Source organism: Leptodactylus fuscus, chromosome 7, assembly GCF_031893055.1.
Source record: "Leptodactylus fuscus isolate aLepFus1 chromosome 7, aLepFus1.hap2, whole genome shotgun sequence".
Classification (NCBI taxonomy): domain Eukaryota; kingdom Metazoa; phylum Chordata; class Amphibia; order Anura; family Leptodactylidae; genus Leptodactylus; species Leptodactylus fuscus.
In genome coordinates this window covers 109,860,193-109,974,485 of record NC_134271.1, presented here as the reverse complement: position 1 = coordinate 109,974,485, position 114,293 = coordinate 109,860,193, and the positions used below count along the sequence as shown (strand labels likewise).

The 114,293-nt window shown below is 41.9% G+C and overlaps 1 protein-coding gene across 13 annotated transcripts; it reads left to right on the top strand.

Moving 5' to 3' along the window:
* Positions 1-8,816: 8,816 nt before the first annotated feature.
* Positions 8,817-97,733, top strand: KTN1 (kinectin 1). 13 transcript variants are annotated; one of them, XM_075282723.1, is made up of 47 exons: positions 8,817-8,960; positions 32,484-33,035; positions 34,874-35,023; positions 35,931-36,104; positions 36,886-37,016; positions 38,236-38,349; positions 41,643-41,783; positions 46,757-46,863; positions 46,947-47,079; positions 48,747-48,834; positions 48,963-49,108; positions 51,385-51,453; positions 52,321-52,358; positions 53,363-53,453; positions 54,459-54,527; positions 54,700-54,737; positions 56,608-56,698; positions 58,034-58,102; positions 58,470-58,507; positions 59,014-59,104; positions 61,079-61,147; positions 61,238-61,272; positions 61,709-61,799; positions 62,269-62,337; positions 64,333-64,370; positions 65,435-65,525; positions 67,067-67,135; positions 68,179-68,216; positions 68,315-68,405; positions 69,968-70,033; positions 71,180-71,220; positions 71,462-71,552; positions 71,647-71,724; positions 71,982-72,019; positions 73,410-73,500; positions 76,659-76,745; positions 83,111-83,194; positions 84,099-84,179; positions 84,673-84,762; positions 84,854-84,946; positions 87,541-87,612; positions 87,989-88,072; positions 90,228-90,311; positions 92,317-92,400; positions 94,285-94,377; positions 94,512-94,635; positions 97,133-97,733. In XM_075282723.1, the coding sequence occupies exons 2-47, from the start codon at positions 32,516-32,518 to the stop codon at positions 97,135-97,137; spliced, it is 4,275 nt and encodes a 1,424-aa protein (XP_075138824.1). In that variant the 5' UTR covers positions 8,817-8,960; positions 32,484-32,515; the 3' UTR covers positions 97,138-97,733. The 13 variants fall into 13 exon arrangements, with proteins under 13 accessions (XP_075138824.1, XP_075138823.1, XP_075138822.1 ...); XM_075282722.1 differs by having other exon boundaries at positions 48,963-49,114; XM_075282721.1 differs by having other exon boundaries at positions 35,931-36,116.
* The last annotated feature ends 16,560 nt before the right edge of the window (positions 97,734-114,293 follow it).

Genomic DNA, 114,293 nt, shown 5'->3' with positions numbered 1-114,293 from the left:
TTTCTGATAGACCTTCAAGTTGAGACCAAACTGCATCAGCATGGCAGGGAGGCCTATAATAATGGAGACAATGTCCCCCACCTGTATTCAGAACATTGAGGGACCACTCGATGGAAAGGGGTAGTGGAGAGCTGCAGATGGTTTTCTTCATGCTGTACTTTTATTTAGATTTCATTGGAATTTCCGTCCATTCCTTGTGTAGTTATTGTTTCATACTGTAACAGGTCAGTAGCAGGTGACCATTTTTGGTAGAGTTTAATAACTTATAATTTAGCACTTAAAGGATTTGTCTGGGGTAAATGCAAACATCGCTAGGTGAGTAGTGTAACATAGAAAAAAGAAGCAACCCCCAAGCTCCTCAGTTTGAGTGGCTCTTCATAGTTGTAGCATCATAGTGTCGTCATGACCATGTGATCATCAAAAACTAGATGATCACAACAGAGTCTCAAGTGTTAATAGAATGAGGCTGTGCTTAGCTTTTTTAAGGGCGGGTTCACACCTGCGCCCCGGCCTCCGCTTTTAGGTTTCCATCTTCTGCCCGAGAAACTGGACAGGAGACGGAAACTGGCAGTCACTTTTCAAACCCATTCATTTGAAAGGGTTTGCAAAGTGTCCGTCCGCGAGTGTCTTCTGGTCTACGCGGTGTGGGGAATTGCTCAGGTAGATGCTTGTAGCAGTGCAGGAAACAGGGACACAGACACTGGATTGTGCACAAGTTCAGGCTTTATTCACATGCAATGCATACACTGCTTTTGCAAAGCCAAAGGATAAACAAAAACAAACTCCTCAGCTGAGAAAACTAACTTAAACGTAAGGAAACTTTTCCCTGTCTGTACAGGAGACTGGCTACCAGTCTCCCACCTTGGCAACAACAACGGGTGGCACAGTACCTGCTTTGGAGGTCCGGTCTGGACAGTTCAACTCTGTCATTGTGGTGCCACACTTCACAGTCTATTATCAGGCCTTGATTAACCAGCTGACCTCCCTGGTGTGAATCTTTACCAAACACCCTTTAGCTGTCTGCCTGGGACATACCTGTCTTCCCAGACCACACCCTTCACTCTCTCACATACCCAGCCCTACATCTGATGCATCCATCTGAACCACAAACTCCCTCCTAAAGTTGGGCGTAATTAGGACAGGAGATCCACAAAGGGCCACCTTTAGAGCCTGAAAAGCATTTTCGGCCTGGTCATTACACTGCACCATAATGGACTTCTTACCCTTTAGAAGGTCCATCAGGGGAGCAGATACCATGGCAAAGTTGGGTATAAACCGCCTGTAATACCCAACAATGCCCAGGAATGACTGGACTTGTTTGGTGCTCAGAGGTCGAGGCCATTCCCGGATAGCGTCGACCTTGTTGACCTGGGGTTTGATTATGCCAGGGCCGATAACATTCCCCAAATAGCGTGTCTCCTCCATCCCCAAAGCACACTTCTTGGGGTTGGCAGTCAGGCCAGCTGCTCTCAAAGAATCCACTACAGCTTGTACCTTGGACAAATGACTCTCCCAGTCATTGCTGAAAATGATGATGTCCTCCAGGTACGCTGAGGCGTATTTTCTATGTGGCTTTAACACTAAGTCCATTAGTCTTTGGAACGTGGCTGGGGCCCCATGGAGCCCGAAAGGTAACACGACATAGTGAAAAAGTCCCTCAGGGGTGATAAAGGCAGTCTTTTCTTTGGCACTATCTGTCAGGGGTACCTGCCAATATCTCTTAGTGAGATCAAGCGTAGAGAATTACCGGCACCTCCCAGTCTTTCAATAAGTTCGTCTACCTGAGGCATGAGGTAGGCATCAAACTTAGATACCTCATTTAGTTTCCTGTAGTCATTGCAGAAAAGCAATGTCCTGTCTGTTTTGGGTACTAGAACAATGGGACTGGCCCATTCACTTTTGGACTCCTCAGTGACTCCCAATTTCAACATTTTCTGCACCTCCCCTGAAATGGCTTGTTGGCGAGCCTCAGGGACCTGGTACGGCCTCATCCGCACTTTCACATGGGGCTCAGTAACAATATCATGTTTGATTAGAGATGTACACCCGGGTTGCTCAGAGAACACATCTGTATTCCTAGCTACAAACATTTTGCACACTTGTTGCTGGCTTTTTGTGAGGGTCTCTTATATTCCTACCCCTGCCACTACCTCTATAGTCCCAACTACAGCCTGTGGGGGTCTTACAGGAGACAGTTTAGCTGGAGACCTTTCCGTAAGCAAACTCTCCCTGTCTTTTCACACCTTTAGCAAGTTTACATGATAAATCTGCTCAGGTTTTCTCCTACCTGGCTGACGAACCTTGTAGTTCACTTCCCCTATTTTTTTGTATTACCTCATAGGGGCCTTGCCATCTGGTAAGAAACTTACTCTCTACTGTGGGAATGAGTACAAGTACTCGGTCACCGGGTTTAAAGGTCCTTACCCTCGCTGACCTATTGTAAACACGGCTTTGAGCCTTTTGGGTCTCCTGCAGATGCTCCCTAACCATGGGCATGACTGCCACTATACTGTCCTGCATACCAGCAATATGTTCAATAACACTTTTGTGGGGGGTGGGTTCTTGCTCCCAGGTCTCTTTGACAATGTCCAAGAGACCCCTAAGATGTCTGCCGTAGACCAACTCAAAAGGAGAAAACCCAGTGGAAGCCTGCGGTACCTCACAGATGGCAAACATCAAATAGGGTAACAAAACATCCCAGTCTTTTCCATCCTTGCTCACCACCTTTTTCAGCATACTTTTTAAGGTTTTGTTAAACCATTCTACTAACCCGTCTGTCTGGGGATGGTAAACAGATGTACACAACTGTTTGATATTAAAGAGTTTACACAATTCCCTGGTGACTTTAGACATGAATGGGGTACCCTGATCTGTGAGGATCTCCTTGGGTAGACCCATTCGGCAAAACAAGGCGAACAACTCTTTGGCTATCAACTTTGCTGATGTGTGCCGTAGAGGGATGGCTTCAGGATATCGGGTAGCATAATCCATGACTACCAAAATATGCTGATGCCCTCGAGCGGACGTAACTAAGGGACCTACCAAGTCCATGTCAATCCTTTCAAAGGGCACCTCAATAATCGGTAGTGGTACCAGGGGGCTGCAAAAATGTGCCATGGGGGCATACAACTGACACTCTGGACATATTTCACAAAACACTTTAACCTCATGGTATACCCCTGGCCAATAAAAATGCTGCAATATGTGGTCCAGCGTTTTTGTGGCACCTAGGTGACCCCCTAGCACACGTTCATGTGCCAACTCCATCACCGTCCGGTGATATGGCTGGGGTACCAGTAATTGCTCTAAGGTTTCACCTCGCACCCTGTCAACTCGGTATAACAACTCCTGGTTGACAACCATGCGGGGGAACACCTCATCAGTGCCTGGGCGCTGAGACACACCATTGATAACAATCACATTTTCCCAGGCCCTTTGCAGAGTGGGATCCTGGTGTTGTGCAGTACCAAAGTTATCATGAGACACTTTCAAATCTGACACCTGAAGTTCAGTACCAGCCTCATCTGCTTCACCTGCCACTACCTCTAGGGGAGACATAGAGCCACAATTATCTTTTACCACAGCACCCCTACCCTAGAGTCCTGGTCACTAGGTTCAGGCTCAAGGACCTGACCAGACAACACTTATGGTATTCTTGGGGCTGTAACCTCTGACCCTTGCTTTCCCCACCACAGAGTCCAAAATAGGGGAAAGTCCCGTCCCAGAATGAGGTCATGGGACAAGTTCTTAACAACCCCTTCCTCATGTCAGCTTTCTCCACAGGGGTCTGGATGGAGGCAATCATAGTTGGGTAGTCCCTTATTTCTCCATGTATACATAGTACCCCAACTGTGCGTCCGGTGACAATCCCGTGGTCAACATAGCTCCCATTAACAAGGGTCACCCAATTGCCAGAATCCAGTAGTGCCACCACTGGGCACCCAGCCACGGTCACTTGGCATAGGTGGTGGTCATCAGCAATGTCTGGGGTGGCGGCAGTGTAGACAGGGGCAGCATAGAGGGACACCCTCCGGCCCAGGCTGCAGTCCATGGGCTCAGAGGCACGGGGACAATTAGCCGCAATATGGCACGGCTCCTGGCACTGCCAGCAGATGACAGTCCTTCTTCCCTGGGTCACTACCTTTTCCTGGGGATCCCGAGATAAATTGGCCCTCTGGGCCTTGGGAGTTTGTGGGATTTGGGGGCGCCCCTTCCCAAGGGACTGTGTAGCAAAGTATCGCTCCACCAATGCATTGGCGTTTCTTGGGTCACCATGCTCCACCCACTTCTGGATCTAACCCGGTAAAGACCTCAGGTACCGGTCTACGACAACCCACTCCACAAATCTGCGCTGGGGTCAATGTCTCTGGCTGGAGCCACTTCCGAACAAGTTGTACAAGGTGGTGCATTTGTGACCTTGGTGATAACGCCTCCTGGTATTCCCAATCATGGACTCTTTGAGCCCTGACATTCTGGTCCACACCCAGTCGGGCCAGGATCTCTGCCTTCATGTGCTGGTAATCACATGCATCCTGTTCACTCAGGTCAAAATAAGCTTGCTGGGGCTCAGCAACTAAGAAAGGAGCCAACACCTCTGCCCAGAGCTGCGGTGGAAGCCTCTCACAGGTGGCCACTCTTTCAAACCTAGTCAGATAGGCCTCTATGTCGTCCTCTGAAGTCATCTTGGTCAGCGCTTTACAGACCTCTTTCGTGGCATCCCGCTCTGGCTTTGCTGGGTCGGCCTTTTGCTGAGCATCCAGCAACATGGACATCTGCTTGGCCAAAAGACGGTTGGTCTCCTGTTGTGCTGCATTAGCTTCTGCATGTCTCTGCTGCAACAGCCTGTTAGCCTCTTGTTGCATTGCATTAGCCTCTACATGTCTCTGCTGCAACAGCCTGTTAGCCTCTTCATGTCTCTTCTGCTGCTGATTAGCCAGTACCAACTGTTTCACAATCTCTTCCATAGCTCTGGCTTTCTATTTCAGCTTGTGTATGTCTCACTGCACTTATGCCCGCATTCTCCACCATATGTGGGGAATCGCTCAGGTAGATGCTTGTAGCAGTGCAGGAAACAGGGACACAGACACTGGATTGCACACAAGTTCAGACCTTATTGACATGTAGCGCATACACTGCTTTTGCAAAGCCACAGGATAAACAAAAACAAACTCCTTCTCGGCTGAGAAAACTAACTTAAACCCTTATACCCTATATACATGATATCCTATATTTTTTTTCTGCTGCTAATAATCAATACAATTACGAACAAATATGTGAGAAAAGTCAAAGTGACCATGATAAAGGACAACAAGGAACACTGGACAGTAAATACAGGGGAAATATATACAACCAAGCAGATAAAACAGGAGAAAAAAAAAACAAACAATCTATGAGAACAGTCAGTAAAGTTGCGCACTGTCTGTGATCAATATCCCCTCTGTAAACACAGGCAGCCAGAAGTAGATACAAGTACATAGAAAACTTTACTAAGGCTAAGTTCACATCTGTGTTGGAGACTCCGCTACAGAGTCCGCCTAAAATCGGCAATGAGAAAAGTCCTGCATGGAGACAATAATGCTTTGGTATACTGAGTACATCAAAGCATTATATGAGCAATATATATAAACTGATTGTACTGTGATGTCCCATAGGAGGACTTAAAGGGATTGTCCAGTTTCAGCAAATAAATGTTAATTTTTGTACTATGAAAAGTTAAACAATTTTCCAATATATTTCTTGTAACTATTCCTCACAGTTTGCTTGCTGTCATCCATTGCTTTATTTTCAGAGTTTACCTCAGCAGACTTTCTGCTTCAGTTATATCTATAGGGAACCCGCTGGCGTCTCTGTAGGTATAATTGATATACTGCAATTACTAAAAATGCGACGGTTTCGGAAATCGCAGTATTTCCACTGCACATTTTTTTTGCAATGTGTGTCCCATCTACTTTGCAGTGATTTTAAAGCGCTGTGGTTTTTACAGCTGGCATTTTTTCCATGGCCAAATCACTTGGTTTAAGCCATGTAGGGCCATGGCCATAAACCTCCAGCACAAGGGAAAATATGGTCTAGAAAATCTGGATCATATATGGACTGTATTTTCTGAAATGAAACTGGTCTGGGGATCGTAACTCCAGGCATTATAGAGATAGTGGCTGTAGTGTCCTGTAATATCAACAGCTCAGGACAAATTCATGACCAGATTCAATCCAAAAAATGTGAGCAATATAGGGTTGCTGAATGATGGGGATTTGACCACTGAGACTCCCACAATCCCAATGCTATACTTTGTATTGAGTTTAATCCATGAAAAACGGACAGTACATACATGACACTTGTGTGGGTGGGTTCATATCTGCGCCCTGGTCTCCGCTTTCAGGTCTCCGTCTTCTGCAGACAGGAGATGGAAACCCGGCAGACAGTGTCTGCCCGTGAGTGCCTGAGAGCGTTTTGTGGTCTCCGCGGCTAAACTGTTTTTCTTTAACCGCACACAAAGTCCTGCATGTCCAACTTTGTGTCCGGTTAAAAAACCCGGTTTAGCCGCAGAGACCACAAAATGGTTGGGTTCAAATCTGTGCCCCGGTCTCTGCTTTCAGGTTTCCATCTTCTGCCCGAGAAACTGGACAGGAGATGGAAACCAGCAGTCAGTTTTCAAACCCATTCAAGTGAATGGATTTGCAAAGTGACCGCCCGTGTGCGTCTTCTGCCTGTCCACAGCAAAACCATTTTTTTTAACCAAAGACGGACATGAAGCTTTGTGTCCAGTTAACAAAACCAGTTTTGCCGCAGACAGGCAGAAGACGCATACGGGCGGTCACTTTGAAAACTGACCGCTGGGTTTCCGTTCCCTGTCCAGTTTCTCAGGGTAGTGGATGGAAACCCGCAGGATTGGCTAAACTGGACACCGGGCGCAGATGTGAACCCGTCCTAAGCCAGTTGTTTTGGTGGAGATGTATATACATGTGCCATATTGGTGAAGCATGGCTCCTTCTCGCACCACAGATGCGCCACATTGCTCCTTCTCCACCCTGCTCAGCACTCTTTATAAAGGTGGGCAGAGGCACCTCGGATTTGAAGAATTTACTATAACTCATGCCTGAAAGTTGGTAAGAGTTATATCTGAAATCTACACCAGATTTCAGTCCTGGCGCTGAGATTTCAATGCTGGCGCATGAAGGGAGAAGTGCGTTCACACAGAGTTTTTTGGTCAGGAATTTGGCCAGGAAACTGACTCAAATTCCTCCTCAAAAACGCCTCACCATAGGACTGTATGGTGAGGCGTTTTTTGGAGGAGGAATTTGAGTTTCCTGACCAAATAATTTATCCTCTTCAATCCACTCTTGGCTCTGGCACAAAAAACGCATCAAAATCTGAATCAAAAAGTTCTGCATTTCTGTAACTTGTGACCAAATGGGTTATGCCACAAAAATAATTTATTCCAAGTTGCTGAGCAATGGGGGCCTGACCACTGAGACTCCACAATTCTGAATTTGGGGGTATTTTGGTATAATGGGGGATGCAGAATACGCATATCTCCTCCATTCATTGCAAAGGGAGCGCCAATAATAGCTGAAGTAAAGAACTTGGATATCTCTGCAGCTCCCATAAACATGAATGGAGGGGGACAAGCATCCGTGTAGAATCGCTGTTGGTCTCAGTGTTTGGGCCACCAACTATCAGCGATTTATCCAACATCCTATAAATATTTCACGTGAATTCATAGGGTGAAAACAGATATATGACATATAGAGATTTAGGGGCGTAGATATAGGGGGTGTAGATATAGGAGGTGTAGATATAGGGGCTGTAGATATAGGGGGTGTAGATATAGGGGGTGTAGATATAGGGGGGTGTAGATATAGGGGGGTGTAGATATAGGGGGCGTAGATATAGGGGGCGTAGATATAGGGGCTGTAGATATAGGGGGTGTAGATATAGGGAGTGTAGATATAGGGGGTGTAGATATAGGGGGTGTAGATATAGGGGGCGTAGATATAGGGAGTGTAGATATAGGGGGTGTAGATATAGGGGGTGTAGATATAGGGGGTGTAGATATAGGAGGCGTAGATATAGGAGGCGTAGATATAGGAGGTGTAGATATAGGGGGTGTAGATATAGGGGGTCGTAGATATAGGAGGCGTAGATATAGGGGGTGTAGATATAGGGGGGCGTAGATATAGGAGGTGTAGATATAGGGAGTGTAGATATAGGAGGTGTAGACATAGGAGGTGTAGATATAGGGGGTGTAGATATAGGAGGCGTAGATATAGGAGGCGTAGATATAGGAGGTGTAGATATAGGGGGTGTAGATATAGGAGGGCGTAGATATAGGAGGCGTAGATATAGGGGGTGTAGATATAGGGGGTGTAGATATAGGGTTGTGTAGATATAGGGGGCGTAGATATAGGGGGTGTAGATATAGGGGGTGTAGATATAGGGTTGTGTAGATATAGGGGGCGTAGATATAGGGGGTGTAGATATAGGGGGTGTAGATATAGAAGGTGTAGATATAGGGGGTGTAGATATAGGGGCTGTAGATATAGAAGGTGTAGATATAGGGGGTGTAGCAGTCACTACTGGGCTCTGGACCTGAGGGGCCCAAAGATTCCTCTGCCCCATACAACATCCACTCTTCTAAATGGTACAAGGTATATAGGGCCCCATTACAGACGCTGCATTATAGCCCAAGAGCTCGATGTTACCCTCTATACCTATTCATACACACGCACGTAATCTATAGAAACGGACCGGCGGCGATCCGGTTAAGGGGGCCGGCAGTAGGGCCACGTCGCGGCGGACGTGTAGTAAGCCGGGCGGCTCCTCCCTTGGCCTCTCCCTGTCCTCCTCCCTCCTCCTTCTCTCCTCCCGTGTAGGGATCTGAATGTGATCAGGGGACCGGCCGCACATCTAGCGCTCAGAAGGCCGGAGGGAGTGTGAGCAGCGCCGGCGGCCCGGGACAGGTGAGCGGGGGGTCGTGCTAGGCCCCAGCTATTAGAAGTGTGGAGATCCCGGTGCGGAGCACGGAGAGGCCTGTGTGATGCGGGGAGGGCGGGAGAAGGGCACACCGCTGCTCTCAGCTCCTTATCCGGGGGATGGTGTAACCTCTCCTGGGGGAGGATGGCGGAGGCGGCGGGGCTGAGATTACACGCTGATCCCTCAGCCATGTGAGGTGCCCGCTGCCCTGTGCCCACCCGTCTGTACTGACCGCACAGGCCGCCAATACACTTCCAGCCTGCCCTCTCACCATGCCACCTCCAGCCCGGGCTCATCACCCAGCTTTCCCAAATGACCGCAGCTCTGCAGGGCTATGCAGAGATAGGAGCTGAAAGGATGTGACACTATAGATTTACCTGCAGGAGCCTGGGAAAGCTGCATGAGGGCCCCTGTGAGAGCTGGCAGTCACATTGACTGGTACCCAGCTTTATACACACTATATACTGTATATATATGTCATTGTATATTATTGCTACCAGATCCATCCTACACTATCTCTCCTAGTGCCTGATGGACTACAATGGCTTACAATGGAGCCATCAGGTTCTGTCATGTTTCCCGTCATCTTCATGTGCTCTGAACTGCTGATGACAATGTGAACAGTGACTAAGAAACTTCCCAGCTAACTGGAGGCCGTACAGCTGTGTAATGTTACTTATATACTGACTGGTTCGGTCGCCATATTTATCAGATCATCTCACTTCATCGATGGGATACGGCGTTGGCCCTGACTCCTACCACAACGTGTTTAGAAAGACACATTTCATGTGACACGCCCCTTTAACACTAGAATGAGGGGATTTGGCACCAAATTGAACGATATCACAGACCAAAGGACTTTCATAAATGTCAGTGATGGAAGTTTTGGGGGGATCTTACAGAAACGCCAATATTGTCCATATGGGGGTGTGGTAACGTCTGGGCAAAAAGTGGGTACACGGATAAGCGTATCCCAACTAGACCCTATGAATTAGGACATTGGTATAAACGCCTTGTTGGCTCAGAGGAATAACTGATCATCATCCATACACCCTAATAGTGGTATTGATGGGGCTTGTCTAATCTTCTACTACAGTATGAATAATGGGGCGCACGTCCTTGATGTAGATATCCATGTGTGTGTGGTGCCTACAATAAATGGCATCAGGCATTGCCCACTAATGTATGATGTACATATGTTATATAGGGTGCCGGAGAATCCAGTCTTTCAGCAGGATGTGCAGTAGTGATGCTCAGTATGGAGACAGAAATACGTCATGAGAAAACAATGCTTAAATACACTACAAAGGGACGCTGCCCTCTTACCCCGCACAGGAACTTCCTGATAGTAAGAATAGAACTAGAATATAAAAAGGATGATCTAAAGTATTGACACCATTATATAGCCAGTAACTTGCAGAGAATAGCGCCCTCTGTGGTGATTTGATGATTGTGGCAGATTTTGCTGCCAAAGCCAGGTGTGGATTGAGCAAAAGGTAGAAGTTTTAGAACATTCTCTACATTTCCCATTCCTTCTGTAGCCAATCCTAGGTTTGGCTCAAAAAACGCAGAAAAATCTGCAACAAAAGAAGCTGCGTTTCCGTAACGTGAGGTCACACGCTGTAGAAAAGCAACTTTTTTTTGTTGATTTAGCTGCGGTTATTTGAGCCAAAGTCAAAAGTGGCATAAAAAGTAATGGGAATTGTGAAGGAATCACTTATTCTTCTCCCTTCTGCTAACTTTTTTTTAAAAAAACCCATACTGCAACAAAAAACTGCATGTGTAGTTTTTCCGCAACTTATGGCCTCAGCCTGGACACTGGACATCTGTGGTCATCACATTAAGGCCTAGTTCACACGGGGATTCCGCGTCTTATTCCATCGCGGCTCTTCACTCTGGATTAGGCCCAAATGAATGGGCCTAGTCCGGAGAGTGCTGTAACGAGGCGGATGCCGCAGCAACGTGCCGCTCACGGAAAAAAGTGCGCTAGCGATCTACATAGAGCTCCATTGTGAGGGGGTGGATTATGACGTGGATTCAGCGCCATAATCCGCCCAGTGTGAACGAGCCCTTATAGAAGGGGTATGGATTAGATTTAGGATTTTTTTTTTTTTTTTACATTGGCTGTTGTTCTTTGCAGGCAGCCACTTCACACTATTGAGAGGCTGACTGTATTACAGACTGGACATCCCCAAATCTGACCTCTACTATATCTATTGTGTCTCCAGTTCTGAGGGTCTGTGTACGTTTCTATACATAGGTGTGAATGATACCTGCCACTCTTTGACTTTTCTAAACTTTGTACTTTCAGTGCTCCTTTACATGGCTCATCACCTTTGGACTACGTTCCTTTACTATTACCTCAGTAAGGAAAGGGTTAACAGCGCGGCCTCTTTCTGCACAGCGGCGTCCTGTGACACAGTTACCTGTTCAGTCATGGAGATGTAATAAAATAGAGCGCTTTTGGTGCAGTAATATTCTTAAGGGCGGTCTGCCATAGGAAGACTGTTCATTTATTGATGATGGCCTGGTAGTTGCTTTGCTTGGGGGGAATCGCACCACCAGATCCTTTGAAGAATACGTTCCAGTGTCTCTTGGGGTGGACCCAGGGTATAATGGCTGAAGAAGATCTTTTGTTTTATTAGGGAGGAACCTGGGTAGCCTCTATTCCTAGCTTTTTACTGTCACACTTTGTCTAGGGCTATATGGCGACTTTGCAATGTTGTGCTATTACATCACATCTAATGATGGTCAATGTGGTTTACATCGACCTGCAAGGTTCTCCAGCCAAAAGACATTGGCAGTCCGACCACATTCTTACCATTAGGTAAGACTGGCAGTGCGACGTTTCTGGTTTAATGTCAGACAACCACAAGCCTCCATAATACCCTACTGTGCCCACATTGGTTAACCCTTTCTATTAGGCTGACTGTTAGCTATAGGGAGTGCAGAGGCAGCCGCTACACCTGGGCTATGGTGTCTCAAAGTGCCCATAGACACAATATAACACGTTTGTGTAATAATAGGATGTCTTCTGAGAGTTTATAGGAAAACCAAATCTGTAAATGCCATTAGAGGAGTGTGGTTTATATGCCATAGCAGCCATGATTTAATAGGGGTATTGGAGGCCCCCGGCATCTCCTCGTATGGTGCTCACTCAGCCATCTGCTGCTTTGAAGGTTACTGAACCCAGACAATGCGCCTGCACTGTAATCCATGATTGTACTGCTGTGCACTCGTCACAATTGCGTCAGGAGCTGCCTTCCTCTAAGGTTTTTGTATGGCTGCTTCCTTTTGCAGTTCATGGTTGGGTTACTCTATAGGGTTGAAGATATTTTGGGAACTGAAAGTGAGCCATCTTTGTGTATAGTTGTATTTATCAGCAGAAAGCCTATAATGTCAGTTTGAAGTTCTCAAGGTAGGGTCAATGTCTTCATGAGACAGGAATGAACAATTTTTACATAGACTGCTGTTCCTCTTGTCCTTTAGGGAAGTCCCTATATATCTAATACTATCCACACTGATTGGACAGTGCCAGGGTTTGTATAAGGGTTTCCCTTTAATAGGGGAATGGTAACACTCAGATTTCAGTTTATTCACTCATTATCGGGAAGAATAACAGAGGTTCAGCACAGTGCAATTGGATTTTATTTAAGGCTGTTGTGATCAGCTTAATGGTATATCAATCTTATGTATTTGTAAGTTTTCATCAGTACACTTGATGGAGGAAATAAGAACAATCTTTTAGTCTTCATCAGTATAATGGGAAGCTATAGGATAATGACCCTGGTGGGCTGTAGGGAGTTTTGTATGCTCCACTGCTGTCCTGCATTGTTTGTGACAGCCTATATTATGCCAGGTCTAATATTTCTCATCACACTGACAGTCTTGGTTAGTAATCTCTGTACCCCCTGCCCGCCAGGGTAATACAAGTCTGTGATATAATCAATAAATTGTCCAACACTGGCGCATTACTTGTAAGATTATGTATATGGTATTGTAGATGCCCATGTTCTCACATACATTTGATCTCTTGCCAGAGAATCCCTTTTTACCTTGTAATCCTATTTCTGGTATAGCACGGCATACAGGCCCAACTTCAGGTAATCTTTAAAGCCCTGATACATACATACCGTACTTACCTGTCTCTTTATATTATCTAACAATCTTCCACTTCTCTGACACTCCCAGGTGTGGCACACCCAGAGGAGTGTCTCCTGTAAGCAATGTCTGCTTGTCTGCTGGGGGTAAAGTACAAAATCATTCCTGGACTTGTTGTTCTTGTTTGTTTTTTTTTATTTTCCAGCTGGCATGCAGATCTATATGGTAAACTTGCCAGGTTGTACAGACCACTTTGAGATCACTGATGGTAAAATCAGAATGGGTTACTTTGCAGCTCACATCCCCGAGATCTAGGTGACTTAGCTTGAGATCCATCCAAACTGTATCCAGACAGGTAAAGATCAACTGAGATATCAGAAGCTGAACATACATAGTATAACCACCATATGTACTGAAGAGACAAGTGACAAGACTGTGTAAGATGTATGGGCAGCCATGTTTTCCTGAGATCTAAAATCATAGGTCTGTATAGGAGCTGTAGACTAACAACACTAGGATGGTCAAGTGTTTTGCAGATTTCCTTCCAATTTTATTTCATTAGAGCAGTAACAAATGGTTGCAAAAATACACACCTCCTATAAAGTTATTTGTGCTTTTACAGCTCAAAACTATGTAATTCTGAGCAATTTCCTATGCAACCATTAGGTATGTGTGGCAGTGTTTCTGAAAGAAACCAACCATGTAAAAACTCTGATGTTATTGTAGTGATTTATGGACCCTATGGAACACCATGACTAAATGCACAAATATTTAGGATTTTTACCATTTTGACGGCTGTACAGTATATACTATAGTAACTAGAAAAGTCTCGTATTATGATTAAAGCTGATAATTTTATATATAAAAACATCTGTGTTTTCGGAGCTCAGCCACCCTCCTCCTGTAAGACAACTGGCTGTAGTAGGAATCTCCCTGCTGTGTGTAAGACAAAAAGATAGCTAAGCCCCACCACCTCCATAGATCAGCAGCCAAAGATGGAGATTAACCCCTGTGTTTTCTGCAGGCTTTATACAAGAGTGACTGTGGTAGGATCATGGAGAACATGTCAAAGAATAGGGCTGGGCAATTATTTGAAGAATAACCAAAACCCAAATCAACCTGGAAAGCCAACATGGATGAATATGCTATGGATTTGGGAGGGGTTCCTGCCCCTGAATCTTTCTTGCATTGTTTTCAATGGGAGTCAGAGATTGCAGCAGGATGCTGAAAAAATTTTCACCCTGCTTGATCTTGCCGTGGATTCTGCGGCTCGGGAGTCCCTGCCGATTCGCCCCATTCATCTGGGGCTACTCAGCAGATAAAAGCCGTGACAGAATGCCATTCAGTGGTGGGATTCCTCTTCATTTCCCACCGTGTGAACCTAGCCTTATTCGCCTCTCCTGAGCTTCTACAAGACTCCCTCTTTTCTTCCTATCTGTTAATTGACATCAAGGACCACTGAGACCCTATACCAGGGATCAGCAACCTTCAACACTGCAGCTGCTGTGAAACTACATCTCCCAACATGCTCCATTCGCTTCTATGGGAGTTCCAAGAAAAGCAGAGCAAGTATGTATACTGGGAGTTGTAGTTTTACAACAGGTGGAGTGCCAAAGCTTGCCTACCCCTGCTCTAGATTATGGTATCAGTTTTGATTTGGACACATTCGGTCCGAATAAAACCACTGGGTGAACCTCACAAAGTAACCTTGCAAGGTTCGCTCAGCAAATACTTTAAAAGCGACGTGAAATTACTTGGGATTTTGATTTAGGTCATAATCGCCCAGCCCTATCGCAGACTGACAGTGAGGACTGGTATATTTCTTGCTGCCTTTTAACATTTATTTCTAGGTTTAGTCTTCCTCGATAGATTTATCTGTTGGATAATGGATTAAGTCTGTAGAAATCTTATAATATCTGGATTCACAAGGGTTAAATTGATGTAGGTTTGGGCCAACAGGAATAACTAGCATCTGTCAAACTTATATGAATATTGCACCTCAGGCAACCTGTGTATGCACCAGTGAGCATTCCTGGCTTCCTTGGCTTCTGTATGTTGTGTACACATTAGCTCTCGTATGTACATATACTTATATTTGCTTACATAATGTTTGATGCTCCATTGAGACCTAAATTGTCTGTGATGCCATTGATTGCCCTTGATCTGAGTGCGATTGTTCTGTATGATAAGCATGGCTAAATTTTGAGGAGGTTCAGCCTCCACGGACCACTTTCATTTGGGTATATGGATATCATAGATGGGGGCTTCAGCAGCTTTAGGTTTGTGCTATAGTTGCTACTCTCTAGGTTTTCCCAGCGCAGTGGTGCTCCCTGGTATTCTGCAAGGAGGTCCAGAATGAGAGAATAAATGGGATTGGCTGAAGTTTCTGAAAAACTTGCTGTTGGGAACTTTGCAGAGAAAATTGAGACAGGAGATAAACTTCAGATCTGTGCTGCAGTCCCTTTATTCCCAGGATCCTTGGAGACCACACGATCATAACCTGATGGTATATCTTAGTAGTAGGATTAAGGATTGTGAAGTTACTCATGCACCTTTACAGTATTTTTAGTTCCTACACAACTGGAAAGTTTCTTATGATATGTTAGGGAATTGCAGCTTAAAGGGATTTTCTCATTTGGGCAAGTTATTCTCTCAATATGGGGGATATCTCCCTCATACAGAAATTATTGCAGATTAATGGAGGTCCAACCACTCAGGCCCCCTCCAACCAGTAGAAAGAGGGGGGCCTTTTGTCCTCCATTCTGAATGGCGCAGTGGTTGGACATCACACTCCCCAATCCATCACTTAGTAGGAGTTCAGGAGATAACAAAGCGCTGTACATTGGCTATATTCGCCAGTCTCATTGAAATGAATGGAGCAAGGTTCTGTCCAACACCATGCAACAAACCTTCGTTCAGAACAGGGGACCAAAATGCTCCATTAGCCTGACTGGTGGGGCCTGAACAGTTAGACCCCCATCCCCTTTCCCCTTTTTATACTCTACAAGCAGAGGTATCAGCATAGATCCCCATGAAATGAATCCTGGCCCTTATGTAGAATACATTGTGCTTACTAGGTCCAAATTCTGATGAAAATAACCTTTAAAGATGGTAAGGGAAATTGTAGCTAATGTTTTCCTGCATGGAAAAAGTTACCAGCCAGAGGAATACCAGCCGGCCCGCCCAGTGCCATTACATGCGATGCCTTGTCGTTTTCTTGAGGCCGGATACGTTCTGTCTACCAGTAAAAGAATTGTGTTTAAAAGCTTTCTGCGTGTAGTGAAGTGTGTTCGCCCTGAACCCACAAAGTTTTCTTATAGTAACAATGTACACAGTTTGTTTGCTTTGGAGCGTTGGGTAAATTTACTTCACGAGACTCCTTAGCGATTGATGTATCTTCAGAGAGAATCTCTACTTGCAATAGAAAAGCAATGTGGAGTAAATTTTTGTGAATATGAGACCTTGTGCTGTCCAGAATTAGTATAGTGACTACCCAGATGGTCATCAGTACAGTTCTCCCAAAGGCTTGTCACTTTCTAGGAGTCCTGAATGGTTACTTACAAGCCTGTAGAACAAAGATTAGAGATTCAAGACTCTGGGAAATCATGGAGACTTCTTCCAAGGCTATGTTCACACCTTTAGGATTTTCTTAAAGATTTGTGCTGTGGATGTGTCAGTGATCTGTCTGCAGATTAGCCCCATTTTAGTTCAGTGGTCTTAAAGCGGTGTAGGGTATTGCGGGTTTGTCCGATTTAAGTGAATAGCCATAGTCCTTTCAAACAGTGGATTGATAGGGGTGCCAGTAATCGAATCCCCGCCAATCTCCTACTCACAGGCTATCCTAAGTATAAGCCTTTTCCAATATCTTGAGCCTAGAAAAACTACTTTTAGACTGAGGCCCCACATTGCAGAAACACAGCATTTTTTGTTGCAGAATTTGCTGCAGTTTTTTTTTGAGTCAAAGCCAAGAATGGCTAGAAAAGGAAAGGGAAATATATAGGAAGCTTTTGTACTTCTACCTTCTGCTCAATCCACTTCTGGCTTTAGTTAAAAATAAAGCAGAAATATCTGCAACAAAAAGGTTATGTTTCTGCAATGCGCTGAAACCACATGTTGTGGAAAAACTGCACCATGTAGTATCAGCCGTAATCTTCAACACTTTCTTGCAAAATCCACGTAAGTAATGAATCTGTAGCACATTCACTATTCTGTAGATTTTTTTTTTCTGCGGCATATAGGTGGGGTATAAAATACTCCACAGTGGAGGACCTAACTTGTCCAGGTATTATATGGACAGCTCCTGTATTTGTAGCTCCGTCTGTCTATTAGAGAACTGTGACAGGATCTCTTTGCTGTCCAAATGTGCAGGCTCCAGTTCTTGCTGGTGTCATGGAGTGTCTCTGTAGTCTTTCAGTGCTGGGTTCACTGCTTATTAGCAAAGCATATAGCCAGGACTTGTCTGACAGCATGGTCTATAGGGGAATAGTTTCTGCTTCGTATACCTTCTTTGATGGTATATGTTGAGTCAGCGGTACCCGTCTCTTTAAAAACTTGTCTGCTAATTGAAAGACACGTGGTGGTGAGAATGCAGCATTGGGTGTGGGGAGGCGATTGACGGCGGCATAGCTTGTCTGCGAGGTATTTCCAGGGAAGGGCCAGACAGGCAGTAACCTGTGCACAGCCGTACGGTTAACCTAGTTAATCATAATTCTGTTCATTGTGACGGTCACCTTGCCTGATCTGAGGCCTTACGCCTATGGAATAACCCTCACATGCCTACTATGACATTGCTGTGCTGGTCACTTGTCTCTACTAGTGTAGGTGATACAGAACACCACGTGGGAATATGGCGAAGTTACCCACAGCTTCATATCTCAGCTAATGTTTCTGTTGTCCTGTTCATTCATTGATCACATTGGGACACAGTTATTAAAAAGTTTTAAAAGTTAGGATGTGGCAAAAATTTGTTGCAATATCGGCTCATCTACTTTTAGGTGTTTTTTTTGCCTGACTAGCTTCACAAGCAGTTGTGGCTTAGCAGAAATGGGCATGACTTGAAATGCAACATATTGTGCCACAACTTTGTGTGAGCGCCTTATTCCTGGCCTGTACATTATGCTGGGAGAGGGGCTCCAGGTAGTATAGTTATATATGATGTTAGGAGTCCCTGTCTCAGTCACTATAGTCACTAAAGGACAATATGTTACTAGCAGACAAGGACTCCTATAAGTATTGTTATCTATAATGCTAGGAGTCCTGCCCCCGCCGTAAGATTCAGGCCGGTAAATAAATTTTACATGGACAGAGACTCTGTAGTGTGAAACTAGACCTTGTGCGTAATGCTGGTCCGTGAATAAATGGCAAGGACAGCACATGGATGACATGAGTTTTGCTCATGGCCCCATATACCAGTCAGTGAAAGTACACGGTTGTATATATGGGGCTATAGAAATGAATAGGTCAGTGAAAAACACATCTATCACACTGTGCACACGGTCGTGTCCATGAGGCCTAAGGGTAGTGACTGTGCACATGGTCGTGTCCATGAGGCCTAAGGGTAGTGACTGCACATGGACGTATCCATGAGGCCTAAGGGTAGTGACTGTGCACATGATCGTGTCCATGAGGCCTAAGGGAAGTGACTGTGCACATGGTTGTGTCCATGAGGCCTAAGGGTAGTGACTGTGCACATGGTTGTATGTATGAGGCCTAAGGGAAGTGACTGTGCACATGGTTGTGTCCATGAGGCCTAAGGGTAGTGACTGTGCACATGGTTGTATGTATGAGGCCTAAGGGTAGTGACTGTGCACATGGTTGTATGTATGAGGCCTAAGGGTAGTGACTGTGCACATGGTTGTGTCCATGAGGCTTAAGGGAAGTGACTGTGCACATGGTCGTGTCCATGAGGCCTAATGGGAGTGAACAGAGCCTTTACCCCATGTGAAGGAAAGCCTAGCTACCGGACTGTATATATTCCCTCTCCTAAGTTTCAGAGTCGCCTGTCATATCAGTTTGTGTCCTTGTAACCTGTTGGATGATGACTGAACTGATAATCATACTGGATGTTTGCACGTCCTAAATATAGCAAACCCTTCCTGGTCATAGGGGATGTAGTGCTTGATGTATTAGGGTATACAGTGCTTGGTTACATGGTTGCTTGAGAGGAATTAGAGACCACCAGGGGAGTTGGGCTGTGTTTGGTGTAAGAGCTGTGGGGCATCAATGAGGGAAGTGTTGCTGGATTTATTTATTTATTTAATTTATTTATTTATTAACAACTTGCCTGGAAACCTGTTTAACCTTATGAAACCAGAGCCCCTACGGCTTGAGCTACCCTGCGACTAAGTCACATGATAGTCACAGTTGGAATGCTGCTACTACTATTCTCTATGCAGAAAAATTCACTTGTGACCTTGCAACCAGAGCAGAAATTCCTACCATGTTGGAATCTCAGCTACAGTTGTTTGGTTGAAGGTTTTCTTACAGGAAATATGGGAAGAACATGCAAATCTGTCTCCCAAGATTTAAATAGGCAATATCTCTGTAATCTGGACTAGAAGCCTCTCATCTCTGCCAAGTCAGTCTTCTCTACGCTAGTCTAAAGAGATCCAATCAGATCAAAACAGCCGCTGTCCTCAGCTGAGAGACTGAGTTGGTAAAATCCCACATCATTGCAGCAAAGGCCTATGGGAAGGTCGGGCATGATGTTAAAGGGAGCTCCCCCTAGAGGGCAGCATAACTGAGGCACTGTCTCCCTAATTAAATCTTGGGAAACAGATTTGCATATTCTTCCCATGATCCCCCACAGTGGAGCGACAATGGCTTAGTAAGAATCCACACACGTACATGGTGGTCTCTCCCTAAGGAGTGACAATATCCTCATTACAGGAAATAGTGATGGTTGTTTTGTGACCATAATTATAGATTTGCATATGTGTCTTTAATGGCTTCATCTAAATACCCTGTTGTGACGTATGGATGTCATACAGGAGGTCTTCTTGTTTTGGCAGACACGGTGTATCCTCGCTGTATATCCTATTTGTTTAATTGGCTGAAATTACGTTTTCCCTGCGACATACCCAGTCATGGCTTCTTTATCAATAACAGATGATCATGGATTTGGTCTCTCTACCATATGGGTCAGCTGATGACCGCACCGCTTCTTAAGGAGCTGCCTTCAAGACAGTTTTGGCCTTGAGGACAGGAAAAAATTTTTCATTTTTGCCATCTTCTATTTTGGCGGTTGTAATGTTTTTGTTTGTTACCCAGACGGACCTGGAAAAGCATACAAGCACTGTGGAGTTTTTGTCTCTGTGTGGGACAGACCACAGGACGTCAGTGCAGCAAGTCTAGAGTGCTGAGCACCGACTTACATGTTTTCTGTAGTTTATTAGCCTATTATGTTTTTGTCGTAGAAGAATGTGAAATGTGGAATGTTTTCTGCTCTGCTCAAGGTGTTGTGAAGGTTTCAGGCAGACTCAACCTCTTGTCAGCCTTGGCAAGCCTCCATTGTTTTCAGAAGGTGTTTCTCAATGTAGTAGCAGTCTTTAGATCACAATTTATTCTTTGTACTCTTCATTCAATAAGGAAAACCTTGATCAATATAAAACGCTGTGGATAAGATGTATTGGGCCTCATGCCCAAGGCTGAATGCAGAGTACTGTAGTATGGATCCCGAAAATGGCGCATTGTTATGAAGGCATATATAGCTCTGGATTTATATTGCTGCCATATAGGAGACGCAGTACCGTGCACAATAAGTGGATTGAACTGTACTGTGAAAGGTGCTGTATCCCTGAAGAATACAGGACACTGCTGGTCAGTCTACTCGCCAGTGACCGGAGGGAGTGGGATGTCGGCTAGTTGCGTCCCCACTATAGTTTGTATGTCTTTAGTCTGATTCTTTATCCTTTCTGTAAAGGGTGAGGCCAGTGGCAATAAGCCGATATCTCTGAGGCTCAAATGAAAAAGTTGAACATTTAGGTTACATTCACAGGCAATGTTGCATTTTGTGCAACTTGTGTTTTTTTTTTTTTTTTTTTTTTTTGGCCCAGTAGTATTTTCTCAGTATGCTTTAAAATCTGTAGGAACCTATTGAAAAGTCTGTGGACTGGACAGTTTTCCTATAGGTTTTCAAAAACTCTAGAAAAAACTTGTGTTGTTACAAAATACAAACAACTAAGAATGCTTAGAAATAGAGCTATGAAAAACTTTTGAAACTCAAGGCCCTTTTTTTTTAAATTTATTTTAAGTTTAAGGCTAACCCTTTGTGAACTGTCGTAGCAGTGTAGTGGTCAGAGTTAAACAGATCTTATTCACCCACTACAGGAAAAAACCTGCAGCACAAAATGTCTTGCACTGAGGGTTTTGGACATTCATCATGCCAGTTATTGTTGTGTGTTCATCTGTGGTTTTCAGCCTTTACAATGGAAAGGTTGTCAGGTAGGGCCTATTGTTTTTTTTTTTTTTGTTTTTTTTTGTGCCACAACCAGGTCTGGTGCACGATGTCCCTTTGTGGACCTTCTTCAGCAGCCCTGACATGTCTGTTGTCTCAAAATATGGGAAAAAAAATGTTTGAAGGAGACCTTATGATATGGGCACTAATCATACTTGCAGTAGGTTAGCCGCTGCATGCTCGCTGGTGGCTAATCCGTTGTGATGTACGGTAGTAGCTTAGTGGGTAAGGTTTCTCCAAATCTCATCCACATACTGCATGCCCCCCCCCCCCCCCCCTTACAACATGCCCATAATTCTTGCAGGTATGCTTTCTGTCCTTACAGTGCAAACATTGAAAGCTGAGGGTCAACAGTGGCGATTGCTTCGGGTCTGCCGGGTGTTTTTTGCGACAAGGAAAACACACTTCTATATTTTCATGATGGTAATGTGTCGCTGCAAAGGGAAGAAAATAAGTGGCAATATTGGAGTTGTCAGTGGTGTTGTTGGCCAAATGATTTTGCTATGTTATAATTTGCTCCCTGCACAGTTCATTACTTTACCCCTGCCTCCTCCATATGTACATATCCAAGTAGATCTCTACCTTATGTGTACCTTGAGACTTCCTGAACCATTGCCTGTCTTGTATGTGGCCCTGTCCTCAAGTAGTGGTCTTTTATTGTCCCTTTATTCAGTATAAGTTGTGTTTGGGGTGATTTATATTATTGTTTCCCCCAGCTAGTGCAATATGTGAGGAAGTAAAATGTTAGGCCTCAAATTGAAAATTTTTGAAATCTGAGCTTTTACTTGCCTGCCAAAATTTTGTGACTAAACGGGATTGTCCCTTGAGCGAACACAACTCATAGTGAAACCTAGCTAAAACCGTTTTGTAGTAAAAATGTAGAGGTTAAAACAATCCCAGAAATGCTAGCATTTGTCAAGCTTTTATATAAAGCTCCTACAGAAAGTGACGGGGAAGATTGTGAGATTCTGGTCTACCAGTATCTTCCCCCAGTACATCAATAGAATGAATGGATAGACCTGGGATTCAAAGACTGAACAGACTCTTTCCGTCACTTTTGATACTGGATTAATGGGACGGAGTACAGCTGTAGGTTTCTGGCCGGAGTGTTTCTTTGGAGTCTTACTCATCTTAATAAAATGGGAAGAAAGAAATGTGGGCTCATTTCCCTTTATAGATGTTCATGTGTGGGTTGTCCGGGAATGAATGTCTAAGTTTATCCTCTTGTCTAGTCGTCTGTAATTTCCTTAGTGTCCGATGCTCTTGCATATTGTGCTAATAATGGGAAGAGTACACATCGAGCATTGACCTTGGTAGCTCGAGAGGATTTCTTATTTTGCAGCCAAAACATCCTTACTTCCCCCGCTCACAGCATGAACTGTACTTGTGTGAAGGTATTCGGGAATGATTGTACTATTGTTCAATTGTAGACAAAAAAACCAACAACCTTGTAGTAGAATTGTTTGCGATGTAGTCTAACTCATCGTCATAACCCATTGGGGCTCATACTGGAATAGGAAATAAAGTGGTCACTTCCTATTCCGTGTTTTGATGTATTAACCCATTTTACCTCATCTAGTTTATGCTGTGGTATATGACAAAACCAGAATATATACTTCATACCCTTAATTTTAATGGGGTTGTGATGTCCTTATGCCCCGTTAGAATAGATGGACAGGAGTTGTCTTAGTGGGACACCCCTTTAAGAAGAATCTTTCATCACCTCCACCTTCAATAGCTGCGCCTTCACTGATTTCAACACAATTGGATTTTTTTCTCTAGCCCTCACTGTTCTTGAACAGTCAAGTTAATTTCAGAACTGAATATGTTAATGAGACTTTCTTAATGTCAGATGGCGGGTCCTTGACTGGAACAGATAGTCTGGGACTGCCCACCTGACAAAAGTGTCTAATTAGCATATTCGTTCGGAAACTAACACAAATGATTGCTCAGGAATGGTGGGGACTGGAGAAAAAAAAATTCTAACTGGTCGAGGATGCCAATGGTGGATTTTGTGGAGGTGGTAAAAGGTCCTATTTTGAATTATTTGGAGAATAGGACTGTTCTGCTTTTGGATATGTCATGCATAAGGATTCCCACTATCTTCGTAGGCTTTATGACAACGCTGTTACATGTCTTTCTATGACAATATAACTGTATTTATCCAGGATGTCTCCACTGGGCTTACTGTGTACAGAATGACATAACCGTGGTGTACCACAATAAACCATCGCCATAGAGGTGTAGTGATCATAGTGCTCCTGTGGTATAATGCACACAAGTAGTGATTAGAGATGAGCGAGTACTGTTCGGATCAGCCGATCCGAACAGCATGCACCATAGAAATGAATGGATGCACCTGGTACTTCCGCTTTGATGACGGCCGGCCGCTTAACCCCCCGCGTGCCGGCTATGTCCATTCATTTCTAGGCGAGCGTGCTGTTCGGATCGGCTGATCCAAACAGTACTCGCTCATCTCTAGTAGTGATCACTACAAGTACAGTACTATGCTTTATATTTCGAGTTATGTCTGAGGACATTGAAGCAAGTTGGGGCTATTTTTATGGTGTGAGGTCACCTCCTTAGGAAGGGAAATCTATATTTGACAGAAGCGTGGTTTCTAAGAATGATAGCACAGGCTGTTGAAACACTTTCCAACATGGCTTCACACTTCTCCACAAAAGTCCTCATCTTCCTTGCAAGGAGGCTTAAGCCTGGAGCATTCCGGCCATAATTATACCCTATTACTCAGCACTATTTCATTCAATGTCTTATTTAGGGAGGCTGCAGCTCAGAGGAGAATCTTATACTATAGGATAGGGTATTTACTGTACCTTGTCACTTACTAAATCTCTGAGCATTTTACATTTTTACTACTCTTTATATAGTGAAAATAATTAACATGGACGGGCGGTAGTGCTGACACATTTATATTCATCTCCTGCTCCATCTTCAATCCTTTGATCGTATATGCCTCATATTACAGGTAAAACTGAAAAATACAATATATAAAGAAGTCTTCCCAGTGGCTCCTAGGTGATTCTTATTGCTTTCCTATCTCTGGCTGTAAGACAATTGACAACTGCAGCAGGAGCCTCCCCTCCATGTAGGAGGAAAGAAGATTAAACCCATCCTTTTGGTCACTCCCCAGTCAAAAATGGAATGGATCAGGGTATTAAAGGGGCTCTATCAGCAAAATTATGCTGTATGAGCCCCACATATGCATGAATAACCTTTAAAAAGGCCATTCAGGCACCGCTAATCTTATTTTGAACCCCAAACCCCCGTTTTAAAATAAAACCATAACAACATACCTGTATATGTAAATCATACCTATTGTGCACGCTGGGTGGTCTTGCACGGTCCGAAATCATCTTCTGGCACGCCTTCCTCTTCTTTCTTCTTTTGTCAGCGACGCCCTCCGGTCCTGGCTCTTCCACGGCTTCATTGTCCTCTTCTTGGGATTGGTTTAAATCTGGTGCGTGTTCAGTAGCGCTCCCTCTGGAGCGCTATTGCGCAGGCTCCGGCACCATTTTTCTCAATGGCAGTTCTCAATGGGAAACTGAGCATGCTCAGTTCCCCTTAGAACTACACGAGCGTTCTGCACATGTGCAGTACACTCGCGAACTGCATTGGGAAAAATGGTGCAGGAGCCTGCGCAGTGCTACTGCGCACATGCCGGTTTTGAACCAATCCCGCCGGAGGAAGAGGACGGTAAAGCTGTGGAAGAGCCAGGACCGGAGGGCGCCGGCGAAAGAAGAGGAAGGCGTGCCAGAAGATGACGACGGACCGTGCAGGACCGCCCAGCGTGCACAATAGGTATGATTTACATATATGTTTTTATAGTTTTATTTTAGAAGGGGGGGGGGGTAAATTGGTAATAAGATTAACGGCGCCTGAATAGCCTTTTTATGTGGGGCTCATACAGCATAATTTTGCTGATGGAGCCCCTTTAACCTTACAGTATTCCATGAAGGATTTCTATAAGATTCTATGCAAAAAAGTACTGCGTCTTAGACTCATGATACCTCTTCTTACTTCTATGCTCTGGCAACCCAGTTTCATTACAGCAGTGTAGGCCTCATGACAACCAGTTTGGGTTTTATAAGGTCCAGCATTTCTGTAATAAAAGGCAATGTTGAATCTTCTACTGACTGATGGTTCGCCTTGGCCTCCTTGTTTTAGAAATTGATAGGAGGTCTCTATGACACTGACAGAAGACAAAAGCAGAATATATGTAGCTATATATCATAGGGGAGCTTTTATAGGGCTATATATTTATGAACGGTAGATGCTTCTCAGGGGTACATGAGATGTTGCACACTAGTAACACTGGATGTGAATGTGAAGTGTGAACAGGCTGGAGAATAATATTGCAGCTTTTTTTTCCAAGTGGATATTCAGGCTGCAAAGTGTCTGCAGTCATGGCTTGATGTAGGATATCTTTGGCTTCAGTTCAGTATATTTAAAAGCCCTTTCATGCTGCCTGTCATTCAAGTATCATGGTCTTGCTGGATCTATCTGGATCGTGCCCAGTTTAGCATCTCGTGACCAAATTAGACTCCTGAAGATAATTGGAGAATCTCCCTGAAGCAGATCTCTTACAATCGGAGCACATACATGCCCTATATTGGCATGCTACTGCTACCTAATTTCCCAATAATTCTGGGTCCATTATGGTGCAAGTTACATGTAAACCCACAACTCCATCTAAGCATCTCCTTCCACAGCATCTTTCTTATAGCCTGTTTCACATGATTGTATTTTTAGTATGTTTTTTGCTTATATGGGTGCCAGTGGTGAAATTGATAGTTTACACACACAGAATGCCAATTCCTAGGCTAGTACTTTTGGTGTCCATGGGGCACCAAATGGGTTTGGGGGACTCTGGAAATTAGTGGTGGTTGGAGCTCAAACTTGAGCCTCAGTGTGATCTTCTAAAATATCTCTTGTACCGTATCATTGCAGCAAAGGCCTCTGGGAAGGTCGGGCATGATGTTAAAGGGAGCTCCCCCTAGTGGGTAGCATGACTGAGGCAGTCTTCCTATTTACATCATGGAAGACAGATTTGCATATTCTTCCCATTGTACCAGCTGGTAATTCTTGGGCTATGACCGGATATGAGAGAGATGTAGACAAGACCTGACACGTCTATACTGTCATAAGATGTTGTAAGAGTCTTAAGCTGGCTGTAGTAATGCGTCACCTTGTAACAGCGCTGCCGGGTGTGTATGCAGTTTCTCTAAAATCTGGCTCGGGAACTGTGACCCGTATTTTCTAATAGAGGCAACATGATGATTGATGGCTCACACCACCTATTGGTTGGTTAGTTGGAAAACAATGGGTTTAAACTCAAAGTAACATTTTGCTCCAAAAATATTCCAACTTCTAGTGCATTTTACACTACGTCTAGATATACACACTTTAGCGAATCTGCTCCAGTGTGTATGTCCCATGGCCCATTGTGGTTTCTTGTTATAGAGGGTGAAGATGCCTTACTGTACTTGTGTGTGCCTCTGATCTGATCCATTTTTTTAGATTGTGTGTAAAATTGTCAGTGTCTTGGGGTATATTCCACTGCATACTGTATTTTGTCGGTTTTCTCACGTGAGCGTTTCTACTGGAAGAAAAAAATGTCCTCCATGGAGTGCTCTGCCAACATCAACTTTTGGCTCCGAACCTTGTGTCCCACCACCTGCACATGTCCTTACACCAGCATTTTGTTAGAGAGGTCCTTTTTAAAGTTAGTAAAATGGACCCTCAAATCTGCAGGAACATATATCCGCTACGACATGAGCAGAGGAAGAATGGAAAGTATTTACCTAGAGGGCATGTGGAGCGCGGAGATTATGGTGTTCAGCAAATAGTCTGATTGGATCAGGTTAATCAAGTGAAGAGCAAAGGATTTCATGATGGCTGAGTTGTCGCTCATTGTGCTTCACAAGGGCTTGCTTTATTTAGCTCTGGTTTGCTTGTAGAAGGCAGTGAGAGCCTGGCAGAGCCCGGACAGAAGGGGCGAGGACACAGTGACTGCAGACAAGGGATGGATCTTCCTAGCACGCAGTCAGCAGTGCTTGGAGGGAATGTGGAGCTGTGACGTCTGCGTGTCTTATGCAATCTGTGCCATCTAGACCTAGTAGCGGGGGCACCCTAATGTAAGTTTATACTCGCCTAGAAATACACATTTTTTTTTTTGTTCTAATTGTAGCAAAGTTTTGTCACCCATCATCCCCTGGTCTTGTGTGATTCTGTGCTGACTAGTAGCTATCCATGAATAGAGTAGATGCTTCCGAAATGTTTCATATAAAGGCAACCTGGCATGGTGAAGGAGCCACCTGATCCGCCAGCATCATATACAGCAAAGTGGATTGTTACATATGGTAGCTTTATGAAGTAAGACTCAGTATAACTTGTCATTTATTAATTGCAATCTCAGGGTGGGCTCAGGCCTGTGCTAGTCTAGGGAGGTTCCCTTCCAGTAACCAAAAATTGTCAGACGGAGAAGGGCTACAAGTTTGGCGGTTTCAGTTTAAAACAATGGACTCCCAACAGATTCCATTATAGACATTGGGATTCTTCAGGCGCTGTTGGCATCCGCTCTAGGGCACCCGGGCGCAGTTGTGAACATAGTCATAGAACAGGAGAGGGTTAGAGGGCCTGGTAATGGAGTGGACGGCCCCATCACTCTTCCCTGCATAAATACGCATACATAAATATCAGTCACTGAGTAGGACCTCCCACTGGACTCCTAAAATAAGAATGAAAGTGACAAGTTATACTTTCTCTTTTTCTCCAAGCCTATATCTCGCTCTGCTGTATAACATGCTGTCGGTAGATTGGACTGCATTTTTAATGTGATAGATTTACTTTATAGGCAAGATTTTTTAAAGATCTTCCAGACTCTCTCAACATCTATATGTAATGACCTTCTGCCAGTTCACCACTTTGGTCAGCGCTCTCATAGTGACAGGTTCCCTATAAGTCAATGGTTCTCTCTGCCACAGACCATTGGAATTCAATTCTTTTTTGCAGTGCTCTAGCTTCCTATTACTCTGCCATCAAGATCAGTCCCTCAGGTGCTGAACTCTTGAGTTGCACATGTTTTATTTGCTAGTGGGCCTATGGATGTATGTTGTAATAATGCCCCCTTTTGGTGATAGCAAGAACCACATTTTTAAAGGGGTTTTCTGGACTTTGGGTATTGATGAACTGTTCTTAGTTTTGCTCCTGTTAGCCTCAGCGCTTGAACTACACAGTGTACAGAGCAGACAGCAGATGGCCAGTTTACTGCAGCTGTGCATCCACTGTAGAGGAGGGGGCGCAAGAGTAGTCAGGAGCATAGATAATAACCATTACACAGGGGATGAAGCTGGCTCTGTATACTGTGTACTTTTGGGTACATGGCAGCAGATATCAGTTTATTGGTCAGGGGTATCGGACCCCTACAGATCTCATATTAATGACTTGTCCTAAGGATAGGTGATCAATATCCAGAGCCTGGGAAACCATCCTTAGGCCCCTTATCACACTATGGCAGCTGCCTGCATGTGAAACCTGCCTTCAGCCTGCAATACGTCTACGGTATAATCACGTGATTATTGGTGGCTGCACGTGGCTGCTGCTACATGAGCATGCTATCTTTTAAAGCAATACAGCTGTTGTTTTTTTTTTTTTTTGTTTTTTTATGTAGATTGTGAGCCCCATATAGGGATCACAATGTCCTTTTTTTTTTTTTTCCTATCAGTATGTCTTTGTAGAATGGGAGGAAATACACACAAATACAGAGAGAACATACAAACTCCTTGCAGATGTTGTTCCTGGTAGGATTCGAACCCAGGCCTCCAGCGCTGCAAGGCTGCAGTGCTAACCACTGAGCCACCGCGTTGCCCCTAGCTGTTGGCTTTTTAGCAGTATGGATATTGGCCCTGTTTTTTTAAATTTTTATCTTTTTAGTTTTTTGTGTCCGCGATTATAGGAATGCATTACTTCCAGTAAGACATTGGAGGATATGTATCTGTTTTGGTCGCTCTTCTAGAAGTTCGCTTGAGGCTGATTTTTGTGGGGGTTTTTTTTTGTAACGCCTCAAGAAGTATTTGACCTTTTTATCCATATTTATCTTTTTTTTTTTTTTTCTCTCTCTCTTTTTGCCCTTTTCAGAAATTCAGACGAGTCTTCACATGGAGTCATTTCTGTATTCATTGACATTTTTTGATGATCGAGTGCAGTTGTGAATTTTTTGCCATTTTTCTGGAGCAGATGTGCCGTGTACTTATTAGATAGGCTCTCAGCTTAGAAGTACGTTGAATGTGCTAATGCTATTATGTCACCCTGACTGTAATGCCAGGTTTGGCCTCTTTAACGATGAGGAGGAAACGTTGCAGCTCTGTTGTTGCGTGGTGATGATCTTCCCAAGAAAACTTGTCTCGCAGGCGCTGGCATCTTTTATATGAATCCGCGTCTGAGCTGTCGGTTTCGTGGAGTGCAGAGCGGCATAAACTTGTTATCCTTTATAAGTAGGCTTAGCTAAATCAGCCTCTGTGTTTTTTTCACAGCTTTGCTTACTCTGCTACTCACATGGAAAAGTGAAAAGTACTTCTTGTCCTTCAATGTGATGGGTTCCAAACCAATGTAATTTTGTAAACAAGTGTAAATAGATTTTTGGTTTTCATCCCATAACTGAATAAAACAGGATGTTTTTTTATGAGACTTTTTGTGCCCCCTCCCCCATCCTTTTTGCCTCCTCTCAGTTATTCAGCCCTACAAAGCATACATCTTGGCCAAAAATATTCCAATGATCATATATTACATCATATGGCAGTGAAGATATGCATTGAAGACTACTTACATATGATTACATAGGTCCATGGAACATCATGTCCCATCACTGGCTTCATCCAACACTGGATGTAGACTATTTGGAGCCCGACTGCAGGGTTATTTCACATCTTAGCCTCTTATTGCACCAATATATACTGGTAGATATCGCAGAGTTAATCCAAACTGCTTTCGCAGCGTGATGTCTTGTCATAGAAGACTGCAAAAAAACCCAATGAAAAGTCATTTTCATTTGTTTGTGTTGACTTCTGTGGTGACATGTGCAGCAGTGTAACCAGTTGCAGAAGTTTAGGTCAATTCTGCTACATCTGTACCTCAGAAGGGTGTCTCATACAGTTTGGTGGTATTCACCAGCATACGTTTTCATACAGAAAAGGAGGTCAATTACTTTTTTTTTTTTTTTTGTGTCCTACCAAGAAAAATAAGTAAATGGGAGCCTATAGATAACAATGCAACTGGAGGCACCAAACTTAGTCTCTGCTGATGTCTAGACACTGAGAATCCATTACTTTAGGGTCCTGGCCTCATATGTCAGTGGCACATCCATAGAACTCTGCATCCTATTGATGGAACCCTTAAAGGGATTCTATCATTAAAATCACATTTTTTCTCGATCACACGTAGGAATAGCCTTAAGAAAGGCTATTCTACCTTTAGATGTCTTCCTTGTGCCGTCGTTCGGTTGAAATCCTGGTTTTCTTCTGTATGTAAATGAATTCTCTCGCAGTGCCACCTCCATCTTCTTCAGGAATGGCCTGTTCCTGCGTCGTCTTATGTCCTTGGTATCAATCTTCTAGGCATGCGCAGTCTGCTCTGCCATCGGGCATCCAGCAGAGCCGACTGCACATGCCCGGCATCCACAAGAAAATGGCCGATTTCACAGTAAGCTATGTAAGTGGCCATTTTCTTGTGGCTGCTGGGCATGCGCAGTCGGCTCTGCTGGAGGCCCAATGGCAGAGCAGACTGCGCATGCCTAGAAGATTGATACCAAGGTCGGAAGAAGATGCAAAAATGGGATTTTTATGATAGAATCCCTTTAATATCCCCACTACTAGTTAAGGTTTATGTAGTTTCGCTGCAACTTGATGGTAACACCAATGTAAGCTTATGGTGCCAATGTGTATACACTTTTAAGGGGTATTCCAACAGTACGAAAAGTCACTGGAATTAGCTAAGTCATCTTAAGGTGGGTTTACATTGTTCTTTTCCCCACAAAATACACATACAAAAATGCATGTCATTTTGTATTAAAAACTCTCATTATTATATGCATTTTTGTGTAAACCCAGCCTCCATGGCCTTGGAGCTAATAGAGAGACGCCTTGATCCAGTGGTGCAATGCTGCCTCACTGGGTGGGTTGGGGGACCTCTGTTCTGGACAGAGGTACCACCTCTAGGACGCACACTTATCAGACATGTCCTGTCCTGTCCATTATACAAGGTCAACATATCCCTTTAAATGTTCTTGTAGCTAAAGCCTGCATTGTAAAAGGGAAGTTAAGAGTGCTTTGCATGTGTTAGTGACTTTCTCTACATCCCACAGTTTTCAGTAGATTGGTAGTAGTGTCAGCTGTGCAACCATTTCTTTGTGGAGCAGAAAAAACAGCTTTACGATAAGGCCCCATGTGGTATCCCGCAGCGGCAACACATCGCAGTTCTTTCCCAGCACTTTAGACGGAAAGTTTGCAGAGGTTTCCTATAGGTTTCAATTATACCTATGGGGAGACTGTCGGTGTTTCCGTAGTTATAATTGACATGCTACGACTTCCAAAACTGTGCACGTTTTGGAAATTGCAGCATGTCTATACCGCGGTTTCTACTACAAAGTGGACATGGGATTCGCTAGAATCCCATCCACTTTGCTCTGTCTGTAAAACGACATGATTTTTTTCCGTGGAGTTTCCTCCACGTGGGGCCCCAGCCTTAGATGACATTGGTGGGATCCCACTGAGACCTTCTGATGGGTGAGATCCTAATATTGTGGGAATATCCCTTTTTTCATTCATATAAATATAAAGATGAATTTGGTTAGAATTGCATGAAATAGTTATATTCAATATCTCTAATGTGTCTCTGAAGTACCCTTATTAAATGTCTTTTATTTTGTTAATTCTTGTAGAAAGAAGACCTGCACAACCTTAAGAAAGCACAATGGAGTTTTACGAGCATTTTCTTATCCTGGTCCCACTGGTGGTCATTTTGGTCAGCGTCCTCTTCTTCTGCCTCTTCATGAAAGAAACCTCTTATGATGAGGTACTTGCAAAACAGAAGAAGGACCTGAAACTCCCTTCCACAAAGGTAGATAAAAAGAAAATTGACAAAAAAAAGAACAAGAAAAAAGAAACTCAAAATGGAAACCTTCACGAGTCGGATTCTGAAACGGCCACACGTGACTTTGACCTGGGAGATGCTTTGTCAAGTGAAGAAGAACATGTTGTCCCAGCTCCTGTAATTCCGGCAGAGAACACGACCAATGTAAGGGAGCGGAAGAGGAAGGACAAGAAGCAGCCAAAGCCAGTGGCTGAGGAGCATGTCAACAAAGAAATCAATGGGACTAAAGTCCCCGTGAAGAAACCGGAACCGGTTCCTGTAACTAAACAGCCAACACCACCGCCTGAAACAACTGTATCAAAGAAAAAGCAAGGACAGAAAAAGCAGAAGAATGGACGAGGTATTTGGTCTTAATGTTTTGTAAGAGCTTCCTATGTTACTTCCTAGTGTTTCTCAATTCCTTTCCTTTAAGGGTTTGTCAGGCAGGGAACTATTGGGTTCTAAACATAAAAGCTGCATACTCTCCTCATCTAGCCCAATCGTGTCTGTTTGATGCTGGTCACTACTTTCTGTTCCTGGCTGACTGGTATGACTTGCTCAACTGGTCATTTAAAGAGGACCTGTCACCAGATCTGAAAAGCACAGCGACATACATCAACTGATAGGTGCTGCCACCCTGAGCATTTTGGTGTTTTGTATATTCAGATCTGTTCAGCCATTCCAAAGATAGAAGCCTTTGTAGCATTTATGCAAATGAGGGTCTACTAGCAGTGTGGGTGGTAATGCTGCCTAACCTATAGTACACAGAGACCCTGACCCTAAGAAAAAGCAGTGTTACTCCAGATTACGCTGGGTTCACACCAGCGCCTGATTTCCGTTTTCAGGTTTCCGTCTTCTGCCAACAGAAGATGGAAACCTGGCAGACCATGTCCGGCTGTGAGCGCCGGTGAGCGTTTTGTGCTCTCCGCGGCTAAACAGTTTTTTTGTTTGTTTTTTTTTAGGTTTTTTTAACCGGACACAAAGTCCTGCATGTCTGATTTTGTGTCCAGTTAAAAAAAACACCACAAAAAACGGTTTTGCCACGGAAAGCACAAAACGCTTGTGGCCGGACACTTTCCAAACCCATTCATTTCCTGCAGGTTTCCATCTCCTGTCCCATTTCTGGAAGGAAATGGAAACCTGCAATACGGAGACCGTGGCGCAGATGTGAACGAGCCCTTAGTTAACAAGACTATATGTGGCATGAACACTAACAGGGCTTATATCTTTGGAATGGCTTATCGGATTTGGATAAATTAAATTCTAAAATTCAACACCGTATATCATGGGCTTTTCAGGTCTTCTTTAAAGCTCATGAACATGGCAGTACGTTGTGAATGGACCCTGTACTACAGCATTTCTGGACAAAACATCCTATAACATCAATATGATGAAGCTTGTGATGTGTGTGTTCACCAGCAGAGGAAGAGTTGGAGCGGAGCAGTAATGCAGTGTTTGTGCTGCCACATCATTCATTCTCTGTCAGTTCCATAGACATTAAGGGTCTTGGACCCCTTTTCTAGTGATCAGTGGGGGTATCCCAGTGATCATACATTTGTTACCTGTCCTTTGGATAGGTACTTAAATGTTTTTCTTGATATAAACCCATATAAACCTCTTAAGAAAATACAAAGCCCTGACAAAACGTGTGTAAGTAAATAATGACATAATGCAGTAGACGTGGGGACTGCAATTTTTACTCTAAAGTTCTCGATGTTGTAAGCTCATAATAAGTTGTCTTCACTTATGTTAACAGACAGACGTGTCATGTCATTAACAAAAGTCCCTTCCTTAGAGCTAAGCTGATGAAAGGAAACGGTGTGTCATGCCGCATTATGTAGGATAAGACGTGGCATCCTGGATAAGTATGGCAGGAAGAGGTTACTAGCACACCAGGAGAGTGCATGAACCTCCACATGGCACTTGGATTTAAAGGGATACAACAAAAGGAAAATAACACTGTCATCCTCTGCCTTGATCCTTTTCAAATAGTGAGGAGAACGAAAGATTTTTATTTTTTTTTGCAGTTGTTGCATGTGACACCTCCTCTCTCCAAATAGACCTGATATGCCATATGTAAACCATAACCAGTCTAGATTTAGGGAATCGCTTATTAGTATTCATTTAGTATTACAGTCTTGCAAAATTTTTCAAGTCTAATAAACACAGGAAATAAGATTTCCCTTATTTCTCGCTCAGATGACTCTCCTATTACACCAGAGCCAAAAACTGAACAAGTGGTACCTTCTAAGAAGCAAGAATCTGTCATTCCACTGGCTGAAGTGAAGCCACAGGAATTTGGATCTGGAAAGAAGACTGCACCCAAAAAGAAGCAGAAAGTAGAAAGTGGTATGTAGTAGCATTGGATAATATAGGTAGACTGGCAGAATCAGGCAATAAGCTTTAAGTAGCTGTAGGTAGCCAATATCTCCTGTAACTGGCACATGCACACTTGGCTGAATGATGCTTGTACACAGTCAATTCACATCAATGTGACCTCCTGTCAAAATCCAGAATAACCACCTTTCGCAGAGCAGACCACTGCGAGACGTGCAGGAAAATGTTGTGATGATGTTCACTGGGATGTTGAGCTATGCCGACTCCAGTGCCATGTCCAGCTGCGCTAGTTACGGGGTTGAGCATCCATGGTGCGAACAACCCGATCGAGGTGGTCCCACAGATTCTCGATTGGGTTCAAGTCTGGGGAATTTTCTGGTCAAAGGAGTAAGGTAAACTCATCCTGGTGCTCCTCTAACCACGCACGTACACTGCGAGCTTTATGATTCATCCTGAGGAAAAACAATTCACATGTAGGGGTGAACATGGTCCGCAAGGATAGATACATACTTGTGTTGGTCCATTGTGCCTTCCACAATGATGAGTGCACCGAGATGGCTGATGACACGTGTCTTCTGCGATTGGTTATTTAACGTTGATGTCAAAACTATCTGGTGTTCACATTAATATGACTGGACTGTGTATGTTGAACTGGGTGAGAGTACAAATCCAGCCCCCCATACATATTAGATAGCCACACCGATCATAGTAGGCAGGTTTATCTGATACACATCCAATGATCTCATAGACTACTGTTTGTGTGGAGGGGGTATAATTACCATCTCTTTGGCACCCAATAGTATTGACACTTATAATCTTCGACGCTAGGAGCCTGTTTAGTGTGATATTGGAAGGTTTGCACTTATTTGTGGTTGAAACGTAACCCTGAACCAGTTCTTAAAACAAAATTGTCTCTTAGTTCCAGCTTTCATAGATGAGCCACTAATTCATCCGACAGTATACATCCCATTGATGGACAACTCTGAACCAGTGGTGGTGGAGAAGAAGGAAATAGCCAGCTTTGAGAAAGCAGTAATAACAGAGGTAGTTCAGAAGAGTGGGGGCAAGAAAGGGAAGAATGTTACAGACAAAGGTGAGCGAAAAGGTAACTATGGGTTTTATTTTTTACCAAACATTAACAATGGTGTGCTTTGGATTGTCGAACTAAATTTTTTTCTCTGTGTGATAAGCTGTAGTACCAAACACAGCCTGTGGATAGGAGGGGCACTGAAGAAGGAAGCTATATTGGGAGAAAGCAGAACAATCCAATAGTAAAGCAAGACAATAACAGAATTATAAAACTGTCTTCTATTGTACATCGAGTCTCTCAGCAGAATCCAGGCTGTCTCCTTTAAATGTCATTTGCTCATCATTTAAAGGAATTGTGCGGGGAGTTGTAATTTACTTACCTGGTGCTGGGATTTCTGATGGTGGACCCGTGGTTTTTGGCCACATCATGACCCCTGGTTCATGTGATCTGAAGCAGTGGTTTGCCTGTCTCTTTCCTTCCCCTCCTCCCTCGATTTCACAGTTCTTAATTTCATGTGCCATGGAGGCTGGCTTTACTATAGCCATCAGTTATCCCCATACCAGATAAGTAATTCCCTGTACAGGCCCTTTAACAATCCACTGTTATGGCCGAGATTAGGCATGACTGGTCAGAAGGTACCCAAGCATTGGCCTGCTATATGGTAAAGTAGCATTACACGTGGGATATTCAGTATGGCCGTCCATGAAATGCATGAGCTTCATGGTCTGGCTCATTGGGTGCGGGGTTGTCTGCATTAGACAATCCTTTCAATCCAAGCAATACAATTTAGTAAATATGTTTTCTGTAAAATATATAATTTTATATGTATGCTTTTATTTCTTAGAAAATGCAGAGGTAAAGTTTAAAGATTTTCTGTCAACCATGAAGAACCTGATTTTCTCAGAAGATGAGGCAATGTCTGTGGTGGAGATGCTGAAAGAGAAATCCAGTTCTGTGAAGGAGATAGTCAACAAGGTAAGAAAATGTGCACTCATACCAGCTTAACATTGTTTGCTTGAGGTCCTCAAGTATAATCTTAAGTTGAACACCTTAGAGGGTATGGGATCACTGGAGTACTGGCCATATAATGGAGCTGTGGGGTTCTTCTATGGCCACTGCCTCATTCACATATGTATATGTGTATATATATTTATATTATAATTCATGTATATACATACATATAGGATATAATCAACGGTACTTTGGTTGTTGCATCCTACTGTTTGGGATTACATGATCAGAATTTTTGGTTGCGGGTGTATTTTCCCATCTTATTAAATGACACCATGTTACTAGGATATGTTGTCGCCCTCTGTTGTGGTTCTGGCCCCACCAATCCAGAGAATGTTCAGGGAAAATTAGAGAAAGGGTTGTTTTATTAAATAGTTTTTCAGGCTAAAGTTATTGATGACCTTTGCTTAGGATAGATTATTGATATCATTGACACCCAGCACCGCCGTTAATTAGAAACCACTGGTACGTGCACAGAAGAGGATGCTAGAAGCAAATGTGTCCACACTGTGTTGTGGCCATGTCACTCCCAACTCTGCTCCTTCTGATCTGTTGATGACCTGTTCTAGGATATCCTTAGGATAGGCTGTCATTAACTTTTCCCTGGAAATCCCCTTTAATGCTGCACCCCTTTCTGACCCCCACCAATTAGAATCTGATAGTATATCTCTAGACTATGCCAACACTTATGCCTTTAATTGACTGTGTTCTGGTGGCTGTTGTGCCGCAGCTAAGCTCATTTGTAGCTAAAAGCCTCATCTGCTACATCTGAACCAGACGCATTCACAGTACTTTGTCGTCTTTGTAAGTGAATTGTTCCTGCCTCTGAGCAGTAAAGCAAATGCCCGGAGTCTACTTTCAGCTCTTTGTCACCAGTGACAACAACATGATGTTTCCGGATTGAATAACACTTGAACTCATTAGTGTGGGTGGGTTTCCCTTCTGTTGGGTGAACTCCAGCTTTGTATAATTGCTTGTGCCAATGTCTGTAGGAAGTATCACAGAACGCGTTCTTCGCCTATTGTTCCATTTCATTATTGGCAAGTATAGTGGGAACGATTGAAAATCCAAGTTTCTCTCATAACTGGATTATTAAAGACTGTACTCAGTTACCCTCTTGGAACATGTAAGGTAATCTCTTTAATATTAATGTTCTATATATTTTTTTCATTCTTGTCCTCAGGCAAATAAGGGAGATTCTGCTGCATTACTTCAGTTACAGGAAAAGGAAAAGTTACTTTCTGCAGCTAAAGATGAAGCCACATTAATGAAGGAGCAATGCAGACAACTCTCACAGGTAACCTGCGGCTCCTTTGGTATCCGCTTGTTGAGTATGGTTTCTATTGACTATATAGTTTTGTTGGTGGATGTGTTTTATAAGGGTTGTTTGACACTGGTACTGGTGCTGCAATGGAGCTCTCTTCCTGGTCTTCCGTTTCCTGCGATGTCTGCTGGTACGGGTCAGTAGTGACGGTTCTTTTTTGCTAGGTGACCACTGGAGCCGGTCACAGGTCTCATTGGTGACCTCTTCACAAACCCACTTGACTCATTGATCTCAGCAGTCTTGTGCTGTTTGTGAAGAGGTGACCGCTGAGGCCTTTGATTAGCTCCATTGTCAGTCGGGGAACTTGTCCAGCAGACGCTGCTGGAAACTGAAGGTCTGGGAGAGGTAAGGATTTTTTTTTTTTTTTTTTTTTGCTTATTTCATTGGGGGACACAGCACCATGGGGTATAAACCAGGACACTAGGAGGCTTACACTAGGAATAATAAAAAGATGTCTGCTCTATCTCTGGTCTATACCCACTCCATAGATACTATGCTAGCCAGTTTTAGACTTGTGTCCATAGGAGGAGGCAGACATGACCTGGCTCAGGTTTTCTATCTTGCATTGTTTTTATTGAAAGCACTGCACTCCGTCAAAGAGTGCCTTGCCAGTCACCCTGTCCCGACTACCACTGGAATGCCAGTGACCTATCACTTGCAAGGTCCACCAAAATGTTGGCCCTGCAACGCTTGAAGACAGCAGATTGGGTAAGAACATCAGAGCTACCAATCCAACCGCCTCCATCTTAACCCCCCTCTAAAGTTAAAATGTGGTCAGCATGAGCCCATCTGTTCTTACTGCCTTCCGCCTATGCCAACTCTGGATTCTCCCAGCCCTTCTCCAGTGGACCCTCCTCCCAGACTGGGTGGCTTCCCTTGGCTGGTCCATAAGTGACCTTGACAGACTTAACCATCCTGTGATGTAAACTCTGGAACGGCTGCCTTCCCAGATTGACACTCAGTCAGCGACTTTTAGTCGTGTTCCCATATGCCCTCATCACCCCCAGTTTTTCTCCAGGAGCCATCCTCTCAAAAGGACCAGGAAATGATCCTGCAGGTGATTGTCCTCCTCCCCTTCCTCTAGGCTTTCCATCACAGTGCACTGCAATAGACAGAACCTTATCTCCCTCTGCATGGTCTATTTCTCCTGCGGATACTTCTGACTCTGACTTCATGATCATATTTGCTGCTACGTAGGAGTGCAGTCAGAGATACCCTACACTTCTCTGAAGACCCTGATCCTACTGCTCAAGAGTACATCTCCTTCCACCACAGTTTCTGCCCTCATTGGTCTTCTTTAACCATGGGCTGTTTGACCATATCCTTGAAAGAAGAATGGCTTCACCCAGACTGTCCCATGCCTTTCACTAGGAAGTAGGACATATTTTTTTTCCATTTCCAGACCAGTGTGTCTCCAAGTGATGAAAGCCTACCTATCACGTTGTCCACCGTGGGAGGCTCTCACTGGCCACCATTCTACGCTTGGTAGATTCCACCTCCCTCAGTGATCCCTCAGACAAGAGGATGAACTCTCTCTCCAAGACGGCCTTCGCAATGACTGGCTTCTCCCTGTGGCCTTCTTTGCTGCATTTCCTGGGCCAAACTGCTTCAGAAACTCAACTCCATTCCAGCTGCTTGTCTTCCAAATCCTGAACGGTTCCAAGTACTTTTTGTGATGCCTCTCTGAAAGTAGCTCGCCGTTCTGCCTAGGTGACAGCCAACACAGTGGCAATCTGCCGTACTGGTTGGATCTGTTTGTGAAATGCTGAAGTCGACTCTCTAAGAAGTGCATGGCCTTTCCCTTTTCTCAGGACAAACAAGGCTGGCTTTTAGGCAAAGGCCTAGAGAAGCTCATCTCTGAAGCTACAGGGGGAATAAGCTCTCTTCTTCTTCAGAGCCGTTCTAAGTGCCAGCCATTCTCAGCATTTTCTCTCTTTTCATGGTTCCACCTCTTGCTCCAGATGACAATCTTCCTCAGACTCCCATTCCAAGAAGCCCTCCTTCAAGACCAAATCTGCCTGGCAGTTCCGCACCAAGCCCACCAGGTCTTCCGCTTCCAAGTTCTCTACTTAAAGGTCGTCCCCCACTTGGGGCTCTTTGGGTGGTAGAGGTAGGGAAGGGGGTGCGGAAGTAGTCGCTTCTCTAAAGAAAAGTACTGGGACGTCACTCATGTGTCTAATGTCCTATCCTTAGGCCGCTGAAGCCTGTGCGGCAAGGGGCAAGGACTTCTACCAGAAGAAGCATCATGCCTGGACCGCATTGGGAGACCACTGGGTGTGGTGTTTTTTAATTTAATTTTATTTTTTTCACCTTCCCCCACCTCCTTGGGAAAAAAAAATGTGTGTATTCTTTTAATAGTAACTATGGGTGTATTCACACAGTGCAGTTGAAGTGCTGTGAAATCATATCAAAACTATGAGACATAGAAATGATTGCTGTTTGGTCATTCTAATGAAGGCATTTCACCTGTAAAACCACAATGAATTTCCTATGTTTAACTCAAGCTGCCGAATACAGGTTTTCCAATGTGGTTTTTACTAGAAACTGAAAAGGAAATGTATGTGGTGGTGGTATATCTCTATGCTGAATATCTGTAGTGCTACATTGGTCGTCTTGATAAAAAAGCAGTGGTGGTTTTGTAGATTATGATTATAAAATATCTCTTTCTCATGTTACTCATATTAGATCCCTTTAACTTAGAGAGGATGAGCTGAGCGTCTGACCTAGACAGATCACATACTGATGACTTTTCCTGTGGATTGCCTGTGGATAAGTCATCCGTATAAAAAATTTTATTTGGTGGTGGAAAATGCTTCTAGGCTAAGGCCCCAAGTTGTGGAAACACAGATATAATTTTTTGTTGCAGATTTTGAGCCAAAGCCAAGTATGGGTACAAAAGGAATGGGAGATGATATAGGAAATCCTTATACTTCTATCTTCTGCTAAATCCAGCAGCAAAATCTGCAACAAAAATTTTAAAAAAGGCAACGTGGGGCTTTCGCCTTAGTGACATAGTATTTCTATAGACAGCTTTGTATCTCATTGCCCCTATTGTACATGAACTGGCTGAGTAAAGACAGATGTAAATAACGAAAAATAGTGAAGTATATTGCCAAGGTTATTTATTTTTTGCCTGTACTGTTTATGAAATAAATACATAACGGTTTACATTCGCTAATGCATTTCGTAACTGTGCAATAGTGGTTGTTTTATTCTACAAATGATACGGAGACTTATAATGTATTTATTAATTCATTTCATTAAAGGAACTGATGTCTGAGAAGCAAAAAGCAAATTTGGTTGAAGGAAAAGCAAGAGAACGTATCAGCCTGCTGGAGAAAGAGCATGGAGTTCTCCAAAGCAAGATACATAACAGTTACCAGGAAGCGCAAAATATGCAGGTCAAAGTAAGGAAATGAGAAATCTGCTGAAAAATGCAAGCGTGTATTTAATCACAATGCCTAGTGAAACTCTCGTAGTTTGGGTGGTGTTGCTGTGTGCACACACATTTTTACACTGGATTTACATGTGCAATTTATGTGTTTTTGCTCTGAACTTGTTCCAGTCACTGCAATGCTACCACTAGATATAATAGCAGGATCACCTAATCACTCTAAAATTAGTATTTAACCCTTAAACACTCTGCAGCATACTATTGCGTCACACTGAGTTTATAGTTAGCTCCGTAAAAGAATGACACACTAATGCCCCAGGCACACTTTGAAAAGTTAAAAATAAAGAATAAAAAATAAGTTAAAAAAACCAACTTTTATATTTAAAAAAACACATGCCATAGACCAAAAAAGATAAACCTGTTTTGTATAAGTCCTCACTATGCAAAAATTGCATTATTTATCCTTCCCGATGAACAGCATAAAAAAAAAAAAAAAAAAGTGTTCAAACAAAAAGTGATCAAAAAGTTATCCATACCAAACATTGGCACCAATAAAAAGTACAACTTGTCCCACAAATACAGAGCCCTGATGTATCTCTGTCAACAAAACAGTATAAAAATAGGTGACAGAATACGGTGACCCCTGAAAGGTTGTACATTTTCTAAAACTGACCTTTTATTTGTAAAAGCAATATAAATCTAGTATCACCGAAATTGTGATGGTGCCAAATGAAAGTACAACTCGTCATGCAAAGAAGCCGTCACTTAGCTATGTGGACAGGAAAATAATAATAATTAAAAAAAAAAAAGTTATGAATTTTTTGGCGGGGAAGGAAAATATGAAAAAAGTCGCCAAGCATTAACGTACATACTACTCTTTCTTTAAAGGGTTAAGGTGGGCGGCTGTAGTAAGATGCTGATTTTTTGATATATAAAGTATGTAAAACTTGTCTTTTGTTCAGCATCATTATTATCAGCATGAGACCTCTGGCCTATTTTCTGTCCATGATGTACTTAAACAGTTCATTGCCTTTTATCCTTTTACATGTCAAACTATAAATAAGTCTGTTTACCATTCCGGACATACTTCTGTCAGGCTACGTAAATGTTGTTTATATTGGGTCTCCTTATCTTTCACATTTCCACATCTTTTCCACCCCTTAGGCCTAATGCACACTGGCCTATTTCTGGTCCATATGTACAACGGGCTACACATGGACCCACAATAGTGCACTTCACACCATTGTATTTCCACGTGGAGGCTCCTTGTGGAAAAATCTGTCTGCAGACATACATACTAGACGGATGTATCTAAAAATAGGAAATTTTCACTTATTGAATAGTTTTGTTTATACATTCACATGAACTGACCTTGTGCATATTAAGTTCTCAGGCGTCCGGCCTTCACTTACTATGAGACTGAGAGATCCTGTGTGACTTGCCCTTGGGGAGCAGTCTTAATTTTAGAAGGGTTGTCCCATGCTGATAAGCATTTTCTTAACGGAGCTGACTTGAGAATCATCTAATCACCATGGGGGTGGCTATTAAAAGTCAGAGTAAGATGTAACCAGCAATGTGTTTCCGCTGCAGCGGTTTCTGGCCCCATTCGTGATTTGTGGTTGAGTTGGGTATAGCATGCTAGTCTCCAGAATCTCTTCCATTATTGGAGTGATGGGCCAGATCAGCCGTGTGAAAAGCGCCATGCTGCGGTTCACTAAGTTATTGAGATTGCTTCTGTACAAGAGCAATCTTGAGTGACCAATTCCCTTTTTTCATTCTCAGGATTAGTATGGGGGGCCCAGGGGTCAGACCTTTCCCAGTGATGGTGTTATGGCGTAGCATTACAAAATGGGAATGCCTCTTTAAGCATAAAGGGAATCTAAAGGAACCATGAGAATACAGTCCAATCCATCAGCCTTAAATATATTATACAGGGTTGGCCATAAGTATGGATACACCCAGATAATATGGAAGTGGTTGCTGATATCACCTTACCGTTTGTGGCATATTAGTACATGGGAGGGGGAAACATTTGAGGCCGGGTGACTCCCATGACGGCCATCTACAAAGCCGCCATTTTGGATTCAACTTCATCAATGGAAACCGGGGTATCTGCAATTGCTAAGTGATGATGTGTTACCCTCTCTGTGCTCTGAAGCTGGCACACTCCCTGAGTTCTTCCAGCAAGATGGTGCACCACCACATTACAGATGTCAGGTCCAAACGCTTCTTGATGAACAGTTTCCTGGCAACCACTTCCATATATATATATATATATATATATATATATATATATATATATATATATATATATATATATATATATATATATTATAAACTGGGTGAAGTGAATCAATGATTGACATTAAGCATGTGCATACTCTACATACAGAGAAAGCTGTCAGTCCCTAGGAAATCCCACCCACTGGACTCCTAAAGCTTTGATATAAATAGGATGCAGGTTATACTAAATCTTTCCCTATAATACTATATATCCGTCTTCCCAGCTCTTTCTACTCTATAACAAGTTGCCCGCAGAACACTGCTTGTTCGACATGTCAGGTTTCCTTTTAAAAATATTATTCAGTTATGACTGTCCCTATCTGTGTATGTCTTTGAGGAAACCTTGCTCTGTGTACGTCTATTATTTGGCTGCCCATTGAACTCTGTAGGCTCAGTGAAATATTATATCTTTCTGGCAAAATGTGGGCAATAGTCTGGATTGGACAATCCCTTTAATTGTGGGACGTTTTTGTATTTGGGACATGTTAGACCACTTTGTGCGGTGTTATAAAGCCGGCTGTGCTGGCATATACTAGAATACGTTTGCCTGAATAAAAGCACTATATACTAGTATATTGTGCAGAGGTTTTCTCCCATTATTTCCGTTTCTTCCCACCCTGTACAACACTTTCATTTCCTACTTCTTAGTTCCTCCTTATGTACTATTGTTTGACCGCTCTAACCCTGCTACCACTTTAAGTAACCCCGCACGCAGATGTTACATTTATAGCTGCGGACTGAACCATGGCTCAGCTTCATTTAATACCAAAGCAGAATGTAAGCTGAGAACAGATGGTGCCCCCGAGACATCCTTCAGCGTACCTGGGTGTGTAGATATGTACTTATAAATAACCTGAGTCCTCCCTTGGATATGCAGATTACTTTGTCTTGTTTCGTAGAGAGACGGACACAGGAAATGAGGCTCCGCAGCGTGGGCCGCCCTCTGCTTTTACACTCACTATATTTTTAAAGTAAAGCTTATCCTTTGTGTATGAAGAATATATTAGGAGGAAAACCTTGATGATGATGGCTATTTATGCATTTATAGGACGCTTCCAACAATTATTTTTATTAAAGTTATTGAGAATAATTAATTTCTTAATTCAATTATCTTATTTACACGTTCATTATATTTTTAGTTATATGTGCTGTGTACAGTGCTATAATGAATTACCTCATTGGTTAAGTCTGAGTTTAGCGGAGTCACTTTTTATATTGTTGTATTGGAAGATTATGCACGGTGACCCCAAAACAATAAAGTGGAGCTCCACCACCCAAAATCATAAATAGAAACATCTATAAACACATGCACGTTTTGCGCATGTTTTTAACTATGTGAAGTAAAGATTAAATTTTATTAGGCATGCTGGAGAACTTTTTTCCTTATTTTGGCTTACTTACATTAATGTGACCACCTGTCGAAATCCAGAATAGCCACCTTTGGCAGAGCGGACTGCTGTGAGACGTGCAGGAAGAGAGGGGATGTTGTGGTGATGGTCACTGGGATGTTGAGCCATGCCGACTCCAGTGCCATGGCCAGCTGCGCTAGGTTATATGGTTGAGCATCCATGGTATGAACAACCCGATCAAGATGGTCCCACAGATTCTTGTTTGGGTTCAAGTTCGGGGAATTTGCTGGCCAAGGGAGTATGGTAAACTCATCCTGGTGCTCCTCTAACCACACACGTACACTGCGAGCTTTATGACACGTCGCATAGTCCTGCTGGTAGATGCCATCATCCTGAGGAAAAACTATTCGCATGTAGGGGTGAACTTGGTCCGCAAGGATTGATGCATGCTTGTGTTGATCCATCGTGCCTTCCACAATGATGAGTGCACCCAGATGGCTGATGACACGTGCCTTCTGCGATTGGTTATTTAACGTTGACGTCAAAAGTAGGCGGTGGTCACATTAATATGACTGGACTGTGTATGTGGGGTTGGCCGTAACCAATGTAGATACATTGTCCACCTTTAACAATTGATGACCTGTCTTATGGAAAGGTCATCCATTCTGTATTCGGCAGGGATCCAACTGTTGGGAACTCTGCAGATCAGCTGTTTCTTGGCATGCAGTTTCTGGTATTGTCTAACCACTTTGTACTGCACTGCTAAATCGCCATGCTTTTCGTACTGGTGGTTATCGGTGTTTCCGCACTTCTCTATACATTTGAATGGGACACTACTTCTGTACTCATTACTACCACTACTAAAAGTATGGCAACTTGGAAGTGGCCACCATGTTAGCAATACTGGAAGATCCGTGCTCCATGGTACAGCTGATCTGCAGGGTCCCGACAGACCCCTGATGACTACAGTTTTGTAAAGGTGGCTAACATCTTTAAGATGATTACAGCCCACTTGGTGACTTGTAGTTTTCAAGATTTCTATCCATTTTCTTAATTTTCGAGGTTGCGCTCCCTTATTTGGCAGACCTGTAAGTCCTATGTGTACTCCAGCTCGCATCCATAAAATTGCTGCCTCTGAAGGGAAGGTCTGCGCCTGTGCTAGATTCCTGTCCCGTACAGGGAAGGGGCAGTGTGTTTACATGGAGGAGGAGGGGCAGTATCGTCAGTATGGACAGGATGGCAGATTTTCTGTGACTTCAAAAAGTGGTGCAGAATCTAAAAATTGATATATTAGTAAGTAGGATATATTATTTTATCATACTGACCCTTCATATGCTGTACTGTGTATTTTTAGTTTCAGAAGGTCCACGATCAGTTGGAAAGCCAGATCGCGCACCTGAAGCAGGAAAATGGTATCTTAAGAGATGCTGTGAGCTCTGCTACCAACCAGATGGAAAGCAAGTATGTGTCCCTCCTCTGTAACCATCTAATACTGCCATGATCCGAACAAACAATACTTACCACCACCCGTTTCCTCTTTTCAGGCAATCCAATGAGCTTATTAAGCTCCGTCAGGACTACGCCAGACTTGTCAAAGAGCTGACTGACAAGAACAATAGCTTGGCACAAGAGGAGCTGCAGAAAAAGAACCACGAGCAGACGGTTGCTGGACTAAAGGTGCGGTGTATTGTAGGGCAGAAATTTTCATGCTTAGATTTATGTGATACTGCAGTCCTACTAGGAACTTGGTTCTCTGGGTAATTGGAGTGATATGTAGAGCAGAATATAACCTTATAGAAGAAGGAAGAACTGATGGTCATCGAAATTCCTCTCTCTTAGAGGAGTAAGAAGAGCCTTATGATTCATACCAAAGGTAAATCAATTGGCTTCAAGTTAGTTTTATAGGGGCGTTCTACCCAACACCAGACTCCTGTTAAAAGGTGACATTGTAAGTGACAATCTGCTGGAATTCCTGCTAAAGTCCAGAACCAGAGGTTGATCAGGATTAGTGAATCGTGACATGTCTTCCAGAAGCCATGAATAACTTGTCTGGTATTGCAACTCAACTCCATTAAAGCAAATAGACCTGAGGTGCTGTAGGCTGGTGTGGCACTGTATTTTGGATGAAATAAGCTGTGCTTTTCTTATGTTGGACAGTTCCTTTAAAGAGAACTGGTCATCAGTTTCATGCTGCCATAACCAAAGCCAAAATGAAATACTGGTAAGCATATAAAGGCTTATTTATTAGGATTAGTGGTTTTCTGAATGGTCTCATTGGAATTTGCACCCAATTTTTGACACATGCACGCTTCGCCATAAATTAGGCGCGTCCTCTGTGGTTCGTGCACATACACCTTGCTGGCATAGATTCCTGGTATCATTACATAATAATCAATAACCAATGGCTCTGTTCTACCATACTTCTTTTTGAGCAAATTCTGATTTGTGCAAAATTGTGTCTTTTTGCTTTGCTTGTGCGCCTGCTTTCTGATACATTCATGAAGCAAATGTCAGATCAGAAAACTATATACTCCTCTCTTTATATTGATAGCTCTGCTTTACATTACTTGACTCATTTCCCACTTCCTATATCCTTTGCTTGATGAAGAGATCTAAGTATCCTAGAAAGCTTGCGACTTATTCTTTCAGTTGGTTTTTACACAGCCCCATAGTTCTGAAAAAAGGTGGGCATAAGGAGAAGTGTCTCCTGAGTGGCACCCTCCAGCTTCTCCATGCATTCATTCCCAGATTTCCTGCTATGCAAAAATGAGGACAGACTTGAAACAATGCTGGGCAGGGAGAAACTGAAGTGGAGCAGATTCTCCTCCCCATACCTTTCTTTCACGGAGCCTGCTAGTATTTCATATTGCTCATGTTTACTACACTATAAAGCTTCCCTTTAGGAATCCACTGGGGCCTGTGGTACATGTGTCAGAGACAATGATGGTCATTGACGAATCATTGAAGTCAGTGATACGCTACATGAGCATTGGGTAAAGGATTTCTTGAGACAACTGACATCTGCAAGCATCAGCTAAGGCCTGGTTCACATCCACATGCTGTGCAGAAGGACGTTCCTGACAGTGTCAGGAACGCCCTTCTGACTGTGAAGAGCTACGGTATCGGTACCGATAGCTCTTCACCTGGGGCACAGATCGGGAAAGCCAAAAGTGGGCTGAGTGCAGCGCACTGTCTGCTTTCCAGCGGTATATAGAACTGCCTGTGCCCCAAACCATGAAAGGTCCTCTTTTTAAGTATATTTATGAGCAACTATAGCTATTTGCGGTTATTGGGTAATGGGCATCAGGCATTCTTGTGTTTATACACTTGTTTTCGCTTTCCAGGCTCAGATGCAAGACGCAGAAAGAAGATGGGAAGAAGTTGAAAGCTACCTAAGGAAAAGGATGTCTGATTTAGAAATGGGCCAGCAAGGTCACTACAACTTTCTTTTCCTTGATGTCTGTGCTGTACCGTATGTTCTACATATGTAATAGACTTCTGTTGTCCATGGTGTCTTATAGTTTGTTTATTTTTGGGATGGTGTTTCTGCTTCTGTACAGATTTGCAGGGAAAACTTATATCCAAAGAGGCCGAAGTCCAAAGTTTGCACAGCAAATTGACAGATACTATAGTGACCAACCAGCAGATGGAGCAGAGGATCATGCAGCTTATGGATGAAGGGCAGGATGACAGCCTTCAGATGCAGGTGCAGGTACTGTCTTATGGAGATCCTTCCACAAAACTTCATATTTCCATTGCATGTGGTGTACATTGGGGTCTTGATTTCTCTTGTGATCTGTTTTCACCCATAATACACGCCACAATTTTATGATTTACATTCACATATAGGGTTCTTGTCTTCACTTTTTCCCTTTGCTAAAAGCTGACTTGAGAAGGAAATCTTTCTCTGGGAAGTTTTACTTTTTTCAGGGTAAAGCAAACAGCAGTAGGGGAACAAATGTATATGCTTGTCATTGAGATATGTGAAGTCACATCATGCTTTTTGCCATGGAGATGTTTTCATGTCAGATATTCCATTACTTTTTTTTTTTTTTTTTTTTGCTTTTGATCATGTTATTTGTCCATTTTTTCTTATTTCTTTGGAACGTTAAACCATGTGCATGCCCATTATATCATATCTTGGTAGTGGCGTACGTCACTACCAATTTCCAGTATTAATGGTGTTTTTTTCTGGAAAACCCAATAAGTACTGGGTATGTGGTCAACTATAAATAAAAAAAAATAACATTTTTTTCTTGATCACACATAGGAATAGCTTTAAGAAAGGCTATTCTTCTCCACACCGCCGTTCAGTAGGAATCCCGGTTTTCGTCTGTATGCAGATGAGTTCTCTCACAGCACTGGGGGCGGTCCTCAGCGTTCAAACAGCACTGGGGGTGTCCCTAATGCTGCGAGAGAAATCTCCAGCACTGCCTCCATCTTCTTCAGGAATGGCCTTTCTGCACGTCTTCTTCCGGAGCTGGGTTCAATCTTCTAGGTCTTGGGGAGAACAGACTGCCCATTCCCGTGGCCACAAGAAAAATGGCTGCTTACATACTAAGTTGTGTAAGCAGCCAATTTCTTGTGGCCACTTGCACAGTAAGCTGGTGTAAGCGTTTATTTTCTTGTAGTCTGTGGGCATGCGCAGTCTGCTCTGCCTGAGGCCTAGAAGATTGAACCCAGCTCCAGAAGAAGAGGCGCAGAGAGGCTGTTCCTGAAGGAGATGGAGGCAGCGCTGGAAATTTCTCTTGCAGCATTGGGGACTCCCCCAGTGCTATTTGAGCGCTGGGGACCACCACCAGTGCTGTGAGAGAACTCATTTGCATACCGACGAAAACCGGGATTTCTACGGAACGGCGGCCCGGAGAAGACATCTAAAGGTAGGAATAGCCTTAAGAAAGGCTATTCTTCTCCTATGTGTCAACCAGAAAAAAAGTGTTTTAATGGTAGAATCCCTTTAATCTTATTGACTGTGATATTTACCATCACTTGCACGTGGTGTTGCTGTTACTGGTGTTCACATATGTAATCCATTTTTATTAATGCTTGTAAAATACCTAATACTTAAAGGGGTTGGCCACTTTCAGACCAATATTGACAAACAAATGTACAATAAAAAGATATACAATTTTCCAATATACTTTCTGTATCAATTCCTCACAGTTTTCTAGATTTCACCTTGCTGTCATTCATTCTGTTACTTCTAGAGGATAAAAGTGTGACCATGGTCATGTGATGAGCACACAGGTGTACAGCTGCTGTCTAAATATTGTGCTGTGACTGTAACGAGTGACACCTGTGTACTCATCACATGACCATGGACCGTAAATCACATGACCATGGACAGTGTTTTATCCTCTAAACCAGGGGTAGGGAACGTACACCTCTCCAGCTGTTGCAAAGCTATAACTCCCAGCATGCATACTTGCTCTGCTGTTCTTGGAACTCCCATGGAAGTGTATGGAGCCTGTTGGGAGTTGTAGTTTCACAGCAGCTGGAGAGCCGAAGGTTCCCTACCCCGGCTCTAGAAGTAACAGAATGAATGATGGAAAGCTGAAATCTAGAAAACCGTGAGGAATTGGTACAGAAAGTATATTGGAAAATTGTATATCTTTTTATTGTACATTTGTTTGTCAATATCGGTCTGAAAGTGTCCAACCCCTTTAAGTAGCAAAAAAAAAAAAAAAATTTAAAATGAAACAACATATACAGATCTCTTTCTTCTATGTAGGTTAGCAAGAAGGAGGAGCAGATGGGAGTAGCACTTAAAATGCAGCATCTGTTTAATACACCATGTATAGTTTGTAAGCATGTTTACAACCCAGACAACCACCATAGCAAATAATATATGTGAAATAGCTCAAAATGTAACATTGTATAAGTCTGTTCAGGTTAGGCAATCCTCTTGTCAGCCTTTGATCATGTCGGAGACTTTGTATATACAGCATAAATCATTTGAGTTTTTTTCTTGTTCATTGTAAGGATTTACTGAAGCAAAATGACGCCCTCAATGTTCAGATACAGAAATACCATTCTCAGATGCAGGCTCAGGTAAGAACAGCAACAACATGATGTGTCGTCTGATCTATGTGCTCAGAGAGAAGACGGCAGTGCTGGTGCTCAGAGTAGCTGGCCTACGTCATGTTCTTTTCAGTGACTGTAGGCTCGGTCTACATACTTTATGGCATTATAAAGACACATTGAAGCTAGAGATGAATGGTAAAGGTAGACTGTAGATAATCTTGCCCTCGCTGGTTGTCAGTCTGCAGAATTTTCTATTGTTCCTAAAGCAAACAGTCTTGTAATAATTCTGCAGAGAACACGGAGGTTAATTTTTTGTTTTTAGTGTAGTCAGGATCTCCTGCTGCAGCCAGTTGTCTTACGGCCAAACTCAGGATGATGAGGAGGTGGAGTGGGGATGTGAGTTCCTTCTAACGTCCAATTATAATGGCCTAGAGCAGCACTGCTTGTTTGTTTCCATAAGCCCTGACCAGGTTGTTGGCACTTAAGTGCAGCAATTTACCAATGTAAACTCAATGTATAGTAGTGCCATTCTGTTGGGATCAATTTGCAGCTTATCTGCTTAACGGATGGACAGAACGGGATGTCAATGTACGCCAAATAATGAATTAATGTGATCATAATGACTAGCTAGAAACCACTTTTTTTTCATGGAAATCCCCTTTTATCGGATTGAGAAGTTTTCAGTATTTAGTATGTTTTTGAGTCCTGGGCCAGATGTGTGGGCAGGGTTTTTTCAGGGTCTTCAGAATGGCGTCATGGTCCTCAGTATAGATAAGACCATGATCTTGATTGATAGTAAACGATCTCTTTATTCATTATTTTGATTTGTTATAGTTACATTGTGTCTTTTTTGCCTACTATAATTGATTGGGTTATATTATTTTTCCCTTCCAGTCTTCAGCTTCAGTGATAGTGGATGAACTACAGAAGAAGTAAGTGTCTCCAAAATTATACGTGGGGTTGGCTGGGTATAATGCTTTAAGGTTAGTAACCTCAAGTAGATGTACAGGGTTGGTTTCTTGGTTAAAACAATTCCCCTGCTGGCGCTGCAAAAAGACGATGATCCATCCACCATAGCGGCAGCCTAAGGGTTACCAGTCCCTATTGCTGACCAGTGAGCACTTCCATCATTGGTTACCAGTGGGGCCTGTGTTGCGAATGAGTGTAGTTCTCAATTCTCACTGCTTTTAACATTGTCCATGTTTGCCTCTCACGCCCTGGACTCAGTACTGTGTGAGGATAGATGCCATTATACTGTGGGGGTTCTACAAGGAGACATTATATTTTGCATGGGGGCTCTAAATTGCGTCATTATACCATGTGTGAGGCATGTGGCGGCATTAACGAGAGCATTGTAGTTTGTGGGGGCGGTAATTGGGCAATATAGCTTACCACTTAAAACTTATAGAAAAAAAAACGAGCACTTTATTATAGAATGGAAATAATTTGAGCTTTGTCACATACTTGCGGGCATATGTAAACCAGAAGAATGTAAGGGAAGAGAAGACGTCTCATTGGCTCTGGGTGCTGAGCATAGCAGTAACTTTACTCCAGGAAGATTGTGCCCATTCAGCAGGCATCGGGAAGAAAGAGAATATACTTTCAGTAGCTATGCAGTGGGTTGGGAAAAGCATTGATACACAATTGACTGCAGTGCATCCATCATAAGAACAGTTTCCCCTAAGATCAGGATATAGTCAGTAAATATTGTCCCTTCTTGTGCTTAGTTTATTGTATTATAGGTGTAGGAAAGCTCCTAATATGGCCAGTATATACACTGTTTGTATCCAGAAAAGTATATCTCTGCTCTGCTGGGTCTGTTGTATTGATTGTGAAGTTTTTATAGTTTTTGACAGATTGTGTGACCCCGAGAGCTCTGTTAGTAAAAGGTGTTTAGAGTTTTGTATTTCTGATAATATGACCTTTTTTGTTTTAGAGTTGTGGAGAAGGAAATGGAATTAAAAAAGATGGAAGAATCCTTGGCTCTAGAACGTGCTAATTCTGCAAACAATGGTGAAGAGCTCAAGGTAGGGAAGATGTTAACTACGGAATAGTTAGGAAAGAGACAAATAAAACTGGTAGCGACACAGTCACTGTCACTGATTTTATTGTCTATCTGATATTAGTTTTTAGGGCTGCTGTTCAAAGGTGGTGGATTTTTAAAAAAAATAATTATAGTCGCATGACTCATTGATTTCTATGGGAGAGTGTTGTGGGCATGCTCTGTGACCTGTACAGAGGTCATTGTAAATGGATCCTGTACGTGGTACCTTTTATTTTAATTCTGCTTGTGAAGAAACTGAGAACGCTGCTGAAACATGATCTCTCCAAAGTAAGATGTTTTGTCTATATAGAGGCCCATTTATAAATTAAATGCAGGTAGTGACTTCGAAAATATCAATGTTATCAGAAAAAATTGTGTACACTGTAATAGGTCATTTCTGTATGATGCACTCAAAGTGAGCTCTGTTCTGCTTCCTTCTGTCCTCCACATAAAGGTATCCGCTAAGGAAATATATCTGTAATAGAGCAGTGAACTGATGAGTAGAAATGACACAGCTTTGTTTGTCAGACCAGGCCTGTTCATGTACATTGTATGTATGGCCATCGCTGTTAGAAGAGAATGGGAATGAGTTGGCATCACTGAAAAGACAATAGGGAAGATGTAATAATCAATTTTGGCATAATTTGTGACAAAAAACATGGTCTAACATGCCTAGCCACATTTATCGAGTGTGTTAGACACATTTTAGACCCATATACGATGTATTTCAAAAAAGGATTATGGCTTATCAGATAGCTGACACATCTGAAGTTGCACCGCAATACTCCAAAATTTTGCAACGTTTTTTTTATCCTAAGCTAAGACAATTTGGTGTAAAGTTAGATCAGACTGCCGAACATACACCAGATTTATGAATGGGTTTATAATCTGCAACTTTATACTAGACGGTTTTAAGTTGTGACAATGTTTAAAACTGCTTACATCTGTCCTACAAATAAGTGACATTTTTGAATTTATTTTATTGCAGGATCTCAGGAAACAGAATGAATCTCTAAATGTTCAGATACAAAAGTACATTGCGCAAATACAGGTCCAGGTAAGCTATGAGCATATAGACCTTGACAACAAGATGTATTGGGGAAGCCTGTGGTTTGTGGGGTCAGACTAACCCTCTCCTTTCCAGTGTTGTGTTGTTGAGAGCTGTTAAACAATTGTATATGTACTAGAATACTAAGGGTTAACTTACACCAAGCGTCTTCATTTTTCAGGCTTCAGCATCAGTCATTGCTGAGCAGCTACAGAAAACGTAAGTACATTGAAAAGATGTAATTGAATGATTTGGGACACTTGGTTTATATAAATGGTTCACATTGTTTAAGCTGGGACCAAGTATTAAGTGTGATAAAGAAGATTTAATTGACCGACAAATAGGCTTTCTATATTGCTCACCAATGGGCATTATTCCGCTGTAATGGACGTTCAAAGTCCCTTACGGTGGTGCAGGTGCCCACCAGTGTATTCACTTGGTTTGTTGATCCTAGTTATTTAACCTATAAATGCCACGGTCAATAGTGATCGTGGTATCTATGGGCTTTTGGAGGGAAGGGAGGAGGCTGGAGGCTTTGACTCCCTTGCAATCTCATTCTTGCTTTTACATGGCAGTTGCATGCCTGATGAAGATCCCAAAGGCTGCATTAGCATAATCCTATTAGGCCATGCTAGAGACATGTATTCTAACACCTATTAGGATTAATACAAAGTAACCTTTAATATCATAGCAAGATAAAAAGAATGGTTAAAATAAGTGATGTGGGTTGTCACAGCCCCCCAAAAAGTTACCACTAGTCTGTGATATGGGAAGTAGGTGCAAGGAAAGCCAATATACATAGAATAGCAGCCTATCCCCCACCAGATAATGTCTAAATTAGTCCCAACGACACCAGATATGTCTACATTCACTCCCCCTGTATATGCTGTAACAAACCATCCATTCTCCAACCAGCAAGCACCATGTCTAAACACAAACCAGCTCAGCCCCAGAGTTCTATCGTCTGTTTATTGCCAAAATACATGTTTCTGTGCTTGATTTATGTACATCCTGAGGGGAGTTAGATTTCATTTTTAACAGACACCATCCACATGTGGGCATGTCTGGTGCCACCCCTGGGCAGTAGCGTTTCTGTATCTGGCTCTGGTCTTCGCATGGAAGTGCAATGCATTATAAAAGTGATGAGAAGATCGCAAGTTAGTCCCCTAGTGGAGCAAAAAAACTGGGGAAAAACATAGTGTAGTAAAAAAAAAAAACCACATATTAAGGCTGGGGTCACATCCTCATCGGAGTCATACAACACATTGTGTCAGCGAGGACCTGAGCAAAACAGCTGTAATGTTATTCTACCCACATGCGAAATGGTGTAAAATGAAAATGATACCATAATGGCAAATTTTTTGTCTTTTGGCCACTGAAAAGTGTTCTAAAAAGTGATCAAAAAGCCTTGTGTTCCCTCCTGGAAAAAAAAAAAAAAGCCATTGCACAATTTCATTAAAAAATAAACTGCATAAGTTATAGATCTTGGAAAGAAGTGAAAAACACAAAAAATAGGTTGGTTAATTAAAACATTTAAGTATTAAGATATAGAAAAACAAGCTGGTTGCTAATGGGTTAAGATTAGCATTTTATTCTTTGGGAGAAGTAGAATGGATTAAGATCTTTCATCTGTAGCTTTAGCTTTCCATTTGCTCTTCGCTGTCAGATTTCACTATTCGCTCCTGACAAGGAGGTGGAAGAACTTACTAGACACATCTTTTGAGTGGTAGATGTAGCTGGAAGGAGGAGTCATGGCAAGACCGTACCAGCATATCCGTATTACAGCTTGTAATTATGTGCCGCCATACTCTGCATAGATCACATGTAAGGGCTATGCTCATTCACATCCACGTCTCAGATACTGGTAGTGGCACATCACTCGGGGTCTTTATAGAGAGTGATAAATGAGGGGTCTCTGGCTTGCACACTGTAGTCAGAAAACAAGGGGAACATCTACTGTTTTTGCTTGTTGCCTTAGTGATTGGGATCTTTCCTGGGACACAGTATACATTGTTCATACTGACAGCTTCTGTATATTTCAGCTTGTGACATCTCTGACAGTAATTGTGGGGTTTTATTGTCTTGGCAGCATTGAAGAGAAAGACAAGGAGATTAGACAGGTGAAGGATGCTGTTGCCCTAGAACAAGCCAATTTTGCAAACAGTGGAGAGGAACTAAAGGTAATACATGAGCTGTTCAATGATATAGAAGGTATAAGGGGCTTTCCAGCATTTATATATTGATGACCTATCCTTAAAGGGATTATACCATTAAAATCAAATTTTTTGTCGATCACACGTTGGAACAGCCTTATAGAGTACCATTCATGAGTTGGGGCACATGCGGTTTTATATACTGCTGGAAAGCCGACAGTGCGCTGAATTCAGCGCACTGTTGGCTTTCACGATCTGTGCCCCAGGTGAAGAGCTATCAGTGGCGTCAGAAGGGCGTTTCTGACAGTAAGTCAGGAACGCCCCTCCTCACAGCAACGCCTATAGTGCTGTACTGTGAGATCACGCTCTCACAGTACAGCGCTATAGTTGCTGCTGTGAGGAAGGGTGTACCTTACTGCCTGTCAGGAACGCACTTCTGACAGTGAAGAGCTACAGTACTGGCACCGATAGCTCTTCACCGGGGTCACAGATCAGCTTTCCAGTGTTATATAAAACCACATTTGCCCCAACTCATGAAAGGTCTTCTTTAAGAAAAGCTATTCTTCTCCTACCTTTAGATTTCTTCTCCATGCCGCCGTTCAGTATAAATCCCAGTTTCCGTCGATATGCAAATGAGTTCTCTCGCAGCACTTGTGGCGGGCCCCAGCGCTCAAATAGCACTGGGGGCGTCCCCAGTACTGCAAGAGAAATCTTCAGCACCGCCTTCATCTTCAGAAACAGCCTCTTCACGCGTCTTCTTCTAGCGCTGAGGGTCAAACTTCTAGGCTTCGGCCAGAGCCGACTGTGCATGCCTGCGGCCACAGGAAAAGTGGCCGCTTACACAGTAAGTAAGCGGTCATTTTCTTGTGGCCTGTGAGCATGTGCAATCTGCTCTGCCCGAGGCCTAGAAGTTTGAACCCAGCTCCAGAAGAAGATGCGCAGAGAGGCCGTTCCTGAAGATGATGGAGGCGGCGCTGGAGAGTTCTCTCGCAGCATTGGGGACGCGCCCACTGCTGTTGGAGTGCTGGGGACTGCCCCCAGTGCTGCTAGAGAACTCTTTTGCATACCGACGAAAAACCGGGATTTATACCGAACGGTGGTGCGGAGAACACCTCTAAAAATAGGAGAAGAGTAGCCTTTCTTAAGGCTATTCCTATGTGTGATCGACAAAAAAATTAGATTTTAATGGTAGAATCCCTTTAAAGTCATATCATCAGTATTTGAACAGTGGTGGTCAGACACCTCAGGGGGACATATGTGGCCACCTCTCCATTCATTCTCTGGGTGGATGTCCCTGCTTAACTAAGTTGCCTATATGTTTGTGGGTTCTAGTTGTCATCTTGGCATTTCACTCTCTTTCAGACACTACAGAGAGAGAACATATCGCTAAAGGCCGAACTACAGAAGATCCAGGTGGCAAAGAGTGAACAGGTCAGTCAGGTTCATATCTGCACTCCTGATCTTTATTGTGCCTTTACATTACAGGTTTTGTTATTCTTGTATACATATTTTGTTAGCTGGCACCATCCTCCAATCGTCATTCACTAACACTGTGGATGGCATCTCCTCATGTAGGTTTGTGAACAGGTAGGACACACACACGATCCAGGGATTGGGGAGTAATGCAGCCTGAAAAATGGAGATTGAAGCATATTTCTTTAATAAAATACATTGCATTGTTTCTTATATTCGATTCATTTCTGAGTAGGTGTTTTAGAATTTGAAGTACGCTTTCACGTTGCTTTTATGGGTTGCCTTGCCTGCCGATTATATTAATAATGTGTATGTTCTGTTTCAGTCGGCTGCAGCGCAAACGCTGGAACAGTTGGAGAAGAGGTATATTATATGTCTTGTAGGCTGCTATTGTAACCAAGATACTAACTATATTCTACCCAATAACTAAGCATATAAAAGAATGTGAACAGCATTGTAAATGTGTGTTGTCCAGGTCCACTTATACCACTCACATGGCCCATCGCTATATGGCATGTACTAGTATATATTAAAAATCTGTAAATTCTCAGTGTTGTTCAGTAGCAAGTCCTTATTTATATCAAATCACTCTATTATAGTGCTATCGTTTTGCTGATGAATTTCCATTGTCTGCTCTGTTATCTGAACAAAATAGTCTCAGCTCTCAATGCGGTCCCCCTACCTGTGAACCCCCATATCTACTTTTTTGGCATTTAGCCACAAGATCATGAACACTGGGGAGCGCTTTCAATGTTTGTAGAGATTATATAGCATTTAATATTACTTACCAAATAGTATTTACAGATCTGTCTTTGATAAAATTTTGCTGAATATATAATGTATATCTGTTCATTCTCTCCTTCCCTTAGTATTGTGGAAAAAGATGACAAGATCAAAGCTTTGGAAAAGAGACTGGAGGCTGAGCTTGTGAAAGTGACCAGTAACATTGAGGAGCAGAAGGTAAAGGCAATTTAGGGGCCTGTTCACATCTGGTAATCCTCACATATTGGGCGTTAGTGCTGGGCAAGATGTAGCTGCTGAGTATATTTTTAGGTCCTCACTGACTATTATCCTCCTTGCATTTCACAGGCTAATATGTGTCAGTTAGAGATGAGCGAATAGTATTTTAAACTATAGTTTGGAATACCTTGCTCCATAGGAATGAGTGGGAGCAGACGGCACTTAAAGGGGCTCTATCATTGGGAAAAGTCATTTTTAACTAAACACATCCTTGCATAGGCTTTAGAAAGTCTATTTCACACCTACCTTTAGTATGTAGATTGCTTCAGTGGTTTCCGAATAAGTCAGTTTTTATTCATATGGTAATGAGCTTCCAGCCAGCACAGGAAGTTCCCAGCAGCACTCATCTCTTCTATCATCTCCTATGTGTGTGCAAACAGGAAGCTGAGTCATCATCAGCCTGTGCATAGGAAACAATAGCAAAGAGGGTGCACGATACATCGTGCACCAGTCTAATTGGCATTTGAATAAAAACGGACTTATTCAAAAACCGCTGAGGCAATTTACATACTAAAGGTAGGTGTGGAATGGCCTTTCTAAAGGCTATGCAAAGATGTGATTAGTTAAAAAATGACTTTTCCCAATGATAGAGCCCCTTTAACCCCTTGCTGTTCACCTGCTCCTATTCATTCCTATGGAAGCGAGGTACTTGAAACTACCGTATATACTCGAGTATAAGCCGACCCGAATATAAGCCGAGGCCCCTAATTTTACCACAAAAAACTGGGAAAACTTATTGACTCGAGTATAAGCCGAGGGGGGAAATGCAGCAGCTACTGGAAAATATCAAAAATTAAAATGGTCAGAGTTTTTGGGTACAGTAGATACTGGGTGCTGGGAAAGGGGAGGGGGAGTTTTGGTTGTCTGTCTGCCCCTTCCCTGAGCTTGAGGACTGTTTTTTCTTCCCCCACTTGGAATTCATCCTGGCTGAATATAGGGTATCTGCAGTGCTCCTATTAACCCCTTCCCGATGGAACAGGAGCACTGCAGATACCCTATATTCAGTAGACCGGGCACTTTCAGACACAGGGATACCTAATGTGTATGTGTTTCACAGTCATTTTCTACTTTTGTATGTATTCCAAGGAAAGGAGTAATTTAGAACTTTTATTTTCTTTTAAATCTTTTTATTTTTTGCACTATTTTATGGGAGATTCTATACATTAATATTGTGGCTGGTCATAGACACCCCCCCCCCCCCCCCCTAAAAAAAAAAAAAAAAAAAATTTTTTTTTTTTTTTTTTGCTGACTGGAGTATAAGCCGAGGGGGGCTTTTTCAGCTCAAAAACTGGGCTGAAAGATTCGGCTTATACTCGAGTATATACGGTATGTTTCGAATACTACTCGAATCAACTCTAGTGTCAGTAATAGACTGTACAGAGTATTGCAGTCGATCCTTCTGTGTTGCATAGAAAGATATAAACTAAAAACATTTATTCCATGGTTTACTTTTCTTTACAATGAGAACCTATTATTGACCTATTTCAATGCCTGGCTCATACAATGAGATTCATCACACTTCTGATAGAGGCACATGTGCAGAGTTTCATGCAACGTATACCCAATAAAAGGCTCTTTACGTGACCGTAAAAGGAATCAGAAGATCTTTCTCTAACAAATGACTTCTAGACATTCACATGTATCTGACCGCCCTTACAGCATCTGCATTGTAGAAAAAATGCTTTTCTTTTGTCGCATGAAAATTAGATGGAAAGGTTCTTTGGGTTGTGCCTTCCATATCTGTCCGATTCCTCTCACTTTCTGTCATTGCCAGAACTGTTAGCATTGTCATCTCATAGATCATCTACCTTGGCACGCCCCCTGCTGTTGACTGCCATTGGAAAATAACTATGTGCAGTAATACAGTTGTTCAGTGGTGTGCTGTGAACCTTTATCGCCTCCTTGTGATTTCAGGCGGTACAGCATCTTAATACTGAATTGCAGGCGCAGTTGCAGAAGCTGCATGAACAGTCTCAAGAGCAGGTAAGTAACCAGACGAGCACTGTGTTGTACGTGGTAGTTCTGTGTAAGTGCATTGCATTTATTAATTGTTTTGCTTTTTGTCTCCTTCAGGCAAATAGAGAAGTGTTTGTTCAGCTGGAAAAGAGGTGAGTGTGCTTTATGTACTGTAGTTATACATTTTATTTCATCTTGTCCCAAATAGATTTATCCTAATGCTGTCCATGATCACAGTTAACAGTAAGACAAGTCTATACATTTCACCCCTTTGCCTCACTGTGCATGTAACACATGTGTATTGAAGCGAAGGTGTATATTTGTTTTACTGAAGAGGTTTACAGGCATTTATTCATATGAATGGGATCTGAGCTGTAATGGCACAGCCTGACCCACCACACAGTATACAGCGCTGTCTGTTTCTGGCTCTGTACACTATACTTAGAATAGCTGATCAGTGCTGTTGTCAGGTATCAGACCCCCCCATAATCTCAGTCATGACCTATCCTAAGGATTGATCTTGGATAACTCCTTTTAAATCCAGTTTTATATTTTATACTGACATCTTGCAATTTTCCACTTTTGAAGCCTGCAAGAAAAGGATGAGAAAATCAAAACCATTGAGGAGTTATTGGAGGCTGGACTTATACAGGTCGCAAACAAAGAAGAAGATTTGCGGGTAACCATTTACTACATCACTTAGTTGCAATAAATATCCAGTTTTCAAAAGAAATGTGATGGTAGCAGGCTGTATACTTTCTATAGCAATCTGATAAACCGGAATATCTAGTAACCTTGCCAATGCCAGAATAAAGTGAGTGACATTCTGGTTACTTCTATTCTTGACTGTAGATTAAGATTTCTGAACTGAACTGCTAACTGTAAAATGTTGACACATATTGCTCTAAACCAAGTTAACATTGCGGAGATGCCTAAAGGTATATTCACATGCAGCAGATTTGTTGCAGAAATTCCTGCAACTGAAATGCGTTCTGTTCATCTGAACACAGTTGTCCTGGCGTATTGATTGTATAGTAGCAGAAAATCCAAGAAATTGTTGTGTTGCGTGAATATACCCAAATTGCATAGAACATATAAATTGGTGGTGACTTAACTTTTTATCCATTTTATTTGTTATTGTTTTTAAGTTACTGAGGGATGAAAATGCATCCTTAAGAATGGATTTGCAGAATCTCAAGGCGCAACACAATGACCAGGTAACTTTTTTTTTTTTTTTTTTTTTATACGTTTCAGCTTTTTTAAGCAACATCCATATTTGCAGTCCGTATAACATTAAGCAATAGCAGAGGCGTTCATATCTCAGTTACACTTTGATTTAACAGGTACAACCATAGACCTTTCATTGTTTTAGCCTGGGATCCCAGATTTTAGGTAAATGGTGGGATTTCCTTATCGGTGTATGTATATTTTTATATATAAGTGGTAAATCTGCTTTTATTTCTCTGCACAATAAAAACGAATTCCACGTTTCCAGTTCATGATAGTTTTCTAGTAGGACTAGGTAAATGTATCTTAGGGTTGCCAAATGGTATTCTGATTTTTCCCTAATATAAAACATAATCTTCCCATATAGAAGTCGGCCATATTTAGTAAGTTCACAATCAGTCACCAGATTTTGGTTAGGGCGCGTTCACATCTGCGCTCGGTCTCCACTTTCGCCAATCTGGTGGGATTCCGTCTTCTGCCCCGAGAAACTGGACAGGGGACGGAAATCCCCATTTAAAAGAATGCAAAATGTCACGGACACAGCTAGTGTCCGATGCTAATGCCCGCACAAGATTTTGAACGGACATTAGCAGCGGACACTAGCTGTCGGACACCGACGGTAGTGTGAACATCCCCTTAGATGTATAATAACATGGTTAATACCCCCCCTCTTACATATCAGATTGGCAAGAGCAGCTGCCTCTTAACACCACAGTAGGGTTATTCAAGTCCGTGCTAATCCCCCAGACTGCGTAGGAGGGATTTTTTTTTATTTTTTTTTTAAGGTTTGAGTCATATTTCCACTATCACATTCAGATATCAATGTGTCCCTGTCCAGTTTGGCTTTTCCATAAGAAAGGAGCAAGGAATTTATCTATTGTGTACCTTTTGTCTCCTTTTGACACTTTATACCTCAAACCTAAGAAAATAGAAAAACAATCTTTAATCAATCAATTACTTAGAAGCCCCTTTGAGGTCATCACAAAAAACATGCATTTATAAAGAGTCTTCTGTTTGGGTGGTCTGCTCTAGGGATGGCCTGTAGGTATAGTATTTAGTGGGGGTCTTAGCACTGTTAGGGTAAGTTCACACATTTTTCTTTTCTTTTTTTGCAAGTGGATTTTTTGGTAGAATTTGCCTCAATAAACGCTTCCCTTTAATTTCTCTGGGAATGCATAGAATATTTCTTCCTTCACCTAGAGGAAAAAAGTGTCGACCTGGGGGGTCCCATCTCAAGGATCCTATCTATACTGGTAGCTTATGTAAATTGAAGCCTTTTCCTAAATATATTGCTTTAGAAATTCTGCTTTGTTTGCCTGCTATGTGAATTTATTCCTCCCATTGTTTACACAGTGTTGATATAACCACAGACTGGGAGATAGGACAATTGAAATCACTCACTCACTGCTCTAATTGGCAGGATAATCATTCAGCTAATTGCAGTTTACTGATAAAACCTGGTCTGTTATCTCTATGTAAACACACAGATAACACTGAGTCTGTACAAGCATCTGCATATTATCTGACCTGAATAAGTGTTGTGTATCTTGTTCAGCAAGAGGGGTGGAGGGAGAAATACAGGAAGTGAGATGCTGAGACACTGAGATGGGAAAAACTCCTTTAAGGCGGATTCTGCTCTGCAAGCCTAATAGAAAGGAGGCATAAAAAAAAAACCTGACAAGGTTTTTGACACACTTTTTACAAAAATTGCATAAAAAACTGCTAGTTATTTTGAAGTAGATTTCAATGCCCATCCATAAAACGATGTGCTAGAGGGGAAAAAAAAGCCAGAAAAGCACTTTTTTTTCAGCCTGCAAAAAAAACTCTGTGTGAAACTACCCTTACATGTCAAAACCTTTAAGAAATTCTAGATTCGCTTTGAAGACATAACCATTTGAAACCCTTTAAATGGACTATATGGAAATATTAAGCGTTGGATGTCTTTACAGACCCTATTACAGTAATGTGTTGATTTGATTTTTCAGGTAGCCCTCACATCTATGGTTCAAGACCTACAAAATGTGTAAGTTTGTTAATTTTACCTGTTGATTTGGTGTCTCATGGTTGCGTTAAGAATAAGGCCCAACATTGCGGAAACAGTGTTTTTTGCTGCAGTTATTTGAGCTGAAGTCAAGAGTGACTACAAAGGAAGGGAAAATATAAAGCAAGCTCTTAGATGTTTCCTTTGTGTTAAATCCATTCCTGACTTTAGCTAAAAAAAAAAAAAGGCAGTAAAATCTGCAGCAAAACACTGCATTTCTGCATCCTGGGGCCTTAGCCTTATGAGGGTTTTTTGAAGATCATCCCTGTTTAAAGCAGCTTCTGTTCTGATAACTTTAGTCAGGTATTACATGGATGACCATTCATCTCTATGGTTTCCATGTAATACATTTCACTTTCAGCGATTGGGTACCTGGAGCCAGACTCATGGAGTTCACCATGTCATGGCAATTGCTCCCATGTTATAGTGGTATTCTATTGTATGACTATTCCTTTGCTACAGACAATTAGTTATCTGCATATCATGACTTGATCCGTTTTAACAGCTCATGTCTTTGTGCAACCATTGCCACCAGCTTAAAGAAGCACTTCCACAAAATAGTTTATTCTCTGACCCATTAGAAAGGTACATGATATAAATTGTAGTGAAAGTATTACTCTTACTACCTTCAGGTCCTCTGCTATACCATGTGATCAGCAGTTAGACACTCCAACTGACACAGCGTCTCGTGTGGATATTAAGTCTATTTCCTAACTCTTTCTTTTGAGACCCTTGATGCGAATCTTACAAGAATGAGTAGAGGAACTACCTGTCCGCACATAACCCCCTCCAATTTACTGCAGGTCACATGACACAGCTGAGGACCAGGGATTACCAAATAATACTTCCGCTGGTAAGAATCTTACTTGCACTGCCATTTAGATCATGTACCTTTCTGACAGGCCAAAGATGGATGGGGTGGGGCCTGTGTGAGCGCTTCTGCAACTGCCTAGTGCTATAAATTCACGGCAGGTGGCTAGACATGTGGTCATCACAAGTTAACTTGATATTCATATTGTGTAAAATGTTCATTAAATATCCCTCAGGATCCATGAGAAGGAGGGCAAGATCAAGTCTGTAGAAGGTCTCCTCCAGACTGAGCAGCTGAGGGCTGACAAGGAGGGCAGGACTGTACAGGTATTTCCCAAAAGTCTGCTCTTTTTAGATCTTCTCTTTGCTGCCCTCTAAGGGTGTTCAGTTTGGCAACCATTTATTTATAGGTGATGGATAATTGCTGGTCACTGGGTTAATCTGCAGTAGATTAATATAGGTAGTGTTTATATTATTTAACTAGTACATGTGAAAATCCATTAGCTTATGACTGCTTATTGAAATACAGTATGTGTTACCTATGTTATCCCCTAAGCAACCAAGTCAGCACACTCTTGTGGAGAGCTGGAATTTGCACTCACCTACTCATACTCACTATCAGCAGTTCCATTCCTGACTTCTAGATAAAATAAGATGGCTTCTGAGATTGATTGACAATTTCTTGCTTCCAAATGGAATGATCTCTTAATTTGTTACCTTCAAAAAGTTTTCTGGTGTACAAGATATAAAAGTGTTGCACAAAAATTTGAGACCTGGCACGAGCATTCTTAGAAATCTGGTGTAAATGATGCTGGAAAACGATGTCTGCTATATGCTGGAGTAATGTCCTCAGCCGGTGCACAACTGGTAGAAGGTGCGCCTTATTTATGGGGGGGACATACATAAGTGACATGCACTCTGCCAACTCCAGAGCATTGAAGACTGCTGTTAAAAATTCTTCATAAATCTGACCTGTTATGTTGCTGTCCATTACATGTATTCATTCAGTTTTAGGATTAAGCCATTCACCTACAATAGCAGAGGGTTGAATGCTCATTTAACCAACCACAATTTATTGCAACTCCCCCCTATATAAGCATGACTGACTCTACTGAGCATGCATGTATTCCCAGATAGGAAGAGGAGAATAAGATGATGCCTTTGGCCGCTTATCTGCCTTAGGCTAAGGCCCCACAATGCGGAAAAGCTGCTTTTTTTTTGTTACAGGTTTTTGCTGCAGTTTTTTGAGCCAAAGCCAGGAGTGGCTTGAGCAGAAGGGCGAACTATAAATGCTTCCTTTTATATCTCCCATTCCCTTTGTAACCACTCCTAGGTTTGGCTCAAAAAAAAAGCGCAGCAAAATCGGCAACAAAAAAAACAAAACAGCTTTTCCGCATTGTGGGGCCTTAACCTTAAGAAGTAATCAATTTGTCATATGGAAATCCAACATTTCCATTCATGATCTGTTGGCTAGAGTCAGAATAACACAATATAGATTAGGTGTTTGGTCAGTCCCACTGAAATTGACTGGTTTAGGTGACATTCATCCAGTGTGTGTACACTCATTAATATACAGTACATTCTATATTTCATTTTATGTTACATTGTACTTTATGCACCTGCCTTATCACAGACTAGCTTTTGGCCCATTCTCAGTGTTTTTACACTCAGCAATCATGGTAATAATTTCCAATAAATTGAATTTTTCTTTTTATAAATTTTTTTTGTAAAGTAATGGAATATATTTGCTGTTGGAGAGGTCTAATTTGAACATGACCTGTGAGTGGGCTAACAGCACTTCCATTTTGTTTTGCATGCCATTGTGCTGTGGTTTTGTCTCCCATTTGTCTTGTTTTCATTGTGTAAAGGAATTGACTAAAGAAGTAGAAGCGCTGAAGGAAGTGTTGGCAAGTAGCCAGCTTGAGAAGGCTGAACAGGTAACTCCAAAACTTAATTGTTCACTAAAAAGGATCATAGTCAAAAAGTCTAAATTCGCAGCCTCCTGGACCTAGTTTAGGCTTTGTTCACCTTTATGTTTTTTGTACCTTTACCATGTCCTATAGGAAAATTAATGACTAGCAAAAATATAAGGGTATATTCATACGGTCGAATTTAAAATTATTTTGAGCTGGAAGAGCAACTTAAATTCATCTCCAAAAATCGTCCCTGTTGAACTTGCGGCAGAAAGCCAAGGCCGAGCTTCTGGTTTCTGCCCCAGCTTTGCACCTGTGATTGGTCTCATGTACAATGAAGCTAATAAAGTGTAAGGCCTCATACAAGAATAAAGCAGGATGCTCTGAAAAAGTGTTCGTCGCTGCCTCATATTAAAAACAATGAGCAGCAAATTTGGGCCGTTTTTTTTTTTTTTTTTTTTAGAGTATTTTGAAGTGGGAAACTGCTTAAAGGAAAACGGAAGTCTATCACCAGAACCCAGCCTATCAATCCAGCCCTATAGATAGATTAGGGTCACCTTTCCCCTTATGAATCTGCGCCTCAGTTTGCAACATATTGCTGTTTTTTTCAATCTGCAAATGAGCTCTTTGACCCAACGAGGGTGTTGCCATTGCTTCAAAAGGTTAAGTGGTAATTTTCTCATTGTTACTTTGAGTTAATTTGCATATTGACAAAAACTCTGCAACGGAGGAAGCAATTCACAAGGGGGTGAACACTGATGGATTATGGGCAGCTGAATCTATATATCTGCAGGGCTGGCTTCTGTGGACAGACTCCCTTTAATGTGTCTGTAGCCTTCCACTGCCACATGAAGGCCTAAAGAACCCGGCTGATATATGGGATAGTGTAGGTGACCATATACTGGTGGCGAAATGGAGCAATTTTGAGGGATGTTGTGGATTTTACACAGTCATATTGTAAAATATTTCACTTCTACAAATGGCCTACGATCTGATATACTTCGGAAACTTTTTAGCATTATTTTTTTTTTTTTTCACTTTGATTTTTTTTTTGTATTTTTCTTTAGGCTTCTACTGCTACACATGTTCAGGAGCTTCAGAATCAGTATGTACATATTAGTGCCCATTATTTTATGCTAATACCTTAAACAATCTCTGGGTAGTTTCACATAACCTAACTTTTTTTTGTTGTGTTTTTTTTAGGTTGAAGGGCAAGGAGGAGAGCTTAAAGGTGATAGAAGCACGGTTTGGTGAACGTGAGAAGGTGATCCTAGAGAAGGAAAGACAAATTGAGGTAACTTTCTAATCTCTGTTCAGTTAATTTCCATAAGGTATTGACGGGGACAGATATTTCCTATAGGTCATCCTAATGTAGAACAGAACGGTGGCCTTTCCATGGTGTGTAAGGCTAATTATAAGGAACAATAGACCGCTTAGTACATTAGCTGCAGTATCAGGTACACTGAACTGTACATAAGTGTCGCAATGTCTGGATAAACAATGAAGAAGCTGCAACATCTTTGGCGTGTATCCCCATTGTCAGTCCCCGGACATCACACATCTATTTACACTGTTAGCGTCTAGTTTTGTTAATGGCTCTTTAATATTTCATTCTGATGTAACTTTCCATATAATATTTCACTAGGAATAATATTAAATATATATGCCTAAACATTACTGTTACATCTTGTGTATGGTGCCCCCTGGTGTTCAACCTTTTCAGAATGTTCACCTGATGTAGTCTGACAGCCCAGATTGTCCCATACAAAGCCTACAAGTGGCAAACCAGCCTGTAAGAGTAAATGGAGTAGAAGTGGTTTCTTCTCACCAGCGTTGGGCACATTAGTTGGCTCTTATGAGATGGAATTAAAAGAACACAAGTGGGCACCATAACAAATAAGAGACTGCAATATTTAGAGAGAAACATTTAAAAAACAAACATAATTGGGTAGATTTACTAATATTACTAATAACTAACACTGTCTACTATTAATACTTTCACTGTCTAAAACGATATTTTATATTCTGTTCTTTTGGCAGACATGACACCAGATTTCTGGTGCTTCTTGCTTGATAAATCTCCCCCAACGTTTGCTTTAGTTAATCTAACAATGATATTGTAAGGGTCCATTAACACGGAGGAAAATGGTGAGGAATGTGGTGTGGAATTTCAGCGCTGAAAAAATGCCTCTCATTGACATCAATGGGGTTTTTTTCTGCTAGGCTTTTTTTCAGCGTTGAAATCCCACACCACATTCCTCACCATTTTCCTCCATGTGAATGGACCCTAAGGGTCAGTTCACACGTGAAAACCGCCTAGCTTATTTGTGTGAGGTAAAAAACCTCGAGGAGTTTTTTTGACGCTGTTTTTTGCATTCCACGCGGTTTTTGACGAGGTTTTTGACGCGGTTTTCGCTAGCGGTTTTCGCTAGGGTTTTTTTTCCTATATGTGCTATAGAAACTGCAGGCGAAAACCGCGCGGTTTTTTGCAAAAAACCGCGCGGTTTTTTACCGCGCGGTTTTCGCCTCCCATTCACTTCTATGCAATTCTTCAGGCGTTTTCCGCCTGAAGAAAGGTCATGTCGCTTCTTCAGGCGGAAAACGCTAGGAGGAAAAAAAAAGCTAGTGGTCTACATAGACCACCATGTTAAAGGAGAGGTTTTTGAAGCGAATTCCGCTGTCAAAAACCTCCCCTTTGCCCACGTGTGAACTAGCCCTAATGGTTATCATGGGTCAACAACATTCATTGCTATACTGTAGGCATCAGATAAATCAGAAGAATACAATGCATATCCTTACAACACCCTGTCCATAAGTAAGTGTTTAATGACTGTTTTTATGTTTTTTTTCTTGAAGGATCTACAGAAGGAAAGTCAACAACTGAGAATTCATATTGAAGATGTCAAACAAAAGTTACAGCAGGTACAGGAGATTGTACCGTATTTTGCGGACTATAAGGCACATAACCCATGAGCGCCTTATAGTCCTGTCTAGGTTCATATATAAGGCGCATCGGACTATAAGGCGCAGCACTGTCCGGTGCGCCTTATATGTGATTGAAAACGGCGGCACGCAGACTTTGCCGGCGGCCGCTTAACCCCCAACGTGCCAGCCGCTTCTATTCATTGAAATGAATGGAAGCGCTCGGCACGTGAGGAGTTAAGCAGCGGCCGCCGGCAAAGTCTGCGTGCCGCTTCCATACATTGCAATGGGAGCGTGCTATTCGAATAGTATTCGCTCATCTCTAACTTCCATATATAAAGCGCACTGGACTATAAGGCGCACTTTCGATTTCTGAGGAAATCGTAGGATTTTATGTGCGCCTTATAGTCCGGAAAATACAGTATGTATATTTTTTCTGCTTTCTGCCTCAATCAATGAGATATTACCTTTTTTTTTTTTTTTTATTTCTACTGATTTTCTAATGAGCTGTTCAGTGCAATGAGGGCATCAATGCTGCTGCATAGCACCAAATAGCGCCAACTTTTTCCCAGTTTTTCCTCTCCCTCCTGCTTGTACACTGCCTGGCCCTATCTGTCATAGTAGGGAGGGAGCTCTTTTGGTGTAAGTCCTTGTTGTACCAAACAGGTCATTAATATATCAGGAAAAAGTTAATGCCCTTGAGACTCTAATTGGGAATCAACAAAAAGCATTTCACTTCCATGTCAGCCGCCCCTATATGACTATGCATAGATAGCTTTCAGTCACTGTTAGGACCGCCTCCTTGACCTCTTAGCATTGAAAGAGCAAAGATTGATACTGAATCTTTTCCCACCAAACTATAAGCTTCTGAGCTCATCCTGCTTCATAACATGATACCTGTGGATTGAGCAGGTGATAGAATCTCTTAAGGCCATAGGTTCTGCTTGTTCTGTATTTGCTCATACAGTATTTACCACTGACACATGCAGTATTGTGCGGATCCACATTACCATCTGGATAGACAAATTGTCCTTACGACAACACAAAGATCACTTTATCGTAGTTCTCCATAAAGATGTTCCTTTTGTATATCGTACAGAGTCGGTGACTTTATTTTTTATTTTATTTTTTTTTTAACCTTTTTAGCAAGATTCATCTTCAGCTGGAGTGCACGAGCTTCAGAGGATGTAAGTATTTCTTAAGTTATTTGTTGTAATCTGTAACCCCTTTAAAATAAAGAAAAAAAAGAAAAAGAGGAGAGTTGTTTTCTACACACTTGAATATACCGGGCCACAAATATTATAACTCTAGTTGGGATGTCCTACCACAAAATTGAAGTCCTTACATATGTCGTTTTATATGTCGGGTTAAATAACAGCGTCCTTCCTTTTCTATTACTGAATCCTTTTGAATTCTGCATTTATGTAGAGTGGAACAACAGAATGAGAAAATTAAGAACATGGAGGCTGCTCTATCGGACAGAGAAGCAAATATAGCTGTCACATCTCAGGAACTAACGGTAAGGTCCAAAACCTGGAGCATTGAATGCATCCATGATGGCAAAAACTGCACTGACTTTTTTTTTTTTTTTTTTTTTTTTAACCATTTCATAGGGTCTGAAAAAAGAAAATGAAATTTTGAAAATTCAGGCCTGTGAACTACAAAAGAAGCATGATCAACAACTACGACAGGTGTGAATTGTTCATAGCTTCTACCTTTTAATGGATATATTTTTTTCATTTTTGTAGCTATTGTGAATTGTAGAAAAGTTGAAGGAGAAAAAAACTAAAATAAGCTGCATGTTCTTTTGTAGTATACAATCTCCTTCATATCCAATTTTTGTATCCCAATACATCAAGAAATTTAGGGAAGCTCTGCGTCTCGGTTATGTGATGATAATGGCTAAAGATCGATGTTTGATCACTCCCACTACTTTCCCTAATTTCAGGTTTCTTCGGCTGCTAAAGGTGAAGAATTAATAGAAGCGTAAGTAAAATGTCCTACACTTCTGTTTACACTTGGATAATTTATTTTCCATCAAAATTGCTTTTCAACAACTGCGTGTTTGGATAGAGACAGATGTGTTTTATATCAGTGATGAAACAGACCAGTCTCCTGTAGAAATGTCATGACACCAATGTGAACAGAACCATATATTCATATTTAATAAGACTGTTAAAAAAAGTTGATATCATAACGAAGATTGTAGAGCAGGTTCACATTTCACTATCCATTGGCCAGAATCCCCCATGTTCATGTGTTAATGGCCAAGCAAATATAACATTACGCAGCACCCATTGCCAAAAATGATTGCATATGTAATGTGCTGATATGCTAGGACCTCTAGAGTAAGAGGCTAAGGTTGCTCTCTGCTATGGCTTAGAGGAAGCCCAGATGGAGAGGTAATAGGAAATGTGAGCAGTTCTTTTAAAGTGTACCTGAGTTTTCATGTATTTTGAAATATGTGCAGGGTCTTGCTGGGCAGTCTGGTCTCTGGCTGTATAATCCATCATATATGGTGTCCTATCAGTTTTTCTGCTGCTAATAATCGATTATAGCTATAACACAGTTTACACTTGTCTCTCAGCCAGGGGTATATAGAATAAGGAGCAGTTTGCTCCCCTCCCCCATCCATTTTCTAATGTTAATTCTGCCATACTGCCAAGAGTAACTATGCAATTGCAAATACCTGAGAAAACCCCAAGTGAACACTTACTTGACTGGGCAAATACATGCAGCCAAGCAGATAGAACACACAATAAAAACAAAGAATACAGGCAATAAAACTATTTGTTGTCTGTGAATAATATCCCTTCTGTAATCACACAACGAACTAGAAGTGTGGAAACAAATACATAGAAGACTGGAGAAGCTGTGAGATTTGCAGAATCCTCAGCCTCTTGCACAGAGCAACAGTTTGCAGACTTGCAAGCTGTGAGGAGAAACAACCCCTCCTCTCTACATTCATTATGTGAAGAGGTAAAAGGATCGCTCTCTACACTCACTGACATAAGCAAGATGGAATGGGACTGCAAATTAGGGAGACTCTTAGTGGAAGGTAATTTAGAGAGGTTTTTATCAGACAAGAATTGGCCACATTTCTAATTAAAGTGGGTTATATTGTTGTCTGAAAAATTAGTGACGATTTAAGACAAAGCTTGAAATCCAATAAAGGTAAATTTGCACATAGCATGTAAGAGACTTGCACATGTTATACCTAACAATTCAGTGGCCTGATCATAACTAGACTTGCAGAAACAAAAATTGATAACTGGTCATATAAAAGGTTTTTGGGGTTTATTTTGGTACTCACAACCTTGTAGGATAACCAGTGAAGCTCACTACGGTCACCTGACATATAATGTATGTTTTCTAGAATTGCAGCGAAAGACAAGTATATAACAGAGCTGCTCGCCGAGCTAGAAGTTCAGAAATCTGCCGTAGAGCAACAAAGGAAGAAGAACAATGTAAGCACGTGGACTTTTTGATGTATTCCATTTTTCTAACTAATGTTTCCTTCTGTATATTCGTGGGTTGGTTATACACACACGAAGGATAAAAGTTGGCCATCTGTCAATTTCAGCAAGATCCCCAGCTATCGTGTGCGTGTGTGATGATTCAGCCTTGGCAGCTATATTTGCTTATAGATATGTGATCGGTGGGAGGATGACGGGCAGCCCCCACAAGGGTCACCTTTTCAGGGCCACATCCGATGCCCCTATTATACATACACTTCACGGAGCTGGAAGCAGGTAGTGGAGCAGAGCTTGTGGTAATGGAAGAGTTAAGCTACAGTACTGGCTCCAGGCCACTATATAGAAACCAGAGCTATCTTCTTCCAGCTCACGCAGTGAATAGTGTAGGGGTCAGAAGTGGCACCGAATACTTGAAAAGTTTGGGGACTGGCCATGTTCCCATGTCGATCAGATATTTAGGGTCTGCATATTACTTTTTCACGAATCGCGGACAATCACTCTGTGTTATTAAAGCCTATCCCCTAGGTTTAGATTTCCATACCACGTCTCCCATGATCTTTCAGTAGGAGTATACATCTTGGATCTATGTTCCATCCAAAAATGTCTGTGGCGCTCAGTTCTTGGCAGATCCTGTTTCTGTTGTTACCAGCTGAGATGTGATGTTCATGGGGGCTGTCATTTATCCTTGTGTATCAAGTGCTTCTTCACCTAAATTTATTTTTAGAAAAATCCAATTAACAGCTTGAAATGAGGAAAGTCATGGAGTGACTGCTGTCAATCTGTTTCCCTACTTAGCAGTCGGCACTGTGCCAGTCCTGCTATAGTTGAGCATTTAGGTTATTTGAGCCAGTCGTTGCTAGGAATGCTATGCCCCAACATTGGAAATAGCGGGTAGTGCCTCTAGTAACCACTATGCCCAAAATTACTTGGATCAGAGAGTGGGAAATGTCAGAATGCAATGAATAAATGCACGCCATACACATTGGATGTATTGATGTCTAGAACAGACGCCATCATGGTCGTAGACTACTGCTTCATTCCTATAGTACCACTGGAGATGCAGTAGTCAGAAGGTCATGGTGAATGTTCTCCATGTGCTGTTCATTGTATTTAATGTCCATTACACATCCGTTCTTAACGTAAATATTCACACTCCCATTTTTTTTCTTAATACATAGAAGTCAGTTTTAAAAAAACATTAATGGGTCCGTTTTTAAAGGATGATAAAATGCATTAATGTCCTAGTTACATCTTTAAAAAAACGGATCAGTAGGTTGGGTAAAAACAAAGTAAACAAAATGTTGAATTCATTTTTTATTGTCTAGTAAAAACAGAAAAATTTTGCCATCAAAAACACATAACTAATGCAAAACGGCCATTAAAAACAAAACGATTCAAGTTTTTTACAGCCAAGAACCCGACTTATGATCATGTGAATACTGAGTGGGTTTTTTTGGAATGGACATGCAAATGTATTATAAAAACAAGCGTGTAAATATCCACATTGACTTTTATAAGTCAATTTGGATAGTACACTGAAGAAGAAAAAATGGTGGTGTGCATGCAGCCTAAAACTATATGACAGCATTCTAATATATAGTGAAACCTCTCCAAAAGGTCACCTCCATATTTTCTGTGCTGGATTTTCCATGCAACTTGTCACCTTTGAGGACTGCCCCCTTTACAAAACTACTTTTGCATGGGGGTTTGGTCCTCTCAAAAAGGTTTCACGATGGAAATGGTTTGTTTCCAATAGCAACCAATCACAGTGCGGCTTTCTTTTTTTCAAGCGCACCCTAAGTAATGGGAGCTGTGTTGTGATTGGTCACTATGGGCCACAAATATAGGGTATTGTTTTAGGCTGCTTCATAAGCCTCCGCAATATGCTTGTGCTTATACCCCATCCCTCAAATTCTGTCCTGGAATAGTTACTGTATTTGGTCGATTATTGAAATTTATTATTTTTTTTTATTATTTTTTTTTTTTACAATTGTTTTACTTTATGCTTACTTGAAACTGTTGGTGATTTTGTTTTATGTTGTGAATATTAACCCCTTATTTCCCTGTTTGGTGGATTGGTATCTGCACTTTCTTTCTGACACCTTTTCTCTTTTCACAAGGCCAACATTTTCACCCAATTCTAATCCTGAAAAAAGTAGCATTTCAGATTGGATTATAAAAATGAGACCCTCCCATGAGAAAAATAGCACAGTATAAGATCAAGTTTCCCGTATGTATAGTAAAGCTAAGTTGCCAAGAATTGTCCATGGCAGTTTCCACATGGTGATGTCTGCCGTTGGCAATGACTTTGGTCCCTTTGGTGAGACAAAGAAATTATTAAAGACCACTTACCATTACCTCTTAATGTGTGTGTCATAAAAATAGCCATTTTATAGAATAGAAGCCTTTACCATCTTTGGTGGGCTCCTCAGATCTATCTTCTCTAATCCAAGATCACCAGCTGTGATCACTGGAAAAGGCTCCACCAAGATTGTACATTTCCCCTGCATTACTTATGAAGGAATGTCCACCCATGGGACTTGATGGCCACTAGCCACACCTTTTTATAGTTCTCTCCATTGTGTAAGGTGTATGCCCTGTTTGGACAAATAAACTGGGGGGGGGGGGGGTTAGAGACAAAAAAATGTATAGTCAGTTTGAAGTACCACTTACAAACCAGAGTAGGTCTCCTACACAATCTTTAAGATAAAGGCCTGACAGCCATTTTTCTCCTTCTTAAACTTCAAGGAGTTCTACAATATTTGCTTCTGCTCCATAGACGTGTTATATATATATATATATATATATATATATATATATATATATATATATATATATATATATATATATATATATATATATCTATATCTATATATATATATATATATCCGGGTATATTAGGGTGTAGGGTTACTGACTAATACTTGTGCAGTGCCTTTTGCTCATAGTTGGTTTATCTTCTCAAGGCTGCCATTTTGTAAGTTACCTGTGTGGGATCTTCCATATCTCTGGCCTTGCACTGCTACAATCTAATGAATTTTGGGCAAGCAAAAGACACATCAGCCCCTTATAATGCAAAATACTGAATGAACAATGAAGACATTTTAGTATATGGGTCAACTGAAATAACTTTTTCTAAAAACAATTAGGACCTTCGGGAGAAAAACTGGAAAGCAATGGAGGCATTGGCATCAACAGAAAAAATGCTACAAGAGAGAGTCAACAAGACTGCCAAGGTTGTAATGCTGGTGGGGGCATAGCGCAGATTGTACTTGGGCACGGCTGCTCTGTCTGCGGACTCTTAGCTCGGTTTCTGAGATGGTGGAATGGATTTTCTAAAACTGCATGCTGATGCTGCCAAGATGGACCAATGTGTACATCTCTGCCTTAAAGTGAATATCCACCATTTTACGTCAGATTGTGTTGCTTTTTATTTTTTATCTTTTTAGGCCATGTTTTAACTCTTATCTCTATAGAAGTAGAAGCGTAGTTTTTGTGACGCAGAGCTCTAATTCTTTGGCATAGACATTTTTAGCCACTCCTAGAGGGAACTTAGAGTTACTCCACTTGCACACATGTTCCATTTAATGCCGCTGTACTTTATTGCAGTTCTATAGAAAAAAGTGGCAATACATATGTCAGACGTGCTGCTCCATTTAGAGAGTGCATACCGGGCACTGTTTTCACAATTTGTAGGATCCTACTACTGACCCCACCAGTCGATTATCCCCTGTCCTTTAGATAGGGCTTGACCCTGTTCAGAACAATAATGAAAAAACAACGGGTCCCATCATGTATTGGATTCATCTGTCTGAAGCTGGTGGGTATCCCAAATTGGTTTATATCACCACTATAATTATGATGTGTGATCCATCCTCAGATATAGTACACAGGTCTACGAGATCAATCACAAGCCCCTTAGTCCATATGGGATAGTGTAAATGGTGATAATGCATCAACCAACTTATGCTATGGGGCTAAAATAAGTAACCTGCCACCAAGCATAAATCTCTCCCTCCTATATGCTGACCACAGATATGATCTGCTGACAGGGCTATAATCTATCTAGATCCTTCGTCTCAGTAATAGAGATGCTTTCAGTCTGCCCAATGTGTAACCTTCCAGGTTTGTTTGGCAACCTCTGAGAGTGGTGCAGCTAATTTCCCCTACACAGAGAACGTAGACACCTATACACTGAGAGTAGGCAGAATGAATGGCAGCAAAAAGAGATGTAGAAATCTGAGGACTTGATACAAAAAATATTTTGCAAATTTAAATAGGATTTTTCACCATTTCACACTCTCTTCACCTCTTAATATGTTCCTTTCCACTGATCCTGCTGCAGTTGGATGTTTTTTTTTCTCTAGCCCCCCACCGTTTTCAAGCAATCAGTGCATCTATTTCCAGTGTCTTATATGCGAACTAGACTCTCCAATGTCTGCCAGGTATCAGGCTGGTGCAGGAAGGGGGCATGACTCAGAGCTCTGACTCTGCTCACTTCTAATTTAAGGAATTCATCATGCTCCTTTTCTGCTCCTGCCTGACACTTCCCACCAGACGGTACAGAATGTAAGTAACAAATGAGGCACCAAAACTAGTAACACTTATTGCTTGGGAATGATGGGGGCTAGAAAGACCATTCCACCTGCACTGGAATAAGTAATACAAAGAGCTGGAGTTGGTGAAAGGTACACCACAAGTGGATGAAATTAAAAAGTGATGACCTGCTATTTGGACATGTCATGGCTTCATGAGAATGGCGATCCACCTTCTGTTACCCCTTTGAATGGTCTACACACTGTTTTAGCGCTACATACCATTTAAAGTTGGCCCTGCTCCCTGCAATTCTTTCCACCCAACTCTTTAGGAAGCTACAGCTGCCTCTATTCACTTAAAAAGCAGTGGAGAAAGTGCAGAACTTCCCCAACACGGTGCGATCCTTAATGTTCATTAGCTCCCACTAGTAGTGGTTACATGTTATGTCTATGTGCTGCATTGCAAAAGAGCTCCGACTACTATAAAGATACTTCATGAATGTACTTGCCTAAAACAATGTAGTAAAAGGTTGAGATTCACTTTACACCAAGGGGTTCACAATAACATTATGTGCAGTAGGGTATTTGGCTTTCACCTGATACCCTGTCGTGGTAGGGGGTGTGGTGCACCCACCCAACACAAAGATATAACATTCAAATCTATTAGAGATACTGAACATATGAAACCTATGGCTCCAGTATTGGGAAAACTTTTTTGCACTATATCCATGGCTAGTGAATGTTTGTGTGGCTCAAAACTTGGATGCCCCAACTGTATCCCACTGGATGCCCTTCACTATCTAAAATCTGCACAGTGATATTCAGAATTTAGCCTGCAGTGTAAGTGGTGGCAGGATGGGCATGCAGTTCTCCCACATGAATACCTAGTTAAAGCTACAGCCCGAGCAGCGGTGTACTCTTGTTAGTCACTCCAGTGGTGAGGTAGCAGAGGCGCTCTACATCATGGTGTCTGTACTACCGCACCACTGGTGGGGGTAACAAAGCAAAGCCATGATTGGCTGCGGCCAACAGTCTCCCAATCATAACTGTATGTTCTCTTTCTACTGTCCCTTCTCTCTTGACACTTGCTCATCTAGTTTTTTTTTGTTTGTTTGTTTTTTGTGTTCATGGGCATGCTAGTGTGGTCATATGTGTTGTGCGAATTCAGCAGGAGATGATCTTTGCAATTAACACAGTTAATATATTGGAAGTTGAGCATCTTTGTGCAGCAGCGTACACACAACTGTGTATAAAGTGGTCCGAAACGCAGACTTGCATGTTGCTACAGAGGAATCTGTTATAATATCTCATAGAAGTCATTTCAGACCTTTGGCAGTAATTGCAGTTGCTGACCTGCTGCAGTCTACACTAGCCATACTATGGATGTAGTTGTTCCTGCGGGTTTCACCTAGAGCCTTTAGCCTTTGCAATATAGAGCTGATAGCCAGGAGAAACCCGCAGCAATACTTGCAGGTGAGCCACAGCAAAAACAAGAAAACTGTTTTTGGGCGTACTTTTGCTCCAGCAGCATGCAGGGGAACGCTCTTTACAATTTCTCTGCTTGAGATTTGGAAGTTTGTCCACTCTGTGTGGACCCCAGCATTAAAGGGATCTTTTCATCACCTCTAGCAGCTCTGGATCTTTACATCCTTTGCATCCCTCCACCAGTTCTGATGCAGTTGGAATTTGCAGTTTTAATCTAACCCCACCATTTCCAAGCAATCTGTGCAGTTAGTTTTGGTGCCTGGTATGATAATTAGGGTTCTATTATCAAGTGGGTGATGTCAGACAGGAACAAGCAAGGGGTGCGCTCCTGAAGTGCCTGCCTGTGGTCAGTATAAGAGAGCTCAGAATACTGCCTCTTTGTCAATGCTGCCTCCCACAACTGAGTTTGCTTCCTTGTATAGCGCCATCATATTCCGCAGCGGTTTACAGACATGGTCAGTCACTGTATGGGGCTCACAATCTACAATCCCTATCAGTATGTCTTTGGAGTGTGGGAGGAAACCGCACTAGTATATAAGACTTTTTGCCAGAGTGGGGATTTTTATCATAATGTCCATTATAAATTGTATGGGTTGGTTGGACTACATAATAACATAGTAGATGAGGTTGGATGAAGACACAAGTTCATCAGGTACAACCTATAACATACAGAGATGTAACTTATAATCCAGAGGTAACTTAAAATTAGTCTATCATTAGAAAATCACCTTTTGAAAAATTCTACTCCTGCCTTCCATCCTCTTCTTCTCACCACTGTTTCTGTAAAAATCCGCCATCACCTCTCACTGCCCCTAGGTTAACTTTTTTCAAGCCCCTCTTCATGTTCTCCTGATCTTCTGGCATCCAACAGTGCGCTATATGCCAACTGCGCATTCTCCACTGCCATTTTGCGGTGGTCTGTTACACGAGTGTGTAACAGACTACCACAAAATGGCGGTGAAGGATGCGCAGTCGGTGTATAGTAGGTGATGCAAGGTTGCTCCGGTAGCGTAATTTGCATATCGCAATAACCAGATTTTTACACTAACGGCGGGGAGAAGAATCGAATGGAAGGTAGGAGTAGAATAACCTTTAGTTCAAAAGATGATTTTCTAAAGATAGACTTCCTTTAAAAAATAAAAAAAAATCCCCCCAAACCAAGCCATGAGGCTGATGACAATTGTTCCATGTCAGGGGAAAAAAATCCTTCCCAGCTCAAATCCGGCAATCATTGTAAAACCTTGGATCAACTTGCCTAATGTTGTCATCACATAGATCATGGTGTGCGTAACTTCAGCTGATGGCAACCTTCCAAAAATTTCTATGCCGGATCATAGGCCAAAATTTGTGCTGTAGCCTCAGCTGCAAAATGGTGATGATTTATATTTATATATTTGTTATATTCTGCAGCACTTTACCATACAGAAAGGTGATGAGGCTTTATCTGCAATATATCTTATTATACTTTTTATATTTTATGTATTTAACCCTTTCACTGCAAAAAAAGTGTCTGCTAGTCATATGCCACTGGTGGCAAGACGCACTGCACCTCATATAATGTATCTTGTATTTTATAACTTATAGGAATGGCTTCAGTTCATGACGTATGGAGTGTGCTGTATATATTATGTTTATAGATATGTTCCTAAAAAATACAAATAGCCAAAAAGATTGCTTGTGCAGTTGGTCCATTTTGTTAATCCATAGTGCAGTTAATAAAGCTAGTAATACACAGTCCAGTCACATTAATGTGACCACCTGTCAAAATCCAGAATAACCACCTTTGGCGGAGCGGACCGCTGTGAAACGTGCAGAAAGAGAGGGGGTGTTGTGGTGATGTTCCCTGGGATGTTGAGCCATGCCGACTCTAGTGCCGTGGCCAGCTGCGCTAGGTTACGCGGTTGAGCATCCATGGCGCCAACAACCCGATTGAGGTGGTCCCACAGATTGGGTTCAAGTCTGGGGAATTTTCTGGCCAAACTCATCCTGGTGCTCCTCGAACCACGCACGTACACTGCGAGCTTTATGACATGTCACATTGTCCTGCTGGTACATACCATCATCCTGAGGAAAAACAATTTGCATGTAGGGGTGAACATGGTCCACAAGGATAGATGCATACTTGTGTTGATCCATCGTGTCTTTCACAATGATGAGTGCACCCAGATGGCTGATGACACGTGCCTTCTGCCATTGGTTATTTAACGTTGACATCAAAAGTAGGCGCTGGTCACATTAATATGACTGGACTGTGTATGAACACCTGGATGAGATTCGGAGTTCCAGTGTCTGTAGCAGCAATGATAGTGCAATCTGTAGAACTGAGCAATGTATTCAATGTAGCTGTCATGGCTGCTTTATAGACTATAGCCATGATGCTAGAGTGAACAGAGCCTTAAAACACAGGTAAAAAAAAGGGTGCTCTGACGGGCAGAGCTGTGCGCCAAGCAGGTCCTTTATATTCGGGATAACAGTTGATTTACTCAGCACAAAGATTGCACTTTGACACACCGAGAAAAAAAAAGAAGCTGTGTTCACTATACCACTAACAATACCTTCAACTGCATTATAAGTGGTCCACAAAGCAGTTTTGGTGGTGGACTCCCTTTTAGGACTGGATTAGTAGCTTGATAGCAGTGGGCGCTGGTGTATTCCATATCTTACATTGCACTAATAATCAGATTTTTCTATAGTCAGGTTTTTCGGGTTCTGCCAATATTTTCGGGAAGATCTGTGACGACCAATTTCGTGCATGCATTTTCAGCTTGGTGTGGCATGTAGTGTTTGTTCCTATATATTCGCTCTGTTATTTGTATATCGCTTCCCCATGGATTATTATGTAGTTTACAATGATTCTGGTATCATCAACAGGATGAAGTAGACAGGGCAGGTCTACAGCGTTTTGTTGGTGCTGTATGCCATTATGGCTATGCTTCATTGGTTGACCAGACAGTCTCCTTGCACATAGGCAACCATATACGGATGAGGCAGCACAACTTTGTGGCTAGTTAACCCTTAGGCCAGGGCCCCACGTGTTTTACAGTACCCGCAAAGTGGATGGTATTCTGGCTAACCATATGCACACATTGCAGAAAAATATCTGCAGCGGAAATGCTACGATTTCAAAAAACGTGGCGGTTTTGTGAATTGTAGCATGTCTATTATACCAAGCGCTGTCATTTTCTGTATAGATAGAATAGGAGCAGGAAGTTCAGAGGAAAATTCTGCAGAAAGCGCTGCGGAACAAAACACATATTGGCTTCAGCTTGCTACGTGGGGCCTTAGCCATAGACTTCATTATCTTGTATCTGTATGTAGTTGTGTTCATATAACATATCCGATAAGGAATGCCAGTGGTTGCTTGCATCTGGAGTGCTGGAGTGGGTGCCTTGACGTCTGAGAGAAATTAGAAGATGTTTCATGTGCATGTCAAAGCATAATATTTTTTTCCTAGCTAATACATATGTTTGATGCTCATATCCTCTGCAACATAACATCTGTGTGTTTTACCCATATTTATGTCTTAGATCATTGTAGTTTTATATCTTAATACTGATGTGTAATGTCCTCTTTTGTTGCAGGAGAGACAGCAAAATACGGGAGAGAATGAGGCACGGGAAATTCTCCAGAAGATTTTCCCTAATGTGTCTGTTTCTTCTAGTTTGGTAAGAATTATATGGTAGGATTTTTGGATGGATGTGGTGGAAAGTGGTATTCTTTTATTTTTCTTATCCTTCTTTCTAATCTAGTTAGACCTCAAACAAGTGTAACTTCTAAGTCCTTAGACATTCAGCAATTTCTCTGTATGTTACCCAAGGCCAGGGGTGCCTATACAGAAAAGGGGGTTCCAAGGTTATCAAGATGTCCGTGCTTGCACCTAGTAAAATAGTAAAACTGCAGTGAACGTGTGGGGGAGAACAGATTGTTTAACCTTTATAGGTTAGCAAGGAATCCCATGTCAAGAGTCAGTCATAGGAAGTGTGCCATCCTAAATCATGAAGGGCACCCCTCTTATGCTTGTATATATGTTCAGCTATGGTGATACCAGGCACTTGCTCTTGTATGGGACCACATATAATTGTGCTGCTTAACTGTGACCAGAACCTGTTGTCAGGTCTTATCAGAACCGCAGCTGTGATTGGTATAGAACATCATGTCAATGAGCAAACCTTTTGGGTATGTTCACACAGTTTTTGGCAGCGGATTTTGACGCAGAATCCGCCTCAAAATCCGCTACCAAAACGATCTTCCATTGACTTCAATGGGAGCTACCTGCTTCTTTTTTTCTGCTAGCTAGTAGCGGAAAAAAAGAAGCTTGATGGCCCTTCTTTCCGCAGATTCTGCGGCTGAATCAGCCACGGTGCGAGGCTCCCTCCCGATTAGGCCCATTCCCACGTCGTGTGAACATACCCTTCCACCTCTGCTCTGTAATGTGACTATTTCCATATACTAGTAATAAAACTAGGGTGGTCCACTTTATATTGATGGTAACATAAAGTTAAGTTTCTTTATGAATTGACTTCTTTTGTGTTTAAAAGTCTTTATTTTTTATTTTATCTTCTCCCTCAGCGGCATTGTGAATGGATCCAAGAGTTTGAGAAGGCAGCAAAAGTGTGTTTGCATGAAAGCGGTGGAGCCGAGAAGGTTAAAGTGAGTATGGGTCTTTTTGTCAGGATTCCCTGTCGCCTGGGAATTGACTTCTTCTAAAAAAAAAAAAAATGTCCTCCCATAACCATTTTCTTTGACCTGCAAAATTTGCAACAAAAATGCAGCTTTTCCCCAATGTCGCCTCAGCCTTAATGTAAGCCTTTCATTCTAATGGAGGAGATTGCACATTAGCTAAGATTCACATATAAGGAAATTTTTTTCAGTATTTTTTTCCCTTTAGAATAGGTTTGTATATGATCAGTAGGAACCCCACCTCTGGGATCCCCACAATCGCTGCAATGGTTATCGTCTCCCATCCCCCAAATCACCCCCAGCTGACCCCCACGTGTATTCGATGATAAATGTGCTATGTGAGAAAACCCCTTTTAGGATCATTGTTAATCTGACTTTGGAATCCTGTCAGTGCACCTGGACACTTTGCAGGTCTAATCCTAGTATGGCCGTTCGATTTAGCCAGAATTTTCTTCTTTTTTAGGCACTGGAGCAGAAGTTGAAGGAAGGGGAGGAAATCCATACGTTGTTGCAGCTGGAGTGTGAGAAGTACAAATCCGTGCTAGCGGAGACGGTATACATTCCTTCTGACTTGTATCACACTTCTTGCTTTATCCTACACAGGTGGGCACTTTTGTTTGACTTGCTATTATTTGTGTTTACAGGAAGGAATTTTACAAAGGTTGCAGCGTAGCGTGGAAGAAGAGGAAGGACGGTGGAAGGTGAAGCTTGAGGAGTCTCAGAATGAGCTGAGAGAGGTTTGTATAGTGACGTCATCTATGTAGCACATCTACATACTAGTTGCTGAAGAGTCAGAACATACAGTTTGTAACCAGACTCACTGAGACTTTTTCATTAAGAGAGATTCAGGTTATGACCTATCCACTGGAGAGATTGGCAGGTGTCCAACTGCTGGAACACTCCTCGCTACAATGGAGATCCCAGGGTGGAGTGACAGGTTACACATACACACTTTTGCTCCACTTATTTCTGTGGGACTGCAGAGAGCAATATGGTGTACTCTGCTTCTCTTCAGCAGTCCCATACAGATGAATAGAGCCAGCGCACCACTTATGTTATTAGTTGGCATCAGAGACCCTTGCCAATCACTATAATGAAGCAACAAGCCATGCCCCTTGTTTTCTGACATTGACATCTTTTGGTCTAGAAGTCTCAGTAACCTTTTTTTTTTTTTTTTTTAGCAAGTGGACTGTAATGCAATGCAGTCTCATTGTAGTGAATGGGATATTTCCAGCAGCAGACATTCACTCTCTGAGTTAGAAGACAAATATATGACCCATAGTAAAGGTGCAAGTAAGATAACCCTTCTTGAGGATGTTCTTGGATAGTGTCTCCTGAAAGCCTTGTGTTAGGGGCAGAATCAAGACTTTCTATTTTCCTATCCCAATTCCAGCCTTCCATGACTGTTTCTTTATGGTATATTACGAAGACTGTAAAAGACCATGAATAAAATATTGCTTACCTTACACTTTTGTTTTACTAACGTGCACCACCGGGAAGTAAGGTGTGGATCAATAGCATGCAATAGGCAATGTGAATGAGGCTTAAGTCTTTGCAAGCCATGACTTCTGCATTGAGCAATTGTGTAACAGAATGACTGTATGACAGCCAGTTCTGAATGAGAACCATATGAGACTTCAGTTGTTGGACCAACATATCTGCACTAGCATTCCATTTTCTTACATATAATTTGCTGATCTGATGTAATGCCTGAGGCCTTCTGCCTGGTTTGGATTGTGTCCATTGTGCAGCTTTGCAGTCAAATCCCTATATCCTTTTTAGAGTACACAGGTGCATCTTAAATGACCGCATTCACGTAATACATTGTAACAAGGCAATATTAACTAATAACTGTAAGGGACTGTATTAAGAAGGTCACCATACCGTATACGAGAGAAGGAGCCTGCTTTACATCAGAGTCGTCTACACTGGGCTTTCTATGGCAAGATCGTGCTACTGGACAGTACAGTGTGCAGTAATAACTGATTCTCAATGTAGAGATCCTGGAAGTCTTCAGAGCAATGCATCCTGGGAGAAAATGCCAAACCGTTCTCCAGCAGGGACAAAACTTCCCAGAGAGTGCCATGCGTTTCATTTTGATGATCATGTGACCTTTTTAGGTTGGACTCCTATCGATCAGTAGATTAAGGGCCTGAGCTCCTGCTTTTCTGAATGAAGGTTGATCCCATGTTTAATCCCTTACTTAGCTTTTAGAAGGATATAGAAATTTTTTTTTATTTTTTTTTTATACATGTCTGACGATAAGTTTTAAAGCTTGGAGTTGTATTAAAGGGGTCTTCTATAATATAAAGTGATGTCACATTAAGATGCTTTATTGGGGTCTGATAGCTGGAAACACTTGCTGTGTAGAAAACTGCAGTTCAGTTCTAAGGCTGCAGTAGGGGGGATTCTGGGCAGTGGGACCACCACCAATTAGATATTGATTACATAGCCTAGTGATATGACCTAGTACTCGAACTCCGAATGGAGGTGTGAACGTAGGGACCGATTGAAGTAGCTATGAGAAGTGAAGCATATGATTGGATGCAGAGTGCGCTGTACACGGGGATGATTGGACCGCATGATTGTGGATGGGCAGGGAAAGAGGTTTAAATAGCCCGGTAAAGTCAGGGCAACTCACCACTGAAATTTGAGCGGCGTTCCTGCCGGCGGTCAGTCCACCTACCGCTGACTTTGCTACACAGCAGTCTCTAATGGCTGTTTAGTTGTGAGGATGTTGCTGATAGACCCCTGATGAATCTTTCTTCCTAGAGATGAAACGCGTAGGGTCAGTGCAAATAGTTAATGGTGTGCTGCTCACTCACTGACAATCTGAACAGGAGCCTGGCCAGTGGTACCTCCCCTCTCTGTTGGCGTGGTGTTAGGCCTATAACCTCGGAGGGATGGGAGAGATATCCACTGAGCCTTACATTTTAGAGGTTCTGTTCTCATTCATGTCTGTTGAGTTTTTGCGCACAGCTTGTGTTGGAATAGGGAGGTAGTAGGAATACGTTGTAGGGTGTATACCTGCAATAGGGCCTCCCATCTTCACAACATCTTTTTTGCAAGTTAGTTCAGGGTGTAGGACATATTTTTACACTTTTTTTCATGTTTTTATGAGTAATACAATAAAAGTGAAGTTTTAATAATACATATTCCGATGGTGGATTGGTCAGCTCCCTTCTGTGAGTATATTCTACAGTAGCAGATCAGATTCGCTTGTGTGGGCAGTATGTTATTGATCACTACTTATTCTTCATAGAATATTTATATTGTTATTTTAGTATGCTATTTTAGGATTATTTTTTACTTATTTATGTTTTGCATTTAGGCAAAGTCAGCCGTTCATTCATTGGAGCAGGAGCTGGATAAACTGCAAAATCGGGGTCAGGAGTCACAAGATGTACGTTTTGAGAGTGATTGTAATAAATCTCATTTTTCCCGGTAGTGACTTCTATGAATATGTGCACACTGGGGCAGATTTATTAACCTGTCTGAGAGAAAATAACTTAGTTGCCCGTAGGAACCAATCACAATGCAGCTTTTATTTTAATCGCGCTCTGGAAAAACGAAGTGCGCACCGTGATGGTCTGCTATAGGTGACCCAGACCGATTTATTTCTAGACCATTGTATAAATCTGCCCCTTTGTGCTTAAATAAGATGCCTTAAGAAAGATACTCCAGTGCTATAAAGAAATACCAAGAAAATGAGTTTTAGGAACCATTCCTTTTTGTGTGGTGGTGTCCTGTAAACCAATTATTTTATCTGTTGTTTTTAGTTGTTAAAAGAAAAGGAACATTTAGAAATTGAGTTGGAAAAAGCAGAAAATGAAAGAGCGACTTATGTGTCTGAAGTCCGAGAGGTAAATAGATACAGTCTCCTGTCTACATATTAGTTCTGTGTATTCACCTATTCCTTAGTTGTACAGTCATTCTGTTTTTGTACAGAATTGGTGACCTTTACAGCTTCCACCAACTACCACATTGCGATTCTGATATCAATTGCCTTGTCATGTAGTGATATATTACCGCTTTACTATGCAGATTTTACTGATATAGAAAATATGTATGGCAACCCTTGTGGGGGCTACTGTGGAGCTGTAACACTTCCAGTTGTCTGGAAACAGAAATAGCTAAGGTATTACCAAGCAGAATTTGAAGTAACATCCTAAGCTCAAGGAGATATAAAGCCAGAGGAATAACTTGAAGCTCTACAATCCAAAATTTCTAATGGGACCCCACTTACTACTGGCTATATATAATACTGATACCTTGTGTTGTAGAGAGACCTTTGGGCCCCCTCAGGCTCTAGGGCCCAGTAGCGATTGCTACCTCTGCTCCCCTGGATATAGCCCTATACAGTAGGGGCAAATTCTCATTCACGTTGCATACAGACACCTGTAATGTCTCTCAAAACAATTGAGTGATCAGTGAATATTGGCTGTGCTCTGTACAGTAGTAGCAGTATAGGGGTGGGATTTATACAGATCTTATCCACATGCTGCACCTAAAACCTGCTGTGTAAAGTGACATGAGCTGCTGTTTGTAAACCCACAGCATGTCCGTTATTGCTGTGGGTTTCACCCTTAGTTCACCTTCAGCTTTCTCTTTGTAAAAAGCTGCTACAAAAATGCCCTTATCCAATGAAGTTTGGATAATCCTCTTTTTGTTAGGGTTTCATGATAATATGTCAATGCAAAGACGTCCTCCATCTGTAGAGAAACCAAGCCACAAGTATGTTTTATCTGCAGTGCCTCTTCAGTTTGGTAGAGGCATTACACCATTCCCAGTTGCATGTAATGTGCAGTGGTATTCTGTCTTCCAGACTTTTTTCTTTCGTTTTTTTGTAATGCTGCTGCTCAGTGCTTGGACGACATGGAGTTCTCAAGCTGGGTGGCCCAGTATTCACTAACTGTTAGGTTTTCTAAACCAGACTGGCCCTTTAAGTGTGAAGTGTAGATCTCTGGTTTTACGGTGTCATGTGTTTCCTGAAAACTTATTTTTCATTCTCTGTCGTGAAAATGAATTAAAAGTATAAAAATCAAATTGTATTGCAGTATTCCAGATTTGAGAGGGAAAAAAATGGCAATTGGCCTAATGTTTTTAAGGCTAAGGCCCCTCGTAACAATCTGCAGCCAAAAAGTGCTGCAGGAAAACTGCAGCGGAAATGAATCACGTGTTTTTTTTTCCGCAGTGTTTTCTAACAGAAAGTCCATAGAGTTTTCCTCTCCAGACTTTCTACTTCAATTATGCCTATACGGAAAACGCTGGCGTTATCAGTAGGATAATTGATGTGCTGCGATTTGCAAAAACTCAACGGTTTTTAATATCCAAGCATGTCCGCTACTGATATTTTTCTGCAGTGTGTAGGTACTGTAAAATACTGAGTTTTTTGCTGTGACGTAACGGTAACTCTATGTGGGTCCCGGCCTAAGTGTGTTTATTAGGAATGGCATATACAGCCGTTCCTGGTGGTACTTCTGCTTTTTCAACACACCCCCCCCCCTTCCCCAGGCTTAGTCCAAATGTAGAGGTCCCATTGATACTCTGCCGTGTATTTGACAAAGTATGTATTCCCTGCAGCAGACTGACTATCCTTTGTAGACAACCTGCAGAGAATTTCATCTCCAGAAGCTTCGCTGCTCCATTATTGGTTTAATCCCAAAGAGAAAACTATTTTATAGACTTATTAGACATGTAGTCTCCAGATATACACAGGTAGATTCACATTTGGCTGCCACTACTTAAAGGGAGTGTACGGAATTACAAAAATCTTACTGCTCCTTCCAGAAACCGTACAAGTCGTACCTATGGGTTGTATCTGATTTCATAGCTCAGCTTCTTTGAAGTGAATGGAAATGATCTGGAATCTCATACACAACCTGTAATTGGAAGAAAGCAGCTCTATTTTTAAAAAAAAAAAAAAAAATCTTGGACAGCCCCTTAAAATCCGCAACTCGCCACCCCATGTGACCTTGGGTTACACGGCTGCTTTAAAAATTGTGAACTTCCTTTCAGCTGAAAGATCTGTTGACTGAGTTGCAAAGAAAGCTTGACGATTCCTATTCAGAGGCAGTAAGGCAGAATGAAGAGCTGACCTTGGTAAGACCCAGTCTCTCTTCTGTGTATCTGAGCCCCCCACTCCTACCTGTCTGCTAATCTATCCTGTTGGGTGTACTGTGGAGCGCTCCCTCTGTCAAGCTTTCAGTCTCTGCTTGTTTTATCTCTATACATTATTAAACACCATACTTATCCTCTTACGCCATAAAATTCTGGAGTGGTTAACCCATTGCATGCATTAGGCTTGATGCACTCTGTAAGATGGCTTTTCAGCAGGTAGAACACATTAACTCACTGCTACTTCTAACTTATATTACTATGCTGATGTATGTGGCTTCAGTAAATCAAACATGCCAAAAGGTTTGATTACTGCAACCCTGCAATCCTACCTGTCAGTGGCGCTGGTCTGGCACTGCAATGTTTGGTTTGGCTCAGGAGAATGGGTTTTGTGTCACATCTCCATGCTCTGTATTGTATTATGTAAAGTGTGACCAGGACAGCACATGGCGTTCTCTTTAGACTGCCTTAAGCTCCAATGGAAGAGGTTCTAGGTCAGGCAACTGGGCACTATAGCTGACTTGTGAGTACGTGGACAGGACATATCTTTTGTAGGAAAAATATGCAAATCTGTTTCCCAAGATGTAAATAGGAAAACAGTGCCTCTAGGGGCAGCCCACTTAAACATCATGCCCAACTTTTTCAACAAGCCTTAATGCTATGATGCGGGGTTTACTGATTTGGCTAAACGTCAGGCATGATGTTTAAGGGGGCTGCCCCTAGAGGGCAGCAAACAGAGACACTGTTTTCCTATTTACATCTTTTGAAAACTTTGTATATTTGAAAAGATTTGTATATTTTTCCCACAATCCCCCAGTGGAGCGAAAAAGGCTTTTGTAAGTCTCCATATGCCTGTGAAAGGAATCTCTCCTTAAGGAGTGATAATATCCCCATAACTTTTGTAATTCAATTCAAAAATGGACACAAAGGGCATTACCTTGGAAAATAGTCTAGCAATTGCAAATATCGGATCGGACAATACTGATTTGTTGATGATGTTGGCCTAGGAGCATGATGTCTAGTAGAACATTGCTAGAGCTGCCACACTGGTTCAGTATCAAAGTGGAAAAACTGAATTGTCTTGGGTGTTGCTTGTGAGTCAAAGGTGGAAGAACTTAGTTGAAGCAGTGCTTACTGAGAAGGCGGCTAGACATCTACATGCTTTGAGGAAGGAAGAGTGGTTTGCTTTGGAAATGCATAGCAATATGTTCTCATCAACAATGTGCTTTTCTCCATAAGTATTGCTTTGACTAGGTTTTTGCACCCAAGATCCACTTTGAACCTTTTGTCAAACAAATTCAGATGGATATAATTTTTTTTTAACCATGACATTTACTGTTCACTAAAAGAGGTATTCTGGTAAATTATAGCTATCCACACGAGAGGGCATTGCTACTATATTTGATAGGAAACCCTACCAGTCATAAAAACAGGAATCCCTCATACCCTCTTATATATGGAGCTGCTGGCTGTGTATATAGTTAGAGTACAGCACTCTATGTCCAATTTCTCCAAGGGATTGGATGGGACAGCAGCATACATGTTTAACCTGCCACTCTCTTAAATCAATGGAGCAGGACTCCTATTCTCTTAATCCTAGTGGGTCCCAGCAGTTGGAACCTAAATGATCTAGTTGTTACCCTTTACCAATTGGCTAACCGATAACAGGGAAAAAAAAATTAAAAATCCACTTTAAAATAAACTTGACTCTGAAAATCTGCAGTCTAATCTACAGGCAGCATGTAATAGAGCAGGAGGTGATGGAGTCCAATGTACGGACCTTACAAAACTATACATCAATTACTCAAGTAAATATTGTGCAGCGACTATTGGGTCAGTGGGTGCTGATCAGTGTGGGCCAATGACTGTACATAGGTTTCCTATAGCATGAGTTCTACGCTAACTTTCTTTGTTTTGTTTTGGGTTTTTTTCCTTGTTCATTTTCCAATATGTCATGATGATGTTATTTCTTGTCTTCTTACATCAATAGCTGAAGACTCAGTTGAATGAAACGCTGAAAAAATTGGAAGGAGAACAGACTGAAAGGCAGAAAGTGGCCAGTGATTTACACGAGGTGTGTGCGTTTTTTGGTTTTTTTTGTAACAGATATACCTTTTACCTCTTCCATCTTTCCTTAAGGGAGTCTGTCAGCAGGAAAATCTTGATCCAACTTCTACACTTTCTAAATATACCTTTCTTATTCTGCATTGCAGCTCCATTTTCATGAAAATCAGCATTTTATTCTTGTGCATATAAGCTGAAAAGGGCGCAGGGGCGATTCTCTTCCTGTTGGGACATCACTCTCTGTTCAAGATATTTCTGCTATAGGACAGGACACCCCCTAAAGTCCTTTTCTGCTAATTTGTGTAGGAATAAAATACAGATATCATGAAAATGGAGCTGCAATCCTATCATATCCTATCCCTCCTATCCTACTAATGTTATAAATGTGAAAGTTTGTATGTTTGTTACTCAATCATGCAAAAAATGCTAAAAGGATTTGGATGAAATTTGGCACATAGTTTGTAACCTCGATTAACACACAGACTACTTTTTATCCGGGTAAATGACATGGCTTCACAACTGTTAACAATTTATGTTAGTATACTATACTATACTACTAATATTAAACTGCTCTTGCTGACAGGACAATTGTTCCGCTAATTTCACTTTGCTGATAAAGCCTGGTCTGTTATCTCTTTATGTAAACACACCGATAATACAGAGTCCATTCTGTAAAAACATCTACATATCTTATATGCATAAGCGTACTGTGTCCCGTTAAGCCAGAGGGAGGAGGGGGGAGAGAAACAAAGGAACTGAGAAGCCCACACTGCAGGCAGCATGCTGATACACTGAGATGGAAAAACCCCTTTAATCCAAATTGGCAGTTTCCCAATTTTAAACATGCTGGGAAAACAACACGGCCATTATATGGCGTCCCAGCGATCTGCTGAGATGCTAGAACAATCACAGGCATGGCGCAAGGAACAAGTTCAGCGGCAGGCCAGCTTGAGACCTGCCGAAATATTGGAGCAGGTGGATCATCGACACCAACAACACTCAGACAAAGGCGTGGGCAGAAGCTAGTACAGAATAAAAGATATCTTTGGAAAGTGTAGAAGCTGTGCTACAAGTACTATTATTAGTCTGATACAGATTTTTCCTGCGACAGACTCCATTTGAGATCTATGTCTACATCCCTTCATGGAATATCCACAGCATGCCTGTCGAAATGCTACAATGACAAAAACTGAACCATGCGAGGATCATGAAAGGATTTTGCTGCATAATCGCTGCGGCTTTGCAGTGGAAAGGCACAAATCCACAGTGAAAATCTGTGGCATGAACTGACATAGCATTTTCACAGTGGGCTCCACAAGGGATTTTTTTTTTTTTTTTAATTTTTTTTTGTAAAATCTTGTCCTTTTCTGTCACTGAACACACTGGATTTTTGCCTGCAATTTTTTTCACAGAAAATCTGCAGTGTACTTTAGACTTTAATAAATCTGTGTCCTGGAATAGAGGTCATATCCCAGATCTCTACTAAGGCTTGTAGGGTTTGTACAACATAACCACTAAACTGTAGATAAGGGTTATCTGAGCTGTGAGTTATATTGGGCTGCTGAGCCAGAAAGTCCTCACCTTTATAACTATTGGACTGACTTATGGAGTTTGATGTTTTCCATGCTGGCCTTGATAATCCCTGCTCCACCAGAGTTTGCTCCTAAACAGAAATCTACACAAGGTCCTTCCTGATATGGCGTTATTTACACCACAGAACTAGTATATATGATAAAACTCATGGGCCTGACCCCATGTAGGGCCCAAAACTCAGTGTCAAAAATTCTTACATGTGCAGAATACAATCCATGATAAATGAATTCCCATATGTATATTTCAGTATTGATGGAGAATATTTTATTTTTAACTTTAACTTGGATTTTCTTCTGTGCAGGCTCAGAAATCTCTAGATCTCATTCAGCTAGAAATCCTAAACAGTACGGGTGACTCCAATGTCATAGAGAATAGCGACATCTCTTCAGAAATGGTAAGGCAACTGCTTAGGGGAGTTGGAGGGTTTAATATCCTGGCCACAAATAGTCTTCTACTGGCTGTCACCCTTTCTGGAGGTATATTTTACTTGTACATGGAAGCTGACGTGTTTGACGTTTTTTACTCCAGGATGAACAGCAGAAGAAAGCGAAAATATCCTCAAGTTTAAGCCAGACAGTGACGCAACTCCAGCAGTGTCTTCAGGCAGTGAACCAGCAGCTCACAAAGGGACGAGAACACTTTCAAGTAATAGGTAATCGAAGCTTTCTTCGTATGAGCTGTAATACCATACATATGAATATAAGTGCTGCTGCTCTTCTTATATTCTGCTTATGTAGAACTGTCCCTGCGTTCAGCTAAACACCACTGATCAGAGGAAATGTGGTAGAACATGAAGGCAGTTCAAGTAAATGGTCAGCTATACCATCCATAGTCAAGTTGGGTCTGTGCCAGCTTATTGACTGGGTTTGTGAATAGTATACCCTGTCTTTTGTGCCTCAATAGGTCATCATGAGACTCCCCGTTAAGATATCTGGCCATGCTTGGCTTGTTCCTATGTCAAATGGCGGATCGTTGTATGGTAGTTGTCAGGTAAAAGAGCGTTGATCACTAGAAAAGCTGCATGGGCATCATAGGGCCCTAAGTAATCAGTCTAGTCTGGGTGAGGGTCTTGTAAAGAATTGCGTACAGCTGCCGCTGGCATGTTTCATTGGCACACTTATCTCACCAAGCAGATTTTCATAGCAGATGTGATACTCTTTATATCAAATTCCCTGCAGGGTGATTTGGCATAACTATATTACAATCACACAAGGCATGCTTTACGTAATTACAACTGAACGCGTAGTCTCACTGTAAATAATACTGGAGATAATAACCTTGTCTTCATCTCCAGTGCAGAGCGTTACATCAATCTCTTATCTCTCCAGCCTTGCCATTCGTGTCCCATCAGCCAGAAATAAGTGGCCACTAATAGAGGGATTTCCCAATCTGTCCTGTAATTGGTGTCTCTGCTGCGCCTTATATACGAGTCCTCCGTAGGGTTCACCTGTAATTAAAATGGAGACCAGTTAAATTACTACAATAAATGTTCCCTGAGCCAAATCTACTGCCTAGTATTTCTCATCACCTCATATAATATTACTGCTAGACCAAGCTGATGTATTTTTACATACTCCTACAATGTTCTGCCCTTGGCAAACAATAAGATTTAGAGTTTCTAGTTTTTCTACAGCAGTTCAGACAATTGAAATAAAGGTCTTATTGGATGCTTAGGGGAAGACTGTCTCTGCAAAACCTTGTTCCTCAGTGGAGTTTAGCAAATCTTTCCTTGTGTGTATAAAAGAAAAGTTCTTACAATGAAGCACAGCAGGAGGAGGGCTGCAAGATTTATTAACTCGCAGTTAGAAGGGGCCGAAGTCTTCTGACCAGGATCATAATCTCTTGGCCAGAGTTGTGAGGTCATCTAGAGGGTCTGTGTTGTCCTGTATTACACAGAGAACTCATTCATCTGACTGGGCACTGTGTAATGCTTAAAGGATTTGTCTAGGAATTGGGAGCAACTAGTAAGGAGGCTGCAGGAAGTGTACAATAAAAAATAGAGCATACTCGCTTATCCCCCAGCACTCCAGTTCAATCTTGAACTACGCTCAGTCACTTGTGACCCCAGGGACCAATACCTGGCCTTATTGAGGCAGCTGATTGGCCATAGTGGTCGCATGAGGCTGAGGACCTCTGGCATCCAGTTAGCACTTCATCACCAGCAGTAGACAGCGGAGCACCGGGGACAGATGAGTACGCTTTTAAAGTTTTGCAGATCCCCCACCCTCCTGATGGGTTGCTCCAATTCCTGGTCAACAGTGTTAATTTCTCCTGTGATGGTGCCACAGACAAACTGAACACTTGCTACCAGATGTCCCCTCAGGTAACTGACCATGACTGTAATGAGAACAGAGGCTTAGAGTGGGACTCCTGAGCAGGAACAATGATATTGGAATTAGCAGAACTTAGGGACTGACTTACAGCACCTGACACAGCCACCTGTAGTGATAGGGCTTTTACAAGTAAGGGACAAACATTGATGGTGGTAGGAATGGAAAAAACGCTTTTAATGAGGGTCTGTCGCCACAACCCAGCATATCAACCTAGATTTGCAGATAGTTTAGTGTCCTTAATCTGTGTTTTCACCTTGTAAATCTGTGTCTCCATTGCTGAGAGAGTAGATTATTTTTAACAGGTCTTGAATATTATTAGTAGTGCAGGCAAAAACCAGAGCTGTTGGCCATAGTGACAGTCCGATTCCTTTAGTTGTGGTTGGCATCAACCCCATTTGGGGTTTAAGGACAGTGCACACTGAGTTTTTTGGTGCTGATTTTGATGCTGAATCCACCTCAAAATCAGCCTCCAAAAGTTCCATTGGGAGGCTTTTTTTGAAGGCTGATTTAGAGGCGGATTCAGCGTCAAAATCAGCGCCAAAAAACTGTGTACACTGACATATACCTTTCTGACCACATGGTCATAAATGTAGTTGACAGCCGGCCTACAGTGGTCAGTATTGACTGCAGCATCTAAGGGGTTTGGCAGAGACAGTCGGGCCCTCAGCAATGCTTAAACATTCTTGGTGCTCGGGAGCCAGTACTACTAGTTTCCTGTAAAGGTTTATATTTTATTGCTTGTTATTGATTATGTTGCATTTTTTAAAAATTCTTTTTCTGAATTTTTTTGAACACAATGTTTGTTTCTTTTCCCAGGATGAAGCCACAAAGGGATTTCCCCATTGAGGAAGTAGCAGAAGGCATTGTAATTAAGATTTGCCAAAATTAAAGCCTTATTTATGTCTTCACCCTTTCTACTTTGTCAGAACACTGAACAGAGCTACATCTTTTCTAATTCTTGTTAAACTACTGATTTAAAACAGGACAATAATAATAAATTAAAAGGAAAAAAAAAAGAGACACTCCGCAGACAGTTTAGTTTTATAGCAAAATAAAACGGAATAAAAAAAACCCTGTTTGGATATTTAGCTCTTTACATTCCTGAAGCTGCAGTAAAGACGTGTACGTACCTTTTTGTTTTTCTCCTTTTTTTTTGTTCAATACAGATTTATTCAGAAGATTCAACTATGATAAAGACGATGTATCAAATATATATCCTTTTATTACAGACGTTGTACACTGTTTTACTTAAAAATCCACTTTGGGAGTAGAGATGCATCTTGATTTCAACCGCAAATAAAACACTCCTTTTTTTTTGTTGCTAATGTTTTTCTTTTAATGGTGTCCGTAGGGACAACAACTTACGTCATCAAGGGCTTCTCCTGGTTTATTATAAATAAAGTTATTGAAACAAGCAGTTTAAGTGCTTACTATCTGTAGTATACAGTTTATAAAGTCCGGCTCTCAGTACTGGGGAAACTGACTTGAATTGGTGAATTGCATGTGTATGGATATAAAGCCCATGTCCACTTTTGCAACCAATTTTTCCATGTTTATATTGTTCCAAATGCATGTAAAATTGAAAGTGAAGGGGCAACACGATGGCTCAGTGGTTAGCACTGCAGCCTTGCAGCGCTGGAGTCCTAGCTTCGAATCCGGCCAAGGACAAAACATATGCAAGGAGTTTATTCTCCCCATGTTTGCGTGGGTTTCCTCCCACACTCCAAAGACATACTGATAGGAAAAAAATGTACATTGTTAGCCCTATATAAAGCTCACAATCTACATTAAAAAAAATTGAAAATGCAGCCACTGTGTAAATGGTATTGGCCAACAATATTCTTCCGTCATGGTAACAGACAACAAAGTCCGTGTAGTCTGATCCCTCTGTCATCTCTCCTGTATCCTAGTTTATACTAACCTACCATATATTTGTTAGGAACATGAAGGAGGAGGTTTGACTTTAGGGTCAGACTACAAATGCTTAACTTATCGGGGCACGTTTAAGTTTACACCAGGTTTCTAGTGTAAAAATGTTGCAAGCCTCGGTTTTGTGGCTTTTTAAACACCAGTTGGTTGGAGGAGTGTGTGCTTGCCATGCCACTTCCATGGAAGTAAGTGTCTCATTGGAATTGCGCTAAATTTAATAATTTACAGTGGATACACCAGTCTTTAGAAATGCTCCCCATTGTCTATTTTCATAGAAACAGACCTTTTGCTCTGCTGACAGATTTTAAGAGGGGACACATCATTGCAGTAGGATGGTCCTGTTAATAAATTGCCCACCATCTGTCCTATTTGTTGACCTAGAAGCCTGGACTGTTAGTCTGGAAGTGTATCATCATTAGTGACAAATCTAGGTTCTGTTTGGGGTCTGACGATGGTCGGGTTCCAGCATGGGGGCCTTGTGGTAAGTGCCTTTGTTGTGGTGGGGCGCACTGCTCTAACTGCTGGTGTGATGATCTGGGAAGTCATCTCCTGCAACAGTAAATCCTAATAGAGATATAAAATATCCTAATGGCTCAGTGATATGTGAGGGACATCATGTGCGCACATGTTGCCTCTCAGGGCAGGATTTCCTACTAGACTTTTTCAGCAGGACAATGCTTGTCCACACACAGGGTGCTCAAGCCACATTGAAACACTTCCTTGGCCAGTCCGGCTGCCAGATTTATTTCCAATCATGCGTTTATGGGACCAGCTGGAATGTCTTTTGGCAGCTTACAAGTGTGTAGGATCTACAGCCCCAACTGCAACATCTGTGGGTGAATGTGCTGTATGATACCATACCAAACCTGTATACCTCTATGCCCAACTGTATCTCACCCTGTATCCAAGCTACAGATGCCCAACAGGGTTTGAGCCACCTTTCACTTCTACAATTAACTTCACCTTACATGGTAATTACATATATGTATTATATTCACATATAGAAAGTTTTATATCAGACAGCTCCTCCTTTTTTTTCCATTTTTGTTCTGTTTTTCAGTGATGGAGCAAAATTGTCTATCATATCTGTAATTGACACGATGCTCTTGTAGACTCTAGAGACAGATACAACATAACTTACAGGGGTTTCCTGGCCTATAACGGTAAATGTGCCCCAATTGTATGTAATAGAATAGGGGTTTTTTTTTACAGTTCCCATGCCAGCTAGATATTCAGATGTTCACTGCTGCAGCAACGGTGGTTAGCTGACCGGTTGTTCTGTGTATGATCTCATACACACATCTGAAGATCAAGGTTATTGTGTTCCCCCTGTGGCATTCCTGCAAACCCTCTCCATTCATGATATTACCTAGGCATGGTGGTTACATTGCCCTGCCATGGTGCTGCTGCCTGCTTTGTGAATTTACAAGGCTCTAGTTGAACCAAAAAAACAAAACTCTAATCTCAAATGTGACCTCCCCCAGTGTTCTGCATAAACCCTGGAGTACTTTGGACACAGATCAGCAGAAACTAGAGCAAACTAACTTCATCCTGTCTGGAATTCCAGATTGCTGGACCTGACCCTACACAACCTTTAAGGTATGGGTAGAAGAAGGAATTGAATGTGACTCTAACTCATGGCAAAAAAATGCATAACCCCCTTATTTCCTATTTGTCTGAAATCAAGATTTCCACGTGGATTAGGGTTCCATGATCACACCGCTCCTCCTGCGAGTTGGGATAGAGCCACGACACAGCCTCCCCATGGGAAAGCTGTAAAGGGATGTTGTGACCATCTGTAAAAATCCAGCTTGGTCAGGTCCCTGTTAACCACATGAGGACCGCCGTACGTAAATTTACGGCCTCATGTGCTGGTACCTAAAGACCGGACTATTGTCGAAATACGTCCGGTCTGTAGGTGCCATTTCGGAGCAGATTGCGCCCCCCCCCTGGTAACAGTCCCGCCCCTACCTCTAGCCCGGGACTTGGTGAAGATGCCGGGGACCGATCTGATTGGTCCCCGGTCATGTGATCGCTGTGACAGCAAGTCACAGCGATCTCTTTTATTTACAGTACAGGCAGCGTCTCAAGTCTCCTCCCTCTCCTCTTCTCCTTACACATTGTTACTTTGTGAGGAGAAGAGAAGAAGGAGAGAGACTTGAGACATTGCTTGCTAAAAAAACACCCATATACACAGTTTCCACTGCCCGATCCTGCCCCCAAACCCATCGATCCCCTAATTCCTAATCCCCTATCCCCAAATCTATATATAGATCATATATATATATATATATATATATATATATATATATATATATATATATAAAATAAATATATATATATATATATATATCTGTGTATATCAGAGCTAGATAGGGAGATATATATATATACCACCATATAGGTATATATATATATATTTCTGTCACTTGTATAGCGCTAACATATTCTGTGGCGCTTTACAGAAAGTGTCAGTCACCGTACCCTATAGGGCTCACAATAAATTGCTCTCTAGCACCATATATATATATCTACCGTATAAATTTTAGATATATATATATATATATATATATACATATATATATATATATATATATATATATATATATATATACCCGCCATATAGGTATATATATATATCTGTGACTTGTATAGCGCTAACATATTCTGCGGCGCTTTACAGCCACTCTACCAAAGAGGGCTCACAATAATCAGCTCTCTAGCACTATATATATATCTACCGTATAAATTTTAGATATATATACATATATATATACCCGCCATATAGGTATATATATATATATATATATATATCTGTGACTTGTATAGCGCTAACATATTCTGCGGCGCTTTACAGCCACTCTACCAAAGAGGGCTCGCAATCAGTGACATTATGGCGAGGAGGTTTTATACTAGTGAGGAGGCATACGCCATTCTTTGGTCAGATGCATCAGATGCGTCTGACACTGAAACATTTGCAGACAATGAAAATGACAATACAAGTGTCATTTCAGATTTGTCTTCAGGGGACGTTCTCCCTGATGACATTGACTCTTCAGATGGTGAAGGTGCAGGAACTAGCAGTGCGGCAGCAGACAGTGACACTTTCCCACTAATTGATGTGCGTTCCCTCCAGTGGGCACCTGCTCCATCTTTTGCCCCTAGAGTCCACCCATTTACTGCATCTCCTGGCATAACAGTGGATGATTCCCAATTTACCCACATGAATTATTTTAGTTTATTTATAAGCGATGACCTCCTCAATGAAATTGTCCTTCAAACGAATTTATATGCCACCCAGTACATAACCCAAAAACCTTCCTCTGCCCATGCCAAAGATTGGACACCCACAGATCTGGTGGAAATGAAAAAATTTTGGGGCCTCACCCTAAATATGGGTATTGTAAAAAAGCCCTCAATCAGATCATATTGGTCAAAAAGTCCCGCACAGTCAACCCCAATATATTCGGCAGTCATGTCCAGGCTTCGCTATGAGCGAATAATGAGGTTCCTTCACTTCAGTGATAATTCACAGGCCCCCCCAAGTGATGATCCAAACCGTGATCGGTTATTCAAACTGAGACCCCTCATAAATTATTTGAACCACTCCTTTTTACAACATTACACCCCAGAGCAAAACGTCAGTGTGGACGAATCCCTCCTTAGTTTTCACGGTAGACTGAGCTTTCGCCAATATCTCCCTTCCAAACGGGCAAGATATGGCATAAAGCTATATAAGCTTTGCGAAAGCAGTTCTGGCTACACCGCCGCCTTCAGAATATATGAGGGACGAGATAAAAAAATTAATTCCCCAGGATGCCCCCCAAATTTTCCCATCAGTAGTAAAATAGTGGTGGAGATAATGCAGCCCCTGCTACACAAAGGGTACCACTTGTATTGTGACAACTTCTATTCAGGTGTGGCCCTATTTAGACACTTGCATTGTGCAAACACAGGAGCATGTGGAACCATGCGCAAAAACCGAATTGGTTTTCCGCAGCAGCTAGTGGGGAAGGGCATACAAAAGGGGGAGTCCTGTTCTTATTCTTGTGAGGAGCTGTTGGCGGTGAAATACAGAGATCGGAGAGATGTCTATTTGTTGAGCACAATACACCCCACAGGAACAGTGGCAGTGAGGGAAAGAGGGGCAACAGCAGACAAGCATAAGCCAATAAGTGTGTCCAAGTATAACAAACACATGGGGGGGGTGGATTTAAGTGATCAGATCTTACAGCCCTATTTAGTAAAAAGAAAAACCAAAACCTGGTATAAAAAAGTGGCCATTTACCTCTTTCAAATTGGAATCCAAAATGCCTTTTTACTTTATAAAAAGAAGGGAGGCACCGACAAATATCTGGATTTCCAGGAAAAAATAATTCACAACCTCCTTTTTGACCCTCAGGACCCCATAGAGACCCCCCAGTCTGAAGATGTCAAACGACTCACTGAAAGGCATTTTATTAGTCTACTTCCCTCCACAACAACACGAGCTAACGCGCAAAAAAAATGCCGTGTCTGCACCAAAAATGGGCGACGCAGAGATACCCGTTACCATTGTCCCTCATGCCCCTCAAAACCAGGCCTGTGTATTGTCCCTTGCTTTGAGAGATACCACACTGTTCTTCATTATTAGAGCTCTTCCCCAGAAAATTCCACTTCTAATTTTGTGATTGCCACCAAGCCCCATCTTTTGCATAAACCTGCAAATTCCTATTGTTATAAACTCTAAATTCCCTAAATTATACCCCTAGATGAATACATTGGGGAACAAAAATACTAATTACATTTTTTTGCATCTTTTTCAACATTTCACAAAAAATCTGGATACGCTAAGAAGATGCTAAAGCACTTATTGAATGCCTGCAAACTATTCTAGCAAAATCTGGCCTACAAAATCCAATTAGCGCTCCATCCGTTCTGAGAGCGACCGTGTGCCCGTACATTCGGGTACCAGCACATATGGGGTATTGTCACGTTCGGGAGAAATTGGGTAACAAAATGTGGGGTGCAATTTCTCCTTTAACCCCTTGTGGAAATGCAAAATTTGGGGTAAAGCAACATTTTATAGCAAAAAATGTCATTTTCCCATTTGCTGGGCCAATTCTGTGAAACAACTGTAGGGTCAAAGTGCTCAATATACCCCTTGATAAATTCCTTGAAGGGTCTAGTTTCCAAAATGGGGTGATATTTTGGGGGTTTCCACTGTTTTGGCACTTTGGGGGCTCTGCAAAAGGGACATGATGCCTGCAAACTATTCTAGCAAAATCTGGCCTACAAAATCCAATTAGCGCTCCATCCGTTCGTACATTAGATTACCAGCACATATGGGGTATTGTCACGTTCGGGTGAAATTGTGTAACAAAGTGTGGGTGCAATTTCTCCTTTAACCCCTTGTGGAAATGCAAAATTTTGGGTTAAAGCAACATTTTATAGCAAAAAATGTCATTTTCCAATTTGCTGGGCCAATTCTGTGAAACTCCTGTAGGGTCAAAGTGCTCACTATACCCCTTGATAAATTCCTTGAGGAGTCTAGTTTCCAAAATGGGGTCATTTTTGGGGTGTTTCTACTGTTCTGGCACTTCAGGGGCTCTCCAAATGCAACATGGTGCCTGAAAGATATTCCAGCTAAATTTGCCCTCCAAAATCCCAATAGCGATCTTTACATTCTGGACCTTACAGTGTGCCCATACATCACTTTACAGCCACATATGGGGCATTTCTGTAGTTGGGGGAAAATGCGTAACAAATTGTGGGGTGCATTTTCTCCTTTAACCCCTTGTGGAAATGCAAAATTTTGGGTTAAAGCAACATTTTATAGCAAAAAATGTCATTTTCCAATTTGCTGGGCCAATTCTGTGAAACTCCTGTAGGGTCAAAGTGCTCACTATACCCCTTGATAAATTCCTTGAAGGGTCTAGTTTCCAAAATGGGGTCATATTTTGGGGGTTTCCACTGTTTTGGCACCTTGGGAGCTCTGCAAATGGGACATGGTGCCTGAAAAGTATTCTAGCAAAATCTGGCCTACAAAATCCAATTAGCGCTCCATCCGTTCTGAGAGCGACCATGTGCCCGTACTTTACGGTAACAGCACATATGTGGTATTGTCGTGTTCGGGAGAAATTGTGTAACAAAATATGGGGTGTAGTTTCTCCTTTAACCCCTTGTAAAGATGAAAAATTTGGGGCTACAGTAACATTTTATTATGAAAAAAGTAATTTTTCATTTTCACGTCTAAATGGTAAAAAAATCTGTGAGACACCTGTAGGGTCAAAGGGCTCACTATACCCCTTGATAAATTCCTTGAGGGGTCTAGTTTCCAAAATGGGGTCACATTTGGGGGGTTTCCACTATTTTGGCACCTTGGGAGCTCTGAAAATGGGACATGGTGCCTGCAAACTATTTTATCAAAATCTGGCCTACAAAATCCAATTAGCGCTCCATCCGTTCTGAGAGCGATTGTGTGCCCGTACATTAGGGTAACAGCACTTATGGGGTATTGTCGTGTTCGGGAGAAACTGTGTAACAAAATATGGGGTGCATTTTCTCCTTTAACCCCTTGTAAAGATGAAAAATTTGGGGCTACAGTAACATTTTATTACGAAAAAAGTAATTTTTCATTTAAATTAAAGAGTGATTAAAATTTGATTGCTACATAAATGAAAGACATGGTTAATTATATTTATGAAAAAATTTGGGTGGTATGACTTTCTATTTGAAAGACATGCAATTTCAAAGTTTGAAAACTGCATTTTTTTCAAAATTTTCGCCAAATTTCATATTTTTTAATAATCAAAGACATAACATACCGACCAAAATTTACTACTGACATGAAGTACAATGTGTTACGAAAAAACAATCTCAGAATCACTTGTCTATGTTAAAGCGTCTCAAAGTTATTGCCATTTAAAGTGACACATGTCAGTTTTGAAAAAAAAGGCCTGGTCTTTAACATACTTTTGGGCCCGGTCCTTAACCGGTTAATGGTTGCTACGGTTGGGCATCATGAAGCTTTTTTCTCAATACAATCTATAAGGTGAGGCATAGTACAATATTTAGGCTACTACACCTGCTCCATGTAGTCTTCACTATGGCTTTCTTTAGTTCTGTTCCATTATGGCACAGTGTCACAATACCGCGTCTGAAACCCACCACCCATCTAATCAAATCTGCTGCTGTATTCTCCCCTGTGCTTTACACTGCAGCTCTGCTTACTTCTGTTACAGGAATACTGAATAATGTAAAATACTATCGAATAAACCTACAGAAGAAAGTTAGATCAAGTATTTTATTCCCATATATAGAACCAAGTAAGTCACCGCTAGATGACTGGAGTTCTTCTTTAATGTACTTAATGGAAGAACAATCCTTACGTTCAGCACGTGAAAGAAGGTTTGTTGTGAAACAGTGCGAATGTCCTGGACTGTGAACAGGGCTGTGTCGGCTAATGACCGTAATAATTAACTAACCCTTTCTTGCCTGCATCTAAAAGGAATCTCTTCATGACTTTTGTTTTTGTCCTTAAATGACCTTATTAAATTGGCCCCTGCAGGCCCGTGTGACTCATTTACCTACGTACTATCCCCTTTAATAATCTGTTTGCTAACTGTGTAATGTGTTCTGCACGAGATCCCCCTCCGCTCATGGGTTTCTGCTAATAATCCTTCCCTTTGTTTCCTTGCAACTACTGCATTACTATTTCTTATTAACTAATCTGTTTTTATTTTAAGACTATAAAATTTATTCTATTTTCTGCACATTTTGATGAACTATCCTGTCTGTACTGCTGTCCTGCATTGTTAAAGGGATTCTATCATTAGAATCCATTTTTCAGTTAATATCACATCGGAATAACCTTAAGAAAGGCTGTTTGTCCCCTACTTTTATATTTCTGCTCTGCGCCGCGTTCCTTAATCTTCTTCCTCCATTTGGAATCTAAATTCCGCGCATGCGCAGGCTTGCCGGAAGAAGACTACGTGCCCCCTGTGCTGTCTGGAGACTTATTTGCATACCAGGAAAAAACAATATATCAGTTTTCCATTCATTACATCCTCTCATGGAAGCGTTGATATATAGTTGAAGTACATGACTTGGCTATCTCTGGCAATCCTATTGAAATGAATGGAGCAGGGGCTCATCTGTGTCTATTGCTGCATTTTCAATGGGAGTAACACTCTACCCCAGTTCTCAGGTTCAGTGGGGTCTCAGCAATCAGACCAAAATATAGAATATATCATTTTTGTGGCATGACCCATGTAACAGCATTCTGAGATATGCTTTACAGAAGTCACATAAACCATAGAAGAATAGTGTCTGGAGAGGTTTATTGACTTCTGTGGGGGAGTGTTGTGGGCATGCTCTGAGTTACCATCCATGTTCTTTACTGTGTTGTATACCTTCAGCTTTTTTCAGTGTTACCTGTCATTATATTTCAGTCTGATGATATAAATTTTTTTTTTTTTTTTTAAATCTCTATAAAACCACAGTAATCTGCAAAATGTGTTGTTTAAACCTACCAATACACTAGCACAAGTCCTGCACCTATTTGGGCAGCATATTCTCTCCACCTTATATTTTTCAGCCTCTGCATATATATTATTTTTTATAATTTACACAAAATATTCCTAGAACTATTTCTAAAAGAAAACAAACAAAAAAAAAACTTTTACCAGAGTTTAAAACATGCTGTAGAACATAATGCAATGTGTGAATGGATCCCTAATGTAAACTCAGCCTTAGTTCATGTAAATTTAATCACTTTTTTGTGGCTGCATTTTTAAATTTGCCACTAGGGGGAGCTTGTTTGAAGCAGCCATAACTTTAAAGGCAATAGTAACTTTCTAGAATAGGGGGCGTTCACACTACCGCCAGTGTCCGACAGCTAGTGTCCACTGCTAATGTCCGTTCAAAATCTTGTGCGGACATTAGCATCGGACACTAGTTGTGTCCGTGACATTTTGCATTGATTTAAATGGCGATCGGGTGCGTTGTTTTACAGTCAGTGTCTGTCCTTAACTGTCCGTTCACAAAAATGTCCGACTGTTCAAGCGGACAGCAAAACCCGACATGTAGATTTTTACTGTCCGCTTGAAAGGCCGGACATCTTTGGGAGCGGACAGTTAAGGATACCCACGGACAGTAAAAGAACACACCCGATGTCCATTGAAATCAATGCAAAATGTCACGGACACAGCTAGTGTCCGAAGTTAATGTCCGCACAAGATTTTGCGCAGACACTAGCTAACGGACACTGACGGTAGTGTGAATGCTCCCTTAGCCGACACATGTATGGAACAGGCTTTGCAGAAATTCTTACAACACCTTTGGCGCATGTGAATGTACCTTTTAGGCTAAGCCCCCACGGCCGGGATAAAACTGCGGTGTGGACACGCCGCGATTTCCAAAACTCGCACAGTTTTGGAAATTGCAGCATGTCAATTATATCTACGGAAACGCCAGCGGTTTCCCCATAGATATAATTGTAACAAAGTCCGCAGAGGAAAATGCCACAAACTTTCTGTTTAAAGTGCTGCGGGAAAAACCACGATGCGTTGCCGCCGAGGTTTTTCCCGCAGTGCTTTTTGGCTGCGGGTCCCATCTCAGACATTTATAACATATTCACAGGATATTCCATAAATGTTCAAATAGGAATACCCCTTTAAGGCTAAGGTCCCAAAATAGAAAACTGCAACTAAAAATGCTGTGGAAAAAAAAATTGCGCTTTTGCAGCATTTTTTTTGTGGTTATTCTTCCCTCATTAATGTATCAATGTAGGGCCTTATGCTAGGTTCACACTAGCTTTTGGATTTCCGTTCTTCAGGTCCCAAAAAATGTAAACCCTATTTACTTAAAAAGTGCTTACCTGTGGAAAGTCATGGACTAGAGATGAGCGAGTAGTATTCGATCGAATCCCTCGCTCCCATAGGAATGTGTGTAATCGGTCGAACCTCAAGAGGTTAAGCGCATCAAATATTCACTGTGCTTAAGCCCTTGGTGTTCGGCCGCTTACACGCATTCCTATGGAAGCGAGGTATTCCAGCGAATACTACTTGCTCATCTCTACCATGGACCCCATAGACTAAATGGGGTCCGCTGGGCTTTTGCAGATTTTATACTGAAATGGGTGCAGGACTTTTCTCTCTGCCTATTTTAAGTGGAATGGGGTACAGGGTGCCCAGGCACTCGTGTGAACCTAGTGTCAGCCTAAGTACTTTATGTGGCAGTTTGTGATACGTTTTTTCAGTGTCTTTTGTAAAGAAGTGATTGACAGCTATCTGTGTCATAGAGGACGGGCTGTCAGTGACTGATATGGCCGTTTCCTTCACTTAGATAAATGCTGTTATACTCAATCAATTACAAAATACTATATATCAATCTGCTCTATAACATGGTGCCTGCAGATTGAACAGCTTTTTCCATGTGACGTTTCCCTTCTAATGAGTATGGCTGTGGCAGAGATGTGATGAGCGGAGGTCAGTGACCTCTATAACTGGCTTACAGACCCTTGTCCACACCCCTACACGGTCATGGGCCCTACACTTGGGTCATACCCTTAGCAGTGCTGTGCTGGTGCAAGGCTCGCTTTGAGTCAATGGAGTGACTGTAATACTCCTTTGTCAAGAAACACTGAGCCGCACCGATCAATAGAAGGTGCTTTGTAAATTGCATCACCTGCTCATTTCTGTTATTTATGTGCTACGGGCCAGCAATAAGCTCTCATCTGGCCAAATCACTGGGATGTTCTTTGATCTGAAGAGTAGGCTTTCTCTGTGTTATATTTACTGCAGTACTTACACAGCTTTTATGCTATTTGGAGAGCCAACCAAGATAAGAGGGTGGGGGAGCTTTTACCAACTACTGAAGGCTATGGGGTAACAATCAGGACTGTGGCGTCAGTAAGCCTAACTACCTCTATTTTAGCAAACCTGACTAAGGCCAGGGCCCCACGGTACGTAAACCCCGAGATTTGCCCGTGGCAGAAACAGTCAGGGAAAATTTGATGAGATACTAGAGAATCTCATGCCCACTTTGCGGTAAAAAACGCAGTGCGGTCATGCTGCAATTTCCAAAACTGACGGAAACTCTGGCGGTTTCCCCATAGGTATCATTTTAACAGAAAGTCCACAGAGGAACTTTCGGTCTAAAGCGCTGCAGTAAGAACTACGATGCATTGCTGCCACCGGTTTTCCTGCAGCGCTTTTTTTTTTGCTGTAGGACGCCCCGTGGGGCCTTAACCTCACTCCTTCATAAATGGGTGACAGCCATGACAGAAGCAGCACAGGGGATGTCCCCTGCATTTGGAATCTAAATTCAGCGCATGCGCAGTTGGCTATGCCATTGGGGAGAGCCGACTGTGCATGTTTGTTCAGCCATTTTACTGTGGCTGCTTACAGGAACAGTATGCTTACAGTAAAGTGGCCGAACAGACGTGCACAGTTGACTCTGCCCAAAACCGACTGCGCATGTGCAGAACTTAGATTCCGAATGCAGGATTGTCGAAAGAAGACTAAATGAAGGAAGCAGTGGAGAGTCTTAGGACACGTTCCCCCATGCTGTCTGGTGTTGTAGGGAGACCATTTGCATACCGGGAAAAAACGGTATGTCAACAGAACAGCGGCGTAGAGCAGAAATATAAAGGTATGGAAAGAATAGGCTATTCTGACGTGATATTAACCCTATAGAGACACAGCTCAAAAGTGACTTGAGGACCAGGCCTCTTTTTTCAAAACTGACATGTGTCACTTTAAATGGCAATAACTTTGAGACGCTTTAACTTACACAAGTGATTCTGAGATTGTTTTTTCGTAACACATTGTACTTCATGTCAGTAGTAAATTTTTGTCAATATGTTTTGTCTTTCATTATGAAAAAATAGGAAATTTGGTGAAAATTTTGAAAAAAATGCAGTTTTCAAACTTTGAAATTGCAAGCCTTTCAAATAGAAATCCATACTACCCAAATTTTTTCATAAATATAATTAACCATGTCTCTGATTTATGTAGCAATCAAATTTTAATCACCCTTTCATTTTTTTCAGATATTATAAGGCTTACAAGTCAAGCAGTAATTTTCCAAATTTTCAAGAAAATTTCCAAAACACATTTTTCAAGGGACCAGTTCAGTTCTGAAGGGTACTTGAAAGGCCTCTCTAATAAAACCCCCCGAAAATCACTCCATTCTAAAAACTGCACTCTTGAAAGAATCCAAAACAGCAGTTAGAAAGTTTCTTAACCCTTTCAGCATTTCACAACAATTACAACAAAATGGAGGTCAAATTTACATTTTTCAATTTCTGTCACTAATATATTCATTTAGCCCTAGAATTTACACATTTACTAAGGGTTAAAGGAGAAACTGCACCCCACATTTTGTTACACAATTTCTCCCGAACACGATAATACCCCATATGTGCTGGTACCCTAATGTACGGGCACACGATCGCTCTCAGAACGGATGGAGCGCTAATTGGATTTTGTAGGCCAGATTTTGCTAGAATACTTTTCAGGCGCCATGTCCCGTTTGCAAAGCCCCCAAGGTGCCAAAACAGTGGAAACCCCAAAAATGTCACCCCATTTTGGAAACTAGACCCCTCAAGGAATTTATCAAGGGGTATAGTGAGCACTTGGACCCTACAGGTGTTTCACAGATTTTTTTACCATTGAGATGTGAAAATGAAAAATTACTTTTTTTTATAATAAAATGTCACTGTAGCCCCAAATTTTTCATCTTCACAAGGGGTTAAAGGAAAAATTGCACCCCACATTTTGTTACAAAATTTCTCCCGAACACAACAATACCCAATATGTGCTGGTACCCTAATGTACGGGCACACGGTCGCTCTCAGAGCGGATGGAGCGCTAATTGGATTTTGTAGGCCAGATTTTGCTAGAATACTTTTCAGGCACCATGTCCCGTTTGCAGAGCTCCCAAGGTGCCAAAACAGTGGAAACCCCCAAATGTGACCCCATTTTGGAAACTATACCCCTCAAAGAATTTACTAAGGGGTATAGTGAGCACTTTGACTCTACAGGAGTGTAACAGAATTGGCCCAACAAAAGGAAAAGTGACATTTTTTGCTATAAAATGTTGCTTTAACCCCAAATTTTGCATTTCCACAAGGGGTTAAAAGAGAAAATGCACCCCAAAAATTGTCAAGCATTTTCTCCCAACTACAGAAATGCCCCTTATGTGGATGTAAAGTGATGTATGGGCACACTGTAAGGTCCAGAGTTGAAGGATCGCTATTGGGATTTTAGAGGGCAAATTTAGCTGAAATCTGTTTCAGGCACCATGTTGCATTTGGAGAGCCCCTGAAGTGCTAGAACAGTGGAAACCCCCCTCCCCAAATGACCCCATTTTGAAAACTAGACCCCTCAAGGAATTTATCAAGGGGTTTAGTGAGCACTTGGACCCTACAGGTGTTTCACAGATTTTTTTTTACCATTGAGATGTGAAAATGAAAAATTACTTTTTTCCAATAAATCGTCCATTTAGCGCCATATTTTTAATTTTTACAAGTAGTTAGAGAATTAAAAGCCCCCCAGTTTGTCACACAATGTCTCCTGAACACGGCAATACCCCATATGTGGCCATAATCTGCTGTATGGGAACATGGCGGGGCTCAGAATGGAAAGAGGGCTATTTGGCTTTTGAGGGCAGTTTTCTGGTGCCATGTCGCATTTGCAGAGCCCCTAAAGTACCAATACAATGGAAACCCCTCAAAAGTGACCCCATTTTAGAAACTACACCTGTCAAGGAATGAATAAAGGGGTATTATCATTTTGAGCTTAAAAATGCTTCCCAAAAATTAATGTACAAAATGAAAATTTTAATTTTTAAAGAAATCTGCCATTTCGGTGCCCAATACGTTGCACCCACTTTCTGTTGTCAGAGACCTGCACTCCTAAAACTATTAAGTGGGCCATCCTGAGGGGCAAAAAATTATATATGTAGGTATAAACTGCTGCTTGGGCACATAGCAGGGCTCAGAAGGGAAGGAGCACTGCGCTTTTTAGCTTTTGGGGTACAGATTTAGAGGGACTTTCTGGGTGCCATGATGTTTTTGCAGAGCCCTGGAGGTGCCAGTGAACTGGAATTCCCCAAGAAGTGACCCCATTCTGTAAGGGCAATTTTAGGGTCTCTGCAAAAGTGTCATGGCATCCAAAAAAAAAAAACCCAAACCGTCTAAGTCTGTGCTACAAAAACCCAATAACCCTTCTTCCCTTCTGTGTCTGGCTGTGCAATAATATCAATTTATACCCACATATGACATTACGTGCATTATCCGGGGTACACCAGTATCATACATGTGTCATATATGTGGCATAAAATGCAGTTTGGGCACACAGCAGGGCGCAGAAGGGAAGGAGCGCGATGCGGCTTTTGGAGCGCAGATTCAGATGTTTGGTATCTGGACGCCATGTCATGTTTGTAGAGCCTGTAGGGTACCAGAAAAGTGGATTCCCCAAAGGTGTGACCCCATTTTGAAAACTGCACCCCTCAAAGAATTTATCAGGGGGTGTAGTGAGTATTAGTATCCCAGACGTGACTGCACAGCGGATGGCGAAGAGTGAATATATAAGCTGTGCGGAGGACATTGCAAACACCGAATTTCCTACTATGTCCCAGTAGCTCCTATAATTGGGGGAGTCACTCTGGGGGTCACTTTGGGGTCACTTCTGGTATATTTTCCCTCGTAAGCTCTAAATCTGGGGTGTCCCCTGATATTCGCTCGCACAGCTTATATATTCCCTTCCTGACGCCGCCAGTTGTATTCTAATGATTTGGCGATTTTTGCGGGTTTTTATTCTTGCATTACTAGATGCTATATTTTCTTTACTTTTCTGGTGACGCAGCCATATAAGGGCTTGTTGTTTGCGGGATGAGATGTATTTTGTAATGACACCATTTTTGAGTGCCTACAACTTACTGCATACATTTTATTAACTCTTTTTTTGCTGGATTTAAATAAAAAAAATCAATTCCGGTATTGCGTTTTACCTTGTAAATTTTTCGCCATGCAGCGTACAGTATAAGTAACATATTATCTTTATTCTGTGGGTCGGTACGGTTACGGCGATACCTCATTTATATTATTTTTTTATGCGTAACTAATTCTGCAGAACAAAAACACATTTGGAGACATAAATCAATGTTTTTTGCATCGCCATCTTCTGAGAGGCGTAACATTTTTATTTTTTGGTTGACAGTGTTGGTTGGGGGCTTATTTTTTGCGGGACAATGTGTGCTTTTTATTGGTACTGTTGTGAGGTGCATTTGACTTTTTGATCACTTTTTATAGCACATTCTGTAAGGTGAGATGGCGAAAAATCACTACTTTCGGTGGGTTTTTTCCGTTTTTTTTCTCCGTCATTCACCGTGTACATTAAATATTGTTTCAGTTTTATTGTACAGATTGTTACGGATGCGGCGATACCAAATATGTATTGTTTTGATTAATTTTTAGGTTTTTTTTTTATAATTCATTTTCTATAGAAAAAAAAGGGTTTTTGGGGCTTGATAACTTTATTAATTGTTTCAAAACACTTTATTTTTTTTTCCACTTTTTTTTTTTAACTTTTTCATGTGTCCCCTATGGGACACTTACATGAGTGAAGCTTGCATCACTGATCCTGTTTACAGAGTGAGTCACAGGCTTCAGTAAGAGCCTGCACGTTATCACTCTGTAAACAGGAAGTGAGGCTCGGCTCGTGCAGACGGACGGGACAGCACAGCTCCAGAAGACGCCGGCCAGGATACAAAGGTAAGTGGGACTCAGAGCTGGCTGGGGTGACTAATTAGACCCCTGGCTACATAGTAGGGATACCAGCACCCCCCGATCTCGCAGTGGGGGGTGCCGGGGATCCCTACAAGATCGGGCAACCCGTTGTTTGCCGTGATCATGTTTGATCACGGCAATCAACGGGTTAAAACCCAAAATCAGCACTCATGTCTGATGGAGGGGGATGGAGCAGGCTGTTAGGTGTCAGATACAACTAACACCTGCTCCAAGAACGCCCGCACTGCGCTGCGGGGATTGTTTACATCCATG

What these genes read in the sequence shown, in the direction of transcription:
- KTN1 (XM_075282720.1), top strand. Translation starts at nt 32,516, where the DNA reads ATGGAGTTTTACGAGCATTTTCTTATCCTGGTCCCACTGGTGGTCATT. An exon ending in AGGTGGCAAAGAGTGAACAG is followed by an intron (nt 58,103 to 58,469) that starts GTCAGTCAGGTT and finishes GTTCTGTTTCAG; the next exon opens with TCGGCTGCAGCGCAAACGCT. An exon ending in ATGAACAGTCTCAAGAGCAG is followed by an intron (nt 61,148 to 61,237) that starts GTAAGTAACCAG and finishes TGTCTCCTTCAG; the next exon opens with GCAAATAGAGAAGTGTTTGT.